Raw genomic sequence first — 144,179 nt, forward strand, 5'->3', positions numbered from 1 at the left:
GAGTTTCTTGTATTTTATGTTAGTTTTTTTGTAAAATAATACAAATTGAGACATTACTGCAGGTTATTTCAGCTTCTTTTTTTCCAATAAATCAGTGATACATTTGAAAATGTCATTGGGTCCTCAATCAAACTGGTAACTTTGCCTCCAGCCTGATGTACAATTTATTTATTTTCTTTCCTCACAGTTAACGTAGTGACGGTCTACGTCCTGCTTTATAACGATTGTGGATTGTCTCCATGTGTCAGACGTTACCTGGGGGCCATGGCAGTGGCGGATCTACTGGTCATTATCCTCGACCTGATATTGAGACACATTCCCATTGTTTATAAGGAACAGTTTTATTTCCTGCAGTATATCCCCGTGTGTAATATCCACGCCGTCCTGCTTTATGCAGCCACTGACTGTTCTGTCTGGTTCACCGTCACTTTCACCTTTGATCGATTTGTGGCCATTTGTTGCCAGAAGCTGAAAAGTAAATATTGCAGTGAGAAAACGGCGGCTGTGGTTCTGGGAACAGTGACTGTGCTGAGCTGTTTCAAGAACATTTTCTGGTATTTTATGCGCACAGCTCACTATTGGCTGCTGAACCTCCCCTGGTTTTGTGATGTAACAGACGATGTTTATGTTTCTTGTGCCTGGGTCACAATCGAGTTCCTCCACCACATTCTAACCCCGACTCTCCCATTTCTCCTGATTCTGCTGCTCAATGTTTTCACCGTCAGACACATTTTAGTGACCAGCAGAGCCCGCAGGAGACTCCGGGCTCACACCAATGGGGACGGTCAGAGTGACACAGAAATGAGAAATCGAAAAAAATCCATCATTTTACTGTTTGTGATCTCGGCCAATTTCATCCTGTTTTGGTCAATGTTAATGGTGTTTTCTGTGTGGAACCGGATGTGGGATTTTGGGTATGACTCTGTGTCCCTCGATTACTTAGTGCAGGAATTGGGCTTCATGCTGCAGCTCCTCAGTTGCTGCACAAACACCGCGATTTATGCCGTGACCCAGACTAAGTTCAGGCAGCAGCTGAAGAATGTGCTGAAATATCCCTTTACCCAAATTCATCCATCAATCAAATTCACTCATTAATCAATCCATCCAGGATTTTCTCATTTCAGTTCAATGTTTCAGCAATGAAGCAGCCTGTCGCTATGGTAACAGACTGATGGTAGTGCTGGTTTATCCAACCTTATCCCACAGGGGGTTATAGGGAAACATGTCAATGTTTCTCTCAACTCACAGGCCAAAGAGAAAAGGCACCATTCCACTGACTGCATCCATAACTTCAATATGTAATTAACGTTCATTAAAATGTGCCAAGCAGCACAGCAAACTATATTGTTGTTTGTCTCTGTGTTGAGAGAAACAGGCTCCCACCCTGTCCGTCCAACCCTGTCTACCTCCCTTACCCTCCCTGTCCCTCTCCCTGTTCCTTCATCCCTTTCCCTCCTTCCCTGTTCTTTGCTCCCTCCCTGTCCCTCCCCCTCCTTGTCCTTCCCTGTCCCTCACTCCCTGCCGCTTCCCCTCCCTGTCCCTGCATACCCCTCGCTCCTTCCCTGTCCCTCGCTCCATGTCTCTTGCTCCTTCCCTGTCCCTCACTCCCTCCTCATCCTTCACCCCCTCCCCATCCCCGATCCCATTGCGAGCTGTCTCCCCATCCTTCTCTCCTGTCCCTCTGTCCTTTGCTCCCGTCCCTTGCTCCAGTCCCTCCCTCCATCACTCCCTCCCTGCCACTCGCTCCCTCTCTCACTCCTGTTATGTCACTCGCTCCCTCCCAAGCATCCCTCGCTCCAACACTCCCTCTCTCCCTGTCCCTCACTCCCTTGCTCCCTTCCTCCCTGCCCCTTGCTCACTCGCTGACCCTCCCTCCCTCTCTCAATCACCGTCCCTCGCTCCCTCACTCACACCCTCCCCATCGCTTGCTTCCTCCCTCCCCGTCTCTTGGTCCCTCCCTCCCGGTCCCTTGCTCCCTCGCTCTGACCCTCTCTCTTTTGCTCCATCCCTCTCTCCCTTGCCCACTTGCTTCCTCGCTTACTTCCCATCCCGCATTCCCTCTTTGCCTCCCTGTCCATAGCTCCCTCACTCCCTCTCCATCCCTCACTCCCTCGCCATCCTTAACTCCCTCGCTCCCACCCTGTACCTCACTCTCTCCCCATCCCTCGCTCTCTCGCTCGTTCCCTCCCTGTCCCTCGCTCCCTTGCTGTCCCTTCTCTCTCCCTCCCAATCCATCGCTCTCTTCCTCCCGCTGCGTCTCGCTCACTCACTTCATCTGTCACTCACTCGCTCCCTCCCCGTCACTCACTCCCTCACTCCCAACCCATCCCTTGTTCCCTCGCCATCCCTCGGTCCCTGCCCATCCCTCACTCCCTCCCTGTCTCTTTCTCTCACTCACCGCCTGTCCCTCGCTCAGTCCCTTGCTACTCCCTTACTCCTTCCTCGCTGCTCCCTTGTTTCCTCCCTCGTCCCCTCCCTGTCCTTGCACCCTTGCTTCCTTCCCGCCCCTCGCTCCCTCCTCGCCCCTAGCTCCCTTCCCATCGCTCCATCGCCCCCTGTCCTTCGCCCCTTCGCTCACTCCCTTCCTATCCCTCACTCCCTCATTCCCTCCCACCACGTCCCTTGCTCCCTCCCCATCCCTCACTCGATCCCTCGATCAGTCATAGATCCCCACTTGCTCCATCCTTGCTCCCCACTCTACCTCCTTGCTCCCTCCCTCACTCCCTCCCCATCCCTCGCTACCTCCCTCTCCCTCAATAACTCCCACCCTAACCCTCATTCCCTCTCTCTCACTCCGTCCCTTGCTCCCTCCCTACCCCCATCCCATGCTCTCTTCCTCCCCATGCCTCACTCCCTCGCTCCCTGTCCCTTGCTCGCTTCCTTCCTCCCAGTCCCTCCCTACTTCCCACCGTCCACCTGCGTCCCTCGCTCCCTACACCCCTCCCTCTCTCCCTCCCCGTCCCAGTCCTTCCCTCCCTTGATCCCTCCCCGTCACTCCCTCACTCGTCCCTCACTCCCTGCCTCCCACACGTCCCTCACTCCCCGTCCATCGCTCCCACCCTTCGGTCCATGATCATTGTCCCTTGCTCCTAGGCCCTCCCATCCTGTCCCTTGCTCCCTCCCTCCCTGTGCCTCACTCTCTCCCTGTCCCTGACTCCCTCGCTCATTCCCTTCCCATCCCTCTCTCACTTGTCGTCCCTTCTCTCTCCCTCCCTCTGCCTCTCGCTCAGTCGCTTCATCCGCCATTCACTCGCTCCCTCCCCATCACTCGCTCTCTATCCGTCCCTCACTCCTTCCCCAACCGTTGCTCCCTCGCTTGCTCCCTCCGCATCCCTTGCTACCTCCCTGTCTCTTTCCTTCACTCACTCCCTGTCCCCGGCCCAGTCCCTTGCTACCCCCTTACTCCCTCCTTCCTGCTCCCTCATTTCCTCCCTCGTCCCCACCCTGTCCCTTGCTCCCTCATTCCCTTCCCATCCCTCGCTCCCTCCGTCACTCCCTTCCAGCTCCTCCCTCCCCGTCTCTTGCTCCCTCCCTCCCCGCCTCTCCCTCCCCATCCCTAGCTACCTCGCTCCCTTCCCATCCCCCGCTCTGTCGCTCACTCCCTCCCCATCACTCACTCCCCATTTCTTGCTCCCCGTCACTCACTCCCTCCCCATCCCTCACTCCTCGTTTCTTGCTCCCAGTCACACACTTCATGGATTTGCATCTCTCCCTCTCCATCCCTCACTCCCTCATTCACTCCCACCACGACCCTCGTTCCCTCCTGTCCCTCACTTGCTCACTTGATCCGTCCATCGATCCGCCCTTGCTCCCTCCCTTGGTCCCACTGCATCCCATCCTCGCTGCTTCCATGCTCCCTCCCTTGGTCCCTCCTCGCTATCTCCCTCACTCCCTCCCCTTCCCTCACTCCTTCCCCAACCCTCACTCCATCCCTTGCTCCCTCTGTGTCCCTCGCTCCCTCACTTGCTCCGTCCCCATCACTCGCTCCCTCCCTCCACGTTCTTCACTCCTTCCCACCCAATTCCTTGCTTCCTCCCAGTCCCTCCCTCCCTCACTCGCTCCCTCCCTGTCCCTCGTTCCTGTTTCCTCTCTCCCTATCACTCGCCTCCTCGTTTCACATCTCTCCATCTCCGTCTCTTGTTCCCTCACTCCCACCCCGGCCCTCACTCCCTCCCTACCCCTCGCTCGGTCGCTCAATTGGTCCGTTCATCCCTCTTTGCTCCCTCCTTGCTCCCCGCTTGCTACTTCATTGCTCCCTCCCTCACTCCAGCCCCGTCCCTAGTTCCTTCCTCACTTTTGCCTTGCTTCCTCCCTCGCTCCATTCTCACTCTCTCCCTCACTCGCTCCCTCCCCATGCCTCACTCCCTCCATCGCTCCTTCTCTGTTCCTCGCTCCCTCCTTTTCTCCCACCCTGTCACTCGCTCCTTCGCTCCCTGTCCGTCCCTCCCTTCCCCCTCCCCATCCCTTTCTCCCTACCTCCCCATCACCCACATCCCTTTCTCCTTCCCTCCCCATTCCGCACTCCCTCGCTCGCTCCCTTCCCGTCCCAAGCTCCTTCATCACTTCTGCCTTGCTTCCTCCCTCGCTCCGTTCTCACTCTCTCCCTCACTCGCTCCCTTTCCCTCCCTCCCTCCCCATGCCTCACTCCCTCCATCTTTCCTTCCCTGTTACTCGTTCCCTCCTTTTCTCCCACCCTGTCGCTCGCTCCTTCCCTCCCTGCCCGTCCCTCCCCATCCCTCCCTCACTCCCTTCCCCATTCCTTTCTCCCTACCTCCCCATCACCCACATCCCTTTCTCCGTCCCTCCCCATCCCGCACTCCCTCGCTCACTCCCTCTCTGTCCCTCATTCCCTTCTCATCCCATGCTCGGTCCATTGATCAGCCCATCACTCCCTGCTTGCCCCCTCCTTTCTCCCCTCTCGCTCCCTCCTCACTCCCTCCCTGCCCATCCCTCGCTCCCTCCAAATTCCCTCCCTCCCCGTCCTTCAGTCCCTCCCTCCCGCCTTCCCACCCTCCCTGTCCCTTCCTCGCTCCTTCCCCTCTCCCTCACTCACTGCCCTTTCCAGTCCTTTCCTCCCAACCCCCTCCCTGTTCCTCCCTCACTCCCTCCACATCCTGTCCCGTCCATCCCTCCCTCGCTCCCTCCCCTTCTCCCTTCCCATCCTCACTTGATCCCTCCCAGTCACTTCATCATCCCTTGCTCACTGCCACCCCGTCCTTCGCTCCCACCCTCCCTTCCCCATGTCCCCGTACCTCCCCTCCCTCACTCCCTCCCTTGCTCCCTCCCTAACCAGGTCCTTTGCTCCCTTCATCCCCAGCCCTCACTGCCTCGCTGCCCGTCCCTCCCTCACTCCCACCCCAACCACTACCCTCCCTGTCACCCCCTTTCCATCCCTCTCACCCTCCCCCTTCCTCCCCATTCCTCCCTCGCTCCCTCCCCCTTCCTTGCTCCCTACTCACATCCCTTGCTCCCTTCCTCTCCGTCCCTCACTCAATCGCTCCCTGTCCCTCGCTCCCCGTCTCTCCCTCCCCATTCCTCACTCCCTCCCTTGATCCCTCTCCATCCCTCACGCCCAACTTTACCACGCCCCTTGCTCCCTGCCTCCTCACCGTCCCTCATTCCCTCCCCCTCCCCATCCGTTGCTCCCTCCCCGTCAATGCCTTGTTCCTTGCTTCCTGCCTCCAAACCCTTTGCTCCCTCCCTACCCACATCCCTCACTCCCTGTCCCTCATTCTCTGTCCCTCGATTCCTCACACCCCATCTCTCACTCCCCATCCCTCACTCCCTCCCTTGACCCCTCTCTGTCACTCACTCCCACCCTTACCATGCTCCTTGCTCCCTCCCTCCTCCCTGTCCCTCCCCATCACTCCCACATCCCTGTCCCTCCCTCCATTGCTCCCTCCCCATCGCTCCCTTCCTCATCCCTCAAACTCTGCCTCCCCATCCCTTGCTCCCACACTCTCCCTTCTCCACATTCCTCACTCCCTCCATCCCCATCCCTCACATCCTCCCTCACTCACTCCCTCCCCCATCCCTTGCTCTCTCGCACCCATCCTTGGATCTTCGCCCCTCAGTCCCTCGATCCTGGTCCCTCACTCAATCGATCCCCATCCCCCACTCCCTCGATCCCCGTCACTCCCTCCTGCACTCCTCATCCCTCCCCTGCAACCCTCACTCCTTCCCTCCCCATGCCTCCCTCCCTCACTCACTCCCCGTCCTTTTGCTCCCTTTGCTTCCCTCAGCCCCACTCTCCACATCCCTCACTCCCTTGCTCCCTCCCTTGCTGCCCCTTGCTCACTCTCTGCCACATTCTCCCTCCATCCCTCCCCATCCCTCAATCCCTCCCTACCCCATCCCTTGCTCCCTTCCTTCCCACGCCTCGCTCCCTGTCCACTCATCCCTGTCCTTTGCTCCCTCACTTGTTCCCTCCCTCCCAGTGGTGCCCCCTCACTCCCACTCTCCCCCTCCCTCCCTCACCACTCCCTCCCCCTCACCTTCCTTCTCTTGCTCCCTCCTCTCCTGCCCCTGCCTCGCTCCCTGCCCATCCCTCCCTCACTCCCTGCCCATCCCTCCCTCACTGATATAAATATTGTATTTGCTTATGAGTCATTGGCATTACTGTAGGCCCAGATTTATTGTCCATCGCTAACCGCCCTGGAGAGGATGGAGCTAGCTATGGTCCATGTCTGGTTGAAAGATCCACAGTGCTTTTGAGGGAGACTTCCAGGAATGTGACCAAGTGACACAGAAGGAACATGATATATTCCCAGGCCAAAGTCAGATGACACATAACACCAGGCTCAAGTCCAACAGGTTTATTTGAAAACATAACCTTTTGGGGTGTTCCACCTTTGACAGATGAAGCACCACTTTATTACTTTATTACACATCATGCGAAAGTGACAAAGTTGGGTGCAGCGTTCAGAAAGCTTGTGATTTCAAATAAATCTGTTGATCTATAAGCTGGTGTCATCTGACTCCTGACTTTGTCCACCCCAATCCCACACCAGCATCTCCACGTTATATTTCCAGGTCAGCACAGCATGTGGCCTAGAGGGGATCTAGCAGGTGGTAGCGTTCCCATGTGATTGCTGCCCCTGTCCTTCTGGATGGTAAAGACTGCAGATTCAGAAGGCGCTGTCGGAGGAGCCTTGCTGTGTCACTGCAGTGCATCTTGTAGACAGTACAGACTGCTGCCACTTTGCATCAGTGATGATCTCCTTCTGAAGCATACTCCAACTGCCCTTACACTCCTCTCAGGATTCACCCGATCCCTGTGTAAATCTCGACCCCCGGTGGGGTCTGTCAGTTCTGTGATCAGTCAATGAACACTCACAGTCGGTCTGGCTGTTTAAGACTTTACGCTTTATTTCATCATACGGCCGGGTACAGATCATCCGTAAAACACAGAAGTTGAGGACCTCCGTATTCCTCGGAGGAGCTGCAACCCACAGGCTAATACAAAGACATTTCTATACTTTTCTGAAAGCAGGGTACATGGTGTGATCGCACAGTGTATTCAAACAATCAATACATGATATTGCTTCATTGACAGTTACATAATCCTATAACATTAAATGGTAAACAACTGACATCACAACACATAGGTTACTTTTTATCTCACCACATAGCGTCACAACATTTGCAACTGAAGGTCAGCTAGAATGGTTAGTACTGCGTTATCTTATCATTCCTGCATTATTTATGGAGCTCTCGCAGAACGCACAGTTCCCAGGCGAAAAGAGCAGCTCCAGCAGAATTTACAGTTCCCAGGCTAGAAGCCGTTTTGTTGCTAACTGACACCAGCAGCATCTTGTGCCTGTGTCCAAATCTCACGTTCTCAGGAGCACAGGGATGTCGTTTGGGTATAAATCAAGAGGGCTGTTTTGTGTTTGATTGGATTAAACCTGATGTAAGGCTTTTGAAATAAAAAAAAGTCACAGGAAAATATCCACAAAGTGAAATATTGGTTTTTGACAGTTACTTCTGGATCAAACAAGTGGAAGGAATGTAGTCAGGTTGGGAAATGATATTAAAGTGGAAATAAAAGACATGTCCTGGAGACTTCATAAGAAAGTGATAAAGTCTCAGACAAGACTCCTTCAGAAAAACTTCTTCCCACTGCCAGCACGAACCCCTCTTCATCCTTTCCTGACCAATATATGCATGTTATGTGTAGTAATTGAAAATGAAAATTAACATTTTATCAACTCTCCCCATGTCATCATTGTTGGTGAAATATACTTTCTAACCCAGACCCTTCTCTCACTTCACCCTGGTGCATTCTGTGTGGTTACAGCAGAGGCAGAGACAGGATGTTCATACCCCTGCTCCCACTGCTCTGGGTCTCAGTGTTGTACGGCTACGAAATACTGCTTTATCTTTAACAATGTCGAAGAAACCTAAACCTGAGCCTGAGGGTTCACTTCCAGTCAGGAACAGATCATTGATTTACACTAATCTCTGATTTGAAGCACATTTCCAGCATTCACCATTGTTCTTCCCCTGACTCTAAACCCAGTTTGAAACGAGATTCTGTTCCATGTCAAGGAGCTGTGACCCATGGAAGACAGTAGCTGGGACACATTTCTTACACGCATTAGGATTAACCCACACTGTGGCTTGGCTGTCAATGAAGAGAGACATGAAAGAGTAAAGTGCCATCTGACCCCCTCAGTGTGACCCTGAAGGATTTGCCCCAACTGAAGCTCTGTTGCTGTGCACGATTCCCCCTACCCCCCAACCCTGAGATTGTCCTTTCTGAGCTCCAGGTGCCATTCAACCCTCAGGACAAATATAATAAGCTACAGTGATGTGTTTGAACAAAACTGACTTATTTTACATTTCTCTAGTGTACTAAACTCTAGTTCAATTTTAGGGTTATAACCATCAGCAGAAACAAACTGCAAATGTCAGAACAAAAGTAACAGAAAATTACAGAGCAGATCAAGGCCTTTTTTAATTCATTTGTGTGATGTGCGGATTGTTGGCTGGCCAGCAGCATTCACCCTTGGCCCATCATGTGTGTGTTGGCTGGAATAGAACGAGCCAGGCTTTACAGCTTTCTGGCCTCATCATTGAGATGAACAATATCAGACTGTGATCTCTGCCCAAATTTGTTTACATTTCTTGTTTCAATTTGTGTCTGGGTCCACTGCACACCTGGCTCCAGGCACATCTTTTGTTTATTTGTTTCTTTTCCAGCCCTAACTCCATTCCCTGCCGCCTTGAAGGATGAATAGCATTTCTGCAATTGAATCTCTCCTGCCTTCCCCCCGTGACATGTGCCTTTTGCCCTTGTCTCACCCCCACCTTGCACAGAATCTGTTACATTTCTGGTCCCAGGCCTCGGTCAACTCACAGCGCCCCCAGGTCAGAGTTTTAAATTCGCTTCCTCCAGAGAGAAACTGAAATCGCTGTGGCTGCAGCTTTCCCCAGATTTTAATTTTGGAAATAAAAACCATGAAATTGTTTCAGAGTTGAGGTTTTTTGAGCTTTAATCCACAATCTCGCTTCCTTAGAGCTAAACTGTGATCATCCCACAGTCCAAAAATGCAAGTTAGGTGGATTGGCCACACCAAAATTGTCCGCGAGTGTGCAGCTTACGTGCTTGGGTTAGCTGCAGTAAATGTGGGGTTTGTGGGAGTAGGGTGGGATAGAGAGCTAGTGCAGACTGGATGCACTGAATGACCTCTTTCTGCACTGTCAGGATCCTGTGATCTTAACCATTTGTGATCATGGTCACATTTTCCTCATGACAGCCCACACATCCCCATGTTCATTCAGCTCAAGCTTTCATGCTTCCTTTGTGTTTTGAGAAACTCTGTTGTTGGAATGGGAGCTTTCTTTGATGTGGCCTCTCCTCATACTTCCGCCCACTTCCCAGTTCCCTGCGTTAATTCCAGCTTTCTCTCATTTTCCCAAATGGGGTTGTTGAAAAGCTCAAAAGGCGAGTGGACTGAAATTGAGAAATTAAAGAGTCAGAATGAAAGCGGAAGTGGAAATAATAAACAGGTTTGGTAGATCCCAGGGGAATGAGGAAGGGTCACAGATGCTTCCAGACCTGCTGAACTATTACAGCAACTTTGTTTTTGATCCAGGGGAATGAGACACCAGGATCCTCCTGTTGTGACCGTTCACACAGTATTTTTTTAATTAATGTGTGGGATGTGGGCGTCCCTGGCTGGGCCAGCATTTCTCACCCATCTGTAGTTGCCCTTGAGAAGGTGGTGGTGAGCTGCCTTCTTGAACTGCTGCAGTCCTCCTGATGAGTGGTGACCCGCAATGCTATTAGGGAGGGAATTCCAGGATTTTGACCCAGCGACAGTGAAGGAATGGTGATATATTTCCTAGTCAGGATGGTGAGTGACTTCAAGGTGTGAGAGATTAGAAATGTTGTTTCTGCAGATAAGGATGAATGGTGGGGTCTTCCAAAAGAAGAACGTTATCGTCACAAGATTTTGTAGCTGAAGTTTATCATTAACCAGAGATTAGGTTCTGCAAAGATGGCATTTAGCAGGACCAGAAATATTGTTTCTGTGGACAAGGACGTGGTAGAGATAATGGTGTTGTAGCAGAGGCTTATTTCTGCAAACCTGACGATTCACACGTACAGCATGTCTAGCGCTCTTTGGGATAGCAAATAAGGATTGCAGTAAACAAGGGAATGGGGCCTTCGGCCGGCAGAAAAGGGAACAATAAACAAGGGCTGTCCGACAGGACGGGGAATGATAGGATAAGACCAATGGGAGCAGGGGGGCGTGATTCCGCAACTCGTAAATTGTATAAGAATATTTAACTTTCTTTGTGTGTGTGCCTGTCTAGCAGACACGCTTTCTTGCAAGATCGTACAGAATAAAATTGTCTTGTGTCCAAGGCTTTGTCTTAGGCGGAATTTGTGAGCAGGTGCTGTTTCTCACAATTGGGGGCTCATCCGGGATGCAACACTCAGACCGCTCGACACTCTTGGGATGACGGGGAAGGCGCGCCTCGCCGATTCCAGCGATCTCCAACACCCTTGTGTGTCGTTTGCGGTTTGGGCGAGTGCGATCCGGACTGAGAGACCCTGGAAACAAGACGGGTAGATGTGGCGGGTCCGGTTGGGTAAGTCTTGTGCACAAGACCCGGGTCAGGAAAGGTCTTAAAGATCTGTCCGGGCGACCGGGGGAAGCAGCGGTATTTGCTGCAGGTAATGCCGCGGGGACGTACGGGAAGTACGGGAAAGAGTTGGAACGACCAGGTAACTCCGTGCACGGACCAAGGTAAGAAAACTGACCTGTAAGTATTGCCTTGGTGGTCGAGGACGTATGGATAGTACGGGGAATTGGCAAAACATAAAAAGTATATAATTGGCTTGATTAATCGGACGAGTAAGGTGTCTGCCTGATTCGATCGCCCAGCCCTAGGCCGGTTGTTAGAGGGGAAATCCCCCACGCGAGGGTTAGGACCCTGAAGCAGGTGTGGAAGAAGGCAACACCGAATCTCGATAAGATTAATTAAATTAGCAACAATGGGATGCAAGGGCAGTTGCCTGAGTAGCGATCGATCTGCAAATAATGTCAAAGTGGAATATATTCCGCCCGCCAGCCCTTTGGGGAGAATGCTGGGCAGTTGAGAAAATGGCTCCCGGACGCGGGAGAAAGACTACAATGATAAATTATTGTTGTTTTGTTTGGTCTAGAGAAAGCATTAAGGTACCTGATATTTTTTGGCCCAAATATGGATCCGACAAAGATTGGCTGTGCCAATACCTATATATATGTACATCAAATGGAAAGAACCATCCAGTCAGAAAGAGTCAGATTATGCGGCTTGTTGGATAGGAGGTGCGAAGGTAGGACTATATCCTCTGAGTGCAGAAGGATCGGGGGAGGACAGGGAAAGGATGAACAAGAAAAACCACAATGGGATCCCCTAACATGTTTGCCGCCTCCATATCCCCCTCCTCCCCACTGACGGCCGTAAGTAGCCTCCACAACCAGCCCACGGCCCCAGAACTAACCCCAAACACCTGAAAAAGAGACGAACTCTGAGGTAAAAGAAGCGGAACCTAGAGGGCCCAGAATTACACGATCTACCACACGTAAAGGAGGGGCAGAAACAAAGGAAGAGGAAAAATTATACCCTTTAAGGGAGGTCCCGATTGGGGAGGGTGAAATTGGGTATGTGAACGCTCCCTTAACCAGTAGTGAAGTTAGGATCTTTAAGAAAGAAATGAAAAGTTTAATAGAGGATCCGGTCGGACTGGCCGAACAGTTAGATCAATTCCTAGGACCCAATTTATATGCCTGGGGAGAACTGATGGCAATTCTAGGAACCCTATTTTCGGGGGAAGAACGAGGTATGATTAGGAGGGCGGCCTTACAGGAGTGGGGAAAAAAGACACCCAGCGGGACTAAACGTAGTCCCGGCAGATCAGAAATTCCCAAATGCCATTCCTCACTGGGATAATAATAGAACAAACGATAGAGAATCAATGCGGGATCTAAGGGAAATGGTAATATTGGGAATGAAAGAGGCAGTAGCCAGATCGCAAAACTTTGCTAAAGCCTTCGAAGTATGACAGGAGAAGGATGAAACTCCTTCTACATTTCTTCAAAGGCTCAAGGAGGACACAAGGAAGTATTCGGGGATGGATCCTGATGATCCGGTAGCTCAGGGACTCTTAAAGGTCCAGTTTGTAACTAAATCGTGGCCGGACATACAAAAAAAAATTACAGAAAATAGATGGATGGAGTGAGAGACAGATGGAGGAATTACTACGAGAGGCACAGAAGGTATCTGTAAAAAGGGAGGACGAGAAGCAGGAACTAAGAGCAAAAATGATGATCGCCGTCATTAACGAAGTGACAAAGAAAGAGAGAGAGGCAAAGAGAAGAGGCAGATACTAGACGCGGGAGATAACAGGCAGGATGTTACCGTTGTGGAAGAGTGGGACATTTTAAACGGGAATGCCCAGAGTTAACACGGGAAAGGGAAACGGTCTCCCTCATGGCCCTCGATGAGGATTAGGGGAGTCAGGGGTTCCTTTCTCCTAAGGCCCACCGGGAACCCTTGATAAACTTAAAGGTGCGACCTGAAGGGGAGGAGGCAGTATTCTTGGTGGACACCGGTGCGGCACGGTCATCCCTAAGTTTTATACCTACTCGTGTTAAATTGAGTAACGAGTATCTCAGGGTTTCCGGAGTAAAACGCGAAGGATTCCCAGTGCCTATTTTTGAGCCAACCCTAATTAGAAACGACGATAAGGAAGTAACAGGGCAATTACTATACATTCCCGACATTGGGAGTAATTTACTACGTAGGGATTTGATTATATTGCTGGGCTTAAAAATTGGGGTAGAGATTAGTGCGGTAGCTGTAACAATGGCTATGTTAACACCGAGGGAAGAACAACAAATCAGTCCCGATGTGTGGGCGAGGGCTGATAACGCAGGGCACCTAACTATTACCCCGTTGGTCATCACACCGACTCGAAAAGATGAGACGGTTCGGGTTAGACAATACTCTATATCCTCTCTCCTTATGAAGTGATATTTGGATTACCTTTCTTGGGTGGAAAAGGGGAATTACCAACTGTAGAGTTCAATGATAAGTTTTTAAAGAACTATATTGTGGCGCTCGGTTCTTCTTTGTCTGTCCTTAGGAAAAAGGGTCTGTTGACCCAGACACCTCCACTATAGTTCGCAGTACATCGGATACGACCGGGTGATTGGGTCCTGATCAAAACCTGGAAAGATACCAAACTGCACCCCAGCTGGGAGGGACTGTTCCTAACCCTCCTGACTACTGAAACAGCCATCCGTACTGCTGAAAAAGGGTGAAGTCATCACACTCGTATTAAGGGTCCGGTGGACGCTCCTTCCCCTCCGGCTGAGTTGCAAGTTCATCCTACAGACAACCCTCTGAAAGTCAAGCTGAGCTAAAAAAAAGAATGAACTGAACTGATATGAAAGATTATCAAGTATTGGTTAGAAATTCTGTATTGTGTAAGTGTTGCATGAACTCACGCCTCCCAGGTATTTAAAGGGTTAGAGAATAGACAGATAGGGGTTGGGAAGCTGAAATGAGCAGGCAGCTTTATGTTGTTACGATAATATTGGCGCTAGTTGCCAAGGGGGTTGGGAAGAATCATTTTACCGCGTTATGTCACAATTATGCTAGAGAAACAGGGCGTACCGACTGTTGGGTATGCGCTGCGATCCCACACCATGGAGAATCTGGAATCCCTCTCACGGTAATACCATTTACCAATAGAGAGGCGTACGAGGCACAACAATTTGACTTGGGCTCAAATGATACAAAATGGAGGTCTGAAAGGGGTGATTATAAATTCGCGGGATGGTTCCCACGACCAGCTCCGAAAACCCCAGGTGCTATTGACGGCCTTAGGGTTTCCCCACCGAAAGGAGTAGTCAATACTACTTGTTTCTGTAATCAGAATGACTGCGCACCCTTCCAGTTAGGAAACTCATCATGTGTCGCACCAGCCAAGCTACTGGCACAAGGTACATTCGGGTGACCGAATGCGTAGGAAGCGTAGAAATGATTTTGCTCTAACACTGCCTCAAAGTCAGAAAGGCTGGAGTGGCTGCTGCTACCTCGCCTACCTAATTCCCCATCTGAGGCTGTTAGATAAAACCCCAGAAATAACTCAGAATGAGCAGGGAGGGAAGCGGACACCCCGAGAAGTAATCGAAGGGGATCGCTTCCTCTGGGCTTTGATACCTATGTATGAGACTGCCCGAGCAGGAAGAGAAATACAAAAGTTGGCACCTTCTCTGGAGGAGTTGGCCAACGATACTGCCGATGCGTTGGCCGAGACCCAATCCAAAGTGGCGGCCATAACGACTGAAATGATTGCCACCAGGCTAACGGCTCTTCAGAATAGGATGGCTCTAGATTGTATTCTGGCAGAGAAAGGTGGTACCTGAGCACTAATTGGGGAAGAATGTTGTACATACATACCTGACGTTTCCCATAACATTCTGGGAATGGGGGAGTTGGGGATTACCTGGTTGGGGAGAGTGGTTGGTTAGTTTGGCCATCTATGGATTATTGATATTAGTGGGTCTGGTGGTGGGGTTTAATGTCCTCAAATGGACACTGAGCCAATGAATGACCTCTCTAGGGGAACGAACCCTAGTACATCACCAGATGCTTTTACAATCAGCAGATGGTATGCAACAAAGAGAAAGTCAAAGAATGCTTCCAGAGTTCGAAAAACAAACATCACAAAGAGTGGTTTAAGGGTTAACCGTGTACAAGATTGAGAACCTCAACGCCAGCAAGCAGAAGAGGGCAGAGAATGGGAAAATGAATTTAAAAAGGTGCTTAATTAGTGCAGAAAGAACAGTTTGAGAAAAAGAAAAAGGGGGAGTTGTGAGAAATGAAACATGTTGTTTCTGCAGGTAAGGACGAATGGAGGGATCTTGCAAAAGCAGAAATTCACAAGATTTTGTAGCAGAAGTTTATCATTCACCAGAGATGAGGTTCTGCAAAGATGGCAGTTAGCACGACCAGAAACATTCTTTCTGCAGACAAGGACGTGGTAGAGATAAGGGTGTTGTAGCAGAGGCTTATTTCTGCAAACCTGACGATTCAAACGTACAGCATGTCTAGCGCCCTTTAGGATAGCAAATAAGGATTGCAGTAAACAAGGGAATGGGGCCTTCGGAAGGCAGAAAAGGGAACAATAAACAAGGGCTGTCCGACAGGATGGGGAATGATAGGATAAGACCAATGGGAGCAGGGAGGCGTGATTCTGCAACTCGTAAATTGTATAAGAATGTTTAACATTCTTTGTGTATGTGTGCCTGTCAAACAGACACGCTTTCTTGCAAGATCGTACAGAATAAAATTGTCTCGTTTCCAAGGCTTTGTCTCAGGCTGAATTTGTGAGCAGGGGCTGTTTCTCATACAATCTCAGACAATAAAATGTGAGGCTGGATGAACACAGCAGGCACAGCAGCATCTCAGGAGCACAAAAGCTGACGTTTCAGGCCTAGACCCTTCATCAGAGAGGAGGATGGGGTGAGGGTTCTGGAATAAATAGGGAGAGAGGCGGAGGCGGACCGAAGATGGAGAGAAAAGAAGATAGGTGGAGAGAGTATAGGTGGGGAGGCAGGGAGGGGATAGGTCAGTACAGGGAAGACGGACAGGTCAAGGAGGTGGGATGAGGTTAGTAGGTAGGAGATGGAGGTGCGGCTTGGGGTGGGAGGAAGGGATGGGTGAGAGGAAGAACAGGTTAGGGAGGCAGAGACAGGTTGGACTGGTTTTGGGATGCAGTGGGTGGAGGGGAAGAGCTGGACTGGCTGTTTGGTGCAGTGGGGGGAGGGGATGAACTGGGCTGGTTTTGGGATGTGGTGGGGGAAGGGGAGATTTTGAAGCTGGTGAAGTCCACATTGATACCATTGGGCTGCAGGGTTCCCAAGCGGAATATGAGTTGCTGTTCCTGCAACCTTCGGGTGGCATCATTGTGGCACTGCAGGAGGCCCATGACGGACATGTCATCTAAAGAATGGGAGGGGGAGTGGAAATGGTTTGCGACTGGGAGGTGCAGTTGTTTATTGCGAACTGAGCGGAGGTGTTCTGCAAAGCGGTCCCCAGGCCTCCGCTTTGTTTCCCCCATGTAGAGGAAGCCACACCGGGTACAGTGGATGCAGTATACCACATTGGCAGATGTGCAGGTGAACCTCTGCTTAATGTGGAATGTCATCTTGGGGCCTGGGATAGGGGTCAGGGAGGAGGTGTGGGGGCAAGTGTAGCATTTCCTGCGGTTGCAGGGGAAGGTGCCGGATGTGGTGGGATTGGAGGGCGGTGTGGAGCGAACAAGGGAGTCACGGAGAGAGTGGTCTCTCCGGAAAGCAGACAGGGGTGGAGATGGAAAAATGTCTTGGGTGGTGGGGTCGGATTGTAGATGGCGAAAGTGTCGGAGGATGATGCGTTGTATCCGGAGGTTGGTGGGGTAGTGTGTGAGAACGAGGAGGATCCTCTTTGGGCGGTTGTGGCGGGGGCGGGGTGTGAGGAATGTGTTGCGTGAAATGCGGGAGTCGCGGTCAAGAGTGTTCTCGACCACTGTGGGGGAAAAGTTGTGGTCCTTGAAGAACTTGGGCATCTGGGATGTGCGGGAGTGGAATGCTTCATCGTGGGAGCAGATGCGGCAGAGGCAGAGGAATTGGGAATGGGGGATGGAATTTTTGCAGGAGGGTGGGTGGGAGGAGGTGTATTCTAGGTAGCTGTGGGAGTCGGTGGGCTTGAAATGGACATCAGTTACAAGCTGGTTGCCTGAGATGGAGACTGACAGATCCAGGAAGGTGAGGGATGTGCTGGAGATGGCCCAGGTGAACTGATGGTTAGGGTGGAAGTTGTTGGTGAAGTGGATGAACTGTTCGAGCTCCTCTGGGGAGCAAGAGGCGGCACTGATACAGTCATCAATGTAACGGAGGAAGAGCTGGGGGTTGGGGTCTGTGTAGGTGCGGAAGAGGGCCTGTTCCACGTAACCTACAAAGAGGCAGGCATAGCTGGGGCCCATGCGGGTGCCCATGGCCACCCCCTTAGTCTGTAGGAAGTGGGAGGAGTCGAAAGAGAAGTTGTTGAGGGTGAGGGCGAGTTCGGCTAGGCGGATGAGGGTGTCGGTGGAGGTGGACTGGTCGGGCCTGCGGGACAGGAAGAAGCGAAGGGCCTTGAGGCCATCTGCATGCGGAATGCAGGTGTATAGGGACTGGACGTCCTTGGTGAATGCAGATGGCCTCAAGGCCTTCTGCTTCTTCCTGTCCCGCAGGCCCGATCAGTCCCCCTCCACCGACACCCTCATCCGCCTAGCCGAACTCGTCCTCACCCTCAACAACTTCTCTTTCGACTCCTCCCAATTCCTACAGACTAACCGGGTGGCCATGGTCACCCTCATGGGCCCCAGCTATGCCTGCTTCTTTGTAGGTTACGTGGAACAGTCCTTCATCCGCACTTACACAGGCCCCAAACCCCACCTCTTCCTCTGTTACATTGATGACTGTATCGGCGCCACCTCTTGCTCCCCAGAGGAGCTCGAACAGTTCATCCACTTCACCAACACCTTCCACCCCAACCTTCAGTTCACCTGGGCCATCTCCAGCACATCCCTCACCTTCCTGGATCTCTCAGTCTCCATCTCAGGCAACCAGCTTGTAACTGATGTCCATTTCAAGCCTACCGACTCCCACATCTACCTAGAATACACCTCCTCCCACTCACCCTCCTGCAAAAATTCCATCCCCTATTCCCAATTCCTCCGCCTCCGGCGCCTCTGCTCCCACGATGAGACATTCCACTCCCGCACATCCCAGATGTCCAAGTTCTTCAAGGACTGCAACTTTTCCCCCACAGTGGTCGAGAACGCCCTTGACCGCGTCTCCCGCATTTCCCGCAACGCATCCCTCACACCCCGCCCCCGCCACAACCGCCCAAAGAGGATCCCCCTCGTTCTCACACACCACCCCACCAACCTCTGGATACAACGCATCATCCTCCAACACTTCCGCCATCGACAATCCGACCCCACCACCCAAGACATTTTTCCATCTCCACCCCTGTCTGCTTTCCGGAGAGACCACTCTCTCCGTGACTCCCTTGTTCGCTCCACACTGCCCTCCAACCCCACCACACCCGGCACCTTCCCCTGCAACCGCAGGAAATGCTACACTTGCCCCCACACCTCCTCCCTGACCCCTATCCCAGGCCCCAAGATGACATTCCACATTAAGCAGAGGTTCACCTGCACATCTGCCAATGTGGTATACTGCATCCACTGTACCCGGTGTGGCTTCCTCTACATTGGGGAAACAAAGCGGAGGCTTGGGGACCGCTTTGCAGAACACCTCCGCTCGGTTCGCAATAAACAACTGCACCTCTCAGTCGCAAACCATTTCCACTCCCCCTCCCATTCTTTAGATGACATGTCCGTCATGGGCCTCCTGCAGTGCCACAATGATGCCACCCGAAGGTTGCAGGAACAGCAACTCATATTCCGCTTGGGAACCCTGCAGCCCAATGGTATCAATGTGGACTTCACCAGCTTCAAAATCTCCCCTTCCCCCGCCACATCCCAAAACCAGCCCAGTTCGTCCCCTCCCCCCACTGCACCACACAACCAGCCAAGCTCTTCTTCTCCACCCACTGCATCCCAAAACCAGTCCAACCTGTCTCTGCCTCCCTAACCTGTTCTTCCTCTCACCCATCCCTTCCTCCCACCCCAAGCCGCACCTCCATCTCCTACCTACTAACCTCATCCCACCCCCTTGACCTGTCCGTCTTCCCTGTACTGACCTATCCCCTCCCTGCCTCCCCACCTATACTCTCTCCACCTATCTTCTTTTCTCTCCACCTTCGGTCCGCCTCCCCGTCTATCCCTGTTTATTCCAGAACCCTCTCCCCATCCCCCTCTCTGATGAAGGGTCTAGGCCCGAAACGTCAGCTTTTGTGCTCCTGAGATGCTGCTGTGCCTGCTGTGTTCATCCAGCCTCACATTTTATTATCTTGGATTCTCCAGCATCTGCAGTTCCCATTATCTCTCTTACAATCTCACTTGTTTGACTTTCAAAATGGAATAAAGTTGTTAAACATGCCTGGCCACGGGGTGACCTTGGACTTACCTGCAACTGTCCTGTCTCCATCATGGGATGCCTTCTTCTGGACTGACCACATTGATTTAATCAGATGATACGATTTTTGTTTTAAGTGCATTGCTGAAACATACTTAATGAAGGAACATTATTTAGCACTTTCCCAACTGATTGAAGTCATGTTAACTGGCTTTATTCCTTATTTTTGCTCCTCCTTGTTTCTTAAATAGCAGTGTTACAACTGCTAATTTCTACTGAACTCAGACTTTTCCAGAATCCAGGATGTTTTGGTAAATCAGAAACCAAAATATCTACGATGTGTGAAGCTGGGCTCCAGGGGTATTCAGTTCCTTGGAAGGACGGACAAGGAGGAGGAGGTAGGTCAGCATTGCTGGTTACAAAATAAAATTAATATGGTAATGACAATGGATATTAGTTCTGGTGAAATGGAGTCTGGGTACAGTTTAGAAACATCAAGGGACAGAAATTGACAGTGGTCGATGTATATACATCCCAGTCAACTCCAGTGGTAATTTTAGCAGAAGGCACTACACAGGAGATTGAAGACACCAGCAGAAAGGGAGAGCTCTAATTACAATAAACGGTCACTGACTTCAAGAGTCAGGTGACTTCAGTCTGCATAAAGATTGGGCAAAGCAAATCAGTTATCATTCCATACAGGAGAAATTCCTCACGCACTTTTTAAATTCATTCACGGGATGAGGGCATCACTGGCTAGGGTAACATTTATTACCCATTCCTAAATGTCCAGAGAGCAGTTAAGAGTCAACCACATTGCTGTGGGTCAGGAGTTACATGTAAGCACAAATGGCAGTTTACTTCCCTTAAAGGACAATGGATTCATGCTCATCATTAGACGCTTAATTCCAGGTTTGTATTGAATTCAAATTCCGCCGTCTGCTGCAACTGGATTCAAACACAAGTCCCCAAAGTACTATCTGGGTCTCTGGATTAAGTGTCCAGTGATAACAACCTCAGGCCATTGTCTCCCCAATGAAGTGTGTGCTGTGCGGGTTTCTGGGTCAACACTTTGAGGAACCAACAAGCAAAACTGAAGTTTGAGGTGGGAAGACTGTGCTCATGCCCCCCTCGGGGAAGTGAACCTCATTTTCACCCACAGAAGGAAACTGACAAGGACACCTTCCACCGAGAGTGCCAGTGGCTTTCGGAGAGAGCAACCCCCAGAAAGCAGAGCTTCACTCACTTGGCTCTATTGTCCCATTCCAGACTCCAAAACTAGAACCTATTTACAGCAACAAATGGAAGTATTTGATGGATGCCCTGGGTTTGTGCTCCTCCCCCATTGCTCACCTGCAGTTTTCCTGCTTCACCTCGCACTTTCAGCCAAACATCACTGATGTCAGCTGCTTCCTGCTATTCCAAATGCTGCTCCTCAAGTGGAAGGACAAACAGCAATGTGGAAATTCAAACACATTTCTGGTCTGTGGAGGAAATGATATTGTTATAATTTCAGATAATTTTTAAAGGGCTCTTTTTGACCTTTGAAGCAGGGGATGTACAAACACTACCACAGGGTCGAACTCACAACCACTTGTTTCTGAGACCAGTGCTCTGACCACTGAGCTGTGCAGCCAGGCACAAGACATGGAAAGAGGGTCTCATGTATTGGAAATAGCAAAATAATAGATAACTGGAGACTATTATATATCAAGATGTAACAAAACCGAAACAGAGCAGAGGGGCATCATGTGCAGAAGGTTGGGAGAATGCAATGTCGAATCAGACAGTGTCCTGAGTGCCATAAACTGATCTTTCCTGCTGGTCCAGTGATTACGATTCAGTGCCTTCACTGTCGTAGCCTGTTCACGGTTATCATTTAAAGTAATAAATCTGAAATATTGACTGATCTTGAGAAGCAGAATTATGTCATTGATCAGTCAAAATCGATTCACTCCATGTTACAGTTCCACATCAGCAATGCCAGCTGAAACTGCCTGATGCGCAATCAGTTTGAAACAAGAACAGAGGGGAGGACAGGAAAAGTGAAGGGCAATGGTAGTTTGTGAGAGGTGGCTGGAGGCCAAGTGGAGCCAGGTTCAATGTGGGTGCTGAAGATCAGTCTTCACTGTTTACCCTGGCATACAGATCACAATGGATCAATCACACAAGGATCCTCCTTCGTGTGTTGTCCTTTGCACATCACAACTCGGGTCAGTGCCTCGAGGGGCTCGGATACTTTTAATTTGGCAACTAACTCAGGTCAGTTTTGCACAAACTAAGCTGTGTCGGGACACTATTTAAACGGGTCACCACTCATTGCAATGACCCAGAACTATGCAGAAAGAGGAAGAACACCAATACAAAATCTTCGCTTTGAATGGCTATCCCTGCAATTTCATCCGCAGGTACTGACTAAACAGCAACACGACGAGGACACATTATGCCCTAACACACTGGACAAACTGCCACACATCAAGAACATATCAGAACTGACAACTCATATGACCACTAGGAATTATGGTAGCACACAAGCCCAAAGCCATGCTACGACAAACATTCTCAAGGATTAAAGACACCATACCCACGACATGCAGAACTGACAGTGTTTACAAAATACTGTGCAACGATTGCCACAAACATTATATCAGACAGACAGGAAGGAAACTAGCCATCAGTATGCATGAACATCAGCTGGCAGCAAAATGACATGACAAACTTTCCCTAATATCAGTACACCCGGATAATGAAGGCCATCAGTTTAACTGGGACAACATAACCGTAGTAGAGCTATCCAAACATAGCCACACATGGGAATTCCTACAGGCATGGTTCTCAATCCATAATGCAGTCGGCAAACATATAGAATTGGACCCCATATGCAACCCATACAGAACAGAATGCGAAATGACAGAAGTTGCCAGAACAGACCGGGCAGTATAAATTTCAAGTGGAGGAGAACAACATCGCTTCTTCAGAAGTCTCACTCATGACGTTACCTCGCATGGTGACGAAAAGTCTGTTTGAAAACAAGCCAGCTGGGCGAGCAAGTTTACAATTTTACTTGTTAACTTTACTGTTTAATGTGTGGCTCAGTGTCAGTCTTTGTGATATTATACACACAGTGTTCTACCCGCTTCTCCTGCTGTACACAAGGTGTCCCGACAAAAGGCAGCTTTATGTGGAACACAAGCAGTTTCTCCTGACAATGGGTACTGTTGCCATGAGCTGGGATATGAAATATACAATGAGCTGAAGTAGCCCCACACTCATGTTACTCATTTACCTTTTAATTTCAATTTTCAATTTCCAAAACCCAGCAATCCATTCACTTCCGCTGCTGGGAACCTGACAAAAACAGCTTTGGGCAGACATTCCTCTTCGGGAGCGTCTGTCAATTTGCAAGGGTAGAAAAGCTGTCAACTTCACTCGAGTGAGAGAGGATACAATATTCCAATCTTCCAATCCAAATTCAGATGCCGTATCAATTACACCACTGGCTCCACACGTCTTGCTGCAGCTTTCATCCTGTCGATTGCGATGTAATCAGGGATACTGGCGGAAAAACCATTTGCAAGGTGAATATCCTGCAAAATAATCACTGTCACTGCTGCACTTCAATGTTCCCCACTTTGTGAAGCGGTGAATGTCACTGGCAAACGAAACACATTAGCCCTCACATGCCTGCTTCACTGTCACCTGTTTCTTTGCCACCTGTTTCTCTGCTGGAACTTGCCATTGCTTTGTTCACAGTCACTGCAAAGTTCTGCCTCGCATATCTTTTTTTATTAAATTATCTCCTCCCAACTTAAAAACATTCCCTCGTCTTGAAATCTCCCATCCTTGGGAAATGACGACCACAATTCATACTATCTACATGTCTCATTATTTTATGAACTTCTAACAGGCCGCCTCTCAACCTCCTAAGCACCAGTGAGAAAAGTCAAAGTCTATCCGACCTTTCTTTATAAATCAAAGCTTCCATACCAGGCAACATCCTGGTAAACCTCTTCTTAACGCTCGCCAGCTTCATGATATGCCTCCTGTAAGTGTGTGACAGAAACCGCACACTGTATTCCAGAAGAGGTCTCATCAACATCCTGTGCAACCTCAATATGACTTCCCAACTCCTAAACTGAAACAATTGAGCAATGAAGGCTGGCGTGCCAAAAAAACTGTTTAACCACTGTCTAAATGGGATGTAAACTTCAAATAATCATGTACCTGGATCCCCTAGGTCCATGAGTAGGCACCTTAACAGTGAGAGAAAGTCTGTGGGAGGATGAGGAATAGTTTTGAATTTCTTTGACCTCACATCTGAAGAAATTTATTGTACACATGCAGCTGAATAAGTTCAACAATTCATTCTCCGTGAAGAACTATAAATGAACCTGAAGATTTTTTCAATTAAAAAGTAAAGTTAGACCCTCTCGAGTCAGAAGGAAGCCCATCGCTGTTCTGTTTCTGAACTTCTCTTACCCAACAGGTTCTGCAACATGTCCATATGAAGATGGATAAGGGAGAACCAGTGGATGTAGTGTACCTGGACTTTCAGAAAACCTTTGATAAAGTCCCACATAGGAGATTGGTGAACAAAATTAGGGCACATGGTACTGGGGGCAAAATACTGAGTGGGATTGAAAATTAGCTGGCTGACAGGAAGCAAAGTGTAGTGATAAACGGGTCCCTTTCAGAATGGCAGGCAGTGACCAGTGGGGTACCACAAGGTTCAGTGCTGGGACCGCAGCTGTTTACGATATATATTAATGATATAGACGAAGGCATTAGAAGTAATATTAGGAAATTTGCTGATGACACAAAATTGGGTGGCAGTGTGAAATGTGAGGAGGATGTTATGAGAATCCAGGGTGAGTTGGACAAGCTAGGTGAGTGGACGGATGCCTGGCAGATGCAGTTTAATGTGGATAAATGTGTGGTTATACACTTTGGTGGCAAGAACAGGAAGGCAGATTACTATCTCAATGGAGTCAAGTTCAGTAAAGGGGAAGTACAATGTGATCTAGGTGTTCTTGTACATCAGTCAATGAAAGCAAGCATGCAGGTACAGCAAGCAGTGAAGAAAGCTAATAGCATACTGGCCTTCATAACAAGAGGAATTGAGTACAGGAGCAAAGAGGTCCTTCTGCAGCTGTACAGGGCCCTGGTGAGACTACACCTGGAGTATTGTGTGCTGTTTTGGTCTCCAAATTTGAGGAAGGGCATTCTGGCTATTGAGGGAGTGCAGCGTAGGTTCACAAGGTCAATTCCTGGAATGGCGGGACTATCATATGTTGAAAGATTGGAGCGACCGGGCTTGTATACACTTGAGTTTAGAAGGATGAGAGGGGATCTGATTGAGGCGTATAAGATTATTAAGGGATTGGACAATCCGGAGGCAGGAAGCATGTTTCCGCTGATGGGTGATTCCAGAACCAGAAGACACAGTTTAAAAATAAGGGGTAGGCCACTTAGAGCAGAGTTGAGGAAAAACGTCTTCACCCAGAGAGCGGTGGATATATGGAATGCACTGCCCCAGAAGGCAGTGGAGGCCAACTCTCTGGATACTTTCAAGAAAGAGATAGATAGAGCTCTTAAAGATAGTGGAATCAAGGGTTATGGGGAGAAGGCAGGAAGCGGATACTGATTGTGGATGATCAGCCATGATCGTAATGAATGGTGGTGCTGGCTTGAAGGGCCGAATGGCCTACTCCAGCACCTATTGTCTATTGTCTATTCATTCACCATATCCAGATACATGAACTTTGGATCACTCTCCAAAGGTATCAGTAACTATTGCCAATCCTCAGTTACATCTGGAGAATTTGATGTTTGACGTTTCTGAACCAGTGCAAGTCATGTAGTGAAGTTGCACTTGCAATGATATTCGGTTAGGAGTTACCAAATGATCGTGAAGGAATAGTGATGTTTTCCAAAAGAACAATTTAAATGTTTTCACATTTTTGATTCAATCCAATGATCTGACATATTACATAAGGTTGTCACAAAACAATATTTGATACCAGGCACTTATTAGGACAAGTGACCCAAAACTGGCCAAAGAAGTAGGTTTCAAGGAATATCCTGAACGAACAAAGGGACTTTGAAAACCTGGGATGTTTAGGGAGTAAATTCAAGAGCTTATGGCCTTGGAAACTGAAAACATGAAAAAGGTGGGAGAGTTAAAACCAGAAATCTACTGGAGGTTGGAAGTCAGGGAGAACAAATGTCTTGAAGGAAAAAGCAAAAGAACAGTAGATGCTTGAAAGTAGTAACACAAGCAGAAATTGATGAAAAACTCAGCTTATCTGGCAGTGCTTGTGGAGAGAGAGCAACATTATTGTTTTGTGTCCAGTAACCCTTCTTCAGATATATCTCAGAGGGGTTTGCAGCTGGAGGGACTATCAAAGGAACGAGGTGTGATGACAAAATTTCAAAATAAGCATATGAATTTCAAAACCTTGGTGCTTTGCCACTCAGAAAATGTTTATGTTAGTGAGCACAGGATGGCAAAACTTGAAGATGTTGAAATCGGTGAGAATAAACACACGGGCAGCAGATTTTTGGATCATTTCAAGATTTCAGGGAAGTAGTATTAAGAAGCCGGCCGGGAGTGTGTTTGGGGAGTTAAGTCGAGAGGTAGCAAAGGAATGGATGAGAGTTTTAGCAGCAGATGAACTGAGATGCTGTTGAGGTTGAAATTGTATGTGGACTTTGTGATAATGAGTGTGGGGGTGAGTAATGTGGTTGGAAGCTCATCTTGGGATGAAATATTGCACCATGACTGTGACCAGTGTGTTACCTGCCAGTTACCAGGGGCAGGGATGGAGTCAGTGGCGAGGGAGTAGAATTTTGCTCCCAACCTGGATTGACATTTTTCATTGTCTATTTAAATGTGATCTATACCCCTTTTCAAACAGGAACGGACTTGGCAGCAGAACTAATTTGTGAGCCAACTGTCAACTTTATTGAGACAAAGTGTGGAGTTTATCTGTTATGAAGTAAACTACAGTGACAAACTCAGACAGCTACTTACAGTTGAATGTGGATTATACTGCTTAAATCAATAACTAGGCAGTAGAGCAGTGATACAACATATTGGAGTTTTTGCAGCCTCGGTCTTCAAACTTTTTCTTCTGTCTTGGGCTTTTATCTTCTGATTCTCGTTGCTTTCCATTGCACAGACCTTTCTTGGGAATCTCTTTTCTGCTTGTTCTTTTTTGATTAACCTCCCTCTCTGCCCAATCACAGTTCATGTGAACAACACTCACCTCACTTAACCACGTGATGTTCTTCATGTTCATAATTATTCTCTACATCTTACCTGAGGACTGTTATATACCTGTATTTATTACCCTTATTTCATCGCCATTTCTCTATTCGCTGACAGAGAGGTATCAAGAGCTATCTTTAGATTTGAGCTGCAGGAAGCCTTTTCAATCATGACTGATTAAAAAATAACAAAAGAACTGGGATGTTGTAAATCAGGAACAAAAACAAAGTTGCTGCAAAAGCTCAGCAGGTCTGGCAGAATCTGTGAGGGTAAAAAGACAGAGTTAACGTTTCGGGTGCAGTGGCCCTTCCTCAGAGCGACTTATTAAAACCCCAGGATCGCTAATGTAACAATCTTTCTCATCCAGTTCTCAGGCTCATTTGTCTCAAAATGCAACATTGCGACGACGATCATTAGCTTCTCACAATGACAACACGAAGCACTGCGCATGCTCCAGCTAACAATAGCATCTGGGTGATTGATGTCAGCGAGGGGCCAATAGGGGTGCCGTGCATTACCGGCGAATGTCGCTGCCATTCTAACCATTCAGAATGAGGAGGAGGCGGGATCGGTGAAAACCACGTGATCATCCACAAGAGCAGTCACTTCGATAATATGAACCGCAGATGCTGGAGAATCCGAGATAACACGGTGTGCAGTTGGATGAACACAGCAGGTCAAGCAGTATCAGAGTAGCAGGAAAGCTGACGTTTCGGGCCTAGATCCTTCGCTGAGACCAAGATTTGTCCAATTGAGGTAAGAGTAGGATACGGTAAAGAAAGCAAAATGGCAGAAAGCGGGAGGGAAGTGATTTTTTTTATCTTGGATTCTCCAGCATCTGCAGTTCCCATTATCACGGGAAGTGATATTCGTACGGGTTTGGAAGTTTTACAAACACTTAGTGCACGTCGGAAAACACATATTTGAAACTCCCAGACTCACGTTTGCAGAAAACAAATCAATGCCTCAGATGGCATTAGGTCCATGTGACCGCCACCATCTTTATTGGGGGCAATGATCCGCGGGGCGCATGCGCGGCAGCTTTGAAACTTTAAAAGGGCCGAGGTGAAGTTGGGCGCATGCGCTTCCGCCTCTGGTAGAAAGTGAGAGAACAAGGTGTGGGGCGGGAGGAACACAGCAAGACAGGCAGCATCAGAGCAGCAGGAAAGCTGGCGTTTTCGGGCCTACACCCTTCAGAAATGGGGGCGGGTAAGGGGATTCTGAAATAAACAGGGAGAGAGGGGGAGACAGGTGGAGAGGAGACAGACAAGTTAAAGAAGTGGGGATGGAGCAGGTAAAGGTGAATGTAGGTGGGGATAGGTGAGAGGTAGAACAGGTTAAGGAGGTGGGGATGAGCAGTTGTTTATTGTGAACTGAGTGTAGATGTTCTGTAAAGTGATCCCTAAGCCTCTGCTTGGTTTCCCTGATGTAGAGGAGGCCACAATGGGTACAGCGGATGCAGTATACCACATTAGTACCTGCATTCCCCATACAGATGGCCTAAAAGCCCTATACTATTTCCTGTCCTGCAGGTCTGACTAGTTCCCCTCCACTGACCCCCTTATGCGCTTAGGTGAATTCATCCTCACCCTCAACAATTTCTCTTATCAACTCCTCCCACCTCCTACAGACAAAGAGGGTGGCCATGGGTACCCGCGTGGGCCCAAGCTATGCCTGCCTCTTTGTCGGAACAATCCCTCTTCCGTACATACACTGGCCCTGAACCCCACCTCTTCTTCCGGTACATGGATGACTGTATTGGCGCTGCCTCATGCTCCCTTGAGGAGCTCGAACAGTTCAGCCACTTCACTAGCACCTACCACACCAACGTTAAGTTCACCTGGGCCATCTCCTAACACCTTTCTCACCTTCCTGGACTTCTGTTTCCATGTTGGGCAACCGTCTGGAAACCAATATCCATTTCAAGCTCACCGACTCTCTCAGCTACCTAGAATACACCTCCTCCCACCCACCGCCCTCAAAAAAATGCCATCTCCTATTCCCAATTCATTCACTTCTGCCGAATCTGCTCCCAGGATTCCACTCCCGTACATCTGATGTCCTTCCTTTTCGAGGACCGCAACACCCCCCCCCCCCCCCCCCCCCCCCCGGCAGTGATTGAGAATGCCCTTGACCGTGTCTCCCGCATTTTTCCACAACTCCTCCCTTGCACACCGTCCCTGCAATAACAACCGAAAAAGAATCTCCCTCATCTTCACGTACCACCCCACCAATCACCGGATCCAACGCATCATCCTCTGACATTTCTGCCATCAGCAATCCGACCCCAACACCAAAGACATTTTCCCCTCCCCACCCTTGCCTGTTTTCCAGAGGGACCACTCTCTCCGTGGCTCCACACTCCCCTCCAGCCCCACCACACCTGGCACTCTTCCCTGCAACCGCAGGAAGTGCTACACTTGCCCCCACACCACCTCCCTCACCCCCATCCCAGGCCCTAAGAAAACTTTCTACATCAAGCAGATGTTCACCTGCACATCTGCTAATGTGATATAAAACATCCCCTGTGCCCGTTGTGGCCTCCGCTACTTTGGGGAAACCAAGCGGAGGCTTGGGGACTGCTTTGCAGAACACCTACACTTGGTTCACAATAAACAACTGCGCCTCCCAGTCGTGAGCCATTTCAACTCCCCGTCCCATTCCTCAGACAAAATGCCCATCCTGGGCCACCTGCAGTGCCGCAACAATGCCACCCAAGGGTTGCAGAATCAGCAACTCGTATTCTGCCTGGGAAACTTGCAGCCCAATGGTGTCAATGTGGATTTCACAAGCTTCAAAATCTCCCCTCCCCCAACTGCATCCCAAAACTTGCCCAACTTGTCCCTGCCTCTCTAACCTGTTCTTCCTCTCTCCTATCCCCTCCTCCCACCTCAAGCTGCACCCCCATTTACTGCCTACTAACCTCATCCCGCCCCCCTGACCTGTCTGTCCTCCATAAACTGACTTATCACCTCACTACCTCCCCACCTATACTCACCTTTACCTGCTCCATGCTGGCATCTTTGACTTGTCCATCTCCTCTCCACATATCTTCTCTCTCCATCTTCGATCTGTCTCCCCCTGTCTCCCTATTTAGTTCAGAAACCTCTTTTCCCCTCCTCCATTTCTGATGAAGGGTCGAGGCGCGAAACGTCAGCTTTCGTGCTCCTTGGCCTGCTGTGTTCATCCAGCTCCACAACTTGTTATCTTGGATTCTCCAGCATCTGCAGTTCCTGTTATCTCTTATCCAAGAGAAATGTTTGTTTCTTCTGGATTTCTCTCCCAGAGTGTTGGATCAAAGCAGCTCGCACTGCTCTTGCTCACTTGTGTGCTCCCTGATCACCTTTGTCAGTGTCTAATCTCTTCAGTCTCTAATGATGGATATATTTGATCTCTGTAGCATTTTACTGTTACTTCCTTATACCTTTTTTTTTGTAAATAAATTTTCCACTGCTCCCCACCCCCTCACCATGTGCTGCCCTCTTACCAGATTAATTTTTGAATGGTATCTTTCAGTCAGGAAATATTTTCCCAGAAAGAGAGTACATTTTTCTTCCATTTCAGACCACCAAATTCTACAGCATTTTTATTCTGTGTCATTCATTTTGCACTTCTGCAACAGTTGCTCTGTTTCTCCTTCCACAGATACCAGCGATCGTTGCCAGAGCCCTCTTACCTGTGCAGAAGGTGATGTTCAACTTTCGTGTCCTACTGCAGTTTGTATGATGAAGGTGCTCCCACAATGCGGCCATTTGAGAAGTTACAGATCGTTCATCTAGCGATACTGAAGAGCTGATGGTGTAAGTCCTAATCAACAAACAATTTGTATTTTTATCATGTTTTACAATTTGATTAAAACTATTATCACGAAACTTTTGACGTAAGGCCATATTAGGTCAGGTGACCAAAAAGTAACCAAATTTGCAGGTTTTCCTGACTATCTTAAAGAAGGTAAGCAAACCTAAGAGAATTATCATGGGAGTTCCAGATCATGGGAATTCCAGACCATGTTGCCTGGCAACTGTAGAAACAGCCTCCAGTAGTGAAGCAATGATTAAACACACTGTTGGAGTCAGAAACTAAATGAGTTATCGAAGTCTTGAAGGTTGTGTGGTGCAGGGAGATAGGGCTCATCACAGCCAGGAATTAAATCAAGGGTGGGAATTTTAAATTGTTGCTTATAAATAGGAGCCTTTGTGGATCAGGGAGCACAGCAGTGATGGATGAACAGGCCTTGGTACAAATGAACTTGTGTGCACCAGAATTTTAGGTATTCTTGAGGTTACAGGGACATTGAATGTGGGAGGCCGACTGGCAGTGAGTTTGGATCGTTACGTCTAGAGGTAACACGGGAATAGATGAGAGGTTCAGCAGATGCGCTGAAACAAAGGTGTCATTGTCAGGTCATTGTCACTGAAGTGGAAGTAAGTGGTTTTTGTGCAGGACTCTGCTGTTTACCCTCACCTTACCTCAGGAATTCAGCTGTTTGTGAATTTGTGGATCAAGTCTGTAATAAGATCAGGAACTGAGTGCTCGCCTTGACCCAAACTGGGTGTCTCTGAGCAGGTTACTGCTGAGTAAGTGCTGCTTAATAGTGCTGTTGACGATACCTTCTATCACTTTACTGATGATAGAGAGTAGACTGCTTGAGGGGAAATTGGTCGGGTTGGATTTGCTGTGTTTTTGTGCTGAACAGACCTGGGCAGTTTTCCAAATTGTCAATAGATGCCAGTGCTGTAGCAGGACTGAAACAGTTTGGCTTGGAGGCGAGCAAGCTCCAGAGCACTAGTCATCGGTAGTGTTGCCAGGGCCTGTAACCTTTGCACTATTCATCCATTTATTAATATTATTTGTAATGAATCAAATTGGATGAAAACTCACATCTCTGATGTTGCGGACCTCTGGAGAAGGCTGAGATGGAGCATCCAGTTGGCACTTCTGGCTGAGGATTGCTGCAGTCTTGTCTTTTGCATGGATAGGTTGGGCTCTTCCGTCAGTGAGGATTCGGATTTTTGGCATGTTTCCTCCAGTGAATTGTTTAATTGTTCATCACCATACACGACTGGGTTTGGCAGAACTGCAGAGCTTGGATCTGATCTATTGGTTATGGGGTGGCTTAGCTCTAACTCTTGCTGCTTATGCTATTTGGCATGCAGATCGTCCTGTTGGCAAGTTTTACCAGGTTGGCACCTTATTTGTAGGTATGCCTTGTGCTGCTCTTGGCATGCCCTCCTGCACTCTCCATTCAATTAGTGTGGTTCCCCTGGATCAATGGTAATGTTTGAGTGCACAATATGCTGGCCCCTGAGGTTACAGATTGTGCCGGAGTAAGTTCTGCTGCTGTTGATGTCCCACAAAGCCTCTCAGATGTCTGGTTTTGAGTTCCTATATCTGTTCCAAGTCTGTCCCTTTTAGCCCAAGTTCATGCCACTCAACACAATGGAGGGTATTATCAAGTTTAAGATGAATCTTTGTCTCCACAGGACTCTGCGCTGGTCACTGTTATCAATCCTGTCACAGACAGATGCAACTGCACCTGGGAAATTTGTGACAATGAGATCTATGTTTTCCTTTCTGATGCTTGCGTCAGTACCTGCTGCAGTCCCAGCCAGGCAGCTTTGACCAGCTTGATTGGTAATCCTGATGCTGAACTACTCCTGATTGTAGACATTGAGTACATTTAGTGCCCTTCACACTCACACTGTTTCTCCAAGTGCTGTTCAACATGGAGTTTTTTATTAAAATTCACTCTTCGGATGTGGAAATCGCTGGCTGGACCAGCATCTATTGCCCATCCCTAATTGCCCCAAAGGCAGTTAAGCTACAACCACATTGCTGTGGGTTTGGAGTTGCATGTCATGCAGACCAGGTAAGGATGGCAGATTTCCTACCCGAAAGGACAAGTGAACCCGGATAATCAGCAATGGTTTTATGGTCATCATTTGACTATTAATTCCAGATCATTATTTAATTCAAATTCCACCATTTGCCATGGCAGGATTCGAACCCAGGTCCCCAGAATGTTATCTGGGTCTCTGGATTAATAATCTAGCAATAATACTGTTGCCAATTTATCAACTGAGGGAGAATGTTCCATGGCATTCAGCAGGAGCCATGAGACTTCCAGGCGTCAGAGTCAATATCGAGTACTCCCAGGTCAGTTACTGCAGTCAGAATAGCACTGTGCTGCCACGTCTGTCCTGCTCCTGGGACAGGCCTTCACTAAGGACAGTGATGGTGGCATGTGTCACTTGTCTATAAGGTTGATTCTATGCATATGGCGCTGTTTCTTGACTAGTCTTTGAGCCATCTCTCCAAATTTTGCCACTCGCCCCGAGATATTCGGAGGGAGGAGTTTATGGAGTCGATAGGGCTGATTCTGCAGTTGTCTCTCCTAGTGCCTTAGTAGATGCCAAGTGGCCCACCCAGCTTCGTTCCTTTGTTGAGACTTTACAGTCATTAGCAACTGAGTGGCTTGCTGAGATTGGCAAATTTCTTTCCCTGAAGGACATTAGACTTTTTTTTTTCTTTTTCTGCCATTAGCAATGGTTCCATGGCAACCAGACGATTATTAATTCCAGATTTTTTTATTGAATTCAAATTCCACCATCTGCTGAGATGGGATTCAAACCCAGACTTCTGTTGTACATTTTAATATTCTGGATAAAAGTTAAATCATCAGGTTTGTGCACTCATTTTTGAATATCTCTAACACAGGCAATTGTTTCTTTGCAAACCATTGTTCATCATCCTGTCTCCTCCATCCTCCCCTCCAACAACATGTGAGGGAGACACAAAGAAACTCCATCTCACTAAGATTTAGACAATCCAAATCGGATGCCTCTGCTGCTTCCCTCTCTTCCACAAGCCCACCAAACCAAATTGCCTGGCACATTGCTCATCGTTTTAGCCCTAAACTTACATCTTTCTCCAGTCTCGTGTCAAGCCTTATCAGAGTTCGTCTTAATCCTTTGCCCTATTCTCGCTAAACTAAGAACATTCTAACGCTTTCTTATTTCTCCTCCTGCTCCTCCTCCTCTGCCTCCTTGCCTCTGCCCCCATGCCAGTTCAGATATTGTCACTTGTTCTGTCTGCCTCTCTCTTCTGGTTATGTCCTTCTCACCCGTTCTGTTTAAAACCAATATTTGACCTCACTGTCGTTGGAAAATCCCACTCCATCTCTCTCTTTCCTGTCTGAAATCCATGTAGTCGATGTCTCTCAAGGATCTATCCTTGGCCCATGCTGTTTCTCACAGACATACTGCCAGGAGGTGAGATCTTCCACAAGCACCATGTTAGGTTTTGCACGTATACTGCAATATTCAGATCTAACTCCCCTCCATCACTCTCCTTTGCTCCACTGTTACTCAATTATAAAACTGCTTATCATGCTTCCACTACTTGATTAGCTGAAATTTCCCCCAATAACACTTTGTGATAATTAAACACATTGCCTTCAGTTGTTATTAAAAATTATTTTTTTCTTACTAGTCTACTGAATCCATCCCTCTCATTGGGAACTGTCTGAGCCTGAACTGCACACTTCTCAATAATGCTCTCATATCTCCCCTCAACGTGAACATCTTACCATACATCTTCTCAATCACATGCCAGAAATTTCAACCTCTAAAATGCTCCTTCTCTCCACCTCACTTGTAACTGAAACCCCTTACCCACATCTGTGTTGCCTTAAATTTGATGATTCCAAAAGAGAACCCTCTATTTTCTGCATTATCAAGAATCTACTCCCATGATCGGAAATATCCCCTCTGCATTTATCCTGTCAACTCCCTTAAGAATCCTGTATTTTTAATTGGATCATCTCTCATTCTTCTAAAATCTAGTTAGCAGATTCCAAACCTGTTTAATCTTAGCTTAAAAGATAATCCCTCCAAACCAGTGATCATCCTAGTTCATCTTCTCTGAAATACCTCCAATGAAGTGATATATTTGCTTAAGTGGACCAGAAAAGCTGCTCACATTCCTTCAGATGTGGTCTTAACAATAATTTGTACATTTGTCCGAAGACATGTATTCCAAACTCTTATACTGCAAACATCTTGACATAAGGGATAACATCCCTTTGCCCTTCCTGATTATCTGTTGCAACTGTGTGCACGCTTTGTATTTCCTGCACAATTATTCCTGAGTCCAGTTTTCCACCGTTTTTACCTTTTAAATAACACTGTTGTTTGGTTGTCTCCTCAAGAATAAACTTCACAATTTCCCACATTTATACACCATTTGCCAACTTGTCACCCATTTATCAATATCTCTCCATAAACTGTAACCCTCACGGAACTTGTTATCCCTTCATGAGATCCTCCCTCATTCTTCTAATCTGTTTGTTGGGAGCACTGGGCCAGACGACACATGCGTAATTGCTATCTTTGAAGGGGAATTCTTTTGAATGACTGGGAGAAGCTTGCAGTCCATTGTTCAGAATCGACACAACTTGTTCATCAAGCTGTTAGCTTTTCCACCCCAATGTCTCATTGATGTGGCAGTGCAGCAGCACAGAAGAAATCATGCCATCTGCATCTCTCTAAATCTTGGCCGTTCTTTGCCATGTGTCAAAGACCTGCAGTTCAGGTCAGTGACATGAAGTCCCAAGGTGGAAATGCCTAGAAACCCAAATAGATTTCTCCCTGAATCAACGACTGACCTCCAAAAGGGAAAATGTGTAATAGGGACAATGACAGTTATCCTCGGCCAGGATGAGGGGATGTTGTGAAATTCTACCCAGACTGACAGTGATGGATTTCATGAATTTCTGTTACAGGATAATAGAAGTGGACTTTCAGGTGGGGAACTTAATTATTAAACACTGGTTTAAGCTGAGAGGGAAAGTTTTAAAAGGGAAAGCGGGTGGTACCTGTGTAGAATGAGCTGCCAGAGGAACTGGTGGAAGCTCGTCAATTACCCATCCAGATATCTTTTAATCTTGTATGTGAATAGGGAGGGTTTAGAGGAATATGGGTCAAATGCTTGCAAATGGGATTAGATTAATTTAGGATATCTGGTCAGCATGGACAACTGGGATTGTTCCATGCTGTACAACTCGGACTAAGCATTTTTGTTTTCATTTCAGACTTCCACAATTTTACTTCTGCACTGTTCAATCCCTCTGAAAGAATGAGTTACCGATTTATACAATGCCTGTCCTTCCTCCCTGGCTCTTCTACCTCTCTTTCGGTAATTTTGTGCAAACACTGACTGAATACCTTACCTGGAGGATATTTATGAATGGATTTGTTCTATTGATAATCCAATATATTCCCCAAGTGTCGCTCCACAAATGTCCAGAGGATTTCTCAGTTTCACAGTCTGTCTTCTCTTCTGGTTTCTCACTCATTGCACTTACTTTCTGTTTGAAAGCTTAGTCTGCAGTTAGAGAATTCGAACTGTTCCACATCCAGGTCTGACAGTCACTTTGTTTATCACAGCCCAATTATCTCGGGATTTTGAAGGTTGAAGGAGAAAGCAGCACTCACACTTTGGAGAAATGCAAATGGTTTGTGTATAAAAGAGTCTGAAGATTCATCTGAAATGTCCTAACACCAGCGCAGTGATACTGGGGAGAGAGTGTGGAAATGGGCAGATTGCAAGAAGGAATTTCTTCATCCATCCCAGCTGGAAACTGACCACCAGAGTCACACTGGAGAGAGACCATTCACCTGCTCTGATTGTGGAATGGGATTCGCTCAGTCATCTAACCTGCTTAAACACCAGGGAGTTCACACTGGAGAGAAACCATTCACTTGCTTGGAATGTGGGAAAGCATTCACTCAGACAACTCAACTGCTGATACACCAGCAAATTCACACTGGAGAGAGACCATTGGCCTGTTCTGTGTGTGGGAAAGTTTTTCTGACTCAAATTCCCCTCTGACACACCAGCAAGTTCACTCTGGGGAGAGACCATTCATGAGCTCTGAGTGTGGGAAAGCATTCACTCAGTCATCCAAACTGTCACAAAGAACCACAGTTGAAGGATTTTGCTATTACGCTCACGATCAAATGAGCCATAGTTTTTGGCTGTTTTTACTGATGTTACTAATCCCTGTTCAATTAAAGGTGCTGGTATTGTGAATAAAATGTTAATAACAGTTGTATATTTGTCAAGTGGAGCTTGGAAATAGTCACGTCACGACACATTCACACTGACAAAGACTATCCACCAACACAGTAGATGAGAAGGGATTTCCTGGTTCATCAGGACTGGTTAACTAGCAGCAAATTTGAGTGACTCTTGGGTTTTTTTTGATTCTGCTGTTAGCTGTCTCCAAACCAGGTATTTTTGGGCTTGTTTCTGGAGATCGTAGAATCCCTCCAGTGTGGAAGCAGATGATTTGGCCCATCAAGTCCACACTGAACCTATGAAGAGTGTCTTAACCAGACCCTGTCTGCGTCGGTTTCCTCCCACAGTCCATAAATGTGCAAATTAGGTCGATTGACGATGCTAAATTATCCTTAGTGTCTTGTGTGCAAAATGCAAGGACAGAGTCGGGTGTGAGACTGGATGGTATGCTCTTTGGAGGGTTCGTGTGGACTCCATGGACTGAATAGCCATCTTCCACACTGTAGGAATTTTATGATGATTATTTATTAGTTATGTCTGCACACCTTTTACAATTACGGGTCCTATTGATCTCCACAGACACGTTTCAACTTTTAATAGGTATTTGTTGATTTTTAAACAATGGTAATGTTTCCTTTTAAAAGTTAAGTCTAAACAAAAGATTGGGAGGAGTCCAATAGTATATCCCCGATTGCATTTTCCCAATCGGCTCTGAAACCTGGTGTCCATTGTGACTCTGTTCGCATTGGGGGCTGGGGGTGGAATGCAGTCTCTTCAAATCTTTACCTGTTGTCCATAGCAGTGATGGATTTCATGATGAATACGTATGCACTAGATATCACACAATGTCTTGGTTTATTTTCTATTTAGTCTGCTGTACTTTACTCCATGGGGACCTAGGTTTGAATCCCACCATTCCAGATGGCGGAATTTGAGTTTTAAAAAAAAATCTGGAAATAAGAATCTAATGATGACCGTGAATCCATTGTCATTGTTGGAAAAACCTATGTCCTTTAGGGAAGGAAACTGCCATTTTTATCCAGTAATATCAAGATCCCATGAATGATTTTTCTAAAAAAAAATTTAAAAAAAATCTCCCGCAAATACATTTATCTCTGTCTTAATTTATTTGATATCCGACAGTTCAAACTGGTTGATGGCTACTTTCACTTTTGATCAAGTTGTGCCCATTTCATGGTTGAAACAAAAAAAAATGCATGAATGGAACCACAGTTGTTCTCGTAGGAACAATGCATGCTCTGACATGTTTGGGGAAAAAAAAAGCCTCATCTCACTTATGAGCCAGATATCAAAGCTGACCAGATCCTGATGCTGTGGACCGTGAAAGTGTAATTCTTCACCGTCTTATCCACTTGTGTTGCTATTTCAGGGAGCTATGAACCTCCCAAACTCCTGAACACCTTTGAGAATTTCATCAAACTGACCCCCAATGGCAGGAATGGACACGGTCAGCTTGGATTGATGATCATAATTCAGGCTCAACCAATCTCCTGGAGCATTTTGAGAATGCAATCCGTCGTGAGTGTGGCCACCCCTCTGTACTGTAGTGATACAGATCCTCTGATCCCGTTTGCCCCAAATGGCTGATATTGAATGATTCCTTGGACATGCTGTGTCAGGATCTCCTGACTGAATCCTGTCTCCCTTGCCCTGACTGAGAACTGTTTCATTGAGACTTGGAGACGTGACCATTTGGTTGAAACGTGTTTGTTGTCACAGCTGCTGACCAGCCCTTGACTGACTGCTGGTAATAACAGTGATAAGCTGTCTGGCTTACGCCTGTGATAAACAACCAGGCAAGACAGGAGCACTGAGACATTAAGTTCTAGTTGAGACATCAAAGTGCAAAAATGCCAGGGGAAGGCAGAGATATTGTGGCAGAACACGTCTCAGGTGCTGAAATGCTTGCAGAGTTCTTACAGAAAGCATGTACTTTGCGGACAGGCAATTCTGCATCTGGACGTAGCATTTTTATCTAACTTGTGGCTCATTTTGCTAGATTTGCAAATATCTCCTGGCCTGGTGAATGTGAGAATTGGCTTGGTCATTTGCAGTTGTATCCCATGTCAGTGAATTGGTAATCTGATTAAACTCACAGGCCTTGACTTGAGAAAAATAAAGCACACGTTTGATTTGGTTGCTGTTGCACTCAAATGAAAAACGTGCATTGTGTATGCCATATCCTTTCCTGGCTCAGTGTTTCCAAAAGCTCTAGTTCAATACATCCCAAGTCATCACCATCAAAGTCAAAACTAGTGAATACTTCAATAGCTTCATTTTTTTTCTGAAATGCTATTTGTAATGAGGTAGTGATGGCAGGCGATTTTCTTTTACTTCTGATGCCATGTGTGAATATTCAGGGATGGTGTTGGTGGGAAGGTGCGGCATGTACCAGGGGTGAGGCATTAACATTCAGAGCAAGTGTTGAACATGCAGAAAAGGAGAGATTAACAGTTACCTTGGAACAAGCCTGTTTGGAGAAAGTTGGGTGAGAGTACTGAGAGAAAGTACTTTGGCGGCATGGTGGCTCAGTGTTCAGCACTGCTGCCTCACAACACCAGGACACGTGTTTGATTCCAGCCATGGGTGACTGACTGTCTGTCCGTATGGAGTTTGCACATTCTCCCTGTGTCTGTGTGGGTTTCCTCAGGGTGCTCCCACAGTCCAAAGATGTGCAGCTAGGTGGATTAGCCATGTTAAATTGCCTGTAGTGTTTCGGGAGGGGTAGATTAGGTGGGGTATAGGTCTGGCTGGGATGCTCTGGGGTTTGATGTGGACTTGTTGGGCTGAAGGGCTGTTATGGTTCCAGAGTGCTGAGCTGCTGGAGATTACAAGGTCTAGAGGTGGATGAACACAGCAAGCCGAGCAGGAAGTCCGATGCCTCAGACCTGGACACCCTTCTTCAGTTTTTGATCAGGCTGTTTTTAAAATTGGTTTAATGAGACTGCACCATTCCCAGAAACACTGCAATACCAGGATGATGCATGGAGAGGACAGAGCAAGCTCCTGTTCCAAAAATCGGTTTAATATAGGGTCCTTAAGTAAAGAACATATCAGATATTAAAGCTGATAAGAAAATTTTTTTATTTGAAAAAATATACTTCATTCATAAGATGTACAAAAAAACACATTCATACACCTACCAAGTCATGCAAGCTGCTCTGGGTTACCCAGGGCGTACGTACACCAACTAAAGGGGGGGGGAAAAAAAACAAAACAAAGAAGAAAAAAAAAACAAAGAAAATACCCCAGCAGTTGTCTCCCCGCACAGTTCCCGTTGGTCCCCTGACCAGTTGGGGAAGGCGCCAGCTGGGCTCAGTTCCCAGATAGGGCCCTTTTTTCAATTCTGGACAAGGGGTTTCATACCGTAGTCTTTCCCCACCGCACCTTGGCGGCGGCTGCCCCAAGCTTTAGTGCGTCCCTCAGCACGTAGTCCTGGACCTTGGAGTGTGCCAGTCTGCAACATTCGACTGGGGTCAGTTCTTTCAGCTGGCAGACCAGCAAGTTGCGGGCAAACCAAAGAGCGTCTTTCACTGCATTGATGGTCCTCTAGGCGCAGTTGATGTTGGTCTTTGTGTGCGTCCCGGGAAACAGCCCGTAGAGCATGGAGTCCAGCGTCATGGAGCTGCTTGGGATGAACCTCGACAAATACCACTGCATCCCCCTCCAGACCTCCTGTGCATAGGCACACTCCAGAAGGAGGTGATCGACAGTCTCGTCCCCCCCGCAGCCACCTCGAGGACAGCGCACAGTGGCGCAGAGATTCCGGGCGTGCATAAAGGATCTCACTGGCAGAGCCCCTCTCACCGCCAGCCAAGCAATGTCCTTGTGCTTGTTTGAAAGTTCAGGGGATGAGGCATTCTGCCAAATGACTTTGGCAGTCTGCGTGGGGAACCACACGACAGGATACTACGTGCTGACCACTGCCAGACGGCCTTGTGGTCAAAGGTGTTTCCTTTCAAAAATTTTTCCACGAACGACAGGTGGTACAGGACGGTCCAACTACTCAGAGCATTCTGCGGCAATGAGGCCAGGCCCAACCTTCACAACACAGGGGACAGGTAGAACCTCAGTAAGTAGTGACACTTGGTGTTTGCGTACTGAGGATCTACGCACAGCTTGATGCAGCCGCACACCAAGGTAGCCATCAGGGCGAGGATGGCATTCAGTACGCCCTTTCTCCCCATTTTCCAGGTCTTTGTACCTGGTGTCCCTGCAGACCCGGTCCATTCTCGACCCCCAAATGAAGTGGAAGATGGCCCGGGTGACCGCAGTGGCGCAGGTGCAGGGAATAGGTCAGGCCGGTGCTACATACAACAGTACCGAAAGCCCCTCACACCTGAAAACCAGGTTTTTACCCGCGATGGAGAGGGACCGGAGCGTCCAACTGCCCAGCTTCTGCTTCAGTTTGGTGATACGCTCCTCCCAAGTCTTAGTGCACGCCCAGCTCCACCAAACCAAACACCCAGCACCTTCAGGTAGTCTGTCCTGACGGTGAAGGTGATGAAGGAGCGGTCGTCTCAGTTCCTGAAGAACATGGCCTCGCTCGTACCCCTATTGACTTTGGCAACCGAGGCCAGTTCAAACTGGCCGCAGATATCCAACAGCCTACTCACTGACCGACGATCGGTGCAGAAGATGGCGACGTCTCCCATGTACAGGGAGGTCTTGACCTGAAGGCCTCCGCTGCTTGGGATAGCCACGCCCTTCAGGCTCACGTCCTTCCTGATGGATGCGGCGAAGGGCTCCACACAGCACACGAACAAGGCAGGAGAGAGCGGGCAGCCCTGCCTGACTCCAGATCTGACGGGAAAACTGTCCGATTCCCACCCGTTGATCGAGACTGCGCTAACGATGTTGGTGTAGACCAGCCGGATCCAATTGCAGATGCCCTCCCCGAACCCCAATTTGAAGAGGACATCCCTCTTGTAAGCATGAGACCCTGTCGAAGGCCTTCTCCTGGTCCAGGCTGACGAGGCAGGTGTCCACCTGCCTGTCCTGCACGTAGGCGATCGTATCCCTGATGAGCACGAGGCTCTCAGTGATCTTCCTGCCCGGCACAGCACAGGTTTGGTCAGGGTGAATCACCGACTCCAGGACAGACTTGACCCAGTTGGCTAGGATTTTGTAGTCCACATTCAATAGTGAAATGGGACGCCAATTCTTAATTTCTTCCCTCTCCCCCTTCCTCTTGTAAATGAGGGTGATGATGCCCTTCCTGATGTGCACGATCGTACACCTCCAGCAGGTCCTGGCCGACCAGGTCCCACAGAGTGGAATACAGCTCGACCAGTAAGCCGTCGCTCCCGGGAGTCTTATTCCTCTCCAAGGACTTGAGGGCTCTGGTCAGCTCATCCAGGGATATTGGCCGGTCTAGCCACTCCCTCGTGCCGTCGTCTAAGACCTCCGTGATAGATGACAGGAACGACTCAGAGGCCGTGCTGTCCATGGGCTTCGTGTCGTACAGTCCAGCATAGTAGGATCTGCTGATCCTCGAAATGTCGGGCCGAGACGACGTCACCGAGCCGTTGTCCCCCTTCAGCCGGCTAAGCACAGAGCTCTCTTTGTGCACCTTCTGAAAGAAGAAACGCGAGCACATCTCGTCCTGCTCCACAGAGCGGACCCTGGACCGGAAGGTTATCCTGGAGGCCTCCGCGGCAAAGAGCGAGACTTGCTGGCCCCTCACCTTGCGGAGGTCCTCCGTGACATCAACCCCCATCAACTGCAGAAGGAGCAGGTTCTGCACCCTTTTCTGGAGTTGCGACAGATTTCCCCACCCCTCTCTCGCCTTCCGAACACCCTTGAGGACAAAGAACCTCTTGATATTCTCCTTCACCGTCTGCCACCAGTCACGCGGAGACTCAAAGAGGGGTTTCACGGTTCTCCAACTGGCGTACTCCCTCTTAAGCTCCTCGACATTCTCTGTGGTCAACAGAGTCGTGTTCAGCTTCCACGTCCCCTTGCCGGCCGGCTGGTCGTCCTGTAAGTGACAGTCAGCCAGCAGGAGGCAGTGGTCAGAGAAGAACACTGGCTCGACGCCGGTGGACCTGACCAAGAACGCCTGCCCATGACAGAAACAGGAAGTCTATCCTTGAGCGAATAGACCCGTCTGGCCGCGACCAGGTGTACCTCCGCTGCGCTCCGTCTGCGGGGGTGCTGAAGACGTCGAGCAGCTTGGCGTCCTTCACCGTGCCCATCAGGAATCTGGACGTGACGTCCAGTTGACTCCCCCCACCCGCTGTACCCACGCCGGATCTTCTATCTGCATCGATGATGCAGTTGAAGTCTCCGCCTAGGATGACCGGTGTGGACGTAGCCAGCAGGGGTGGAAGTTGCTGCAGGACGGCCAACCGCTCACTCCGTACCGCTGGGGTGTACACGTTGATCAGCCTCAGGGGAGCGTTCCTATAGGTGACGTCAGCCACTAGGAGACGCGATCCCACCACTTCCTGAACTTGAGAGGTGGTGAAGTTGCGCCCCTGCAGCAGAATAGCCAGGCCCGAGGAGCGACAGTCGTAACCCCCCGACCAGAGCGAAGGCCCACAGGTCCAGGCACCGGACCATTTCCCGTACCTGCTGAGGTGTGGTATCCCGTACTCCTGCAGAAACAGGAGGTCTGCCTTGAAGGTGGTCAGGTAGGCCGACGTGGACACACATCTTGCGGTGGACTTGACACTGCGCACATTAATGCTCGCAACTCGTACCCCCATTGTGGGCAGTGACCGCAGTACCCTCCCCAAGTCCAAGGTCCAGCACCTCCATCTGTCCCTTCGTGCCCATTGCCTGGGCTAACTGCTGGATGCTCTCCGGGCTCAGGAAACCATCCGTGCTGCCTTCCGGGTGGCATCCCCCCGTCGGGGGTACGGAGGCAGGAGAGTCTGGCTCTGGGTCAGGCTGGGGATGCGCTGTTTCCTGCCTGGAAGTTCCGGGGGGCCCTCCAGGGCCCCAGCGGCACGTGACTGGGTGTCGGAGTGAGCCTCAGGATGCCTCCCATCACCTGGAAGCATGGTGCTGCTTTCCTTTTCCCTTGAGATCTTTAGCTTCTGCTTTGGGTGGGCCCCCTCCGAACCCCCCTCGTCAGAGGAGCTCTTATAGCCCCGCTGTAGCTGCCTCTTCCTGCCTGATGGCTGCGGTGCCGGGGCCCGCCGACGCACCTTCCTCCTCACTTTCTGGACTGTCGTCCACTCCCCGGGTCACCCGTCACCGGCTCCATCGACTCCGGGTTGTCGGCGGGAGCGGAGCCTGGAGGGGCGCTTTGCTGCGGGGCTGGGCCCTCCTGCATGAACCGGCCCTCCTGCACATTAGGGGGGGGTCCTTGCAGGGCCCTGGTGTCTTTCTCTCCTCTGGGGGGGGAGGGGGGGGTGGGGCGCTGGCCCCGCATTGCCCCTGCCGGCGACCTGGACGTAGGTGGTCCCCCGCCGCGGGCATGCCCTATAGAGGTGGCCTGCTTCCCTGCAAAGGTTGCAGCTTTTTTCCTTTTGGCATTCCTTTGGAAGGTGTCCCTCCTCCCTGCAGTTCCTGCAGATGGTGTCTTTGCAGTCGGCCGCCACGTGACCTGACCTACCACAGGCATGGCAGACTTTAGGTTGCCCTGCGTAGGGCAGGTAGCCCTTGCTCCTGCCGATCGCGAAGCTGGACGGTGGGTGTACGATGTTCCCGTCTGCGCCCATCCTCAGCATCACCTTGACCTGCCTCTTACTGGTCCAGATGCCAAAGGGGTCCATGATGTCGGTTAGGTCCCCTTCCACCTTCACGTACCTTCCAAGGAAGGTCAGGACATCAGCTGCTGGCACATGCGTGTTGTACATGTGTACAGTCACCATATGGCTCCTCTGTGCAAGCATCACAAACAGTGGGACAGTGGTCATTGCAGAGAGGGGGCCCCTCACCTCCCTTCTCCTTGAAAACCTCCAGGAAGCACTCACAAAGCTTGGCACTCCTGAAGGTTACATCGTAAAAACCTCCTCCAGGAAAATCCTGCAGGCAGTAAACGTCCACAGCAGCAAACCCACAACAGTCCAAAAGGACCCTATTCACACAGAAGGTGCCGTCCACAGGTACACCTTCTTCATGGAAACTCAGATGGTGTTCCGGACCCCCTGACCCACGGCATGAGCATGCACCACAGCCATCGTTGCTGGTTGGCTGCTCCCCTGAACCAGTGTTACGCCAAAGCCAGCATTAAGATCCACCAGTTGCAAGGGTGCACACTCAATCTGACATCTTCCTTCCACCTCCAACACACTTGCTCTAACTTCGTCTTGGTCCACAATGAGAAGAACAGGTATAAACACACCCTTGATCTTAGCCAAAGAAGACCAAGAAGCAATGTCATTGTGATACTGGACTACCTTAGGTCCCAGTTACCTTCCATATTTTCCATCAGCCTGTGCAAAGACTTGTAAATCACTGCTGACAGTTTTTACTGTTGTTCCCGTACTCCTGGGTTTCCTAACCGGGGGAAACCGATAGTCAGTTTACACCAGTACTTTTTCAAGACCTTTTCTGTAAAAATCTGTTCGCAATGAATGTAGATCATTGGAAATGTACCAATCAGATGAGGTGGGGCATGTCACTAACAAGCCTCAACAACCAGTTCCGCGACTAGCAGCGGGTCAGTGAGATTGCAGCAACAATCAGTATAGAACCACACACTCAGAGAATGTCCCAGCACAGAGGAAGGTGCTTCAGCCTGTCACTGTCTGCATCAGCTGTCTGTGTGGGCAACTTCACCAGTCGTTCCCGATGCCCTGTAAATCTCTCATCATTCAACTCTCTCCTGAGGGTCACAAATGATTCTACTTCCAACGCCCTCTCAAGCCATGTAAAGCCAGCAGGAACCACTCACTGAAGACATTGGGTCTATCTCCCTCGATAAATATGACTCTTCGTTGCAAAAAAGGCAAATCACCACCCCCTCCCTCCAAACCCATCCCACCCCATCTGTTTCTTTGGAATGTGTATTTGCCTGCAGTGTCAATGTGCCTGCAGTTGCTGAAAGGGTCTGATTTTGTGCTGTTCTATTCTGTGCACTAAACAAACTGAACTGTTAGCAAAGCAATAAATGCCTGCCTCTTCCCAAATCAAATCAAATACTTGAAACAAATTCTAATTCTGATCAAGTAATATCACTGACAGGAATTACTGGGTCACAGTTATAAACAGAATTTCTTTGGCTAATCCAGCTGTCCTGGAATATATTGAACTTGGTTCCCAAGCCACTCCAACATCCCTAACATCACTCTCATCCCTTCATGGATGGTGGATATTAAGTTCAGTACATTGAATAAGTCACGAATGGTTTGGCTTTGACTCCATACATTCCAATTACAATCTGGTAATTTAGAATTGCAAATTAAGATCCAAGAGCTGTAGAGACGAAAAGCATAGAAACATACTGATTGCTGCAACTTAATGAAGTGTGAGGCTGGATGAACACAGCAGGCCAAGCAGCATCTCAGGAGCACAAAAGGTGACGTTTCGGGCCCAGATCCTTCATCAGAGAGGGGGATGGGGAGAGGGATCTGGAACAAGTAGGGAGAGAGGGGGAGGCGGACCGAAGATGGAGAGAAAAGAAGATAGGTGGAGAGGCAGAGAGGAGAGTACAGGTGGGGAGGTAGGGAGGGGATAGGTCAGCCCAGGAAAGATGGACAGGTCAAGGAGGTGGGATGAAGTTAGTAGGTAGGAAATGGAGGTGTGGCTTGAGGTGGGAGGAAGGAATGGGTGAGAGGAAGAACAGGTTAGGGAAGTGGAGACAGGCTGGGCTGGTTTTGGGATGCAGTGGGGGGAGGGTTTGTGCTCCTAAGCTGCTGCTTGGCCTGCTGTGTTCATCCAGCTCCACACTTTGTTATCTCGGATTCTTCAGCATCTGCAGTTCCCATTATCTCTGATACAAAATGTGTACATTTCTGGTTAAAAATACTAAAATAATTTCATTGTCTTCAACTTTAAAATCAAATGCTGGAGTCTGCAGCTCAAAAGACATCAGAACGACTGGGGTCAGAGGAAACCCACAGTTCATGAAATGCCCATGAATTGGGGTGACATCACGAAGCAATTGCCCGTGTGTGATAATATCACCCACTTGAACACAGAGCATTCGGGTCTGCACAAACAGGTGGTGTGCACAAAGGATGTGAGGGTCTGTGGAGTGATCGAACAGAGATTGATCAGAATGATTCAAGAACTGAGGGATATTAGTTGTAAGGTCAGGTTGGAGAAACTGAAGTGTTCTGCACAACGCAAAGGAGACTGAGGTGATCTTTGACAAAGGTGTTTAGGTTTTATGATAGATTTAGATCAGGTAGGTAAAGAGCAGCTGTTCCTCTTCACTGATCGTAAAATTATTAGAAACAAAGATTTAAGATATTGGGCAATAGTTACTGGGAGATGAAAGGAAGGAACTTAACGTTACTTTTATTTGACTCAATACTGACATTCAAAGACCAATAATATCCAGTGCTGAATGATTAAAGAATCAAGTGGCACGCTTAGATCTTGCTGTATCTAAGCAAGTTTCTGATCTGAAAATCCTTTTCTAACACTCTGGAGCTCTGAAATTCATTTCCTTCATCTGCTCAAACACTGTCCTGCAAAACAAAAACCTTGCTCCTTATTGAAACATGCAGGTTTTTTGGAGAATTAACGGGTTGGATGCAGAAAGGTTGGTTCCCTTCTAGGACAGTCTAGGACCAGAATACCTCATATCAGAGTGGGGTTTCATATTTAAACCAGAGATGAAGAAGAAATTATTCTCTCCGACAGTTGTGAATTGGTGGAATTCTTTGCAGCAGAGGTTTGTTGTGGCTGGGCCAATAAGTACATTTAAGGCTGAGATCAACAGATCTTTAAGCAATAAAGGTATCAAGGATTATGGGGAAAGGCAACAAAGTGCAGATCAGACAGGATCTCATTGAATGGCAGAGCTGAAGTGATGGTCTGAATGGTCTCTTTCTGTTTGTAAACTCAATGGTCTTGAAATGAGGCTGCAAAACTCTCCGCAGTAAAATGTGCAAAATGAAAATTGCATGGAACCCCTCAGAAAGCTGAACCAAGTTGAGACATGGAAAGGGCAACACACAAATGATAGTCAATGTGGCTGATTGATCCGGAGTGATCTGTTTACCAGGGTAAACAGGAAAACTGGTCTTCAGCTCTCACATTGAGCTCGGCTCAAAGTTGGCAAAGATCTATAGCTCAGTTTGTGGGTGAGTTGTTGAGTTGTTCGCCGAGCTGGCTTGTTCTTGTTCAGATGTTTCATCACCATGCTAGGGGGCATCATCAGTAGAGCCTCCATTGAAGCAATGTTTTTCTCCTCTGCTTGGAATTCATACTGTTTGCTCTGTTATGGCGAGTAGTGTCATTTCTGGTTTTGATCTGTGTGGGTTTGTATAGGAGTCCAATTCTTTATGTTTGATGATTACATGACGGGTGGAGAACAATGCCTCTAGGAATTCCTATGTGTGTCTATGTTTGGTATGGGCTACTACGGTTACCTTGTCCCAGTTGAACTGATGGCCTTCATTGTCTGAGTGTCTCGATATTAAGGAGAGTTTGTCATTCCATTATGCTGCTCGTTGAAGTTTTTGAATTCCAATGTCTAGTTTCATTCCTGTCTGCCCAATGTAATCTTTACAGTCGTAATTGCATAGTATTTTGTAAACCACATTGGTTCTGCATGTTGTGGGAATGGGCTCTTTAATTCTTGTACGTGTTTGTCATTGAGCGGCTGTGGGCCTGTCCATCACCATGGTTCTGAGTGGTCTGAGGGGTCTTGTTGTCACTTCCAATATATTCTTAACGTATGACAGTGTGGCCAGTGTGTGGGGGCGTACTGTGTCCTTCTATTGTTGTCTGTTTAACATAGGCAACCTCACCAAAATTCCCTCACACAAGGTACTGCTGCAGAAGACCAGATAATCCCAGTTCCCAGGCCTGGAATCAGAGCCTCAGTGGCCCAGCCACGAAGATACAACGGGAAATGGGGGATGGCAATGAGCGCACAGGGCTACTCTGTAGTTCCTGTCACACAATCGGTGAGCGTGCGGTCCTTCGATGACGGTACAGAGGTGCATAAAATGCCGAGGCTGTGAGCTTGAACCTCACCCAGAGATGCTTTTATTAACATGGAACAGGGATTATTGGGTCATCGGGCTGTGGGAAATATCACAGAGCAATGTTGGTCAAAACAGAATTTGTAAAAAGACTAGCTTCTTTTGTTGGATCTTGAACTTTCCCAGGGAAATGTCTCAATTATCAATCATATTAGAGATTGCTCTCCCATCCCCTGAGAGACTCCCCTGCCTGTTAAATTCACTTTTAGTATGTCTATCTCTGTCTTTTAAGACTTGATTTTTATTTCATATCCACATCCTTTTCATTGGAACCAGTTGAATTTTCATGTGTTTGACACCATTATGGGGAGGAAGTGAAAAAACCTACCAGCTGTGGGGTGTGACAATGGAAGGCAGAAGGGTGAGAAAAGGATGACAAAGAGAGTGGGGAACGACGATAGCCTTCCGATGAATTTGAATGTCATTGTTCACAATCCAGGGAAAGTTATCACCCACAGATAAATAACAATGAGAAATATAACAAAGACAGAAATTGCTGGTGAAACTCAGTAAGTCTGACGGCATCTGCGGAGAGAAAGCAGGGTTAATGTTCCCAGATCAGTGACCTCTTCTTTGGAATGAGGGATGTAACTGTTGGTTTAGCGTTTACTCAAAGTTCGGTCAAATGATGAGTCTGCCCACCTGTGTGGGTTGCTGGTCTGCTTGGCCCATTGGACATTGTGTGTCGGTTAGTCATACATTTGTGTGTGTGTGTGTGTGTGCGCGCGCACGCACGCGTGGGGGGGGGGTGGGGGTGGGGGGAGAGTGTGATGTAGAGGTAGCATGCTTGGCCGATTACCCAGAAGGTCACTGGATTGAATGCATTCTCTACTGCTTACACCAACAAATTGATGTTTGTTAGCAGCTAAGTTAATTTTGCTCACATTGTCTCTGCATCAGCTTCTTGCTCTCAGTAACCACTTCAATCTACATTTAAACCACATTTATCCTGACATGGACACACACTGTAAATGTTACAAACATGCACCAGCTGGTACTTTTTCCTTTCACTCAATCCCTTTCTCAACAGGAACCAACACTGATGTGATGGTCCAAATGGCTTTCTCTTGTCTGTCAGTCTGGGATGATCTGAAAAGTGAAAGTTATCCTCTACAATAAGGCAATATAGCAGAGAGATAATGAAATGTGAGGCTGGATGAACACAGCAGGCCCAGCAGCATCTCAGGAGCACAGAAGCTGACGTTTCGGGCCCAGACCCTTCATCAGAGAGGGGGATGGGGTGACGGTTCTGGAATAAATAGGGAGCGAGGGGGGAGGCGGACCGAAGATGGAGAGAAAAGAAGATAGGTGGAGAGGAGAGTATAGGTGGGGAGGTAGGGAGGGGATAGGTCAGTCCAGGGAAGACGGACAGGTCAAGGAGGTGGGATGAGGTTAGTAGGCAGGAGATGTAGGTGCGGCTTGGGGTGGGAGGAAGGGATGGGTGAGAGGAAGAACAGGTTAGGGAGGCAGGGACAGGTTGGACTGGTTTTGGGATGCAGTGGGTGGAGGGGAAGAGCTGGGCTGGTTGTGTGGAGCAGTGGGGGAAGGGGACGAACTGGGCTGGTTTTGGGATGCGGTGGGGGAAGGGGAGATTTTGAAGCTGGTGAAGTTCACATTGATACCATTGGGCTGCTGGGTTCCCAAGCGGAATATGAGTTGCTGCTCCTGCAACCTTCGGGTGGCATGATTGTGGCACTGCAGGGGGCCCATGATGGACATGTCATCTAAAGAATGGGAGGGGGAGTAGAAATGGTTTGCGACTGGGAGGTGCAGTTGTTTATTGCGAACTGAGCGGAGGTGTTCTGCAAAGCGGCCCCCAAGCCTCCGCTTGGTTTCCCCAATGTAGAGGAAGCCACACCGGGTACAGTGGATGCAGTATACCACATTGGCAGATGTGCAGGTGAACCTCTGCTTAATGTGGAAAGTCATCTTGGGGCCTGGGATAGGGGTGAGGGAGGAGGTGTGGGGGCAAGTGTAGCATTTCCTGCGGTTGCAGGGGAAGGTGCCGGGTGTGGTGGGTTTGGCGGGCAGTGTGGAGCGAACAAGGGAGTCACGGAGAGAGTGGTCTCTCCAGAAAGCAGACAGGGGTGGGGATGGAAATATGTCTTGGGTGGTGGGGTCAGAATGCAGATGGCGGAAGTGTCAGAGGATGATGCATTGTATCCGGAGGTTGGTGGGGTGGTGTGTGAGAACGAGGGGGATCCTCTTTAGGCGGTTGTTGCGGGGGCGGGGTGTGAGGGATGCATTGCGGGAAATGCGGGAGACGGCACCGAACTCATCTCCACCTGTCTGGACTCCATTTTCTCCCCTTTGAGGCATTCCACTCCCGCACATCCCAGATGTCCAGGTTCTTCCAGGACCGCAACATTCCCCCCACAGTGGTCGAGAACGCCCTTGACCGCGTCTCCCGCATTTCCCGCAACACATCCCTCATACCCCGCCCCGCCACAACCGCCCAAAGAGGATCCCCCTCGTTCTCAAACGCCACCCCACCAACCTCCGCATCATCCTCCGACACTTCCGCCATCTACAATCCGACCCCACCACCCAAGACATTTTTCCATCCCCACCCCTGTCTGCTTTCCGGAGAGGCCACTCTCTCCGTGACTCCCTTGTGCGCTCCACACTACCCTCCAAACTCACCACACCCGGCACCTTCCCCTGCAACCGCAGGAAATGCTACACTTGCCCCCACACCTCCTCCCTCACCCCTATCCCAGGCCCCAAGATGACTTTCCACATTAAGCAGAGGTTCACCTGCACATCTGCCAATACTGCATCCACTGTACCCGGTGTGGCTTCTTCTACATTGGGGAAACCAAACGGAGGCTTGGGGACCACTTTGCAAAACACCTCCGCTCGGTTCACAATAAACAACTGCACCTCTCAGTCGCAAACCATTTCCACTCCCCCTCCCATTCTTTAGATGACATGTCCATCATGGGCCTCCTGCAGTGCCACAATTATACCACTCGAAGGTTGCAGGAACAGCAACTCATATTCCGCTTGGGAACCCTGCAGTCCAATGGTATCAATGTGAACTTCACCAGCTTCAAAATCTCCCCTTCCCCCAATGCATCCCAAAACCAGCCCAGTTCGTCCCCTCCCCCCACTGCACCACACAACCAGCCCAACTCTTGCCCTCCACCCACTGCATCCCAAAACCAGTCCAACCTGTCTCTGCCTCCCTAACCTGTTCTTCCTCTCACCCATCCCTTCCTCCCACCCCAAGCCGCAACCTCCATCTCCTACCTACTAACCTCATCCCACCTCCTTGACCTATCCCCTCCCCACCGATACTCTCCTCTCTACCTATCTTCTTTTCTCTCCATCTTCAGTCAGCCTCCCCCTCTCTCCCTATTTATTCCAAAACCGTCACCCCATCCCCCTCTCTGATGAAGGGTCTCTGCCCGAAACATCAGCTTCTGTGCTCCTGAGATGCTGCTGGACATGCTTTGTTCATCCAGCCTCACATTTCATTATCTTGGATTCTCCAGCATCTGCAGTTCCCATTATCACAGCAGAGAGATAGCAGTGCAGTGGTGATAATCCCTGGGGACTGAGACACAGCAGCTGCTGGAGTTTGAATTCAATGTATAAAATCTGGAAAGTAAACCTGAATTTCAGGAACAGAGGCCATGACCTTAATTTCCCAAATCCCATTCATTCATGTCCCTTTGGAAGGGAAGTCCTTGCCTGGTCTGGCGTACAAGTGACTTGAGGCCCACAACAACATCGTTGATCCCTATCTGCCGTCTGACATCAGCTCAAGATAAATTAGGGATGAACAACAAATGCTCTCCTGACCAGCAATACCCACCTCCTATGGGAGAAGAAGGAAGAACAAAAACACATTCACAACTCGGAAAAAAAAAGGCCTTCTCTCTGCATTGACTCGAGTTCACCTGATTGCCCAATCTGGAATCAGACAAGGACACCCACAGCACAGAGAAACCAGCAAACTGTGCAGACTGAGGGAAGGATTCAATTACTCACTGAGGTGGAAACTGATTTACTCAGGTGTACTGGGGAGAGGTTGTTCACCAGTCCCATGTGTGGGAAGGGATTATTCAAAAAATAAAATCCGGAGACACCCACAAATTCACATGTAGTTACACTCTGCTGTTATAGCTGCTGCGAATCCCCACCTAAGGAGGAACCATACCTGGACACTTGTTTCCAGTGGAATTCTGAGGGTTACTCGACCTGAAATGTTACCTCTGATTTCTCTCCACATTTGCTGCCAGTTCTACTGACCTTTTCCAGTCTTTTCTGTTTTTTAATTTGTTTCTGATTTGCAGCAATTGCAGTCCTTTCAGTTTTTAATCCAGTGGAGTTCCACTGCTTTCTGATGTATAACCATCATTAAAACCTAGTTGTAGAAGCCATAATTTAGATTAAATAATCATGTAGTTGACCATGACGAAGAAAACCGTGGACTGCAGGGAGTTATCAATCAAGTGGAAAGATAAAATGGTGAAAGGAATTGAATCCACAGGAGTGAGTGATGATGAATTGAGGGAGACTGAACTATGAAAGTGAGGAATAGCGAGTGGTGTAGAAGAACAAACAGACCTTGGAATGAACATTCACAAATCCCTGAACGTGGTTGAACAGGAAGATCAGGTGGTTGAGAGGGTTTGACGTATTTTGCAGGCACATTATTCAGCTGATAGTTCCAATTCAGTTTCTCATCAATATTAGCCCCCAGGATGATGATAATGGGGAATTCCATAAAGATACACCCAGTGAATGTCATTTGGCTGTGGTTAGATTCTCATTTCTCAGATTTGGTTATTATCTGTAGGTACTTGTTGGTGCAAATGTTCTTTGTCACATGGCAGGCTCACTTCAATGTTGTCCAGGCATACTGCATTTAGATATCTACTGCTTCAGTATCCAAGGAGCCACAAACAGTGCTAAAGTATTGTGCCAGCAGCAGCAAACATTCCCACTTCTGACCTTATGGCGCAGGGAAGGTCATTGATGAAACAGCTGAAGGTGGTTGGGAATAGAACCTGATCCTGAGGAACTCCTGCAGCTGAGACAATTGCCGTCCTACAATCACAAGCCTCCTCTTCTGTATTCAGTATTATCAAACCAGGGGAAGTAGGGTAAGCAGGATAGGAGAATGTACATTGGAAACAGAGAAGGAAAAGGAGCAGAACTTTAAAACACAGAACAGGTAGAAAATAAACTTGTCCAAGCAGTGCAGCACAAGGTAACTGTCAAATACAACCATATCAGGTCAGAGTTATTGTGGCTCAGACAGTTTAACTGCAGGTCCATAACAGTAAACCATCAACAGTTACTTAGGGCTCTGAAACTATCTGTACAGCTTAAGATAGTCACGTAAGTATTGCTCACCCAGCTGTGAGCTGATGGTGGGATAGAGAAGCTCTGAAGATAGTATGGAAGTGGAAGTCCTGTTGAAATTAGAGGACTCAGAACTTTGTCAGAAACTGAACAGCATCCTGTTTTTGTAGTAAGTGGCATATAATTTATTTTATATCAATGTCACATGCAACCATTCTTACATGAAAATGCCTGCATATGCTGTTTTGAGCTGTAAAAGCGTAGTATCTCTGAGCTAAACTGACAGACCTCTTCCACATGTATGTGGTACAAGTTTGAATAAATTCACCTTGTTTCGATTTACTGAGGTCTGAAGAGGCAATCTTTTCAAAAACCAGCTATCCAAGGAAGAATAATATTCTCTGGTTCCTATTGAATTTAGCTTTGTTATGATTCCTTCATGCAATGCTCTGTCAAATGGAGCCTCAGGATAGTGGATAGTCCCTCTCACATTTGGAATTCAGCTGTTTGGTCCACGTTTGCGCTAAGAATGTTGGGATGAGAGGAGATGAGTGGCCCTTGCTTAACTCAAACTGAGATCCATGACCATGATATTATAAAGCAAGAGCTGTTTGATGTTATGGTTGTCACCCAGTTTTGACTGCATTTACGTACTGACAGGTCAGACAATTGACTGAAGGCTTGTCCACACAGACCACGTGTGTGGTTTCTCTTCACTGTGAATGACACTTGTTCCTTCCATATTCAAAGTTCCTGAGAATTAAGTGTTCCTGGCAGTTTTTGATCCAATGTGTGAGTTGAGCAGCTTGTCAGTAAATGCTCCCTTTCCAATTCCCTGGAAAAAATAAATTTACAACAGTTAAAAGTAGAATGAAAGCTGCTAGACTGTCACCTGGATCATTAAAAACTGCAGACGCTGTAAATCAGGAATGAAAAATAATTTGCTGGTAAAGCTCAGCAGGTCTGGCAACATCTGTGAATGAAAAAAACAGGTTAATGTTTCAGGTCTGATGATCCTTTCTCAAGTTCAAAGGAAAGGTCACCAAACTCAAAACATTAACTCTGTTCTTTCCTTCACAGATGTTGTCAGTCCTGCTGAGCTATTCCACTTGGATCATTTGATATCTTTGAAAGGACAGAAGATGAAAAATACAGGACAAATCAGGCTGTGGGAACTGGCTGCAGAGCCAATCATTATTTGTGCAGAGCCAGCAGAGTGGGAGGTTTGAGTGAGACCACAACAATGCTGTCGGTGTAACAATACAAACCGTACAACTATCTGACCATAACCTGTGTCAGTCTGTAATTGGATACGTGTAAATGACCGAAGCTGGCTGAAAATGCATTCCTGCAAGCAGGTGGGAATTCATGGTCCTCCTTTCGATAATTAATTCCCCTTTTGCACTGGTGAGAAGGTTGTTATGAAACATTTCAGGGCAGATTCAATGGACTAATACCTGGAATGAGTGGATGGCCTTAAAGGAACATCTAGAGGAAAATACAGGCTGGGTCTGTATTGTCTGGAGTTTAGAAAAGAAAGACGAGACTAAATCGAAACATGAAAGATCCTGAGGGGACCTGACCAGATGCATGGTGAAAACATGGTCCCTCTTGTGGAAGGATCTAGAACCTAAGGGTCATTGTTTAAAGGTAAGGGTGAGTCCATTTGAAATAGTGAGGAACATTTCTTTTCTCTCAGAGGGCTGAGAATCTTTGAGATTCCCTTCGCCAAAAGGCAGTGGATGCAAAATCTTTATTTTTTAAAAAAAGGCAGAGACAGACTCTTGCTGACCAAGACAATGAAAGATATTCGGAGATATGCAGGTACATAGAGCTGAGGTTGAAATTAAATCAGCAGTGATTTTATTGAGTCGCAGAGCAGGCTCGAGGGGCCGAGTAACCCACAATTGTTCCTCATTCCGATGTTTGAATAAACTGCAGGACAAAGAAACTTGAGTCTTGTCTGATTACTGTGGGTGAGGAGGGTGTTTGAGCTCCCACTTCACTCACCCAGTGGATTAGTTCCTCTCTACACCCCGACCAGCTTTAATTAACATTTGAAAAGTTTTAATCACATCAGCTGTCATCCTTCTAAATTACAGGGAATACATCATTCCTGGTGAGATGATGCATTTTAATAGGAGTAGAGAACACATGAATTAGGAATCAGTTATCCATTCTGCCTCTCGAGCCTCAAAAAGGTCAAAGTTGATCTATTTAGGATTCAATTCCACATTCGCACTTGGCCTTGATAGTCTTTTTAAAAACACATCCTGTGGGCATTGCTGGCTGTGTTTAACTGTCATTAAGAAAGGGGCCATGATCTGCTTTCATGAACCACTGTAGTCCTTGAGTGGTAGGTAGATGCGTAATGCTGTTAGGGAGAGAATTCAGGATTTTGACCCAGCAACACTGAAGGTACAACAATACATTTCCAAGTCAGGATGGTGAGTGGCGTGGAGGGAATTCATACCCAACACAGAGTCTACAGCACGGAAAAACGCTCTGCTGACTCTGCCTGATCTTGACACTATCTTGCAAGTACTCTGTCATTCCATCTTTTATAGTGGACACAAACATGTTTTTCCAACCAACAATTTTATGCAAATTCCCTGTTTTCTTTCTGACTCCCTTCTTACATATTGGGGTTACAGTAGCGATCCTCCAATCCATAAAAACTGAGTCTATAGAATTTGGAGGATAACCGCTTGTGAATCTGCTATTTCTACAGCCACTTCCTAAGGTACTTTGAGATGAAGGTTATCAGTGTCTGGGGATTTATCTGCCTGTTATCCCATTAGTTGTCCCAATATCATTTTCCTACTAATACTGATTCCACCTTCCCATTAAACCCCGTGATCCCCTTAATTTTGGGACGTTATTTGTATCCTCCTTTTTGAAAACTTCAGACATATCGAATTGGTCTGTCATCACTATGCACCCCATTATAAATTCCTTGTTTCTGCTTGTAAGGAGACTCTATATTCTTCGTGACCAGTCTTTCACTGCCAATCTTCAACTAAGAGTTTAATGATGATCAAGAAACCGTTGTTGATCGTCAGGAAAAACCCATCTGGCTCACTAATATCCTTCAGGGAAAGGAACTGTTTCCCTTACCTGGTTTGGTCTGTGTGACTCCAGCCGTACAGCAATGCAGCTGACACTTGATAGCCCTCTGGGCAATAAATTCTGGCCAAGCCAGGGAAGTTCGCATCCTGTGAATGAATACAAAACAAAATTCTATTGGTTTGTTTGGTCCTTGCAGTGTGCACTCATGTTCTGTTTTCTCACTCTGATTAAATCCCTTGGTTTCCCTTTGCAGAAATCTAAACTGCTCCCAATCCTGTTGTCAGTTGTTTTATTGGCCTAATTGTGTATGTTGCTTCCTTAAATTTAATACGTGTTCATTTCCCTTTCTGTGCTGTGGTTTGATCATGTTTCCCATTTTGTTCTTGTGCCTGGCTGCGATGAAGAACTTCCACAGCTTGTCCACACCCTCTTTCAATGTTTGCCATTACCCATTTCCCATCATCCATTTAAACACTGATTCACCATTTATCACAACTGGCTCATGCCTCATACCATTTTAACTTCTTTCATTTAATTATAGGACCAGAGTCTCAGAAACTACAATATCACTCTCCAGCTTTGTGAAGAATTCTATCCTGTTGTGGTCACTCGTCCTTAAGGGCCCATACTCAACTGGATTGTCAATTATTCCATCCTCATTGTACAACACCCATCTGCTTATTCAACATGTTGATTCATAAAATTGTACCATATAGACACAGGATTCCTCCTCTACTGTACTGCTACAGTTGTGATTTGGACAATTTATAAATAGGTTGCAGTCAGCTGTAATTAAAGCCATACCTTTATGCCTTGTATCTCTCAAATCCACCCTAATGCCTTCCCCAATATTACTGCAGCTTGGGGTCCATATGCAGCACTAAGGTCATTTTCTGTCCATTGGTGTTTCTCAGCTCAACCCAAACAGACTTTACTTCAATACACCCTATATCCTGGCTCACATCAGTTTCCTGTTTTAATCAGCAGCTCCTGACAAATCCTTTTCCCTCTTTCCTGCCCAATCCATCTTCCTCAGACAACCCACTGATTCCGGGTTTCAATCTTGTAAACCTCCTCTGAGCCACTTTGAATAAACGAACAGAAGACCAAAACCTGCAGACAGTATTCGAGATTTGGTCTGACCCCTTCCTTGTACAAATGAAGCAGAACATCTTTTCATTGATGATTATTTGTTGTCATAACAAGGGAGATGGCCTCGTAGCTTTCTGGATTTCAGAGAGATCTTAATCAATTGGGGCAATGGGCTGAGGAATGGCAGATTGAATTTTATTTGGATAAATGTTTGTTTTACCACAATGCAATACTTCACAAAGGCAGGAATTGCACAATTAATGGTTGGTCTCTGGGTAGTGTTGCAGAACAGAAAAAAACCTCAGGTTTCAGGTACATCATTCTTTGAAATTTGTATCACAGGTAGACAGGGTGGTGAGGAAGGCATTTAGCACACTTGTCTTCATTGCTCAGGCCTTTGAGTACAGGAGTTGGGAAGTTATGTTGGCTCTTCTGTCGGACTGTGTGCTGCTCTGGTCACCCTGTTATGGGAAGATTATTATTAAACTGGAGTGGGTTTGGACAAAGTTACCAGGATATTGCTGGGAATGGAGGGTTTGAGTTATAAAAATACGCTGGATCGGCTGGGACTTCTTTCACTGGAAGGTAAGGGGCTGAGAAATGGCCTTATGTAGGTTAATAACATAATGAGGGACACAGATAAGGAATAGCAAAAGTATTTTCCCTCAGGTGGGGGGTTTCAAAACCAGGGGCTTTTTTTTTTAAGATGATGGGAGAAAAATTTAAAAAGGACATGACGGACAACTTTTTGTTTTACACAGAGTACTCAATGTGTGGGATGAACTGCCAAAGGAAGTGGTGGATGGGGTTACAATTACAATGTTTAAAAAACATTCAGATAAGTACATGAATTTGAACAGTTTAGAGCGAATATGGGCCAAACGCAGGAAGATGGGACTAGTTTAGTTTGGGAACATGGTCGGCATGAACTAGATGGGCCTGTTTCCATGCTGTATGACCCTCTGATAACATTCTATATCTGCACACTAACTCTGAAACTCAATTTCTTAATTTAAAATTCTTCTGCACTTCAGAATTCCATTTAACGAATATTGTGCTCCATTCATTTTGGTAGGAAGAATTTTTCCACTTCATCCACCTCCTGCAAGATATTTTGCCTGTAATAATGTTCCAGATTTCAGAGGAAAGATCGAAAGGGGGGCAAAACAGGTGAGGGAGTAGCTTTTATTAATAAGGAAAACATTGCTGCTATCACCAGAAGAGATACTTTAGAAACACTATCCAATGAAAACTTATGTTGAAATTAGAAATAAAAAGGAACGCTCATCTAATGGGATTGTACTAGAGGCTTCCTAATAGTCAGAGGGAAATTGAGGAACAAATGTGCAGAGAGATATCAGATAGGTGTAAGAATAATAAGATTATAATAGTTAGTGATCTTCAGTTTCCAAACATTTACCTGGGCTGACAGAGTTTTAAAGGTTTGGATGGTGAGTAATTTGTGAAATGTGTTCAAGAAAATTTTCTTTACCAATAAATCAATGTTCCTATGAAAATGAAAAGCTTTTCTTGGTTAATAAGGCATAGCAAGTGACTGAAGTGACAGAACAGAGAAACTTTGAATCTTGTGATAGTAATTCTATCAGTTTTAAAACAGTTGTGGAAAAGGATATGTCTTCCAGAAAAATTAGAATTTTTCAATTGGAGGAAGGCAAATTTTAATGGTATAAGACAAGACCTTTCAAAAGTTCTGAGGAAGGATCAACGGACCCGAAACGTTAACTCTGACTCTTCCTCACAGATACTGCCAGACCTGGTAAGCAGACCTTTTCCAGCAACTTCTGTTTTTGTAACTTTCAAAAGTTATCAGGAGTAGACTGCAGGTATAAGGGTGTCTGATAAGTGGGAGGCTTTCAAAAGTGTGATAATTCAGAGTCATTATGTCCCTGTTCGAGTGAAAGTTAAGGCTGGTAGGATTAGAGACAAATGGTGAAAACGATACTCAGGTTTTAGTCAAGAATAAAAATAATAATAAATTATTAGATGCAAACAACTTGGCTCAAGTGAATATCTTGAACAGTGTAAATAGTGTCAGGGGAATTCTTAAACAGGAGATTAGGACGGCAAAAAAGCAACTTGAAACTGCCATGGTAGATAAGCTTAAGAATAATTCAGAGTTTTTACAAGTGCATTAAGAGGAAGAGAGCACCGAGAGAGCAAGCAGGCCTCCATAAAGATGAAAAAGGTCAACTTTGTGTTGAACCACAGGAGGAGAGAGAGATCTTAAAGGAATATATTGCATCAGTTTTTACTGTTGAGAAAGAAATGGAGGCTAGACAAGTCAGGAGTAGAAATATTTTGGTTTGAAAACAGTTCACAGAAATGGGGGAGATTTTTAATGAATTTCTTCTCAGTGTTTACTAAGTAGATAATCATGGATGCTAAGGATAAAAAGGGAAGCAAGTGGGGATGTTCTGGACCATCGCGGAGGTGTTTACAGCCTTAAAGCACTTTAAGGTTGATAAATCCACTGGACCTGATGAAGTCCAGCTTCGGACACTGCGGGAGGCTGGGAGAGAAATTGCAGAGATTTTTGCTTCATCTTTTGCCACTGCTGAAATTCCAGAAGACTGGAGGGTGACGACTGTTGTCTCATTGTTTAAGAAAGGTCGCAAAGACCAGCCAGGGAACTACAGTCCAGTGAGCTAGTGGGAGACACGGCATTAAAGAAGATATACAGGGAGTGGATGCACAAATGCTTGGATATTCAAGGTCTGATTTGGGATAGTCATCATGGCTTTGTGCACATGAATTATGTCTGACAAATCTATTCATTCTTTTTGAAAAGGTAAGCAAGAGGATTGATGACAGTAAGGCAGAGAATGCTGTCTATGTGGACTTTAGTAAGGCCTTTAACAAGGCCCCATACAGCAGGCGAGTCATGAAGGTTCGGTTGTGCGGGATCCAGGGAGAGCTAGCTCATGGGATCGATGGTAGGAAGCAGAGCGTGATGGCTGAAGGTTTGTTCTTGGACTGGATTCCTGTGGCTCATGGTGTGACACAGGGGTCAGTACTGGGACCTTTGTCATTTATCACTTACATAAATGATCTGGAAGTGAATGTATATGGCATGATTAGTAATTTTGTATCATCTGCAAACTTAAGAGGTATCGCTGAGGTATCAAAAATTACAGGGGGATTGTGATCAGATGGGGAAGTGGGTTGAGGATTGCCAAATGAAATTCAATACAGCTAAGCGTGAGGTGTTGGCTTTTGGAAAGTTCAACTGAGGTCAGAATCATACAGTGAATGGTAAGTTCTGAGGAGTATTGTGGGACAGAGACACTGAGAAGCACAAGTACATAGTTGGTTGAATGCAGCACCACAGGTAGACAGGGTGGTGAGCAAAGCATTTAGCATGCCGGCCTTCTTCGGTCGGGGCAGTGCATATAGGAGTTGGGATATTAAAGATGTACAGGTCAATGGTGAGGCCACACTTGCAGTGTGGTGTACAGTTTTGGTCACCCTGTTACAGGAAAGGCATAGTTAAACTGGAAAATGTGCAAAGAAGAGTTACAAGGATGTTGCCAGGAATAGTAGGTGAGTTCTAAGGAGAGGTTGGCCAGGATTCGACTTTATTCCTTGGAATGGAGGAGAATGAGCGGTGACCTAACTGATGTGAATAAAATCATGAGGGGCTCAGATAGGAAGAATGCATGTAGTCTTTTTCCCCAGGGATGGGGAATGGAAAACTAGTGTACAGATTTAAGGAGGATGTGAGGAGAAACTTCTTCACACAGAAAGTGGTGCATATTTGGAATGGGCTGCCAGAGAAAGCGGTTGAGACAGGCACAAAAACAACGTTTAAAACACATTTGGGTAGGTACACGGATGGAATGTGTTTGGAGGGGGATATGGACCAAATGCAGGCAGTTAGAACTTGCTGAGTGGGCACCATAGTCAGCACGGACCAGTTTGGGCCGAAGGGCCTGTTTCCATGCTGTATTACACTCTGACTTTAAACCTCCAGGTCCTGCTCCAATGAATCAAATCGTGTTGTGGGAAGTTAAAGAGAAAACATGGGGCCCCTTTGCAGAAATATTTGTATCATGTATAATTACGGGTGAGGTGCCAGATGACTGGAGAGTGGCAAAAATTGTGCCTTCGTTTAAGGGACGTAAGGAGAAGCCTGGGAGCTATCGAGCTGAGAGTCTGACTTCGATTTTGGTAATGTAGTTGAAGGTAATAGTGAAATGTAGGATTTATATATTTGGAGAGGTAGGAATGATTAGTTGATTGATTTTCTTGGAGAAGTAACAAAGAAGATAATTGAGGCAGAGTGGTGGAAGTAGTTTATTTTGACAAGAGTAAAGCTTTTGACAGGTTCCAACAAGGTGGACTAATTAGTAAAGTTAGATCGTATGGGATTCAGGGGGAGCTTGTCAACTGGGTACAAATATGGCTTAGTGACAGGACACAGGGACTGGTGGTAGAGGGTTGTTTATCAGACCGGAGGCCTGTTCCCAGAAGTGTTCCACAGGGGTCAGTGTTCACTCCAATTTTGTTTGACTTTACATAAAAAAGTGATTTAGATGAGAATAGTGGAGACATGGTCAGCATGTTTGCAGATGACACCAAAATAGGCAGGATAGTGGACAGCGAAGTAGGCTGTCCAAGATTACAAAGAGATCTTGATTTATAGGGTCAACAGGCTGAGGAATGGCAGGTGGTGTTTAATTTGGATAAAGGCAAGGTATTTCATTTTGGTAAAACAAACAAGATCAGGACTTGTACAATTAAACGTAGGGCCTTGGGGTTAGCGTTGTCGAACAGAGACACCTCAGGGTTCAGGCCCTTAATTCTTTGAGGTTGGCGTCACATGTTGAAAGGGTGGCTACTTCAGATCTCCTGTTATATGAAGAACATCATCAAGCTGGGGAGGGTTCAGAAAAGATTTATCAGGATGTTGCCAGAAATGGAGGCTTTGAGTCGTAAGGAAAGGCTTGATCGGTTGAGACATTTTTCCACTGCAGTCTAAGAATTGGAGGCGTGGACTTATATGTTTATAAAATCATGAAGAGTAAAGATAAGGTGAATGGAAGATCCCTTTTCATTCATGGGTTGTATTTCAAGACTAGGGGGCTGGAGAAAACCACTTGAAACATTCACTCTCCATGTATGAAGTTGGACAGTTGCTTTTGTCAAACTATTTGACAAAGGGCCAAAGAGATGGAGACTGTGTGATGCTTCTCGTGGTTGGATTAACTTTCTACTCTGGATGGCATCATGCTACACTTACAGTCTACAGGTTACCAGTACTGGAGGGTATGAGTTATGAGGAGAGACTGGGACTTCACTGGAAAATAGGAGGTTGAGGGATGACTTTAGAGAGGTTTATAAAATCATGAGGGGTATAAATGTGTACAGCAAGGGTCTTCTCCCTTGTAGAGAGGAGTCCAAAACTGGAGGGTATATTTTTAAAGGGAGAGAAGAAAGATTCAAAGAGAAACAAGGGGGAGCTCTTTCAAACAGAAGGTTGGTTCTATGTGGAATGAACTGCCAACAGAAGTGGTAGATGCAGGTACACTTCCAATATTTAAAAGACATTTGTACAGGTACATGAAGAGGAATGGTTTAGAGGGATATGGACCCAACACAAGCAAGTGAGACTCGTTCAGTTTGGGAAACTGATCGGCATGGACAAGTTGGAACGAAGGAGGCTACAGAACTCAAATAATTTTTGATACTTTGGAAACAGTCTATGTTGCAGGACAGGAAGTGTTAAATATCTTGGAAATATGAAGATGGATAAATCTCCAGCACCTGATCTAATGTATCCAAGACATTATGGGTAGTAAGGGAAGAAATTGCAAAAATGTTGGTATCATCTATAAATATGTGTGGGGTGCCAGAGCCCAGAAATGGCTGATATTATGCCTTTGTTTTCGAAGGGATGTAGGGAGAAGCCCGAGAACTATAGACCTTAACGTAACACTGGAAAACAGTGACAGAATTAGAGTCAGTATGGATTTATGAAAGGGAAATCATGCTGGACAAAACTGCTGGAATGTTTAAAGAATGCAACATTTGGAGTTGAAAAGCCAGTGGATGTGGCTCATGTGCGCTTTGAGAAGGCGTTCAAAAGGTCCCACAGAAGAGATTAGCAAGTGAAGTTAAAGCATGTGAGATTGGGTATTCACGGGGATACAGAACTGATTGCTTCTGTGTGCCAGTCATTTCTTGTGTGCCAGCCAGTGACCAGGGGGACACTGCAGGGGTCAGCGATGGACGCCAGGTATTCACGTCATCTATTAGTTATTTAAATGAGAAAACTCGAATATCATATCTGCAAGCTTGCAGGTTTACGACAGTGATCTGTGAGGAGGATGCAAATATGCTTCAGTGTGACTTGGAGTTGAGCGAGTGGGGCAAAAATGCAAGGCAGATGAAATGTAATGTGGATAAGTTCAAGACTATCCAGTTGGATTACAAAACTAGGAAAACACAAGTCACTGACAGTAAGCATGCAGGTGCAGCAGGGGGCGAAGAAGGCAAATGTTCTTTTGACCTTCAGAGTGACAGCATTTGAGTACAGGAGCAGGGATGTTTTGTTGAAATTGCACAGGATCTTAGTGAGACCACACCTGGGGTGGTATGTGCAAATTTGGAATTCTTATCTGAGGATGTTCTGGCTACGGACGCTATTCACACAGTTGATGAGACTGATTCATGGAATGGCAAGACTTACGTATAAGGACAGCACTGATTGGTTAGGATGAAATTCACTGGAGTTTAGATTAGATTGGATTCCCTACAGTGTGGAAACAGGCCCTTCGGCCCAACAAGTCCACACCACCCCTTGAAGCATCGCACAAAGGCCCATCCCCCTCCAACCCACGTACCTCCGAACACTACGGGCAATTTAGCATGGCCAATCCACCTAGCATACATATCTTTGGACTGTGGGAGGAAACCGGAGCACCCAGAGGAAACACACGCAGACACGGGGAGAATGTGTAAACTCCACACAGACAGTTGCCCGAGGCTGGAATCGAACCTGGGTCCCTGGTGCTGTGAGGCTGCCGTGCGAATCACTGAGCCACCATGCCACCCTAGTTTCGAAGAATGAGGAAAGGTTTCACAGAAGCCAATAAAATTCTAACAAGCCTAAATACAGGAAGAATGTTGTCAATGACCAGGGAGTCAGAGCGTAGGGGCATGGGCTAAGCTGTTAAGGACTGAAATGAGGGAACCTTTTTTAAAAAAAAAGAGACTGGTGACCCTGTGAAATTTGCTGCCACAGAAAGCAGTTAAGGCCAAACACTGATGATGATGATGATGATATGTATAGTTGTGAGGGCTTAAGGGATCAAAGGGTATGACTCTCAAGTGGGAAGAGGCTGAGTAGGATGATCAGCCATGATCAAAGTGACTATCGGAGAAGGATCAAAAGCTACAATGGCCTGCACCTGTTCCTACTTTCTATGTTTCTAATATGGTGAAGGTGGAATAAGAACAAAATTATTACAACTGACACAAATATCAGCACAACCTTATCACCACTGAATGAAAATCCTGTAACTCCTTACCAAACTGCAACATGGGAGCTACTTCACCACGTGGATTGCAGCAGTTCAAGAAGGTGCAGAGTGATTTTGGAAGCTTCTGGAGTGGCTGCTCTGTCTCTCATTTTCAATCCAGTTTTCAAGTTGTTGAATGCCCTGAGAAAAGCAACATAGTATGTAAGAAATATCTTTGGACGTTTGCTGATACTGGGGGACCTGAGGGGTGGGACAGCGGCTGGGTGTACAGGAGGGGGTAAAGTTGGGCAAGAGGGAAAATTTGAGAAACAATTGTCTGGATTTTGTGGTGGGTTGACAGGCGAAGAATAACCCCAATATCCAAACCACAGGCCCCACCCTGCTCAGTTCTCCCTCCACTCTGGTCTTTCTCTCAGCCTCTTTCACACCAACAGCCAGCTCAGCGTCAAAGATGTGCATGTGGACACTTTTCCATCAGTCTCAGGCACTAGGACAAGCATATCGCAAACAGTCCTCAGTGAGCACAGCAATGATTTAAACCATTAGCTTTTGATACCAGCCCCAGTCACAGCAAAGATAGTCACAGGATAAATTTAAATAAAACAAAAACAAAACTGTCCACATTACATAAGCAATTTCCATGATGCATTGTTTCACATGGACAGAGGATTGTCAAACCTTGACCCTGTCACATCAGCAGCTAAATACCTTTTCTCAGAAAGCCCCTGTTGTGAAGTCCTTCTGTTTGGACCATGTTCCCTCCCAGACCTGCTGGCACCAGTTCCCAGATGCTGACCTTATTAATGGCCAAGAGTCTACATAGTCTTCGAATAAGAAATAACCTGCAATTAACTTCCAGGCCTGGCCTCAGAAACCAATAATTGATTTTGCTTTTTTTTAGCACAACTGCTGCTCACAGCCCAGACGTCACCGTTCAACTCTCAGGTTCAAGCCAAAAATGATTTTAAAAAAATCCACAAGGGTGCTGACAGAGGACACAGTGGAAAGACCTCTACCCAGTGAGTGCACATTGGAGTTCTGCTTTACTGAGAACACCTCTCATTGCTGTAATCACATTCTGAAGTGGCTTGACAGGGTAAAAGCTGACAGGACTTTCCCTCTTAATAAAATGTGAGGCTGGATGAACACAGCAGGCCAAGCAGCATCTCAGGAGCACAAAAGCTGACGTTTCGGGCCTAGACCCTTCATCAGAGAGGGGGATGGGGAGAGGGAACTGGAATAAATAGGGAGAGAGGGGGAGGCGGACCGAAGATGGAGAGTAAAGAAGATAGGTGCAGAGAGTATAGGTGGGGAGGTAGGGAGGGGATAGGTCAGTCCAGGGAAGACGGACAGGTCAAGGAAGTGGGATGAGGTTAGTAGGTAGCTGGGGGCGCGGCTTGGGGTGGGAGGAAGGGATGGGTGAGAGGAAGAACCGGTTAGGGAGGCAGAGACAGGTTGGACTGGTTTTGGGATGCAGTGGGTGTGGGGGGGGGGGGGGGAAGAGCTGGGCTGGTTGTGTGGTGCAGTGGGGGGAGGCGACAAACTGGGCTGGTTTAGGGATGCAGTAGGGGAAGGGGAGATTTTGAAACTGGTGAAGTCCACATTGATACCATATGGCTGCAGGGTTCCCAGGCAGAATATGAGTTGCTGTTCCTGCAACCTTCGGGTGGCATCATTGTGGCAGTGCAGGAGGCCCATGATGGACATGTCATCTAGAGAATGGGAGGGGGAGTGGAAATGGTTTGCGACTGGGAGGTGCAGTTGTTTGTTGCGAACTGAGCGGAGGAGTTCTGCAAAGCGGTCCCCAAGCCTCCGCTTGGTTTCCCCAATGTAGAGGAAGCCGCACCGGGTACAGTGGATGCAGTATACCACATTGGCAGATGTGCAGGTGAACCTCTGCTTAATGTGGAATGTCATCTTGGGGCCTGGGATAGGGGTGAGGGAGGAGGTGTGGGGACAAGTGTAGCATTTCCTGCGGTTGCAGGGGAAGGTGCCGGGTGTGGTGGGGTTGGAGGGCAGTGTGGAGCGAACAAGGGAGTCACGGAGAGAGTGGTTCCGCCGTCTTCGCCTCCATGCCTACTTCTTCAACCGGGAACCTAACCCTCCTTCCACTGACCCCTTCACCCGCTTCCAACACAAGTCCTCCTCCTGGACACCACCCCCAGGCCTCCTACCCTCCCTCTACCTCTTCATCTCCAACTGCCGTCGAGACATTAACCGCCTCAACCTCTCCACCCCTCTCACCCACTCCAACCTCTCCCCCGCAGAACGGGCAGCCCTCCGCTCCAACCCCAACCTCACCATCAAACCCGCAGACAAGGGTGGCGCAGTGGTAGTATGGCGCACTGACTTCTACATCGCCGAGGGCTGACACCAACTCTCCGACACCACCTGCTACCGCCTCCTCGATCATGACCCCACACCCGAGCACCAAACCATCATCTCCAACACCATTCACGATCTCATCACCTCAGGGGACCTCCCACCCACAGCCTCCAACCTCATTATTCCCCAACCCCGCACGGCCCGTTTCTATCTCCTTCCCAAAATCCACAAACCTGCCTGCCCTGGTCGACCCATCGTCTCAGCCTGCTCCTGCCCTACCGAACACATCTCCACCTATCTGGACTCCATTTTCTCCCCTTTGGTGCAGGAACTCCCCACCTACGTCCGTGACACCACCCACGCCCTCCACCTCCTCCAGGACTTCCAATTCCCTGGCCCCCAACACCTCATATTCACCATGGACGTCCAGTCCCTGTACACCTGCATTCCGCATGGAGATGGCCTCAAGGCCCTCCGCTTCTTCTTGTCCCGCAGGCCCGACCAGTTCCCCTCCACCGACACTCTCATCCGCCTAGCTGAACTCGTCCTCACACTCAACAACTTCTCTTTTGACTCCTCCCACTTTCTACAGACTAAGGGGGTGGCCATGGGCACCCGCATGGGCCCCAGCTATGCCTGCCTCTTTGTAGGTTACGTGGAACAGTCCCTCTTCCACACCTACACAGGCCCCAAACCCCACCTCTTCCTCCGGTACATTGATGACTGTATCGGCGCCGCCTCTTGCTCCCCAGAGGAGCTCGAACAGTTCATCCACTTCACCAACACCTTCCACCCCAACCTTCAGTTCACTTGGGCCATCTCCAGCACATCCCTCACCTTCCTGGACCTCTCAGTCTCCATCTCAGGCAACCAGCTTGTAACTGATGTCCATTTCAAGCCCACTGACTCCCACAGGTACCTAGAATACACCTCCTCCCACCCACCCTCCTGCAAAAATTCCATCCCCTATTCCCAACTCCTCCGCCTCCGCCGCATCTGCTCCCACGATAAGACATTCCACTCCCGCACATCCCAGATGTCCAAGTTCTTTCAGGACCGCAACTTTCCCGCCACAGTGATCGAGAACGCCCTTGACCGCGTCTCCCATATTTCCCGCAACACATCCCTCACACCCCGCCCCCGCCACAACCGCTCTAAGAGGATCCCCCTCGTTCTCACACACCACCCTACCAACCTCCGGATACAACGCATCATCCTCCGACACTTCCGCCATTTACAATCTGACCCCACCACCCAAGACATTTTTCCATCCCCTCCCCTGTCTGTTTTCCGGAGAGACCACTCTCTCCGTGACTCTCATGTTCGCTCCACACTGCCCTCCAACCCCACCACACCCGGCACCTTCCCCTGCAACCGCAGGAAATGCTACACTTGTCCCCACACCTCCTCCCTCACCCCTATCCCAGGCTCCAAGATGACATTCCACATTAAGCAGAGGTTCACCTGCACATCTGCCAATGTGGTATACTGCATCCACTGTACCCAGTGCGGGTTCCTCTACATTGGGGAAACCAAGCGGAGGCTTGGGGACCGCTTTGCAGAACACCTCCGCTCAGTTCGCAACAAACAACTGCACCTCCCAGTCGCAAACCATTTCCACTCCCCCTCCCATTCTCTAGATGACATGTCCATCATGGGCCTCCTGCACTGCCACAATGATGCCACCCGAAGGTTGCAGGAACAGCAACTCATATTCCGCCTGGGAACCCTGCAGCCATATGGTATCAATGTGGACTTCACCAGTTTCAAAAACTCCCCTTCCCCTACTGCATCCCTAAACCAGACCAGTTCGTCCCCTCCCCCCACTGCACCACACAACCAGCCCAGCTCTTCCCCCCCACCCACTGCATCCCAAAACCAGTCCAACCTGTCTCTGCTCCCTAACCGGTTCTTCCTCTCACCCATCCCTTCCTCCCACCCCAAGCCGCACCCCCAGCTACCTACTAACCTCATCCCACCTCCTTGACCTGTCCGTCTTCCCTGGACTGACCTATCCCCTCCCTACCTCCCCACCTATACTCTCTCCACCTGTCTTCTTTACTCTCCATCTTCGGTCCGCCTCCCCCTCTCTCCCTATTTATTCCAGTTCCCTCTCCCCATCCCCCTCTCTGATGAAGGGTCTAGGCCCGAAACGTCAGCTTTTGTGCTCCTGAGATGCTGCTTGGCCTGCTGTGTTCATCCAGCCTCACATTTTATTATCTTGGATTCTCCAGCATCTGCAGTTCCCATTATCTCAGGACTTTCCCTCTCACAGGACAGTCTGGGCCTGTTTCTGGGAGTAAGCCTGAGGCTCTCTGCAACCTACACGCAGCACCAGAAGACCCCTGTTTGACACTTGAGACCTAAACTGAGCTGTCGTGCAGCCCTCCCCTTTAACCTGTACTCACCGCTTGTGGCTCTCATGGAGGACCATTTCATTCCCGATATCTCCCAGTGCGCATGCTCCTTGGCTGAACGACATCTCACGACCAATAGCAAGCAAGAGGCGGAACAGGAAGAAGGCACCGGATGTTCTCCAACCAATCAGAGGACGAGGCCACAATTCTGAGGGCGGGTCACTGGGCCCGAAACGTGAAACTCTGCCTGATCCTTCACAGATACTGCAGACAGGCTGAGCTTTTCCAGCAAAAGAAGGTGTGGGGCTGGATGGACACAGCAGGACAAGCAGCATCTCAGGGGCACAAAAGCTGGTGTTTTTGGCAGTTTTAATGCAGTTCCTATGATCTCTGAGCTTTTCCAACAGAGACAGTCGGAACTGCAGATGTTGGAGGATCTGAGATAACAAGGTGTGGGGCTGGATGGCCACAGCAGGACAAGCAGCATCAAAGGAGCAGGAAGGCCAAACTTTGGGGCTAGAACCCTTCATCAGAAATGGGGGAGGGGAAGGGGTCTCAAATAAATAGGGAGAGGGGGTAAGGTGGATAGAAAATGGAGAGAGGAGAAGATTAGTGGAGGGGAGACAGACAAAGTTAAAGGGGCGGGGATGGAGCCAGTAAAGGTGAGTGTAGGTAGGGAGGTGATAGGTCAGTCCATAGAGGACAGACAGGTCAAGGGGCGGGATGAGGTTAGGAGGTAGGAGATGGGGGTGGGACTTGAGGAGGGTGAAGGGTATAGGTGGGAGGAAGAACAGGTCAGGGAGGCGGGGACAATCTGGGCTGGTTTTAGGAGGCAGTGGAGGAGGGGAGATTTTGAAGCTTGTCAAGTCCTCATTGATAACATTGGGCTGCAGGTTTCCCAAGCGGAATATGAGCTGCTGTTCCTGCAACCTTCGGGTAGAATCGTTGTGGCACTGCAGGAGGCCCATGATGGACATATCGTCTAAGGAACAGGAAGGGGATTTGAAATGTTTTGCGACTGGGAGGTGCAGTTGTTGAGTGTGAAGCCAGCATAGGTGTTCTGCACAGTGGTCCCCAAACCTCTGCTTGGATTCCCCGATGTAGAGGGTGCCACAACGGGAACAGCGGATGCAGTATACCACATTAGCAGATGTGGGGTCTGGGATGGGGGTGACAGGGGAGGTATAGGTGCACGTGTAGCTCTTCCTGCGGTTGCAGGGAAAAGTGCCGGGTGTGGTGGGGCTGGAGGGGAGTGTGGAGCCGGCAAGGGAGTCATGGAGAGAGTGGTCCCTCCAGAAAGCAGATAAGGGTGGGGATGGAAAAATGTCTTTCGTGGTGGGGTTGGATTGCAGATGGCTGAAGTGTGAATGGATGATGTGTTGGATCGGAGGTTGGTGGGGTGGTGGTACGTGAGGAGGAGGGGGATTCTGTTTTGGTTGTTATTGCAGGGAGGGGGTGTGAGGGAAGAGTTGCGGGAAATGCAGGAGACATGGTCGAGGGCGTTCTCTATCACTGAGAGGGGTGATTGTGGTCCTTGAAAAATGAGGACATCTGAAATGCACAGTGGTGGAATGCCTCGTCCTGAGAGCAGATGTGGCGGAATTGGGAATAGAGGATGGCATTTTTGCAGGAAGGTGGGTGGGAGGAGGTGTATTCTAGGTAGCTGTTGGAGTCGGTGAGCTTGAAATGGATATCGGTTTCTAGGTGGTTGCTGAAGATGGAGATAGAGAAGCCAAGTAATGAGAGAGAGGTATTAGAGATGGTCCAGGTGAACGTAAGGTTGGGCTGGAAGGTGTTGGTGAAGTGGATGAACTGTATGAGCTCTTCCTGGAAGCATGAGGCGGCGTTGATACAGTCGTCAATATAACGGAGGAAGAAGTTGGATTTAGGGCCAGTGTAGGTACGGAAGTGGGCTTGTTCCACGTGACTCACAAAGAGGCAGGCATAGTTCGGGCCCATGCGGGTACCCATGGTCACCTCCTTTATCTGTAGGAAGTGGGAGGAATTGAAAGAGAAGTTGTTGAGTGTGAGGATGAGTTTGGCTAAGCAGATGAGGGTGATGGTGGAGGGGGACTGGTCGGGCCTGTGGGACAGGAAGAAGCAGAGGTCCTTTAGGCCATCTGTATAGGGAGTACAGCTGCATTGGGACTGGGCGTCTATGGTAAAGATGAGGTTTTGGGGACCAGGGAATTGTAAGTTCTGGAGGAGGTGGAGAGTGTGGGTGGTGTCACAGATGTAGGTAGGGAGTTCCTGGACAAAGGAGAAAATGAAGTCCAGATAGGTGGAGATGAGTTCGGTGGGGCAGGACCTGGCGGAGAGAATGGGTCGAGCAGGGCAGACAGGTATGTGGATTTTGGGAAGGAGATAGAAGTGGACAGTTTGGGGTTGGGGAATGATGAGGTTGGAGGCTGTGGGTGGGAGGTCATCTGAGGTGATGAGGTTGTGGATGGTTTGGGAGACAATTGTTTGGTGATCGGGCGTGGGGTCATGATCAAGGGGACAGGAGGAGGTGGTGTTGGAGAGTTGGCATGTAGCCTCGGCGATGGAGAGGTCAGTGTGCTGTACTACAACCGCGCCTCCCTTGTCCATGGGTTTTATGGTGAGGTTCGGATTGGAGCAGAGGGCTGCACGTTCTGCAGGGGAGAGGTTGGAGTGGGTGAGAGGGGTGGAGAGGTTGAGGCGATTGATGTCACGATGGCAGTTGGTGATGAAGAGGTCGAGGGAGGGTAGAGGACCTTTGGATGGTGCCCAAGAGGAGGGGGTGCATTGGAGGTGAATGAAGGGGTCAGTAGAGGGAGGGTGAGGCTCATGGGTAGAGATGTAAGCATGGAGGCCGAGGCGGCGGAAAACCTACTCAACGTCCAAGCGTGACCGGTATTGATTGATGTGTGGGTGAAGGGAGACAAAGTTGAGCCCCTTACTGAGGACTGACAGTTTGTCCTGAGTAAGGGGGAGGTCTGTGGGGATGGTGAAGACTCGACAGGGCTCAGTGTTTCTGTCTCCTCTGGAGCTGCTGGCTGTGGAGGCTGTGGGCGGAGTGACATCGGAGATCGTTGTGGGCGGAGTTGCGTAGGCAGTGGGCAGAGTTGCATTGGCATGGGCGGAGTTGCATCGGTGGTGGGCAGAGCGCCGTTCGCGTTGGTGGTGGAAGGAGCGGGGTCGGAGGTGGCAGCAGCGGTGACGGTAGGTGTGTCCTCAGTGTCTATGGTGTTGGACTTGAAAATGGAGGCGGTGGCATTCGCTGTCCCGGAAACGGTGTTTCCTGCAGCGGAGGATGTGACGTCATCCCTGGTTGCTCCGACAGTGGCCAAATGGCCAATGCTGGCGGGCACGTTGTGGTGGAGTTCTTGGGTTGGGTTGGGGTTTTGGGAGATGTCGGTTGCCCGTTTTGGATGGTAGGCACCATGAAGTTTACTGTACTTAGGGTTTTTTGTGTCCACTAAAGCTGAGTAGAATTGTGAGTTCAGGTTCTGGATCCTACGAAGAATAAAATAACAGGAGAGCTCCTTTGTAGGTCTGAGAGAGGAAGCGTCTGAGCTGGGGCAGGCTGGATTGCAGTGCCTGGAGTTGCCGTTGCATTGCTGTGAGTGTGTGTTTCAGGAGTCGTAGGGAAAAATGCTTCTGAAGTGTCTTAATGTTCTGGATGTAGACATTTTCATGCTTGGGGCCAAATTGGAAAGGCTTGAATGTGGACTGTAGTCTATTGGGGATGACCTGGTTCCGTAGGCAGGTACTAAGGAAGGTGATGTGGCTGTAGTACCTGGTTTTCTCGAGGCCGAAGAGGGCAGTTTTCAGACACTTTTCCAGGGTAATGGTGAGATTGCATTGAGAGAGCTGTGGGCATGATGAAATCAGAAGCCATCCCGAGATGATTGACTGAAGTGATTCCTTTGAGAAGTATTTATCTTCAGAGGAAATCATGACCAGACTGGCCCTGGATTTATTGACTTTAGGCAAATGACACATGATCTTGTTTAAACGCAAAATATTTCGAGCAGTGTTTTCAAGTTGAATGCTGAAACATTATTTCCATTTGTGCAAGAGATTACCACCAGTGGATGGACTGTAAAACTGGAGAATATCTCAGTTAGACAATGGTGACTTATTTCTTTTACCCTTTCAAAGGATTGTGTGTTTATGGAAGTCTTTCCAGAGAGAGATGGAGGATAAATCAGTGAATATTCTTAAGGGAGAGGCAGAAAAATTCTTGACTAAGAATAGCACACCAATGTTATAAGGGGTGGAGAGGAACGTTTATTTGAGGCCACATCATTCAAGGGCTCACTGCATGGCGGACTTGGTTTGATTTTTCTAATCACTTACTCCTGATCCAAGTTTTCACATGGCCACGAAGGCTCTGCCTTTCAGAATGATGGGTACCACTTCCAAATACGATTTTTGAATGACACTATTAAAATACTCAGGAAAGCTTCATGGTTTTTCAGAAAGATGAGAGACATAGAACAAAGTTAAAATCTCAATAAAACTGCTTTAGTCAACAGATTGGGCTGAATATATGTCTCTAATAGTACAGATTACTTTTATTTGTACTGTTGAGATGACTTTTGTTGGCATTTCTTGTCTCTGTCTAATTTCCATTCAGAATATGATGGTGAAACCCAGGGACACTAACATATGTTTTATGGAGACGTTCAGGATTCTGAAGAAGTGTCAGCGAATGGACAATCATATAGATTCAAGCCAGGATGCTGTGTGGTCTTGGAGATTGTAATCCTCATCACTTGATGCTCACAACACATGGAAATTTTGATCAGAGATAATGGGAACTGCAGATGTTGGAGAATCTAAGATACCAAAGTGTGAAGCTGGATGAACACAGCAGACCAAACAGCATCTCGGGAGCACAAAAGCTGACATATTATGGAAATTGTGAGACTGCTTTTTCTGTTTTCAAAATTAAGGTCAGAGAGCCATTCAGCATAAAAACAGGACCTTCAGCTCAACATGTCTATTCCAATCAAAAAAACAAAACTACATTAGTCACACTTACCTTGAAGTCGACACCCACTAGGCATGGCATTTTGAGTGCTCTTCCAGCTGCTTCAAAAAATGCTGCGTTATCTTTAATTATCTGTGACCTGAGCAGTGATTTGTCTTTTTCTTTCACATTATGCATGAACTGCATTTTGCAAATATATCGCAAAACATCAAAGACAGCAATTAGCTCTATAGATCAATATTTTTTTCTGGTAAATCAGACTTTCTTTTTAATTCATTTGGGATTTTAGTGTAGCTAGACCGGCATTAATTGACCTTGAAAATTTGCAGCCAGAAGTTCACAAATTGGAAATGTAGTGGACACTGAAAAAGGTTACTTCAGAGTACAATGGGATCTTGATCAGATGGGACGATGGACCAAGGAATGGTAGGTAGATTTAATTTGAATAAATCTGACATGTTGCATTTTGGAAATCAAATTAGGGCAGAACTTGTACTCTGAATGGTAAGGCCCTGGGGAGTATTGCTGAGCAATGAGTCCTGGTGTGCAGGCGCTAGGTTCCTTGAAAGTGGATTCAGAGATAGATAGGATAGTAACGAAAGCATTTAACATAGAACATGGAATATTACAGTGCAGTACAGGCCCTTCGGCCCTCGATGTCGTGCCGAAATGTGAAACAATCTGAAGTCCATCTAAACTACAGTATTCCATTATCATCCATATGTTTATCCAATGACCATTTAAATGCCCTTAAAGTTGGGAGTCTACTCCTGTTGCATTTGGTACAACTTGCCTTTATTGGTCAGTGCATTGCGTGTAGTCGTTGGGAGGTCCTGTTGCGGCTGTACATTGGTTAGGCCACTTTTGGAATATTGCATGCAATTCTCGTCTCCCTGCTATCAGAAGATGTTGTGAAAATTGAAAAGGTTCAGAAAAGATTCATAAGAATTTGCCCGGGTTGGAAGGTTTGGGCTGCAGGGAGAAACTGAATAGGCTTTTGCCTGGAGATTCGAAGGCTGAGGGGTGACCTTACTGAGATTTATAAAGTCAGGAGGAGAATAGATAGGGTATCTAGACAAGGTGTTTTCAGCGGGGTGGGGGAGTCCAAAATTAGAGGTTGTGCGTTTAAGGTGAGCTGGAAAAGATTTGGAAGGAACCTCAGGGGTAACGTTTTCACACAGAGGGAGGTGAGTGTGTGGAATGAGCTGCAAGGGGAAGTAATGGAGTTTGGTACGACATTTGAAAAGATGGGTATGTGATTTGGAAAGGTTTAGAAGGATACGGGTCAAAAGCTAGCAAATGGGACAAAATTTATTGGATGTATGTAATTGGTATGGATGAAGTGCACTGAAGCCTCTGTTTCCATTCTTCACAACTTTCTGACTCTATGATTTGGTGAATTTCTGATGAATAGTTACACACAGGATATTTGTCACTGGAAGTTGATTATCTCATTGAATATCAACGTGGTGCTTTTGGATTGCCTCCTGTTGGAGATAATTCCTGCCCGGCAACACTGATAAACTGTTCTTGTTAGCCATTCATCATCTAAACCTGAATGGTGCCACATATTTTGGAATAACGACATAGACTACTGCAGGAACTGAGGACGATGAAACGGTGGGGAGGAATATGATCGGTTAGTTTGAGAGCATTCGCAATCTTGGCTCAAACAGAAACATTCTCTTTGGAAATGCATATTTGTGCGGCACCAACACGTAACCAGATCATGGAAACAGCACTGGAGGGGAGTGGGGATTCAGAATCGGCAGGAAAACAAACAGATTCTCAAAGTGTGTGCATGGGAAGAAGGACTCTGTTCTTCTTTTGAAGAATGAGGCCATGATAGACAAAATATTTTATTCTAATGAAGGAAAAGCTGTACCCATTTTATTGTTTTCATTAAAATAATGGTGATAACAGCTGAAATAATCTTTCACTGACCATTTGAAAAATCCTGTATGTCTTCAGAGATAGCTGCGCTGTCCTCGGCTAAGTAAGTGCTGATATTGTCTGAGTGATGCTGTTTTGAAACACTTTCTGAGCCCATTTGATGGAACAGACAAACAAGTGCCATTGGCCAGTACTTCAGAATACATCAGACCTTTCATGGCTGCTCCCACACAGAACCATACAATTGAGAAAAGGCCCATTGAGACTACACCACCAGGTGCTGATCCAAATGCTTTTAAAGTTTGGGACGTTACCTGCCTCAACCACTCTCCTAAGCAGTGCATTCCAGACACCAACTAGCCTCATCACAAACAGGACAAACATCTGCTGACAGAATCGGAAGTCCGTACCGAAAAAAAAGCTTTGGAATATTGTGAGAACAATGAGCACAGTGTTCTGTACTTTCACTCTTTGGTGTTTCAGCTCATGTTCCAACATCATTTGAAGTGAGATCAGAGTAACTTCCCATGCCACCCATGTTACTTCACTCAGTGTGGCATTATGGACCCTGAACAAAAATGTGATCAATGCAAGTTGGAGACACTCCTGCACTGGTAATGTCCTCGACTGGACAATGGGAAATCAATCTCTGAAAATAGTCATTCAAGTCACTTGTCCTTCTGGATAGGCACTAAATTGCTGTTCCTTGACTATAATGTATTGAAAAAAAATCCTGGAATCCCGAACAAACAGCTCTGTGTGCACGTCTGCAGCATTTGGATTGGAAGTGTTTCAGGAAGGTAGCTCGCTGTTACTTTCTCCAGAGCTATTGGTGATGGCAAATAAACTCAGCCTTTGCCAGTGCCTGCTAAAACCCATGGTTGAGTGCGTCCTATTAAAAATATCAAAGCTGAATATCGATAGATTGATGACTTGTGCAGAGAGATGGCAGATGCAGTTCAATCCAGAAACATGTGAGGTAATGCATTTTGGAAGGTCTAATCCAGATGGAAAATATCCAGTAAATGGCAGAACCCTGAAGAGCACTCATAGGCAGTGGGATCTGGGTGTCCAGGTACACAGATCAGGCTACGCAGGTGGAAAAGGTAGTTAACAAGGCATATGACATGCTGACCTTCATTGGCCCAGGCATTGAGTATAAAAATTGGCAGGTAATGTTGCAGCCTGTCCTGTCTTAGAGACCATTGAAGAGTTCAACACAGGTCTGGAGTCACTTTTAGGACATACCAGGAAAGCACAGTAGATAATGCATTTTGGAAGGACAAATCCAGATGGAAAATGTCCAGTAAATGGCAGAACCCTGAAGAGTACTGATAGGCAGTGGGATCTGTGTGTCCAGATACACAGGTCACTGAAAATGGCTACGCAGGTGGAAAAGGTAGTCAACAAGGCATATGGCATGCCTACCTTCATTGGCCCAGGCATTGAGTATAAAAATTGGCAGGTAATGTTGCAGCCTGTCCTGTCTCAGAGACCATTGAAGAGTTCAACAAGGGTCTGGAGTCACTTTTAGGACATACCAAGAAAGCACAGTAGATTTGCATCCTGAAAGTACATTGTTGAAGCACATTGGTTTTTACAATCGATATTGGTTTCAAGGCCCACTTTTCCTCACACCAGGTTTGAAATTTTGGTATTTTGTTAATTGTTCTTAACATTCCTTGGCTGCAAAAACATTAGCCTGGTCTGGATTACTAATCTAATGATATTTTCACAACAGCACCATCTCCACATGCGGACCCATCACCAATAATATCTCCAGTCTTCACTTCTGCCTCAGTGCTGTTTATGAATAAATCATAATCTGCTCCTTTCCAGTTGCAGTTCTCTTCTGGCCACACTAGCAGTTACTAAAATTTTGACTGGAGACTGGTTCTTGTCTCTACCTGGACCTATGCCAGTTGCAAAGTGTGAAGACAGTTTGATTCTAAAATGAGGTGGTTACAGCTTTGTGTCACTGGTTTCAGAATAACCTGTCAATGGTCATCAAATGGCAGTTTCTTGAACGGTTTAGATTCTAGAACTCTCCGAGCAGGAGTGGGTGCCATGTCCATCATCTCCTAAGTGCAGTGCTCTGATGTATTCACTTGGTGACAGAGGCATCTCTCTTCACCCCAAACCCACTGACCCACTGCTGGGTGGGATACATTACTCTGTCTCCGATGAAGAAGATACAGAAAACCTTCCAGAAATTCCACAGGGCAGAGTGAATGTGAAAATGAGTAACTGTGGGAGATTAGAATTAATAAAGAGGAATTGCTCAAAACTAATTCAAACTGAAGTTTGGTACTTTGCTCTGGTATGTCCCAGAGAATACATGGAGGTGGGAATAGAGCTAGTGAAAGAGTTACAGGGTCAGACAGCTCTTCAGTCCAACCAGTCCATGTCAAACAGAATCCCAAACTATCCTAGTCCCACCTGCCTGGGCTTGACCAGGCTTGGAGGGCCGAATTTTCTTTGTTCTTTGATCTTTGTAAGTTCCCTTCTAAGTTGTTCCCCTCTCAGCTTTGAACTTAGCGCTTGACTTTTGGCCTCCCCTCCCCCTGAGAAATGGACCTTGGTTATTCAGAATATTCATGGAATTGAAATTTTATAAACCTCTGTCATGTCACCCCTCTGCCTCTGACACTCCAAGGGAAAACCTTTCAAACTATTCGGCCTCTCCCTACAGTTCAAACCCTCCAGTCGAGGAACATCCTTGTAAATCTTTTTTCTGCACCCTCTCAAAAATAACAACTTACTTCCTTTAGCAGAGCCAACCGATATGTGCGCAGTATTCTTAAAGTGGCCTCATCAATGTCCTGTACAGGAGCAACATGCCATCCCAACCCCTATACCCAAAGCTCTGACTGATTAGGGCAATCATGACAAATGTGTCCTTCCCTACCCTGTCTCACATGCTACTCCACTTTCAAGGAACTATGTGTGTGCACTAAAGGTCTCTTTATTCAGCAACAGTCCCCAGGGTCTCAGCATTAAATGTATAAGACCATAAGACGATAAGACATAGGAGTGGAAGTAAGGCCATTCGGCCCATCAAGTCCACTCTACCTTTTAAATCATGGCTGATGGGCATTTCAACTCCACTTCCCTGCACTCTCCCTGTAGCCCTTGATTCCTTGTGAGATCAAGAATTTGTCGATCTCTGCTTTGAAGGCATCCAACGTCCTGGCCTCCACTGCACTCCGTGGCAATGAATTCCACAAGCCCACCACTCTCTGGCTGAAGAAATGTTGTCTCATTTCAGTTTTAAATTTATCACCTCTAATTTTAAGGCTGTGCCCACGGGTCAAAGAACAAAGAAATTTACAGCACAGGAACAGGCCCTTCGGCCCTCCAAACCTACGCCAATCAAGATCCTCCATAAGCAAGCTTTGAGAAGATTTGTAGCTCAAGTTGAGTTTTTGGATGTGAGTTTGCTCGCTGAGCTGGAAGGTTAGTTCTCAGACATTTCGTCACCATTCTAGGTAACATCATCAGTGAGCCTCCGATGAAGCGCTGGTGTTATGTCCTGCTTTCTATTTATCTGTTTAGGTTTCCTTGGGTTGGTGATGTCATTTCCTGTTCTTTTTCTCAGAGGATGGTAGATGGGCTCCAAATCAATGTGTTTGTTGATGGAGTTCCGGTTGGAATGCCATGCTTCTAGGAATTGTCGTGCATGTCTCTGTTTGGCTTGTCCTAGGATGGATGTGTTGTCCCAATCAAAGTGGTGTCCTTCCTCATCTGCATGTAAGGATACTAGTGATAGTGGGTCATGTCGTTTTGTGGCTAGTTGATGTTCATGTATCCTGGTGGCTAGCTTTCTGCCATTTTGTCCATTTGATTGTCCATTTGTCCTGTTTGTTTGGGACAACACATCCATCCTAGGACAAGCCAAACAGAGACACGCTCGAGAATTCCAAGAAGCATGGAATTCCAACCGGAACTCCATCAACAAACACATTGATTTGGAGCCAATCTACCATCCTCTGAGAAAAAGAACAGGAAATGAAATCACCAACAGAGGAAATGACATGACCAAACCAAGGAAACCGAAACAGACAAATAGAAAACGGACATAACACCAGCGCTTCATCGGAGGCTCGCTGATGATGTTACCTTGAATGATGATGAAACGTCTGAAAACTAACCTTCCAGCTCAGCGAGCAAACTCACATCCAGAAGATCATCTGTCGAACCTGCCATCTATTTTCTAATGGTCTGGGTCCATTTTCCCCCTGCCCATCCATATACCTGTCCAAATATATCTTAAAGGACGTTAACATGCCTGTGTCTACCACCTCCGCTGGCAACACATTCCAAGCACCCACCACCCTCGGTGTAAAGAACTTGCCATGCATATCTCCCTTAAACTTTCCTCCTCTCACTTTGAACTCATGACCCCTCGTAATTGAATCCCCCACTCTGGGAAAAAGCTTTTTGCCGTCCACCCTGCCTATACCCCTCATGACTTTGTAGACCTCAATCAGGTCCCCCCTCAATCTTTGTCTTTCTAATGAAAATAATCCTAATCTACTCAACCTCTCTTCATAGCTAGCACCCTCCATACCAGGCAACATCCTGGTGAACCTCCTCTGCACCCTCTTCAAAATATTCACATCCTTTTGGTAATGTGGCGACCAGAACTGCACACAGTACTCCAAATGTGGCCGAACCAAAGTCCTATACAACTGCAACATGACCTGCCAACGCTTGTACTCAATACCCCGTCCAATGAAGGAAAGCATGCCGTATGCCTTCTTGACCACCCTGTTGACCTGCGTTGTCACCTTCAAGGAACAATGGACCTAAACACCCAGGTCTCTCTGTTCATTAATTTTCCCTCGGATTTTTCCACTTTCTGTATTGTTCGCCCTTGAATTTGATCTTCGAAAATGCATGGCCTCGCATTTGCCCGGATTGAACTCCATCTGCCATTTATCTGCCCAACTCTCCAGTCTATCTATATTCTGCTGTAATTTCTGACAGACCCCTTCAGTATCAGCTACTCCACCAATCTTAGTGTCATCTGAAAACTTGATGATCAGACCACCTGCATCTTCCTCCAGATCATTTACATATATCACAAACAACAGTGGCCCCAGCACAGATCCCTGTGGAACACTACTGGTCACAGGTCTCCAATTTGAGAAACTCCCTTCCACTACAACACTCTGTCTCCTGTTGCCTAGCCAGTTTTTTATGCATCTAGCTAGCACACCCTGGACCTCATGTGACTTCACGTTCTCCATCAGCCTGCCATGGGGAACCTTATCTAATGCCTTACTGAAGTCCATGTACATGACATCTACAGCCTTTCCCTCATCAATCAACGTTGTCCCGTCCTCAAAGAATACTATTCAGTTGGTAAGACATGACTTTCTCTGCACAAAACCATGTTGCCTATCACTGATATGCCCATTTGCTTCCAAATGGGAAGAGATCCTATCCCTCAGTATCTTCTCCAGTAGCTTCCCTACCAGTGATGTCAGGCTCACCGCTCGATAATTACTTGGATTATCCTTGCTGCCCTTCTTAAACAAGGGGACAACATTAGCAAGTCTCCAGTCCTCCGGGACCTCACCCGTGTCTAAGGATGTTGCAAAGATATCTGTTAAGGCCCCGTCTATGTCCTCTCTCGCTTCCCTCAGCAACCTGGGATAGATACCATCCGGACCAGGGAACTTGTCCACCATAATGCCTTTTAGGATACCCAACACTTCCTCCTTCTTTATGTCAACTTGACCTAGAGTAAGCAAACATCTATCCCTAACCTCAACATCTGTCATGTCTCTCTCCTTGGTGAATACTGATGCAAAATACTCATGAAGAATGTCATCCATTTTCTCTGAATCAGCACATAACTTTCCTTCTTTGTCCTTAAGTGGGCCAATCCTTTCTCTAGTTACCCTCTTGCTCTTTATATATGAATAAAAGGCTTTGGGATTTTCCTTAACCATGTTTGCCAGCAATATCTCATGTCCTCTCTTAGCCCTCTTAATCCTTCGTTTCAGATTCGATCCACATTCCCGATATTCTTGCAAAGCTTCGTCTGTCTTCAGTCGCCTAGACCTCATGTATGCTTCCTTTTTGCTCTTGGCTAGTCTCACAATTTCAACTGTCATCCATGGTTCCTTCATCTTGCCATTTCTATTCCTCATTTTCACAGGAACATGTCTCTCCTGCACACTAATCAACCTCTCCTTAAAAGCCTCCCACATACCAAATGTGGATTTACCTTCAAAATGTTTCTCCCAATCTACATTCCTCAGATCCTGCCGAATCATGGTATAGTCAGCCTTCCCCCAGTTTAGTACTCTTCCTTTAGGACCACTCTCATCCTTGTCCATGAGTATTGTAAAACTTACGGAATTGTGGTCGTCATTTCCAAAGTAGTCCCCTACTGTAATACCAACCACCTGGCTGGGTTCATTCTCCAGCACCAGGTCCAGTATGGCACTTCCCGAGTTGGACTGCATACGTACTGCTCGAGAAAACTCTCCTGGACACACCTGACAAATTATGCTCCGTCTTGACCCCAAACACTGAGTGAATCCCAGTCAATATTGGGAAAATTAAAATCTCCCATCACCACCACTCTGTTTCTCCCACACGTTTCCATTATGTGTTTACATATTCGTACCTCTATCTCATGCTCACTGTTGGGAGGCCTGTAGTACAGCCCCAACATTGTTACTGCATCCTTCCTATTTCTGAGTTCTACCCATATTGCTTCATTGCTTGAGTCCTCCATGGGGCCCTCCTTCAGCCTGGCTGTGTTATCGTCTTTGACAAGTACTGAAACTCCTCCACCCCTTTTAGCTCCATCTCCATCCCCACTGAAGCATCGATATCCTGGGGCAACTAGTTGCCAATCATACTCTTCCCTCAACCAAGCGTCAGTAATAGCATTAAAATCATACTTCCAGGTACTGATCCAAGCCCTAAGCTCATCTGCCTTATCAACTATACTTCTTGCATTAAAACAAATGCACCTCAGACCACCTGTCGCTTTGTGTTCATCATCTGCTCCCCGACTACTATTCCCTTTAGTCACACTGACTCCATTAACTAGTTCCTTACAGGCTTTCGTTCCTACCTCTTTTCTGTCCAATATTTGGTTCCCATCCCCCTGCCACATTAGTTTAAATGCTCCCCCACAGCATTAGCAAACGTACCCCCAAAGACATTGGTTCCAGTCCGGCTCAGGTGTAGACCATCCAATTTGTAATCGTCCCACCTTTCCCAGAACCGGTTCCAATGTCCCAAAAATCTGAACCTCTCCCTCCTACACCATCTCTCAAGCCAGCATCCATCCTAGCTATTCATTCATTCCTGCACTGACTAGCACGTGACACTGGTAGCAATCCTGAGATTACTACCTTTGAGGTCCTACTTTTTAACTTGGCTCCTAATTCCCTAAATTCTGCTGGTAGGACCTCATCCCGTTTTCTGCCTATATCGTTGGTGCCTATATGCACCATGACAACTGGCTGTTCGCTCTCCCCCTTCAGAATGTTCTGCAGCCGATCGGAGACATCCCTGACCCGTGCACCTGGGAGGCAACATACCATTCGGGAGTCCCGTTTTCGACCGCAGAACCGCCTATCTATTCCCCTTACAATTGAATTCCCAATGACTATCACCCTTCCACTCTGTTTCCTGCCCAAATAAATGAAGACGGCCCCCGCTCGAGGTAAGCTTTTTAAAGTGGGAACAAAAAACGTTACCTTCCCAGCAGTCTCCTGGCACTCCCTCTGTCTGGCTCTCGCTCTCCTCCCGCCTAACAGAAAGAACTTAGTCTCCCCTAGTCTCCCGCCAAACAGAAACAACTTCCTAGTGTCCACCCCTTCTAAGCCATCCATTATTTTGTAAGTTTCTATTGGGTCTCCCCTCAACCTTCTAAACTCTAATGAGTACAATCCCAGGATCCTGAGCCGTTCATCATACATTAAACCTACCATTCCAGGGATCATCCGTGTGAATTTCCGCTGGACACGCTCCAGGGCTAGTACGTCCTTCATGAGGTGTGGGGCCCAAAGTCCTGCCCTGCTTTACTCTACCAAACGCAAAACCTCTCATTTATCTAAGTTAAACTCCATCAGCCACACCTTGGCCCATTGGCCCATCTGATCAATGTCCCTTTGCACTCTGAGATAAACTTCACCACTGTCCACGGCACCACTTTTTGATGTCATCTGTAAACTTACTAACCATGTCTCTGATATTCACACCCAAATCCTTTATATTAATGATGGAGAGCAGTGAACTCAGAGCTGATACGTGTGGCACACCGCTGGTCACTGGTCTCCAGTCTGTAAAACAATCCCCTGCCTTCAAGCCAATTTTGAATTCAATTGGCTAGCTCTCGCTGGATCCCATGTGATTACCCATTACTAATCTGTCTACCATTCGGAACGTAATGGAACACCTTCCTGAAGCCCATACAGAAAATGTCTGCCACACTGCCTTCATCAACCTTCTTTATCACCTCTTCAAAATAATCAAGTTAGCGAGATGTGATTTCCACTGCACAAAGCAATGTTTATTATCCCTATTCACTTCTTGCCTTTCCAAATGCATGTAAATCCTAGCCCTCAGAATCCCCTCCAACAACGTATCCAGCTCTCATGTCAGGCTCACTGGTCTCTGGCGCACTGGCTTGCCGGGTCACTGTTTCCTTTTCTAGTCTCACCTCTCCCCAGATCACTACAAATTTTAAATGTAACCAGGTTGATGATGTGGCTGATAATATAGGTCTCAGACTGGGTTAGAATTAGTGTAAGGAAAGAGTCAGACAGTTTTCTTTAATCTGCTAAAATGACACATTTATGACCAAACCAATTTTACTCAAACTCTGATGTACAGAAGAAGCGCGCACACACACACACACACACACACACACACACACACACACACGTATATTTGATGACAAGCTGAAATATTAATTTGAAAGAACTTTGTCCACGTATCAGTTGAACTCATGATAAAAGGAAAAGTAAGAGAGATTGTCCCAAATGTTATTCTGCTTCCAAATTTATTCTGCTCGCACAAGTTGTTGGCAATGGGCTTATTTCCTGGAATGATTAGATTTGGCTGATTTCCCTTTGCTAAAGGCAGTGGGAGATTCCAATTAATCCTCATCATGAATCCTCCATGAGTGGTAAAGATGATTGGTGCGTTTTCTGCTCTCATACATTGATGCAATGAGGAACAAGGAAATAGAGAGTGAGTGATGGGCTGTTGCTTTTCAGGTAGGTTGCGTTTCTTTTCCCCTCTCTGAGTTGAATCGTGCAATAATGCTATTCAACCCCCAAACATGAACATGTGGGATCCTCTTGAACATTGTCCGAGCTATTAGTTTCCATCACATTCCCTGCTCCATGTTGGCGCATCATTGCTGCTGTCAGACACAGAGTCATTTCCTGAGCAACGAAAGGGCCTACTTGATTTAAAGACATGATTATATGTGCCTGCATAATTTAAAAATAACAAGCCTTGATGTCTTCACAACATCTATATTTTGTGCTCCTGAGGCTCTCATGAAGGGTCTGGGCCCGAAACCTCAGCTTTTCTGCTCCTGAGATGCTGCTGGGCCTGCTGTGTTCATCCAGCCTCACATTTTATTATCTTGGATTCTCCAGCATCTGCAGTTCCCATTATCTCTGATACAATATTAAAATGAATGTGTCTTACTCCAAACGAAATACAGAAATTAGTGGAAAAGGTCAGCAGCCTGGCAGCATCTATGAAGAGAAATTAGAATTAATGTTTCAGGTCAAGTGAACCTTCTTCAGAATCTCTTTTATTTTTTAAATTATTTCCCCAGTTGCATTCTCCCAATCAAGACAAATTATCCGTCAGGTATTCACCATTTACACTCTCCTCAAGTTCTTATATAGTCAAGAATATTTCTGGTTCTCAGAACTAAACTGTTAATCCTCCATAACATAATGCCTTCATCACAGGACAGTCTATAGAGAACCATCTTTGAAAAGTTTCAAAGGCCATTGTGATTTTTTTTAGTTTCGGGCATATTAACTACAGACAGAGCATGAGATGGATTCTCAGCAATGCCCTGTACAGAAGCAGGGAAACATGCCTAACATCATACCCAGCACCCTTTTCAAGAAACAGCACTATTCCATTTACTTTCCAAATCACTTGCGACATCTTCAGACTAACTTTATATGATTTCTGTACCAGGGCACACAAATCACTCAGTAGCACCGATCTCTGCGTTACTTCTCCAGTCATATAATTTACTGCTGTTTTATCTGTTCACCAAAACACAAATGTCCCATAACCCACACTGTACTGTTTTATTTGCATTGCTGGAAGTTTGCTCCCAAACACCCCCTGTCTACACACCAGTGCAGATCGCCTCCCTCCACTTGTGACTATAATGCTGTACTAGCACATTGAGCTCCAATCCTATCAGCCCTTCATTGACATCGTTAATCTGGATTGTAAACTGTTGATGAACTCTCAACATTCCTTGAGGAATTCCATTAGTCGCAGCTTTCCAACCTGAAACTAAATAATTATCTATATTCTGCATTTCCTGTTAGCTAACCAGGACTCGCTGTGTAGCAGCTGGAAAAGGTTGCAGGGCCTCTCCTGTGGTGTGTAGCTGGTTGTCGAGAAGTATCTGAGCTCAGCAACACACCATTAGGGCCATTTGTTTTTAGGTAGAGGTTGTACTGTCAATGATTCTGATCCTTGAGTGTTTAAAAAACAAGCACAGAATATAGACTGACATTTGAGTAGAATGCTGTAAGGTCAGAAATGCTGTCTTTCAGATGCAGCAATAAATCTAGTCTGCCCTCTCAATCAGGTGCTCAATTTTCCCCGGAAATGTATCGAGGAGGAGGGGAGATTTCCTATCAGTCTGGTTAGCATCTGTCCCTTTAAGAACATCACAAATATAGTTAAGCTTCTGGTTAATTTCATTTTTGGCTGTGGGTGCTGTGTGGAAAAATTGCCACAATTGGTACACAATAAAATAAAAAGTCTTTGATGAGTGACCTTACAGACGTTTGCAAAGTCATAAGAGACACAGGAGTGTAAACAGCCAAGGTCTTTTACCCGGGGTGGGAGAGTCCAACATGAGAGGGCACAGCTTTAAGGAGAGAGGGGAAAGGTTTAAAAGGGACTTAAGGGGCAACATTTTCATGCAGAGGGTGGTGTGTTTATGGAATGAGCTGCCAGAGGAAGTGGTGGAGGCTGGTACAGTTACAGCATTTAAATGGCATCAGGATGGGTATATGTTTCGGAATGGTTTAGAGAGGAATGGAGCAAATGCTGGAAAATGGGCCCGGATTTATTTCGGATATCTGGATGGCGTGGATGAGTTGGACCGAAGGGTCTGTTTTCATGCTGTATATCTCTGTGTCTCTATGATAGTAACCATGACTGTTTGAATGGGGACATCCTTTTCCTCTGTAACAGCTTTGAAGGGTGGAGTGAGACAACAACAAACAGGATACGAGCTGCAGTTGGCCAATTGGAGTCTCGAGACTGCTGCTTAATTTAGAAAGATCATGGCTGATCTGTTAGTGGCTGAACACATTTTTCCTGTTTATTCCCAATAATGGACTCTCTTGTCCATTAAAGGTCAGTTGAGCTCCGCCTTGAATATCTTCACTAACCCAGTGTTCACTATTCCCTGGGGATGAGAGCACCACAGACAGCACAATGTTAAAGAGAAAGATATATTCGTATCTCAGTCTTAATTGGGAGACTCCTTAAAGTGCGTTAGCCCCACAGCAAATTACCTCCTCTAAATATTCCCGATACCTTCAGACCAGACAGTATAAGAAATTGGAGCAGAATTTGCCATCAGGCCCATCGAGTCTGCTCTGCTGTTCGATTATGCTTGACATATTTCTCAAAACAATTCTCTTGCCTTCTCACCATAAACCTTGAACTGCTTATTCATCAAAATGCATCTATCTCCACGGCTGTGTGCGTGTATGCAAGTGCGTGCATGCGCGCGCGCGTATGTGTGTGTGTGTGTGTTTGTGTGTGTGTGTGTGTGTGTGTGTGTGTGTGTGTGTGTGTGTGTGTGTGTGTTTCTGCTTTATGGCAGGAGACAGGGTGGTCATGGAGGATTGTCCTTCAGACTGGAAGCCTGTGGTTAGCGGTGATCCACAGGGATCGGTGCTAGATTTACTTTTGGTTGTCATTGAAAAGAATGATTTAGATGAAAATTATAGAAGGCAAGGTTAGCAAGTTTACGGATGACACTGAGATTATTTGCACCATGGACAGACAAGGTTATCCAAGATTACAAAGAGATCCTGAGCAAATGAATGAATCATAAAGATGCACAGTATGTGAACAAATCCTTTGGTCCACATGTCCATGCTGCCCAGGTATCCGAAATTAATCTCATCCCATTTGCCAGCATTTGGCCTACATTCCTCTGGACCCTTCCAGTACATATACCCATCCTTTGAAATGGTGTTTTCACAAGCCTCCAGCACTTTATCTGGAAGTTCATTCGTATGGTTTTTAAATATTTCCGGTTGTTCCATAAACCTGTGCCTTCCAATGTTTGACTCCCCATACTCCAGAAAAAGACCCTGACTATTCACCCTATCCATGCCCTTCATGATTTTACAAACATATATAAGGTGCACATTTTGCTCCATTCAACATGAATGGCTGTGCTTTCTGTTATCCCAGGCCTGAATTCTGAAATTCAACACTGGTCCTTCTCAATCAAGTCACAATTCTGGAAAAAAAATTAACCAACTTGTTTAGACATTTTATGTAACAGTGCTGTGGGATTTGAATCGAGACCTCTGGTCCAAAGGTGAAGACCACCACACTGCGATGGCCCCTGAATCTACAATATGACTGCCCCGTATATTTGCCCATCAACCTGTTCTGACAGGCTGTGACACACCTCTGCGACTGGCAGGAGTTGTATCCAGAACTTCTGGCCCAGAGCTAGTGACATTATCATAGATTCAGAGATTGGAATTGAATCAGAACACAGGCACAGAGGCATTGACGCTACCCATTACACAAGACCAAAATCATGCCCAGATTTTGAGTCGCATTTTACGTGCCAACTTTCAGCTGAATTTGAATTTATCAAATTCTGGTTAAATTTACTGAATTACACAGGGAAGATTTTTCAGTGTTGAACAAATGCAAGGTACTTGCCTCAACTACAGGATGTTGAGGGAATGTGCTGTGCCATTGAGATAAACTATTAACATCTTTAATTGCTTGGCTATGATTTCCAGCTCAAATGGATATTATCTGAAATCCTCCTTCTACTGACCCCTTCACCCACCTCCAACACACCCCCTCCTCCTGGACACCATCCCCAGGCCTCCTACCCTCCCTCGACTTCTTCATCTCCAACTGCCATTGAGACATCAATTGCCTCAACCTCTCCACCCCTCTCACCCACTCCAACCTCGCCCCACAGAACATACAGCCCTCCGCTCCCTTGTCTCCAACCCTAACCTCACTGTAAAAACCCGCGGACAAGGGAAGCACATTTGTAGAATGGCGCACTGACCTCGACATTGCTGAGACCAGATGCCAGCTCTCTGACACCTCCCTCTACTGCCTCCTTGATCATGACCCCACCCCTGACCACCAATACATCATCTCCCAAACCATCCTCAACCTCATCACCTCAGGTGACCTCCCACTCACAGCCTCCAACCTCATTGTTCCCTAATCCTGCACCGCCCGCTTCTATCTCCTTCCCAAAATCCACAAACCTGTTTGCCCTGGTCAACCCATTGTGTCTGCCTGCTCCTGCCCCACCAAACTTATCTCCACCTATCAGGACTCCATTCCCACCCCCCAGCCCTTGGTCCAGCAACTCCCCACCAATGTCCATGATACCACCCGCGCCCTCCACCTCCTCCAGAACTTCCAATTCCCTGGTCCCCAACACCTCATCTTCACCATGGACCTCCAATTCCTGTATACTTGTAATCCCCAAACAGATGACCTAAAGGAACTCTGCTTCTTCCTGTCCCCCAGGCCCAACCGGTCCCCCTTCACTGACACCCTTGTCCGCTTAGCTGAACTCGTCCTCACCATTAATAACTTCTCCTTCAAGTCCTTCCACTTCCTACAGACAAAGGGTTTGTCCGTAGGTACCCACATGGGCCCAAGCTATGCCTGCCTCTTTGTAGGCTACATAGAACAATCCCTTTTCCGAAGCTATGCTGGCCTTAAACCCCACCTCTTCCTCCCTTATATTGATAACTGTATCGGTGCCGCCTCGTGCTCCCACAAGAAGCTCAAACAGTTCATCCACGTCACCAACATCTTCCACCCCAACCTTGAGTTTCCCTGGACCATTTGTGACACATCGCTCTCCTTCCTGGGCCTCTGTGTTTCCATCTCTGGAAACCACCTGGAAACCAATATCCATTTCAAGCCTACCAACTCCCACAGCTACCTAGAATACGCTTCTTCCCACCCACCTTCCTGCAAATGTCATCCTCTATTCCCAATTCCTTCGCCTCCTCTGCATCTGTTCCTGAGATGAGGCATTCCACTCTCAGACATCCCAGATGTCTTCGTTTTTCAAGGGTTGCAACTCCCCCTCCACAGTGGTTGAAAATACCCTCGAACGCATCTCTCATGTTTTGCGCAACTCATCCCTCACACCCCCTCCCCTCAATAAAATCAAAACAAAATCTTCTCGTCCTTAGGTACCCCACCCGCCCCGACCACCACCACCAACCTCCGGATCCAACACATCATCCTCCAGCACCTCCGCCATCTGCAATCTGACCCCACCACCAAAGACATTTTTCCCTCGCTACTCTTCCCTGCTTTCCGGAGGGACCACTTTCTCCATGAATCTCTTGACTGCTCCACACTCCCCTCCAGCTCCACGTCACCCAGCTCTTTTCCCTGCAACTGCGAGAAGTGCGGAACCTGCCCCTACCCCACCACCCCGTACCCTGCATTCCAGGCCACAGGAAGACCTTCCACATCAAACAGATGTTCACCTGCACATCTGCTGATGTATATTGTATCCCTTGTTCCTGATGTGGCCTCCTCTTCATTGGGGAAAACACGTGGAGCCTTTGAGACTGCTTTGTGGAACATCAACACTCCACACCCTGGATGACATGTCCATCCTGGGCCTCATCCAATGCCTCAACGATACCACCCGAAGGCTGCAGGAACAGGACCTCATATTTTGCTTGTGAACCCTGCAGCCTAATGGTATCAATGTGGACTTCACAAGCTTCAAAATCTCCAGACCCCCAACTGCATCCCAAAACCAGCCCAGCTCGTCCCTGCCTCCCTGACCTGTTCATCCTTTCTCCCACTGATCCACTCCTCCCACCTCAACCCCCGCCCCTATCTCCTACCAACCAGTCTCATCCCTGTATCCTTGGCCTGTCCGTCTTCCCTCGACTGACCAACCTCCACCCTAACTCCCCACCTACACTCACCTTTAATGGGTCCGTCCCAGCCTCCTTGACCTGTCTGTCTCCTCTCCACCTATCTGTTCGTTTATCCATCTTCCATCCGCCTCCCCCCCTCTCTCTCTATTTATTCCAGAATCCCCTTCCCCTCCCCAATTTCTGGAGAAGGGTCCAGACCCGAAATGTCAGCTTTCCTGCTCCTCTGATGCTGCTTGGCTTGCTGTGTTCATCCAGCTCGATACTTTGTTATCTCAGATTCTCCAGCAGCAGCAGTTCCTACTATATCTGGAGACTGCAATGTTAGGGAAAGAAATTCTGCAGACATGTTCTGCACCATGACGAATCTCGATTAGACATTACTGAACACCAGACACGACAAAAGAGCATAATTTCCAACCCCAAAAGATCATATTGCAGATCACTATTTCCCACCTCTAAGGTGTGACTGCCCTCCTCCGAAAAGCATCAAATGTTACACAGCAACAAATTATATTCTAGGATCAAAAACAAAGTTGCTGGAAAAGCTCAGCAGATCTGGCAGCATCTTTGAAGGGAAAAAACAGAGTCAATGTTTGGGGTTCAGTGACCCTTCCTCAGAATTGATCGTGGCTGAGAAAATGTCAGTATATATGCTGAAAATAGGGAGGTGGGTGGGGTAGAGAGTAAACAAGATGCTCGGGCCCAAAGAGAGAGAAAGAAGTTGGACAGACAAAGGAGTTAATAACGATCAGGCTGGGAGGGTGAGTAGTTGCTAATAGGGACTGTTAGTGACTAACAACAGGGAGTGTGTAATGGCAGGGTATGTGGTAACAAGGCCTGGTATGTGCAGTGGGGTGTGGGACATGGGAGAGTTTAGGCCCTAAAATTATTGAACTCAATACTGAGTCCGGAGGGCTGCAGGGTCCCCAAGTGGAAAATGAGGTGTTGTTCCTCCAGCTTGCTTTGGGCTTCACTGTAACACTGCAGCAAGCCAGAGACAGAGATGTTGGCCAGGGAGCAGGGTGGTGCATTAAAGTGGCAGGCAACAGGCAGTTCAGAGACTCTTTTTGCAAGCTGAGCATAGATGTTCTACCTTGTGTTCACCAAGTCTTCACTTCATTTCCCAATGTAGAGGAGACCACATTATGAGCAGCGAATGCAGTAGCCTAGATTCTGGGAAGTGCGGGTGAAGTGTTGCTTCACCTGGAAGGTATGTTTGGGCCCTTGGATACTAGGGAGGGAGGGGGTAAACGGGCAGGTGTTGCACCTTCACCGGTTACAGGGGAAGGGCCGTAGGGCTGTGGGGAATTGTTGGGGCTGAAGGAAGTGTGTACCAGGGTGTCCCGGAGAGAACGGTCCCTGCGGAAGGCAGGCCTGTAATGCTGCTTGGCCTGCTGTGTTCATCCAGCTTCACACTTTGTTATCAAGGGAGAGGTGGTCTGGTGGTGGCATCTCACTGAAAGTGGCAGAAATGGCGTCTGATGATCTTCTGGATGTGGATGCTGTTGGGATAGTTGTTGAGGCTAAGGGGAACCCTATCGCTGTTGCGGGAGGAAGGAGAAGGAGTGAGGGCAGAAGTGTGCGAGATGGATTGGACCTGGTTGAGGGCCCTGTCAACAAAGGAGCTGGGGAATCCTTGGTTGAGGAGGAAGGTGGACATGTCGGAGACTCTCTTGTTGAAGTTAGCCTGATCTGAACGTATGTGCTGGAAACGGAGGAACTGAGAGAATGGGATGGAGGGAGTCTTAGTGAAAATAAAGACCAGAGTTTGTAGGCCTTCTGGAGCTGGGAGGGTCTTTCAAAACATGTCAGGGTTGTGTGGGGGGTGCGGTGGGAATATCACTCACTGGGCTGTGGTGTGGCAGATTGTGTTTAATTTGCATAAATGCAAGACACTTGCAGGATTTTACAGTAAGGTGGGTGTGAGGACATACAGCCCAGGTAGCTGTGGGGGACAGTGGATTTGGAATGAATATTGGTGGCCAGTCTATCCCAGAAATGGAAACAGAAATGTTGAAGAAGGAAAGGTCAGAGATCGACCATGTGAAAGTGAAGGCAGGGTGGAAGTTGGAAGCAAAATATGTGAAGCTTTCCAATTCCAGACGCGAGAGAGAAGCAGTACTGATGATATCTCAGATTCTCCAGTATCTGCAGTTCCTACTATCTCCGATGATATCATTGATACAGTGGAGGAAGAGCTGTGGGTGGGGGAGGGTAGCAGAATAGGACTGGGAAAAGGAATGTTCCACGTACCCAATGAAGAGACAGGCATAACTCAGGCCCATCTGGGTGCCCATTGGCAAACTCTCTACCCTGACGAAAATGAATCTCCCCATCACAGGCTGGTCTGCAATCCACACTCCCACCACCACCACCCCACGCCTCCTGCTGCCCGCACAAGGCAAACCAAGCTCAGGGTCTTTGCGAAAATAAAGACCGGAGTTTGTAGGCCTTCTGGAGATGGGAGGGTCTTTCAAAACATGTCAGGGTTGTGTGGGGGGGGGGGTGGGAATATCACTCACTGGGCTGTGGTGTGGCAGATTGTGTTTAATTTGCATAAATGCAAGACATTGCTTTTGGCAAAACAAACAAGGGCAGGATTTATACAATTTAAATTAGGGCCTTTGGTCGTGTTGCAGAACAGAGACGAGGCCATCAGGTATAATTCTTCGAAGTCTGTGTCACATACAGACAGGCTGGTTAAGAAGGTATTTAGTTCGTTACCTTCTTTGCTCAGACCCTTGAGTTTGGGAGTTGGGATGACATTTTCATGTTGTGGAGGATGTAGGTGAGGCATCTTCTGAAGTACTGTGTCCAGTTCTGGTCGCACTGTTATAGTAAGGATAATATTAATCTGGAGAGGGAGCAGCAGAGATTTACCGGGAAGTGGGTGGGAATGGATGGTTTGAGATATAAGGATTAGATTAGATTCCCTACGGTGTGGAAACAGGCCCTTTGGCAAAACAAGTCCACACCACCCCTTGAAGCATCCCGCCCAGACCCATCCACCTGTAACCCACACACTCTTGAACACTACGGGCAATTTAGCATGGCCAATCCAACTAGCCTGCACATATTTGGACTGTGGAAGGAAACCGAAGCACCCGGAGGAAACCCACGCAGACACGGGGAGAACGTGCAAACTCTGCACAGACAGTTGCCCGAAGCTGGAATTGAACCCAGGTCCCTGGTGCTGTGAGGCTGCAGTGCTAACCACTGAGCCACTGTGCTGCCTGTGCCAGGACAAGGGGTGCCATGGGTGTCACTGCCAGAGAGAGATGGTCTGGAATCGGTTTAAATATGAACAAATGGGATGGTTTGGATATGTAGACAGAGAGGGGGAGATAGAGAGACAGTGCCATGGAAGGATGTGTTCACAAGTTTCAGAATGCTGACATGTAGACATACTCCCTTACACCGAAAACACTGCATGGGCCCAACACTGTCGCCTGATTCAATCCGGATACATCACCACTTCAGAGTGTTTTCAGAGGCTGGATAGGCTGGGACTTTACTGACTTGTGCACAGGAGGATGAGGGGTGACCTGATTGAGGCTTATAAATCATGAGGTGCCCAAATAAGTTGAATGTCAGTTACCTTTTCTTGGGGATGGAGGATTTCAAGGCTGTGGGGATGTTTCAAATTTTGAGGATCAAACATTTTAAAAGAGACATGAGGGGCAATTATTTTACAGACAATCGTTCGCGTATGGAATAAAATTCCAGATGAAATGGTGGAAGTGAGTGCAGTTACAACATTTAAAAGACATTTAGATAAGTACATGAGGAAGAAATCAGTTTGGATGGTGTTGTGAGCTGCTGCCCTCCCAGTCCCTCTCTGAATAAATCCCTGATGGTTCCCATCCTCTGGGGCTGCCTGTGCAGTGGCGTGTGGAGGCCAGCAGAGGGGGGCATTGCATCACATCAAACAGCACAGAGACTGTCAGAGATAATAAAATGTGAGGCTGGATGAACACAGCAGGACAAGCAGCATCTCAGGAGCATAAAAGCTGACGTTTCGGGCCGAGACCTTTCATCAGAAAAGGGGGATGGGGTGAGGGTTCTGGAATAAATAGGGAGAGAGAGGGAGGCGGACCGACGATGGAGAGAAAAGAAGATAGGTGGAGAGTATAGGTGGTGTGGTAGGTCGAGGATAGGTCAACCCAGGGAAGATGGACAGGTCAAGGAGGAGGGATGAGGTTAGTAGGTAGGAGATGGAGGTGCGGCTTGGGGTGGGAGGAAGGGATGGGTGAGAGGAAGAACAGGTTAGGGAGGCAGAGACAGGCTGGACTGCTTTTGGGATGCAGTGGTGGGAGGGGAAGAGCTGGGCTGGTTGTGTGGTGCAGTGGGAGGAGGGGACGAACTGGGCTGGTTTTGGGATGCGGTGGGGGGAGGGGAGATTTTGAAGCTGATGAAGTCCACATTGATACCATTGGGCTGCAGGGTTCCCAGGCGGAATATGAGTTGCTGTTCCTGCAACCTTCGGGTGGCATCATTGTGGCACTGCAGGAGGCCCATGATGGACATGTCATCTAAAGAATGGGAGGGGGAGTGGAAATGGTTTGCGATTGGGAGGTGCAGTTGTTTATTGCAAACCGAGCGGAGGTGTCCTGCAAAGCGGTCCCCAAGCCTCCGCTTGGTTTCCCCAATGTAGAGGAAGCCACACCGGGTACAATGGATACAGCATACCACATTGGCAGATGCGCAGCTGGACCTCTGCTTAATATGGAAAGTCATCTTGGGGCCTGAGATATGGGTGAAGTACGAGGTGTGGGGGCAAGTATAGCATTTCCTGCGGTTGCAGGGGAAGGTGCCGGGTGTGGTGGGGTTGGAGGGCAGTGTGGAGCGAACAAGGGAGTCACGGAGAGAGTGGTCTCTCCGGAAAGCAGACAAGGGTGGGGATGGAAAAATGTCTTGTGTGGTGGGGTCGGATTGCAGATGGCGGAAGTGTCGGAGAAAGATGCGTTGTATCCGGAGGTTGGTGGGGTGGTGTGTGAGAACGAGGGGGATCCTTGTTGGGCGGTTGTGGCGGGGGCGGGGTGTGAGGGATGTGTTGCGGAAAAATGCAGGAGACGCGGTCAAGGGCGTTCTCGACCACAGTGGATGGAGAGTTGTGGTCCTTGAAGAACTTGGACATCTGGGATGTGTGGGAGTGGAAAGCCTCATCGTGGGAGCAGATGCGGCGGCGGGGGAGGAATTGGGAAAAGGGGATGGAATTTTTGCGGGAGGGTGGGTGGGAGGAGGTATCTTCTAGGTAGCTGTGGGAGACAGTGGGGTTGAAATGGACATCAGTTACAAGCTGAGATGGAGACTGAGAGGTCCAGGAAGGTGAGGATTGTGATGGAGATGGCCCAGGTGAACTAAAGGTTGGGGTGGAAGGTGTAGGTGAAGGGGATGAACTGTTCGAGCTCCTCTGGGGAGCTAGAGGTGGCACTGATACAGTCATCAATGTAACACCGGAGGAAGAGGTGGGGTTTGGGGCCTGTGTAGGTGCGGAAGAAGGTGTTCCACGTAACCTACAAAGAGGCAGGCATAGCTGGGGCCTTTGCTGGTGCCCGTGGCCACCCACCTTGTCTGTAGGAAGTGGGAGGAATCGAAAGAGAAGTTGTTGAGTGTGAGGACGAGTTCGGCTAGGCGGATGAGGGTGTCGGTGGAGGGGGACTGGTCGGGCGTACAGGACAGGAAGAAGCGGAGGGTTTTGAGTCCATCTGCATGCAGAATACAGGTGTATACGGAGTGGAAATCCATGGTGAAAATGAGGTGTTTGGTGCCAGGGAATTGGAAGTTCTGGAGGAGGTGGAGGGCGTGGGTGGTGTCACGGACGTAGGTAGGGAGTTCCTGGACCAAAGGGGAGAAAATGGAGTCCAGATAGGTGGAGATGAGTTCGGTGGGGCAGGAACAGGCTGAGACAATGGGTCGACAAGGGCAGGCAGGTTTGTGGATCGTTTGGACATAGAGCGGTTTTTCCACCGCCTTCGCTTCCACGCTTACTTCTTCAACTGGGAACCTAACCCTCCCTCCACTGACCCCTTCACCCGCTTCCAACACAAGTCCTCCTCCTGGACACCACCCCCAGGCCTCCTACCCTCCCTTGAGCTCTTCATCTCCAACTGCCGTCGAGATATTAACCGCCTCAACCTCTCCACCCCTCTCACACACTCCAACCTCTCCCCTACAGAACGGGCAGCCCTCCGCTCCCTCCGCTCCAACCCCAACCGCACCATCAAACCCGCAGACAAGGGTGGCACAGTGGTAGGATGGCGCACTGACCTCTACGTTGCCAAGGCCGAACACCAGCTGTCCAACACCTCCTCCGACCGCCGCCTTCACCATGACCCCACCAATGAGCACCAAACCATCATCTCCAACACCATTCATGACCTCATCACCTCAGGGGACCTCCCACCCACAGCCTCCAAGCTTATTATTCCGCAACCCCGCATGGGCCATTTCTATCTCCTTCCCAAAATCCACAAACCTGCCTGCCCTGGTCGACCCATTGTCTCAGCCTGTTCCTACCCCATCGAACTCATTTCCACCTATCTGGACTCCATTTTCTCCATTTTGGTCCAGGAGCTCCCTACCTACATCCGTGACACCACCCACGCCCTCCACCTCCTCCAGAACTTACAATTCCCTGGCCCCCAACACCTCATTTTCACCATGGACGTCCAGTCCCTATACACTTGTATTCCGCATACAGATGGCCTCAAGGCCCTCAGTTTCTTCCTGTCCTGCAGGCTCGACCAGTCCCCCTCCACCGACACCCTCATCTGCCTCGCTGAACTCGTCCTCACCCTCAACAACTTCTCTTTCGATTCCTCCCACTTCATACAGACAAAGTGGGTGGCCACGGGCACCCGCATGGGCCCGAGCTATGCTTGCCCCTTTGTAGGTTACATGGAACAGACCGTCTTCCACACCGACACAGGCCCCAAACCCCACCTCTTCCTCTGTTACATTGATGACTGCATCGGTGCCACCTCTTGCTCCCCAGAGGAGCTCGAACAGTTCATCCACTTCACCTACACCTTCCACCCCAACCTTTCGTTCACCTGGGCCATCTCCATCACAATCCTCACCTTCCTGGACCTCTCAGTCTCCATCTCAGCTTGTAACTGATGTCCATTTCAAGCCCATTGACTCCCACAGCTACCTAGAATACACCTCCTCCCACCCACCCTCCTGCAAAAATTCCAAACCCTTTTCCCAATTCCTCCGCCTCCACCGCATCAGCTCCCACGATGAGGCATTCCACTCCCGCACATCCCAGATGTCCAAGTTCTTCAAGGACCACAACTTCCCCCAACAGTGTTCGAAAACGCCCTTGACCGCGTCTTCCGCAACACATCCCTCACACCCCGCCCCCACCCAACGAGGATTCCCATCGTTCTCACACACCACCCCACCAACCTCCAGATACAACGCATCATCCTCCGTCACTTCCGCCATCTACAGTCCGACCCCACCACCCAAGGCATTTTTCCATCCCCACCCTTGTCTGATTTCCGGAGGGACCACTCTCTCCGTGACTCCCTTGTTCACTCCACACTGCCCTCCAATCCCCACCACACCCGGCACCTTCCCTACAACTGCAGGAAGTGCTACACTTGTCCCCACACCTCCTCCCTCACCCCTATCCCAGGCCCCAAGATGACTTTCCATATTAAGCAGAGGTTCACCTGCACATCTGCCAATGTGGTATACTGTAACCATTGTAACTGGTGTGGCTTCCTCTACATTGGGGAAGCCAAGCGGAGGCTTGGGGACTGCTTTGCTGAACACCTCCGCTCGGTTCGCAATAAACAACTGCACCTCCCAGTCATGAACCATTTCCACTCCTCCTCCCATTCTTTAGATGACATGTCCATCATGGGCCTCCTGCAGTGCACAATGATGCCACGCGAAGGTTGCAGGAACAGCAACTCATATTCCGTTGGGAACCCTGCAGCCCAATGGTATCAATGTGGACTTCACCAGCTTCAAAATCTCCCCTTCCCCCACCGCATCCCAAAACCAGCCCAGTTCGTCCCCTCCCCACACTGCATTCCCAAAGCCAGCCCATCTCTTCCCCTTCCCCCACTGCATCCCAAAAGCAGCCCAGCCTGTCTCTGCCTCCCTAACCGGTTCTTCCTCTCACCCATCCCTTCCTCACACACCAAGCCGCACCTCCATCTCCTACCTACTAACCTCATCCCACCTCCTTGACCTGTCCGTCTTCCCTGGACTGACCTATCCCCTCCCTACCTCCCCACCTATAGTCTCCTCTCCACCTATCTTCTTTTCTCTCCATCTTCGGTCCGCCTCCCACTCTCTCCCTATTTATTACAGAACCCTCTCCTCATCCCCCTCTCAGCTGAAGGGTCTCGGCCCGAAACGTCAGCTTTTGTGCTCCTGAGATGCTGCTTGGCCTGCTGTGTTCATCCAGCTTCACACTTTATTATCTTGGATTCTCCAGCATCTGCAGTTCCCATTATCTCAGAGGCTGTCAGACCAGCCCCACACAGAGACACACAGAAACACACACAAATACACCGATACTTACACAAATAAGGGGAGCCTATCAGAATTTCTCTGGTTCGTTAATAACTGCATTCATTCCATCTGGTGTGTGTTGGGATTACTGTTATTCCGTGGACAGCATTTCATTATTTGAGTCACTCCATGTGAGTACATCAGTATTTGCTCTCTCCAGTGAGTGTGACAATGTTTCAGTTGTTCCATGGGGACTGTGACTCTATGAGATTTTCAATGCTTGATTATTGAAGATGTCAGGACAAGTTGGGAGACTAGTAAATATTACAGGTTAGTTTCAGTATCTGAGCTGTCTGAAGGAGGAGTTGCTGGAGGGAGGCTCCGTGCTCCCTTCCTGGGAGCTGGTGGAGACGATGTGTTGTGAGCCCACCCTCCTGCCCACCGAGACCGTGGGGATTCCATTTGTACCGTCTCGATATAAAAGGGAGATGGCATCAGGGGCGTGGTTTCTAAGCTGTGCCAGGTGGGAGTGGAACTGACAGTGGGTTTAAAGTGAGAATTACCCTTCACTGAACATTACTCCTTACTCGGTCGGTGGGACGTGTCTATTTTGGAATCTCCACACAGGTCGTTCTGGTTCTCTCCGGCTCATTCCAGGGCCCTCCCCATGCGGCAGGGGAAGGTGGGTTCGGGAACTGATGTGGGGAACACCACCGCCCTGCTTGGCCCTTTCTGTCCTATTCCAGGCTGTTCCTCCTGGCATGAGGGAAAGGGAGGGAGGGAATGAAGGTGAATGTGCATGGCCCTGCTGTTAGTAATGGTGTAGGTGAAGGGGAAGTGTTGAGATATCCGGATTGAATCAGTCGACAGTGTTGGATCGATGCAGTGTTTTCAGTTTTGGGGAGTATGTCTACATGTCAGCATTCTAATGTTGTGAACACATCCTTCCATGACACAATCGCTCAATCTCCCCGTCTCTGTCTGTTTATCCAACCCATCCCATTTGTTCGTATTTCAAGTGATTCCCCACCATATCTCTCTGGCAGTGATTTTCACACCCATGGCACCCCTTGTCATGGCACATTGGAGATATGGAGCTGTAAATGGATGGGAGCCCCACATCCTGTCACTTCCAGCATGGGCTGCAAGTTTTCCCAGGCTGAGAGGTGATTTAACACAGCGTTACCGGGCACTGCACTGGGGTGGTCTGTACAGATCTACACACTGGGAGGGTAACTGCTCCAGGTTTGCAGATCAGTTCAGTGGTGTTCACCTCACTGCCCCCCGTGCTGGAGAGATACCTGGTCCGGATTTATATGTTAATGCACTGCTGTGGTCTGCACAGCTCCTCGTGCTGGACTGATATCTATTTGGCTGGTGAGGCCTACACAGTGTCCCACTCTGGACAGATTGCCGGGTTATATTGAGCAGGACACTAGCCTGGTCTGCACAGCGCTCCATGCTGAACAGATATTTCATCTGGGTTTGTGGTGTCTGGGCTGGTTCTGTGAGGTGGATTGAGAATGTGAGATAACTGACCACTTCAGCTGATCTGGCAATGCCTTTAATTTGTGTTTGCCAGTTGTGTTGAGTTTGGGGAGAGATTCCCACCACGTGGGTGCGTGGATCTCACCAAAACTGATGGACAGAAGGTCCTTTGTGATGTGGATCTTTTATGACTATTTCACATTCTGTACCCAACGTTCCCCGGAACATTCTGTAACCGACATTCCCCGAAACATTCTGTATCCGACATTATTTGTGAACATTTGGATGCCAGTTAATTGAATAAAAGATAAGATCCCAAGGGAAAAGATCCCATTCCAGAGAGAAGGAGACACTGTTTCAAATTCCCCTCAGGCAGTTAATGGGGTGAATATATTTTCGCTGTGTTCATGTTTCTTCGCAAAAAAAAATTGACCACAATGTGGACGAAAAGACTGAAATTTCCATCCTCCGTTTGTCTGCAGGGAACTGGGAGAGAATCCTTCAGGACAGCAACGTCTTCACCCTCGATATCAGGAACTGTAAGGAAATGACCGGTGCCTGCTTTCGAGTGATCGAGTCTGTGGGAATGTTCTAGAAGCTATCTGTCCTTATGGATGTGTGTTTGTGTCTTTCAGGAGGGAGAGTTTCTTGTATTTTATGTTAGTTTTTTTGTAAAATAATACAAATTGAGATATTACTACGGGTTATTTCAGCTTCTTTTTTTTCAATAAATCAGCGATACATTTGAAAATGTCACTGGAGCCTCAATCAAACTGGTAACTTTGCCTCCAGACTGATGTATAATTTATTTATTTTCTTCCTCACAGTTAACGTGGTGACGACCTACGTCCTGCTTTATAAAGATTGTGGTTGTCTCCATGTGTCAGACGTTACCTGGGGGCCATGGCAGTGGCGGATCTACTGGTCATTATCCTCGACCTGATCCTGAGACACATTCCCATTGTTTATAAGGAACAGTTTTATTTCCTGCAGTACATCCCCGTGTGTAATATCCACGCCGTCCTGCTTTATGCAGCCACTGACTGTTCTGTCTGGTTCACCGTCACTTTCACCTTTGATCGATTTGTGGCCATTTGTTGCCAGAAGCTGAAAAGTAAATATTGCAGTGAGAAAACGGCGGCTGTGGTTCTGGGAACAGTGACTGTGCTGAGCTGTTTAAAGAACATTTTCTGGTATTTTATGCTCACAGCTCACTATTGGCTGGGGAACACCCCCTGGTTTTGTGAGGGAACAATCGATGTTCATGACTCTCGTGCCTGGGTCACAGTCGAGTTCCTCCACCACATTCTAACCCCGACTCTCCCATTTCTCCTGATTCTGCTGCTCAATGTTTTCACCGTCAGACACATTTTAGTGACCAGCAGAGCCCGCAGGAGACTCCGGGCTCACACCAATGGGGACGGTCAGTGTGACACAGAAATGAGAAATCAAAAAAAATCCATCATTTTACTGTTTGTGATCTCGGCCAATTTCATCCTGTTATGGTCAATGTTAATGGTGTATTCTCTGTGGTCCCGGATGTGGGATTTTGGGTATGACTCTGTGTCCCTCGATTACTTAGTGCAGGAATTGGGCTTCATGCTGCAGCTCCTCAGTTGCTGCACAAACACCGCGATTTATGCCGTGACCCAGACTAAGCTCAGGCAGCAGCTGAAGAATGTGCTGAAATATCCCTTTACCCAAATTCATCAATCAATCAAATTCACTCATTAATCAATCCATCCAGGATTTTCTCATTTCAGTTCAATGTTTCAGCAATGAAGCAGCCTGTCGCTATGGTAACAGACTGAGGGTAGTGCTGGTTTATCCAACCTTATTCCACAGGGGGTTACAGGGAAACATGTCAATGTTTCTCTCAACTCACAGGCCAAAGAGAAAAGGCCCCATTCCACTGACTGCATCCATAACTTCATTATGTAATTAACGTTCATTAAAAAGTGCCAAGCAGCACAGCAAACTATATTGTTGTTTGTCTCTGTGTTGAAGAAGCTCAGCTGGAGAGAGACAGGCTCGGCCCCAAGGGAATGGGAGGATTTCGGGACTGAGCTCAGGAGTTGGGTTTAAGTCACTCTGTCCTTGCGTTCACCTCTGGGATGTCCCTGTCTCTTTCTCTCTCTCCTGCCCTTCCTCACTCAGTCTCTCCCTCCCTGACCCACATTTTTCTGTACCGCACCTCCCGCTCTCCACCCATCTCTCCATTCCCTTCCTTCTCTCTTTCCACCCACCCTCTACAAACCACTCCCTCCCTCTCTCCCTGCACCCTGTCTCTCTCTCTCCTCCTCGAATGTCCACACCCCCTTCTCCCACCGTCTGCCTACGTGAACCCTGTCTCCCACTCTGTATTTTTCCCTCTGACCCCATCTCTCTCTAATCCCCTATCACACTCTTTCCCTCTCTCCGTCCCCCTCCCCTTGCCCCTCTCCATCTCTTTCCCCATCCTGGCAGCACGGTGTCTCAGTGGTTAGCACGACAGTCTCACAGCGCCAGCGACCCGGGTTCGATTCCAGCCTTGGGCGACTGTCTGTGTGGAGTTTGCACATTCTCCCTGTGTCTGCGTGGGTTTCCTCCGGATGCTCCGGTTTCCTCCCAAAACCCTAAGGTGTGCAGGCTAGGTGGATTGGCCATGCTAAGTTGCCCATAGTGTTCAGGGGTGTGTGGGTTGTCGGGGAATGGGTCGGGGTGGGATGCTTCAAGGGACGGTGTGGAATGTTGGGCCGAATGGCCTGTTTCCACACTTTAGAGAATCTAATCTAATCTAATCGCCCTCTGTACCCTTTGTCTCTGACTCCTACCCCCCTCACTCTCACCTCTCTGCCTCTGTTTCCTTGTCTCTATCTCTCTCTCTCTCTCTTTCTCTTCCTTGTCCTCCTCTCCCCCTTCAAGTCCCTCATTTAACTCTGGAACCCCCTGCTCCCCGGCCCCCTGTATCTGGCTCCCTGGGCCATGTCCCCCTATCCCTGTCCCTCTGTCCCTCCACCCCCTTGTCGTTCCCTCCCTGTCACTCCATCGCTCCTTCCACTTCCCTCCCTGTCCCTCACTCCCTCACTTCCTCCCCATCACTCACTGCCTATACCTCGCTCACTCCCTGTCCCTCCCAGTCCATGTCCCTCACTCACCCCACCCTGTTACAATCCCTGTCCCTCGCTCCCACCCTGTCCCTCACTCCATCCCTCAGTCCCTCCCATCCCTTGCACCCTTCCTGTCTCTTAATCCCTTGCCGTCCTTCGCTCCCTCCCTCCATCCTGCCCTACTCCCCGTCCATCCCTCCCCATCCCTCTCTTCCTCTCCGTCAGTCCCTTCTGGTCCCTCGTACACTCCCTATCCCGTGATGCCTCCTTCACTCCCTCCTTCCCTGTCCCTCGCTCTCCAACGCAACCTCCTGGTCCCTCGCACCCTCCCCATCCCACATCCCTCCCCGTCCCTCACTTGCTCCCTCACAAACTTGCTCCCTCCCTGTCCCTCGCTCCCTCCATGCCCCACTCCCAGTCAATCGCTCCTTCCCTGTCTCTCCCTCCCTCCCAGTCTATGTCCCTGCACCTCGCTCTTTCCCTGACCCTCCCTCTTTTTTCTTTGCTCCTTCCTTTTCCCTCCCCCTCCTTGTCCATTTCTGTCCCTCGCTCTGTCCCTGCACCCATCCATGTCCTTTGCTGCTTCCACCTCCCTCCCTGTCCCTCTCCCTGTCCCTCCTGATCCCTTGCTCCCTCCCTGGTCCCTCTCTACCTCGCTTGCTCCCTTCCCATCCCTCTCTCCATCCCTGTTCCTTATTCTCTCCCTGTCTCTCTCTCTCTGTCCCTCATTCCGTCCCTCTCTCTTCATAACCATCCATCGCTCACTCGCTCCCTTTCTCCCTCTCCATCCTTCACTCCCGTCCTCCCTCCCCATCCCTTGCTCACTCGTTTGCTCCCTCCCCATTTTTCCCTCCCTCCCTGCCTCAATGTGTCCCAGCCTCTCGATCCATCGCTGTCCCTAACTCCCTCGCTCCCGCGCCAGCCCTCTCTCCCACCCCATCCCTCACTCCCTCATGGTCACTCGCTCCCTCCCTGTTCCTCACTCCCTCACTCACTCTCATTGTCCCTCGCTCTCTCACTCCGTGCCTGACTCCCTTGCGCCGTCCCTCGCTCACTCGCTCTCTTCCCACCCCTCGACCCTCCCCATTCTTCCCTGCTACCTTCCCATCCCTTGCTGCCTTGACCCATTCCAGTCTCTCGCTCCCGCGCCGTCCCTTGCTCCCCCATCCCTCGCTCCCTCCCTGTCCCACATTCTCACCCCGTCCCTTGCTCCCTCCCCATCCTTTGCTCCCTCGCTCGGACCCTCCCCGTCCCTCACTCCATCCCCATTACCCTTGGATTCCCTGTCCCTCACTCTCTCCCTCCTTCCCTGTTCCTCGGTCCTTCAATCCCTCACCCTCCCTCACTCCATTGCTCTGTTCCTCACTCTCTTGCTCCGTTCCTCGCTCCCTCGCTGTGTCCATCGCTCTGTTGCTCCCCTCTGGTCCATTGCTAACTCCGTCCCTCTCCATCCCTCGCTCCCACCCCGTCCCTCCTTCGCTCCCTGATTCCTTCCCTCCTTGTCCCTCACTCCATCCCTCCATGTCCATTGCTCCCTTGCTCCCTCCCTCCCCATCCCTCACTCCCTAGCTCCTCTCCCTGCTGCTCCCTCCCTCCCTTTCTGTCCTTTGCTCCATCCCCATCCCTCTTCCCTCACCGTCCCTCTCTCCATCCCCATTCCTTGCTCCCTCCCCATCCCTCACTACCAACCACCCTGTCTCTCGTTCCCTCCCTCTCTCCCTAACCGTTCCTCATACACTCGCTCCATCCTTGCTCCTCCCTCTCCATCCCTTGCACCCTCCCCGTCCCTCACTCAGTCGCTCCCTCCCTCACTCCCTGTCCCTCGCTCACTTCCTCACCTCCTCTTCTGCCTCCCCATCCCTTTCTCGCTCTTTTCACACCTTTCCATCGCTCCTTCAGTCCCTCTCTCCCTCAATCCTCGCTCCCTACTTCCTTCCCCGTTGCTCACTCCCTGGCTCTCTCCCTCCCCATCCCTCACTCCCTGTCCCTCGCTTCTCGCTCTCGGTCCCTGTCTCTCCCATTCCCGTCCCTCTCTGTCCATTGCTCCATCCATCCCTGTCCCTCGCTCCCTCCCTCCCTGTTCCTGGCTCTGTCCCTTGCTCCCTCGCTCCCTCCCCATCCCTGGCTCCCTCATCCATGCAACGCCCTCAGTCTCTCCCAGTCCCTTGCTCCCTCACTTCAAGTCACTCCCTCCCTGTCCTGTGCTCCCTCACCATCGCTCCCTCACTCCATTCTTTCCCCGTACCTCGCTCCCTCGCACCCTCCCCATCCGTCTCTCCCATCCCTCGATTCCCCTCCCGTCCCTTGGTCCTGTCCTTCCCTCCCCATCCCTTTTGGCCTCCCTCCCTCTCTCCTCATCCCTCGCCCTCTGCCTCCCCATCCATCCATCCCTCCCTACCCGGGCCTTGCTGCCTTGCTCCCTTCCTGTCCCTCCCTTCCTGTCGCTCCCTCCTTTGTTCACGCCTGTCCCTTGCTCCGTCCATATCCCACACTCGTTCACTAGCTCCCTCCCCATCCCACGCTCCTTCGCTCACTCCTTCCCCATCTCTTGCTCCATCGGTCCCTCCCAGTGGCTCTCTTGTGGCCCTACTGCCTCGCTGCCACCCCATCCCTCACTTGCTCTCTCACTCCATCTACATCCCTTGCTCCCTCCCCATCCCTCGCTCTCTCCTTGACCCTTGTTCCCTCGTTCCCCATCCTTCCCTCACCCCTCCCTAGCCCTCCCTCCCTGTCCCTCGTGGCATCCCTCCCTCCCTCCCTATCCCATCCCCACTGCCTCCCATCTGTCCGTCCCTACCCGCCCCTTGTTCCCTCGCTCCCTCTCTGTCGCTCCCTTGCTCTCTCTCCCTCGTTCCCTCTTTGTTATTCCCTCACTTCCTCCCTGTCCCTCTCCCGCCCTCTGTCCCTTGTTCCCTTCCTGTCGCCCTCCCTGTTCCTATCCCTCGCTGCCTGTCCTTGTCCGTGTCCCTCTCTCCCTCACAGTCCCTCACTCCCTGTCCCTCACACTCTGCCTGTCCCTCCCTCCCTGTCCCTCTCCCGCTCTCTGTCCCTTGCTCCCTTCCTGTCCCCCTCCCTGTTCCTATCCCTCCCTGCCTGTCCCTGTACCTTGCTCCCTGTCACTGTCCCTCACTCCCTTCCAGTCCATCCCTGTCCCTGTCCCACCTCTACTAGCTTCATCCTTGCCTCCTTGCCCTGTCCATCTTCCCTCCCACTTACCTGCCCCTCCCTCTTCACTGACCAAACCCCCATCCCCACTTCCGAGCTACATTTACCTTCACTGGCTCCATCCCCGCCTCCATGACCTGTCCACCTTCTCTCCATCTACTTGCACCACTGTCCACCTTCTATCACCACCTTTCCCCTGCCTCATTTCTGATGAAGGGTCCAGACCCGGAATACCAGCTTTCCTGCTCTTCCGATGCTGTATTCATCCAGCTCCACAACTTGTTATCCCGCACCTTGTTATCCCACAATTTGTTATCCCACACCTTGTTACCCCACACCCTGTTATCCCACAACTTGTTATCCCACACTCTGTTATCGCACACCTTGTTATTTCAGACTCCAGCATCTGCAGTTCCTACTAAACCCAAAGGGTACCATCTGTCTTTTGTGACCTCTCTGTGGACGGGGAGCTAGTAGAGTCCACCAGTGGGCTGGGTACTTCCCATCACAAGTTGGTACATCAGGGTATACAATGCCTCATAGACACTGGGAACAACAACCTGATTGTTCAGGAATGTTGGTTTTGCTTTTGGTACTGATTTTCACATCTTTTAATGTCAGTCAATAGTTTTGGGGTGGGTATAGTAAAGGAAAATTGTCTCTCAGAAATATGAGATAACACGGTGTGGAGTTGAATGAACACAGCAGGCCAAGCAACATCAGAGGAGCAGGAAAGCTGACGTTTTGAGTGGAGACCCTTAAGATTTCTCAAGAACACCGTGTTATCTCAGATTCTCCGACATTGGCAGTTCCTACTATCTATCTCAGAAATATGAATTTGTTTGTTTGAAGATTTTATCTCACTCCCGCTTACTCCCTCCATCCCTGCCCCTGTCCCTTGCTGCCTGTCACTGTCCTTTGCTTCCTTCCTGTCCGTCCCTGTCCCTGTCCCACCTCGACTAGCTTCATCCCTGACTCCTTGATCTGTCTGTCTTCCCTCCCACCTACCCACCCCTCCCTCCTCACTGACCAACCACTATTTCACAGAGTAATAGAAAGAAAGACATTGAAGATGGAACAATCAAATCAAACACTATGTTAAGATTGAACCGAGTTATTCAATTCATCAGGACCAGAAAGGAATATATTTATCTGGTATGTCTCTGGGAAAAGATTTCAAACATCAGTGTGAGTGAGAAAGCACCAACACCCACATACTGACACACCTGATTCTGAATGTTCCAGTGAACTACCTGCAGAAATTATTTAACATCATCCAGTTAACATTCTGAAAATAAAAAAAAAATCCACAGAGCATAGAAACTGTCCACACATTGTGTTTATGGACAAGAGTTCAGCAGATCATCCAATCTGGAGAGATGCCAGGAGATCAGCATCATTGAATAATGGTGGAAATGTGTGGACAGTGCGAAGGGCAAGGCCAGCTGGAAGCTCACCATCGTAGTCACTCCAGGGAGAGACCATTCACCTGCTAAATGTGTGGGAAGGGATTTGCTCAGTCACCCAGTGTCATGTAAACTAACTCGGAATACAAAAACAGGAAGCAAAAGTTTCTATAAATATGTAAATCGTAAAAAGAGTGGCAAAGGTAAACATTCATCCTATAAAAGATGAGATGGCCAATTTAATAACTGGGAATGAGGAAATAGCCGAGGCATTAAACAGTTATTTCATGTTGGTCTTCACAGTGAACGACACAAATAACATGCAGACAACTAACAGCAAGAAGGTTATAGCAGGCGAGGACCTAGAAACTATCATTATCTCTAATGAGGCAGAGCTGGGCAAGGTAATGGGGGCTAAAGGCAAACAAGTCTCCAGGCCCTGATGAAATGCATCCCAGGTTACTAAAAGAGGGAATGGGGGACATAGCAAATGCACTAGTAATTATTTCACAAAATTCACTGGACTCTGGGGTGGTTCCCGCAGATTGGAAAACAGCCAATGTGACGCCACTGTTTTCAAAAGGAAGTAGACAAAAACAGGTAACTTTAGGCCAGTTAGCTTAACTTCGGTAGTGGGGAAAATGCTTGAATCTATCATTAAAGAAAAAAAAAGCAAGACATCTGGATATGAATTGTCCCATTGGGAACACCCAGCATGGGTTGATGAAGAATAGGTCATGTTTAACTAAACTGGTGGGCATTACATGCATGGTGTACATTGGGGAACCTGTGGATGTGGTGTATCTGGATTTCCAGAAGGTATTTGACAAGGTGCTACACCAAAGGCTGCTGTGTAAGATAAAGTTGAATGGTATTACAGGTAATGTATCGGCATGGATAGAAGATTGGTTGACCAGTAGAAAGCAAAGAGAAGGGGTAAATGGGTGTTTTTCTGGTTGGCAGTCAGTGGCTAGTGGTGTGCCTCAGGGATAAGTGCTGGGGCAGCAATTGTTTACAATTTACAAAGATGATTGGAATTGGAGACTAAGTGTGGTGGGTCAAAATTTGTGGATGACACTCAGGTGAGTGGTAGAACAAAGTATGCAGAAGACACAAAATGTCTGCAGACGAATACTGATAGTCTAAGTGAGCGGGCAAAGGTCTGGCAGATGGAGTACGATGTTGATAAATGTGAGGTCATCCATTTTGTTAGGAATAACAGCAAAATGGGCTATGTTTTAAATGGTAAAATTTGCAGCATGCTGCTGCACAGGGGCTCTTGGGTGTCCTTGTGCATGAATCGCTGAAGGTGGGATTGCAGGCGCAGCAGGTAATTAAAAAGGCAAAGGGAATTTTGTCTGCCATTGCTAGAGGGATGGTGTTTAAAAACAGGGAGGCGATGCTGCAGCTGTACAGGGTCCTGGTGAGGCCACACCTGGAGTACTGTGTGCAGTTTTGGTCTCCTTACTTGAGAAGGGATATACTAGCGCTGGAGGGGGTGGCGAGGAGATTCCCTCGGTTGTTTCCAGAGTTGAGAGGGTTGGATTATGAGGAGAGACTAAGTAGGCTGGGATTATACTCATTGGAATTCAGAAGAATGAGGAGAGATCTTATAGAAATATATAAGATAATGATGGGAATAGATAAAGTGGAGGCAGGGAGGTTGTTTCCACTAGCATGTGAGACTAGGACTAGAGGGCATCGCCTCAAAATAAAGGGAAGCAGATGTAGGACTGAGGTCAGGAGGAACTTCTTCAACCAAAGGGTTGTGAATCTGTGGAATTCCCTGCCCAATGAAGCAGTTGAAGCTAGCTAACCGTGTTTTTAAGGCATGGCCAGATAAATGTTTGAACAGGAAAGGATTGAAGCGTTATTGTGAGTTGGCGGGTAAGTGAATCTGAGTCTCAAAAGATCACCCATGATATTATTGAATGGCGGGGCAGGCTCAAGGGGCCAGATGGCCTACTCCTGTTCCTAGTTCTTCTGTTCTTATGTTGTTGTGCCTCTCCAGTGGGTTCACACTGGCAAGAGACCTTTTAAATACTCTGACTGGAAAAGCTTTCGGAGGACTAAAGGTCTAATTCAATATCTCTGGATGGTAAAGACTGCAGATTCAGAAGGTGCTGCTGGAGGAGCACTGCTGAGCCACTGCAGTCCATCCTAGTGCAGTGACTGCTGCCACTGTGCATCAGTGGTGTAGGGAGTACGGGGATGTCATTGAGGTGCAAATCAAGAGGGCTGTTTTGTGTTTGATTGTATTAAACCTGATGGAAGGCTTTTGAAATTAAAAAGAAATGTTGTCATATGAAGCTGCCTACAAAGTGAAACATTGGTTTTTGACAGTTACCTCTGGATCAGACAAGTGAACGGAAGGTAGTCAAGTTGGAAAATGATATCAAAGTGGGAATAAAAGACATGTCCTGGAGACAGCATAAAAAAGTGATAAAGTCTCAGACGAGACTCCTTCAGAAAAACATCTTCCCATTGCCAGCAATAACCCCTCTTCATCCTTTCCTGACCAATACGTCCATGTTACGTGCCGATATTGAAAATGAAAACTAACATTTCGTCAACACTCCCTGTGTCATCACTGTTGGTGAAATATAATTTCTAACCCAGACCCTTCTCTCGCTTCACCCTGGCGCATTCTGTGTGGTTACAGCAGAGACAGGGACAGGATGTTCATACCCCTGCTCCCACTGCTCTGGGCCTCAGTGTTGCACGGCTGCGAAATACTGTTTTATCTTTACCAATGTAGAAGAAACCTAAACCTGAGCCTGATGGTTCACTTCCAGTCAGGAACAGATCATTGATTTACACGAATATCTGATTTGAAGCACGTTTCCAGCATTCGCCTTTGTACTTCCTCTGACACTAAACCCAGTTGGAAACGAGATTCTGTTCCGTGTCAAGGAGCTGTGAGCCATGGAAGACAGTAGCTGGGACACATTTCTTACACGCATTAGGATTAACCCACACTGTGGCTTGGCTGTCAATGAAGAGAGACGTGAAAGAGTAAAGTGCCATCTGACCCCCTCAGTGTGACCCTGAAGGATTTGCCCCGACTGAAGGTATGTTGCTGAGCACGATTCCCCCTACTCCCCACCCTGAGATTGTCCTTTCTGAGCTCCAGGTGCTGTTCAACCCTCAGGACAAATACAACAATCTACAGTAATGTGTTTGAGGCAAAGCTGACTTATTTTACATTTCTCTCAGATACTAAACTCCAGTTCAAGTTTAGGGTTATAGCCATCATCAGAAACAAACTGCAAATGTCAGAACAAAAGTAACAGAAAATTACAGCGCAGAGCAAGACCATTTTTTAATTCATTTGTGTGATGTGTGTATTGTTGGCTGGCCAGCAGCATTCACCCTTGGCCCATCATGTGTGTGTTGGCTGGAATAGAACAAGCCAGGCTTTACAGCTTTCTGGCCTCATCATTGAGATGAACAATTTCAGACTGTGAACTCTGCCCCAATTTGTTTACATTTCTTGTTTCAATTTGTGTCTGGGTCCACTGCACACCTGGCTCCAGGCGCATCTTTTGTTTATTTGTTTCTTTTCCAGCCCTAACTCCATTCCCTGCAGCCTTGAGGGACGAATAACATTTCTGCAATTTAATCTCTCCTGCCTTCCCCCCGTGACATGTGCCTTTTGCCCTTGTCTCACCCCCACCTTGCACAGAATCTGTTACATTTCTGGACCCAGGCCTCTGTCAGCTCACAGCGCCCCCGGGTCAGAGTTTTAAATTCTCTTCCTCCAGAGAGAAACTGAAATCACTGTGGCTGCAGCTTTCCCCAGATTTTAATTTTGGAAATAAAAACCATGAAATTGTTTCAGAGTTGAGTTGTTTTTGAGATTTAATCCACAATCTTGCTTCTTTAGAGCTAAACTGTGATCATCCCACAGTTGAAAAATGCAAGTTAGGTGGATTGGCCGCACTAAATTGTCCGCGAGTGTGCAGCTTACGTGGTTGGGTTAGCTGCGGTAAATGTGGGGTTTATGGGAGTAGGGCGGGATAGAGAGCTAGTGCAGACTAGATACACTGAATGACCTCTTTCTGCACTGTTGGGATCCTGTGATCTTAACCATTTGTGATGATGGTCACATTTTCCTCATGACAGCCCACACCTCACCATGTTCATTCAGCTCAAGCTTTCATGCTGCCTTTGTGTTTTGAGAAGCTCTGTTGTTGGAATGGGAGCTTTCTTTGATTTAGCCTCTCCTCGTACTTCCGCCCAATTCCCAGTTCCCTGTGTTAATTCCAGCTTTCTCTCATTTTCCCAAATGGTGTTGTTGAAGAGCTCAAAAGGCGAGTGGACTGAAATTGAGAAATTAAAGAGTCAGAATGAAAGAGGAAGTGGAAATAATAAACAGGTTTGGTAGATCCCAAGGGAGTGATGAAGGATCACAGATGTTTCCAGACCTGCTGAGCTTTTCCAGCAACTTTGTTTTTGTTCCGGGGAATGAAACTCCAGAATCCTCCTGTTGTGACTGTTCACACAATATTTTTGTTATTAATGTGTGGGATGTGGGCATCCCTGGCTGGGCCGGCATTTCTCGCCCATCCTAAGTTGCTCTTGGGAAGGTGGTGGTGAGCTGCCTTCTTGAACTGCTGCAGTCCTCCTGCTGTGTGGTGACCCGCAATGCTATTAGGGAGGGAATTCCAGGGGTTTAACCCAGTGACATTGAAGGAACAGTGATATATTTCCTAGTCAGGAAGGTGAGTGACTTGGAATGGAACGTGGATGTGGTGATCTTCCCATATATCAGCTGCCCTTGTTCTTCCAGATGGAAGTGGTCATGGGTTTGGAATGTGCTGCCTGAGGATCTTTGGTGAATTTCTGCAGAAGAGACAACATTCTCTGACGAGAGTCACACTCGGGCAGGCGAAGATGGAACGCTGAATAATAACAGAATTAGTTCAAACACAGGAGATTTGGTCAGCCAGTAATAGCATATAGTGTAAGAGTCAAGGATGTGAGGTGAGTTGTGAGGGGAAATAATGCCACAAGCTGCAGATGGAATACTTTTATAGGAACAGGAGGAGACAATTCAACCCCTCAAGCCTGATCTTCATTCAATGAGACCATTGCCTGATCTGTGGCCTAACTTTCAATTTCCAAAACCCACCAAACCTATCAATGAGGCTTCTCTGAAACAGACAAGTTGAATATTGAAAAACATTTTTAAAAAACTGCAAATGCAGGGAAATCAGAAACAAAAACAGAAATTGCTGTAAAAATTAAGCAGGCCCACAGCATCTCTGAAAGAAATCAGAGTTACCCTTTTGGGACAATTGACACTTTGAGTCACCAGATGCAGTTAACCATTCCCCCTTTCCTGTAACACCCTCCTGAACAGGTGATGGTGTGAGGGCCATGAGACTGGCAATAACAACCGGGAAAACAGCAGGGCATGCTGAATCAAAATAAAGCCCATTTTGGTCTTTCACTTTTAAATCAACTGCACCAATTTATTGACTATTGCTTCAGAAACAGGACAAGAGACCAGAAAATCAACTCAGTGCCATTGGGCCTGGGAACCATTGTTATTCTGACCTCTATGTGACTCCAAGCTATAATAATTAGTTTGATTCTGAACCATCCTCTGGGCAGTTAGAACTGATGATAAAAGCTTGCCAAGCTTCTGATGCCATGATCACACGAACAAATAAAAGAAAAACCCAATTACTGCAGTTACGTTTGAAGCCACTGGTGTTTCTTCAAGCGAAATGACTGAGTGAATTGTTTCCCATACACAGAGTAGGTGAATGACCTCTCCCCAGTGTGTATTTGCTGGTGCACAGTGAGGGTTGATGATGCCCTGAACCCAGCCCTACAGAGAGAACACATGAATGGTCTCCCTTCAGTGTGAACATGTTGATGGTACATGAGTTCCCTTGAGCTTTCATAGCACTTCCCACGAACTGCACAATAAAAGAGTCTCTCTTCAGAGTGAACCTGTGGGTATTTCAACAGGCAGGATGACCGGGAGAAATCCTTCCCACTCTCTGAGCAGGTGAATGGTGTCTCCCCAGTGTGGGGCCATCGGTGTGTCAGCAGCGAGGATAACTGCATGAATTCCTTGCCACACTCACAGTAGGGAGACAGCTGCTTTCCAATGTGAAACTGCTGTGAATGCCTTCTCACACATGAAGCAGGTGAACAGTTTCTTCCCAGTGTAATTGTGCCGATGTGTTTGCAGCTTAGATGGGTAATTGAAACTCAGTGCACTCAATACTGGGGCAAGAACAGATGAAGGTTTGATAACCTGCGCTGACATGATGGACCAAATGGTCGTCTTCCACGCTGTAAAAACTCAGATGGAGAAACTGATCTGCAGTGAAAATGGTCACAAGTGAAAAAGCAAAAGCAGTGTCATTGCAGAAATGTACCACACCCGCTGCCCCTTTCACTGGTGGTCTCATGGCTAGGATTCGGCCCCTCACCCCTCCTCAGCCCAGCTTTGATTCCTATCAGGGAATAGTCACCCTGCTGTGTTATTTCATCATGGTGACAGCACTTCTAACTGATCCTTCAGGAAATGGAAGGTGAACCGTTTAGTCCCAGACGTGACTCAGATTAAAATAAAACAAAGAACTGGGGAAATATGACACAAAAATGGAATTGACATGGAAGCTCAGCAGGCCTGGCAGCATCTGTGTCGGGAAACAGAGTTAGCAAATGGTTTAAAACAAGAAGAGAGTGGGCGTCAGGAAAAGTGAAGGGCCACGGTGGTTTGTAGGAGCTGACCGTAGGCCTCATGCAGCCAGGCCCTACGTCGGTTCTGAAGGCAAGAAAGCTGATGCTTCGGGTTCTGAAGAAGGGTGAGACCCGAAACATCAAATTTCCTGCTCCTCTGATGCTGCTTGGTCTGATGTGCTTATCCAGCTCCACACCTTGTTATCTCAGATTCTCAAGCATCGGCAGTTCCTACTATCTCTGGGCTCTGATGACTGATTTTCACTGTTTACCCTGATATATAATCACTCTGGATCAATCACCCACAATGACCTCGTTTGTGTGTTGACGGTGCACATCTCACCTCATTGCAGAGCTCAGAGAGGATCCATGCATGTTAACCTGGCAAATTTCACTCAAGTCATCCTAACAGTCTCGTATTAAGACCATAAACTTTAGTTGCAGAAAGGGACCATCCAGCCCATTCAGTCTGCTCCACCATTTACTGATCTCGTGTCTGATATGATAATCCTGAGCTGCACTTTCTTGCCTTTCCCCATAACACTTGATACCTTTACTGATTAAAAATCTGCCAATCTCACCATTGAATACACTGAATGACCCAGATCTGACAAGCCTCTGCTGTAAGGAATTCCATGGATTCACCATCATTTGAGAGAATAAACGTTTCCTCATCTGTCTTAAATGTGCAACCCCCATTCTGATACTAGGCATGCTTGTGCAGATTGCCCAAAAGGAAAACCATTTTTTGTGTCCAACATATTAAATCTCAAAGAAATCTGTATGCCGTAATAAGGCGCAAGTATTATTTTTGCAGTACTGTGTTTGAGCACGTGAAGTCATTGGATTTCAGCACTTCCTCCTGTTTGCTTTCATCCCTGATGTCAAACTGTTATTATTCTGACAGAGCTATTCCCTTTATGTGTTTTCATGTCAGGAATTCACGTTCACTTTAAGAATGTTGAGAGGAACAATAAAATCCTCATTCCTATTTCGGAATCAAACCATGAACACAACAGTTGCAATGCTGAATCCCAAAAAGGAAGGTGTGCACAATGCTTGCATGTTTTCTGTCTTGACACTGCTTTTGACCTTTTGTTTCAGTTACAAAATATCAGTCAGTGAGATTTTAACACCACGGAGAAAGAACCTTCGGCCCATTATATCTATGCAGTCATCAAATATCTCACTTATAAATAAAAACCGGAGGAAGGGTCACCTGACCTGAAACGTTAACTCTGTTTTCTCCTCCACAGATGCTGCCAGACCTGCTCAGCTTTACCAGAAACTTTGTTTATGATCTCACTTCTAAAGCCAGTTTCCAGGGCTTGGCCCAGCACATCGTCTGCTTTGACGTTTCAAGTGCTCATCCAAACAGGTAGTCAATGTTTGAGGGCATCAGTGGAACAAAAACACTTTCTTCAACAAAGGAAAGGAAAGCATTGCTGTTTGCTGCAACATGAAACTACATTTTCCTCTTTGAAGACTGCTATGAAAGCCAAACCGTTTCTCAGAGCCGTTTGCCAGTTTCCCACATGATGCCAACAGTGTAGAATGAAATCCCACACCGCCTGAGATTACCACTAATGACTTTCTACTTTCAACCTCTCTGCTGACATGAGTTGTGGTGTCCCTCAGGTTCAGCCACCACCAGTTTTGTCTCTCTAATAAGAAAGCTGACCCAGAATGTGAACGGCATCTGAGTGTCAGGCTCAATGTGTGACTCAGTGTCAGACTTTGTAATATTATATCCATGGGATGCAAAAGGCACGTTTCATACTTTATAAAATGTATGTCAGTTGTCCTGGTAGGAAGTATAGAGAAAGATTGCTTGTACACATTACGACAAATACAATTCAATCTTTACAATAGGCCAAGCAGCATCTCAGGAGCACAAAAGCTGACGTTTCGGGCCTAGACTCTTCATCCAGCTATTGGATGAAGGGTCTAGGCCCGAAACGTCAGCTTTTGTGCTCCTGAGATGCTGCTTGGCCTGCTGTGTTCATCCAGCCTCACATTTTATTATCTTGGAATTCTCCAGCATCTGCAGTTCCCATTATCTCTCTCTCTCTCTCAATCTTTACAATGACGGGTACGTAACCCAGAATTCTGAGTGCTGTGCACATCATTGCTGATCACTGCGCAGGCTCAGTAAGTTCCCAAGTGCCCACTGTCTAGATCATGCGCGGTGGGAGTGAACCTGAGCAGCAGTCGCCGTTTTCCTCGGCTCCACAAGAGGTAATAATAAGGCGGAACGGGGGAGGATTTCTGAACACTTTGCGAATGTGACAGATCCCGTATAAAGAAGCAATCTGTCCCGGTTTCATAAAATGTTAAAATCGAGGCTCCCTCTCAATGGCAGACCGTGGGTAACGGCAGGCATCTTTGTAGGAGGCAGAGGGCATCAAGGCGCATGTGCGGTTGCCCTGGGCCAGGGGAGAGAAAGTTGTGAATGTCTCTCCTGGACTGACAGAGATAGCATTTTTATAAGAGATAATGGGAACTGCAGATGCTGGAGAATCCAAGATAACAACGTGTGGAGCTGGATGAACACAGCATGACAAGCAGCATTCAGGAGCACAAAAGCTGACGTTTTGGGCCTAGACCCTACATCAGAGAGGGGGATGGGAAGAGGGTTCGGGAATAAATAGGGAGACAGGGGGAGGTGGCCCAAAGATGGAGAGAAAAGAAGATAGGTGGAGAGGAGAGTATAGGTGGGGAGGTAGGGAGGGGATAGGTCAGTCCAGGGAGGACGGACAGGTCGAAGAGCCGGGATGAGGTTAGTAGGTGGGAAGACCTGCACGTCTTCCCTGGACTGACCTATCCCCTCCCTACCTCCCCACCTATACTCTCCTCTCCAACTATCTTCTTTTCACTCCATCTTCGGTCCGCCTCCGCCTCTCTCCCTATTTATTCCAGAACCCTCTCCCCATCCCCCTCTCTGATGAAGGGTCGAGGCCCGAAACGTCAGCTTTTGTGCTCCTGAGATGCTGCTTGGCCTGCTGTGTTCATCCAGCTCCACACTTGTTATCTTGGCGTTTTTATAAACTGCTTTTACAGGGAGTCGGGAGGGGAGCATTTACACAGCACACTCCAAATCAAGGAAATAGTTGCTTCTTCCGAAATTGTGTCCCAGGTTGACTGAGATGGCACTTGTAATTTTTTTACAGCACATCAGAAGAGGATATGCAGATCAGAAACTCAAACTAAATGATCTAAGCATGCCTTTTTTTTATTCATTTAGCACTGGGTATTATTGGCCTTTAAAGGGAAGTATTGAGTAAAATAAAAATAGCACAAAATTCCTTTCTTACGTTTCCCAGTAACTATTGCCCAATATCTTAAATCTGTGTACCAAACAGTTTTACTATCAGCAAAGAGGAACAACTGCTCTTTATCCACCTGATTTAAACCTGGACACCTTTATCAAATCAGAGATAGCAAGAACTGCAGATGCTGGAAACTGAGATAACACACTGTGGAGCTGGAGGAACATAGCAAGCCAGACAACATTGGAGGAGGAGGCAAGTTGACATTTCAGGAAGGGACCTTTCATCAGAACATTTTCCTCCAGGTCCACACTATATTATCACCCCCTTTATCTACTGTCATATTGATCTCCTTTGCACTGTGAGGAACAACTTGAGTTTCTCCAATGTGACCTTAGAACCAGTATCCCTCAGTTCTTTAAACATTCTGATGAATTTCTTTTTGAATCATGAGTTGACCGTTACATCCTTCATGGAGGTCACCTTTTTGTGCAGACCCAAATGCTGTCTGTTCAAATGAGTGATGTTATGACACGTGGACAATTACTCAGTGACATCACTCTGATTCCTAGGTATTCTGAACTGTGATAGTTTCCTCTGACCCCAGTGCTTTTGATAACTTTTCAGGGGTAGAGTTTAGCATTTGATTTTAAAGTTGGAACACAACAAAATTATTTCAGTATTTTTTAACCAGTAATCTACACAATTCAGCTTCTCGTGCTGTTCTCAGACATCTGACTCTGGGGCTGGTGTTCCTTCTTTCACAGCATAGTGAGAGCTCATGTGGGAAGATAGAGCTGTTAAGGCAGCAGCACATGGTTGGTAGAATTTTCTCACCCCCATAATATTGTGAGACTGATGTTAAAAGTTGCTGTATAACACTGATGAATGAGAGCCCATCCATTGTCCTGGTTCATTTCTGCTCTCCTCGATCAACTCTGTCATGTCTAAGTTCCTCTGTCTCCAATAATGGGTGTGACTATCCTAGATATTTTATTGTTACTTTCAACCACTCTCTAAATGAGGTTTATACAGCAGAAAATTGCCTGACCATTTGCTGCTGGCAATTATATTTCCTTAGTACCTCCCACAATGCTGTTCAGCATGCAGTTACTCATGAAATTGTGATGAAGGAACTGTGATATGTGTCCAAATCAATGACAATTAATTGATATCAATGTAGTATCTTTCACTGAATGGAAACTTCCAGGCTGTTCCTCAGGAGTATTACAATGCAACGTTTGACCAGAATCATCAATAAGATGTTAGGAATGTGACAAAATGCTTTATGGTCAAATTTGTTGTTTTGAAGGCATATTTTCAAGTGTAAAACTGAGGCAGAGAAAGGGAGAGTTTTAGTTAGGAAATTTCACCATTTGTGGCCTTGGCAGCTAAAACCTGAGGGCACCAAATGTGAAACATTAAAAAACAAGAATTTTCAAGAGTATGGAATTGGAGATAATGCAGGTATCTGGAAGGGCATTTTTTTAAAAACAATGTCATTCTTGGGATTGGGGTGGGCACGACCGGCTGGTTTAGCATTTAGAATAGCTGGTTTAGAATTCTATCAAGTTGGTAAGACATCAACTTTCCTGCACCCTATCACTGATAAGCCCATTTTCTTCCAAATGTAAATAGATCCTATCCCTCAGTATTTTCTCCAATGGCTTCCCTATCATGGATGTCAAGTTCACTGGCCCATAATTAGCTGGATTATCCTTGCTACCTCCTTAAACAAGGGGAAAACATTAGCAATTCTCCAGTCCTCCGGGACCTCACCCGTGCTCAAGGATGCTGCAAAGATATCTGTTCAGGCCCCAGCTATTTCTTCACTCGCTTCCCTCAATAGCCTGGGACATCTGGGCCTGGGGACTTGCCCACCCTAATGCCTTTTAGAATACCCAACACTCCCCCAACCTCCCTCCTTATGCCGACTTGACCGACAGTAATCAAAAATCTATCACCAACCTCAACATCTGTCATGTTTTTCTCTAAGTGAATACAGAGTTAAAGAACTCATCAAGAATCTCACTCATTTTCTCTGACTCCTTGCATAACCTCCCTCCTTCATTCTTGAGTGGGCCAACTCTTTCGCCAGTTACCCTCTTGCTCCTTATGTATGTCAAAAGGCTTTGGGAATTTCCTAAACCCTGTTTGCTAAAGATATTTCATGATCCCTTTCAGCCCTTTTATTTCTTCGTTTCAGGTTAGTCCTACTTTCCCGAACATTACAGCACAGTACAGGCTCTTGGGCCCTCGATGTTGTGCCAACATGTCATACCGATCTGAAGCCCATCTAACCTATACTATTCCATGTACGCCCATATGCTTATCCAAATTCTTCCAAAGCTTCGTCTGTTTTCAGTCGCCTAGACCTTATGTATGCTTCCATTTTCCTCTTTGTCAGTCTCACAATTTTACCTGTCATCCATTGTTCTCTAATCTTGCCCTTTCTGTCACTCATTTTCACAGGGACATGTCTGTCCTACAGTCTAATAAACCTCTCTTTAAAAGTCTCCCACATATCAAATGTGGATTTACCCTCAGACAGATGCTCCAAATCCACTTTCCCCAGTTCCTTTCAAATTTTGCTATTGTTGGCCTTCCCCCAGTTTAGCACTCTTCCTTCAGGACCACGCTCTTCTTTGTCCATCAATATTTATTCCCCAACACCAGGCTCAGTATGGCGCCTTCATAAGTTGGAGTATTTACATGCAGCTCTAGAAAGCCCTCCCCCATGATCCTTACAAATTCTGCTCCATCTAAACCACTAACTCGAAGTGAAGATAACAAAGTGTGAAGCTGGACGAACACAGCAGGCCAAGCAGCATCTCAGGAGCTCAAAAGCTGACGTTTCAGGTCTAGACCCTTCATCAGAGAGGGGGATGGGGAGAGGGTTCTGAAATAAATAGGGAGAGAGGGGGAGGCGGACCGAAGATGGATAGAGGAGAAAATAGGTGGAGAGGAGAGTATAGGTGGGGATGGCATAGGTCAGTCCGGGGAGGACGGACAGGTCAAGGAGGCGGGATGAGGTTGGTGTGTGGGAAATGGAGGTGCGGCTTGAGGTGGGAAGAGGGGATAGGTGAGAGGAAGAACGGGTTAGGGAGGCGGGGACGAGCTGGGCTGGTTTTGGGATGCTGTGGAGGAGGTGGAGACTTTGAAGTTTGTGAAGCCCACATTGATACCATTGGGCTGCAGGGTTCCCAAGTGGAATTTGTGTTGCTGTTCCTGCAACCTTCGGGTGGCATCATCGTGGCACTGCAGGTGGCCGATGATGGAAATGTCGTCTATGGAATGGGAGGGGGAGTTAAAATGGTTCTCGACTGGGAGGTGCGGTTGTTTATTGTGAACCGTGCAGACGTGTTCTGCAAAGCGGTCCCCAACCCTCCACTTGGAAAGTCATCTTGGGGCCTGGGATGGGGGTGAGGGAGGAGGTGTGGGGGCAAGTGTCGCACTTCCTGTGGTTGCAGGGAAAGGTGCCTGGAGAGGTGGGGTTGGAGGGGATTGTGGAGCGAACAAGGGAGTCACGGAGTGAGTGGTCTCTTCAAAAGGCAGTCAAGGTTGGGGATGGAAAATGTCTTGGGTGGTGGGATTGGATTGTAGATGGCGGAAGTGTCGGAGGATGAAGTGTTGTATCCGGAGGTTGGTGGGGTGGTATGTGAGGACAGAAGGGATTCTCTTAGGGCGGTTATTGCGGGGTCGCAGTGTGAAGGATGTGTTGCGGGAAATGCGGGAAACGTGGTCAAGGGCATTCTTGACCACTGCAGGGGGACGTTGCGGTCCTTGAAGAACGCAGCCATGTGGGATGTGTGAGAGTGGAATGCCTCATCCTGGGAGCAGATGTGGTGAAGGCGAAGGAATTGGGAATAGGGGATGGAATTTTTGCAGGGTTTGGGTGGGAGGTGGTGTACTCTAGGTAGCTGTGGGAGTTGGTGGGCTTGAAATGGGCATCAGTTTCTAGCTGGGTACCTGAGATGGAGACAGAGAGGTCCAGGAAGGTGAGGGATGTGTTGGAGATGGCCCAGGTGAACTTGAGGTTGGGGTGGAAGGTGCTTGTGAAGTGGATAAACACTTCGGTCCTCCTCCCCCTCTCTCCCTATTTATTTCAGAACCCTCTCCCCATCCCCCTCGCTGATGAAAGGTCTAGGCCTGAAACGTCAGCTTTTGTGCTCCTGAGATGCTGCTTGGCCTGCTGTGTTCATCCAGCTTCGCACTTTGTTATCTTGGATTCTCCAGCATCTGCAGTTCCCATTATCTCTGATCATAACTCTAAGTGAATCCCAGTCAATGTTGGGAACATTAAAATCTCCCGTCACCACCACCCTGTTGCTCCTACATCTTTCCATAATCTGCCCATATATTTGTACCTCCTAAAGTGGAACCTCCTTCCCTTACAGCATTGAGAGAGCTGATGTGGGAAGAGAAAGCTGTTAAGACAGCAGCACATGTTTGGGAGAATGAGCAGTGGTAAAAATCTCATTGAGATACACTCAGTAGAAGGAAGCAAAAAAACACTAAACAGAGCTCAAGGACACACAAAAGTAGAGGCAGAGAAATAAGACAAGTGCAGAGAGGGGAATGTGAGAGGACCGTGAGGAGATGTGTAATGATAGTTAAGTCGAGAGGTAACAAAGGAATGGACGAGTGTTTCAGCAGCAAATGAGCAGAGACTCGGAGGAGTTGGGTAATGTTACTGCGGCAGAATTAGGCAGTCTCAATGACGGTGGGGATATGTGGCTGAAAACTCAGTTCGGGATGAAATATTTCACCATGGTTATGACTTTTTGGTTCAAACTCAGGCAATTGCCCCAGAGGGTTTGGAGTCAGTTGTGAGGCAGTGGAGTTTGTGTTGGGGAAACATGATAAAGGCCTTGGTTTTGTCATTAGTTAATGGGAGGAAATTTCTGCTCCACCAGGACTGGATGTCAGCAAAGTTTGGATGGTTTGTGACCTGGAGGGAATTTAGAGATGTTGGTGTTCACATCCACCTGCTACCCTGCCCCTTCTCAATGATGGAGGCTGGGTGTTTAAATGACTCAGACAAAGTTCTGATCAAGTTGCCGGTGTTCAAAATCCCTCGCTTTCATTCTCTATCTTCACACAGAAGCCAGTGTCTTGTGAGAGATTGCCTCTGACTCTCTTGTTTTTTGTTTGATGTCAATTTCATAGGATATTAGAAGGGGAAGGCGAACACAACCAAACATCACGCCCATTTCATCACAAATGGAACATGATCAGATTTTAAACCTGGTAGGAAAATGGTCCATTCACACTGGAGAGAAACTACGCATGTTGTGTGTGTGGACAAGGCTTCAGCCAATCATCAGACCTCACAAACCACAAATGCAGTCACACTGGGGTGAAACTGTGGAAATGTGGAGATTGTGGGGAGGAATTCATTTCCTCTTCTGAGCTGAAAACTCATCGACAGATTCACGCCAGTAACAGGCCATTTACCTGCTCAATGTGTCGGGAGGGATTCACTCAGTCATCTCACCTGCTGCAATGCCAGCTCATTCACACTGATAAGAGACCATTTCAAAGCCCAGACTTTGGAAAATGCTTCAGAACATCCCAGAACCTGATGTCCCATTAACTAGCTTGCATTAATGAGAGATCTTTTAAATGCCCAAACTGTGGGACGTGCTTTATAAGTCCCAGGGATCTCATGTCGCATCAACTAGCTCACATTAATGAGAGACCTTTTAAATGCTCAGCCTGCAGAAAATGCTACAAAACCCCCGGACCTGATATTCCACCAACATGTTCAACCTGAAAAGGTTCTGTCACTCTGGGACTGGGTACAGGTGATCATTCGACCTCACAGAACACCAGCAGGTTCACACTGGGAAGAGACCATTCAGCTGCTCCGAGTGTGGGAGGGGATTCACTCAGTCGTCTAACCTGCTGAGACACCAGCAAATTCACACTGTGGAGAAATCTTTCAAATGCCCAGACTGCAGGAAGCGCTGCAGAAGCTCCTGGGAACTGAATTGTCATCTACATGTTCAAGCTGAGGAGAGACCTTATAAATGCTGCGATTATGGGAATCCCTATGCAAGATTTTGGAGGTAGTTTTATCATCAATGTGTTCAAATTGAGGAGAAACCTTTGAAATGTCCGGTCTGTGGGAAGTGCTATCGAAGTTCTGTCGAACTGATGTCCCATCAACATTTTCACATGATGAGGCATCTTTTCGGAGGCTTTCATTGTGGGACTGGGTTCAGGTGATCATCTCAACTCTCAGTAAACCAGCAAGTTCACACTGGGTAGAATGTATTTACCTGCTGCATGTGAGGAAAAAGAAAAGAACACTTGGGTCACTCCTCAGCCCTGCTGAGACAGCACAGAGCCACCCTGGAGAACAGGCCATTCACCTGCTCTGTGTGGGGGAAGGAATTCACTCATTTGACAATCCTGCTGACACAACATAGAGTTCACAGATCTCAATGGTAATTCGACTTTGCAGTTCAAAACATTCATGACTGAAAGCAATTTTTTAAATATTCTGGATAAAAGTGAAAAAAAAACCTTTGTTTCAAACAGTGTGGCAGGTCACTGTAAAGATGTGATCATGGAGTACTTGGAAGAGGCAGCGTGGCTTCACCAAGGGGTCTTCATGCCTGACAAATCTGATGAAATTCTTTGAGGGGGTACTGAACATCCTGGATGAAGGGGAACCAGTGGAAGTGATCTGTTGGATTTTCAGAAGGCATTGACTGGCTGCCGTACAGGAAGCTGCCAAATAAGGGAAGTGCCCGTGGTCTTAGGAACAAAGTACTGGCATGGATTGAGGATTGGCTGACTGGCAGAAGGCAGAGAGTTGGGATAGAAAATAGAACAGTAATAGAACAGTACAGCACAGAACAGGCCCTTCAGCCCACGATGTTGTGCTGACCATTGATCCTCATGTATGCACCCTCAAATTTCTGTGACCATATGCATGTCCAGCAGTCTCTTAAATGACCCCAATGACCTTGCTTCCACAACGGCTGCTGGCAACGCATTCCATGCTCTCACAACTCTCTGTGTAAAGAACCCGCCTCTGACATCCCCTCTATACTTTCCTCCAACCAGTTTAAAACTATGGCCCCTCGTGTTAGCCATTTCTGCCATGGGAAATAGTCTCTGGCTATCAACTCTATCTATGCCTCTCATTATCTTGTACACCTCAATTAAGTCCCCTCTCCTCCTCCTTTTCTCCAATGAAAAAAAGTCCGAGCTCAGTCAACCTCTCTTCAAAAGATAAGCCCTCCAGTCCAGGCAGCATCCTGGTAAACCTCCTTTGAACCGTCTCCAAAGCATCCACATCTTTCCTATAATAGGGCGATCAGAACTGGACGCAGTATTCCAAGTGCGGTCTAACCAAAGTTTTATAGAGCTGCAACAAGATCTCACGACTCTTAACCTCAATCCCCCTATTAATGAAAGCCAAAACACCATATGCCTTCTTAACAACCCTGTCCACTTGGGTGGCCATTTTAAGGGATCTATGCATCCTGCTGTTTTGATAGGTGTTCAACATCATGAATGGCTTAGACAGAATTGTGTTACAGAAGGAGGCTGACAGTCAAATCAAATCAGCCTCCCTTTCCTCGTATTCACAACACAGTAAAATTAGAATATTCCATGACCCACAAAATTGCCCCAATGATTCATAACCAGAATTTTTGAATACCTCACAGTTCATAACCTAAAATAATTTTAAAAATATTAATTACACAGTAGCTTTAGCAGAGCAAAGTTAAACAAGGTAAAACAGTAATTTAAACCCAATCTTCTTTGATTCTAGACCTCCACTTGCACAAAAGCAGATAGACACAGTTAAAGGATAAATTAAAAGAAAAAAAAACAGATGAAAAGTGACTGGCAAATTCATTTAACCTGTTTCCACCCTGTAGCATCACAGGTGCATAGAATTGCAGCTTGCTTGGTTTCTGAAGACACCGATCAATGCAAACAGTTTCCTGTAAGCTCCAAGGGAAAGTCGCTTAATTCTTATGACTGAAATTCTATTCTCTGAAGTCTCAATAAATTGGTAATTGGACAATAATAATACTGTAGTCATACATCCCTCCTGTAGCTTTGGCAGCCATAATCATAGTGACAAAAACACAGTTCAAAATCTGTGCAAACCTTAGTTTCTCTTTTGGATTTTCTTAACATTATTTCTCTTAGGCTGACTGCTACCATAACTCCATGAGGCCCCATCTACATCCAAACATTTACCATCTGTTTTAGAGTAATGCATCTTTGGGACCAAAATATCTCTACAGCACTTTGAAGAAGAATCCAACTGCAATTAATTTCCAGGCCTGGTCTGAAACAAATATTTTTGTTTGAACAAATGTTCAAATGGTTGTTCCCTTTCTAAAAAAAAATGCTGCTGCTGACAGATCAAAGATAGCCTTCAGCTCCAAACCAAAAATAATGAAGGTCTCAAGAAGAGAGAGAAACTATTCCCTTTGGTGGAAGGATCCGGAATTGGAGATTGCAGCTTGTAGGCAATTGGCAAAATAGTTGAAGGCAACGTGAAGAAAAGTCTTTTTGGGCAGTGAGTAGTTAGGGTCGGAAATACACTGCCTATGTTGGAAGGATAAAGTTGCCAGAAGACTGTACAGTTGCTCTCTTGTTATAGAGAGAATGACTGGTGGTAGTTTAACCAGATGTCACCATGCATCAGGTGAGAGGAGAGGTTGAGAAGGTAGGACCTTCATGGTAACCTCAACCGTGTTGAAACTGAACATACCTTGTTGGCATCAATCCACATCACAATCTAGCCAGCTGAAAAAGGGGATGTGATGGCTTAGTGGTGTCATTCATGGAGAAATTTGCAAGAAAATAAAAACCACAAGTCAATCACGAAGTGGTCAGTACATAGCATCCTCAAGACACAGCAGGAAAAGGAGAGGGTGGATCCAGTCGTGTGGGTCCCTGAACAGACTGTCAAAGTCATTTGGCAGAATGCCTCATCACTAGAACTTTCTGACCAGCACCAAGACATCACTTGGCTGATGGTAAGAAGGGCGCTACCTGAGAGATCCTTCATGTACACCTAGTTGGTTTGCGCCACTGCATGCTGCGGTCGAAGCAGCTGCAGGGAGGTTGAGACTATCACACACCTTCTGGAATGTGGTTTTTTAAAGGCAATCTGGAGAAAGACACAGTGGTTTTTGGCAAGGCTCATCCTGAGCATCTCTGGGACACAGGACTCTGTACTCTATGGTCTGTCCCCCATACTGAGACAAACATCAACTGCACCTGGAGCCCTCGATTCAGTGAAAGACGTTCTTTGGTCTGCCCAAAACTTGTTGGTCTTCCAGAACAACTATTGCAGACTGGCACATTCCAAGGTCCAGGACTATGTGCTCAGGGATATTGTAAAGTTTGGGGCAACTGCTGCCATGACGCCACTGTCTGAGGTCTTTCTGAAGTCAAACAGGTGTCTGTTCAATTATGAGACCCTCCTAGTGCCTCAAATGCATGTAAATATAGTCTTGTACATGTAAGAGACGTCTGTGGTTTGTTTGGATACGGTCAAACTCCAATGTTTGTTTACTTCCTTGATATGCTACTGTACAGAACTGAACTGCATTTGTAACTATATGTGTATAAAAGATATTTTTTAATGAATAAAGTATGTTTTTGAAATTAAAAAAGGTATTATCACTGGACAGTTAATCCAGAGATCCAGGTAATATTCAGGGACCTGGGTTCGAACGCCACCATGAATTCGTGGAATTCATGGTCTGGTCTACATACGACTCCAGACTCACAACACAGAAGCATAGAAAGTAGGTGCATTAGGGATGAGTAGGGTCATTTGGCCCTTCAAGCCTGCACCACCATTCAGTACGATCATGATTGATCATGCAATTTCAGTATCCCATTCCACTTTCTCCCCATACACCTTGATCCCATTAGTTTCAAGGGCCACATCCAGCTTCATCTTGCATCTATCTAATGAACTGGCTCCAACAATTTTTTGTGGGAGAGAATTCCACAGGTTCACAACGCTCTGAGTGAAGAAAGTTTTTCCTCATCTCAGTCCTGAATGGCTTATCCCATATTCTTCGACTGTGATGTTTAACTCTAGACTTCCCCAGCACTGGGAACATTTTTCCCACAGCTAACCTGTATCGTCCCATGAGGAATTTATGTTTCCATGAGGCTCCTTCCTCTAAAATCCAGTAAATATAAGCCCAGTCAATCCAATCTTTCTTCATATGTCAGTCCTGACAGCCTAGGAATTAGTCTGGTGAGCCTTTGCTGAACTTTCCCCAATGGCAAGATTATCCTTCCTCTGACTAGGACGTGGCCTCACCAAGGTATAAATGGAGCAAGCCATCTCTACTCCTATGCTCAAATCTTCTTGCAATGAACGCCAATAGCTTTCCTCACTACCTGCTGCACCTTCAGCAACTACTCCACCATGAAACCCAGGTCTCGCAGCACCTTACCTTTTCCTAAATTGCCACCATTCAGATAATAATCTGCTTTCCTGTTTCTGCAACCAAAGCAGATAACCTCACATTTATCCACATTAATAATAAAATGTGAGGCTGGATGAACACAGCAGGCCAAGCAGCATCTCAGGAGCACAAAAGCTGACGTTTCGGGCCTAGACCCTTCGGCTGCTTGGCCTGCTGTGTTCATCCAGCCTCACATTTTATCATCTTGGAATTCTCCAGCATCTGCAGTTCCCATTATCTCTGATACTATTTATCCACATTACACTGCATTTGCCAAATATTCACCCACTCGGCCAGTCTGTCCGAGTCACTTAACAGCCTCTTAGTATCCTCCTTACTGCAAACACTGCCACCCAGCTCAGTGTCATCAACAATGTGGTTGACCCTTAACTACCCTCTGGGTAATTAGGAATGGGCAATAAACGCTGGTCTGACCAGCGACAGCCTCATCCCGTGAGCGATATAAAAACATACCCCTCCTGGTCATTACCCTAAGGCTTTGTACAGGCTCTTGCTGTGCATAAAAATCGCTCTTTCTTTCAACACATTAAATTTGCTTCACAAGTACTTCATTAACTGTAAGATTCAGGAAACGTTTGGAAACAGGTCACTACATAAAATATGAACACTTCATTTCCCCTCCCTTGGCTCTTCACCTCGAAATCAAACTCGGCGATTCAACCGTCGTATTTATCCACATTAATAATAAAATGTGAGGCTGGATGAACACAGCAGGCCAAGCAGCATCTCAGGAGCACAAAAGCTGACGTTTCGGGCCTAGACCCTTCAGCTGCTTGGCCTGCTGTGTTCATCCAGCCTCACATTTTATCATCTTGGAATTCTCCAGCATCTGCAGTTCCCATTATCTCTGATACTATTTATCCACATTACACTGCATTTGCCAAATATTCACCCACTCGGCCAGTCTGTCCGAGTCACTTAACAGCCTCTTAGTATCCTCCTTACTGCAAACACTGCCACCCAGCTCAGTGTCATCAACAATGTGGTTGACCCTTAACTACCCTCTGGGTAATTAGGAATGGGCAATAAACGCTGGTCTGACCAGCGACAGCCTCATCCCGTGAGCGATATAAAAACATACCCCTCCTGGTCATTACCCTAAGGCTTTGTACAGGCTCTTGCTGTGCATAAAAATCGCTCTTTCTTTCAACACATTAAATTTGCTTCACAAGTACTTCATTAACTGTAAGAGGGATAAAGGGGACTTTTTCAGAATGACAGCCGGATGACTAGTGGAGTTGAGCAGGAGCAAGTGTTGGCACCACAGCTATTCATGCAATGTATTAATGAGCTGGACAAAGGAATTAAGGACATGGTCGCTAAGTTTGCAGATGACTCAATGATAGGTGGAGGGACAGGTTGTATCGATGCTGTGGGAAGCCTTCAAAATGACTTGGACAGGCTGGGGGAGTGCACAAAGAAGTGGCATGTGGATCCAGTGAAGGAAAGTGCAAGGCTATTCATTTGGGTGGGAAGAGTAAAGACATAGACTATTTTCTGAACACGGAAAACCTTCAGAAATCTAAAGTCAAAAGAGACTTAAAAGATTCAGCTCAGGATTCTTTGTAAGGTTGACATGCAGGTTCAAATGGTGGTAATAAGGCAAAGGCAATGTAGACATTCATTTGAAGACAGCTCGAGCGGAAATGTACTGCTGAGGCTATAAAAGGTGCTTGTCAAACCGCAGTGGGAAAATTGAGTAGTTCTGGGTCCTGTATTAAGAAAAGATGTGCTGGTGTTTGAGGGATCCAGAGGACGTTTACAAGATTGATTGCAGGGATGAAGGACTTGTTAAATAAAACTAAAAAAAATCACATATTAGACATAAACAATTGGGTGAAAATGAATCTTTCGAATAGTATTAATAGTGTGGGGGCATTCCTAAGAGGAGCACCAGGAAAGCAAAGAGAGATATGAGATAGTCTTGGTGAGTAAGTTTGAGGATGTCTCAAAGGAATGCCACAAGTACATTAGAGAAAGAGAGCAACGAGAGAGAGTTGGGCTCCATACAGATGAAGGAGTTGATCTTTGTGTTGAGTCTCAGGAGTTAGGAAACATATTACGTGAATATTTTGCCTCTGTTTTTACTGTGGAGAAAGAAACGGAGGCTGGAGAACTCAGGGAAATAAATAATGATATTTTGAAAACAGTTCACATTATAAAAGAGGAAGTGCTGGTGGGTCTTAAAAGGTATAGACGTGGATAATTCTCTGGGTTCTGAGCTCATATGTCTAGGGCATTTTGGAAAGTTAGGGAGAAAATTGTGAGCCGCTGCAGAAACATTTGTATCATCTCTAAATAGTGGTGAAGTTTCTAATAACTGGAGAATGGCTGGTGTTGCATCTGTTTGAAAACTGATGTGAGGAGAAGCCTGAGAACCATAAATCTGTGAGCCGATGCATATAGAGAGGCACTGACTGATTAGGGATAGTGAGCATGGCTTTATGCAAGAGAAATCATGCCCCACACACTTCATTGAGTTTTTGTGAGGAAGTGACCAAGAAGGTTGATAAGGGCACAGCTGTTCACATTGTTTACTTGGAGTTAAGTGAAGCTTTCAACAAAGTTCCTTGTGACAAATGCATTATTAAAGTTAGATCACATGGGATTCAGGATGAGCTTGCTAATTGGATACAGCGTTTGTTAATGGCAAGAGACAGAAACTGGTGCTGGATGTTGTTTTTCAGAATGGACACCTGTTCAACAGGGTCTGCTGCTGGGTCCAGTTTTGTTTGTCATTTGTGTAAATGATTCAGATGGGACGATAGAAGGTATGGTTAGTAAGTTTGTGAGTGATTCCCAAATTTCTGGTATGGTGGCCAATGAAGATATTTAAGATTACAAAGAGAGCTTGTTCAATTGGGTCAATGGGCTCAGGAGTGGCAGATGGAGTCTAAATTTGAATAAATACACGGTACTGTGTTTTGGTAAAACAAACAAGGACAGGACTGATACAATTGAAAGTTTTGTGAATCATCGAGGAGAGTTGTATCTGAACTTCAGGCGGCCATGGGGTAGCGAGGGATAAAAAAAGGTGCAGGGATAAAAAAAGGTGCAGGCTCCACTTGAATGTGTTGATCTGAGGGCACTGGGGAAGGGGAGGGAAAGGCTGGATTCCCCTGTTTCTCCATCCAGCTGGTTACTTCCCTGTATTTCATCTTCGAAAATCTGGAAGAAATTCCGCTGGGACTTGTCATTTTAATGGGGAGGTGGGTGGGATGGGTGTGCCAGGATATCGGAAGGGAGTGGGATCCCACCCCCTCTATATGCCATTCCCTCCTACTACCCCCTGTTGGTCTGTGTGAAGTTTGTGAGTAAATGGAGCAAATTGTTTCCATTGACTGGGACTTCATTCCTCTCTCTGGGGGTGAGAGTTGAGGGAATGGGGAGGTTAGCGCAGGCTCTGGATTGGAGATAAGGAGGGGGATCAATATTTCAAAGGGGCCGAGACTGCAGGGCCTGACACCCACACTCCCTCACGGCCAATGTTTGGTGTGAAATTAATCCTCTCTCATCAACAAGTGACTATTGTTTTGCTGCTTGTGGGAACTGGCACAGTGGAGAGTGTAGGGGCCAAGATGGTGGTATGGAGGGAAATTGAAGACAGCTGAAAGAGGGACAGGGCTGGGGGACATAGATACAGGTTCTGAGGGAAAGGGGGTGAGGGATTAATTCCAGTGTTCAGTCTGAGCTGAGGTCTAGGTTAAAATGGGGAGTTTAGTAGTTGCTGGTGGACTCAGTGGGGGAATCCTGTTTTAACGTTGCAATCTTGCTGTGTGGGGACAGCCTGCAGCTTTTTCCTCTACAGGAACAGGGGTCCACCATTTCCAAATTCAGATGAGGTGCGTGTGTCGGCGGTTCTGATCTTGGCCGGTGAAGGATATGGAAACCTTTAGTCTCTTCAGTATGGTGAAGCTGGGGAAAGTTGTTGGGATGCTGCTGTGCAGAATGTCCTTCATTCCACAGTCAGTCCTTCAGTTTGTGGGGGCAGGGTGCGGTTGGCTCCGACAAAGTTTTGAGGGAATCCCTTCGAGGTACATTAAGTGGCTGCCTGTGGAATCTTGCTGTGCATCCCCTTGGTTTGCGGAACAGCCTCAAACGTGTTGTATGTCTGTCTACAGGGCCCTGAGCGGACACTGCTGACAGCTTGATAGTGGGTGAAATGCATCGTCCCTCCTTTACCCTCAACTCCGATCACTCCCACCTCTTGTCATCGCCTCACCCTCCAAAATGTGATATTGGTGTCGCAAACATCTACGAGACACGGCGGGGAAATTGCAACTTGTGGAAAATGTAAGGCAGGAGTGTTTCAATCAGAACAGAGGAAATGGACAGAGAGAGAGAGAGAGAGAGCGAGAGAGAAATAGATACCGATTGATTGTCAAGAGCAAGGAAAGCTGAACGGAGAGGTCGATGGCGTCAAAGAGAAGAAGATAGAGGGACAGAGGAGTGAGAGAGAGTGAGATGGGGCAGAGACAGGCAGAAAGGAAGAGAGAGAGAGCGATTGTTGAGCAGCAGAAAGCAGAGCAGAGATGGAGAGGTGGATGGGGCAGAGAGGGAGAGAGACAGAGGGACAGCCACAGACAGAAAAGTGACAGAGAGAGAGAGAGGTAGAGTTTGATCAATTCTCAATAGTAGGACAAAGTTGCACAGAGATAGAGAGGTGGATTGGGACAGAGAGAGGGAGGGAAGACTGACAGTGATAGAGACAGGGACAGAGAGAGAGAGAAAAGTAAGTGTATCAGTTCATCATTAATATGTCATGTAGAAACAGCCCCAATCCTGGAAGTAGTGGTCATGGGGTCGATGCCTGCTGAATGGGAGTGGGACGGTCTTTGGTCTTTTTATTTTTTTTACCGCAGCGAGTCAGAAACCCATCTGGAGGGACAAACAGAGACACGCAGGCTCCAGTGAGTGACTCCCCATCAGTGATTCATTGTCCAGCCTCTCAGAAAGTAAACACTGGATGCAGTTAGAAAGCATTTCTCCCCTGATCCGATATCAAATTTATTCCTATTCTCTGGGTTTAAAATCAGGGAAAGTGCTGATAAATTGGGGAAATTTTGAAAATCAGCCTGTGATGTAATCTCATACGTTTCTCTTCATTTTTGTTTCAAAACTTTGGCTTTGATGGATCAATTTCCTTCTCTTCCACCAGAGGAGATTACTGAGAGACTGAAGCTTATGCACATACCGAGGTGGACACAATCTCTGGCAGTGGAGATGTTCGGGGTGCGGGATCGTCTAGTTGGGGAGGTCCGGTGGAGGGGAGCCCCACCCTCTGGTGTAAATACCTCTCTGTCCTCCCTTCAAACAGAAACACTGAGGTGGTTTGAGCCTCTTCCTGTTCCCTGTTGAAGATGATGGGCTGTTCTGGAGGTGGAAGGGCAATTGGGGGACTATGGAAGCTCGGGCAGAGAGTGGTGTGATTTTACTGTGTTTTCGGTGATTGTTGTAGGTTTTTTCTTTCATTTCTTGTCTGTCTTTCCAACCTCGCCCCTGAGGAGATTAGATTCGGGAGCTGAAATTTGGGACGAAGCACTGCTTGAGAGAATTAAATTGTTCTGCCGTGAGGAAGCTTCGGACAGAGCTGGAACCAAAGAGAAAGAGAGAAATGAGAGCATGATATTTAACCAGCCTGTCTCCTTGTCATTCATTTGCACACTTGTATGCTCACAGGGGAAAATAATTATGGAGTTCAGGCTGTCCCTGAGATTTGTAACACAAGGGGATGAGCTCTGGGCTGGAGGTGTGGGGGAGACAAAGTGGAAAAACGGGGGCTGCTGCTAAGTCTGATATCACCGACTTCCACTCTCTTTGCCTCCATATTCTCACCTTCCTGTCCTTCTCACAGTTTTCTATAAATCCTTGTCGCCCCGTCATTCTTCACATCCACCCCTGTTCACTCTCCCACACCCCCTCATATCCGTCCCTCCAAATGTCTTGTTCCCTTCCCGGGTTTTTCAAGAACCATTTCATTGTTGTCTTGCTGATTTTCAAGTTTACCCACTCACCTCTCCTCAACACTCCTCTCTCTTTCTCTCTCTCATTGTCCTGTGTGATCTTGATGTTCCTTCCTGAGGGTCATTTTTTTCTGCATCCCCACACCACCCCCCCATCTCTGTCACTCGTTCTGAATGGTATCTCTCTGACTGCTCTTCTCTCTCTCGATTTTTCACTGTCCCTTCTGTCTCTCCCACTCTCTGTATCTGTCCTTTCTAGTCCTGTCCATGGGATTTCTATCTTTCTCCTATCTCTGTGTCTCTCTCCTCTCTCTCTTTTTCTTTGTTCTCAATGGGATCTCTCTCTCTCTCTCTCTCGCTCTCTCTCTCGCTCTCTCTCTCTCACTCTCTCTCTCGCTCTCTCTCTCTCTCCATCTCCATCTCTGTCCTTCTCTGTTCTTCATGCGAAATGCTAGGGGATCTTCCTGGTCCTTGCAGCGCCTACATTTTGCACCATTACACTTTGGCTAAAGTGAGTGGTAGTCGGGCTTGGGGTGTGCCTGCGAAATGGGATCTTGCTTTGCAGTAAGGCAGTCAATGAACAGGCCAGAGTATCTCTGGGGTGCAGTCAGGGATCCAGTGAGGGTGAGGGGATATTTGGGTTTTGCACATGGAGGGAGATACAATGGGCTATCTATACACAGTGGAGGCATCACAGAGGAATGAAGAAAGAGGGTGCAGCTACACGGGCAGCAATCAGAAACTGTGAGGCTGAAAATTTTCATTGGGGTAAAAGTCACGGGGGAAATATTTAAACAGGTGCGCAAATTTGTGGGAGGCAATATTTGAGATGACTTAGTGGAGAGTTTGCAAAATTGCGATGGAGAACAAACTTTTGGGGAACTGCAATTGGGAAATGCCATAATTGAGGAGACAATATTTGGTGGGTAGGCCAACAAAATATTTGTATTGGGGGGTGCAATATTGCATTCACCATCACAAGGATTTGGGATGGGGGTACAATACTGTAAGGGTGGGACAAAAGTTTGACATTCCTCTGGGAGGTAAAGAGAGGGACAAAACTGGGCGGCAGCGAAACTTGGCGGTTATATTGTAGGCAGAAAATTGAGCAAGAAGAATGTGAAATGAGAGAGGTATATGAGTCTCAAATTAAATAACAAAATTCTAGGGTCAAATTTGTAGGGACAGTCATATTTGTGGAGGGGAGGGGTTGGAATTTGGCAATTTTGAATGGAAACAAAATTTTTGGAGTGGTGTAGGAAAGAAAGAGGCAGTGCAACAAGACACCAGGAGATGAAATAGAGAAAAATGGAGGGAAAGGAGAGAGAAATATAGAGGGAAAAGACAGAGAGAGAGAGAATGATAGGGGAGGGAACAAAGAGAGTGGTGGGGGGCAATGAGTGGTTGCTCGTGAGAGAGAGAGAGAGAGAATGAAACAAAATGATCCAGAGTTGACTGTGTGAGAGACAGATTCAGGTGAGAGAAAGAGACAAAGACTGAGAAAGACCAAAAGGGAGGCAAGAGGAGAGACTTTGAAAGAAAGAGGCAGAAACACAAAGAGGGAGAGAGAGAATGAAACAGAGAAAGACAAGAGTGGAATGTGAGCGAGAAAGAGACTGACAGAGATAAAGCAAAGGGAGACAAAAGGAGAGGCTTAGAGAGAAAAACAGGGACGCAAAGCGAGAAAGCAGAAAGCAGAGAAAAAGAGAGGCAAGAAGAGGAGAAGTCAGTGAGATACAGCCAGGAATTCAGGAAAGATACAGACTCTGAGGAGCCAATACTCACCACGGCTGCTTCAGGAAGAGGGTGGTACTGGTCCAAAGCTGGCATTGAGATTCCAGCTGTACTCATACTGACACAGACAGTAAGAATAACTCTGACACTCACCTCCTGGCTTCATCCACATGAACAAGATAAGTATGGCTGTCACAACTAATTTTATAAACCCCAAGTTATGTCATTCAAACCCCTCACTCCTCCCAAATCCCAGCTACCCAATCAGTTCCGAGCTGTCTGTACCTGGTACACACATCCTCCAGATATGGAGCAAACCAAGAAGCTTCTTTGTGAGGTTAGAGGTGGGGGGAGGGGTGTGGAGGAGGAGGGGGAAATAAAGCAGCAACTCAGAAGTTCAGTCCAATGTCTCATGATTGTTCCTCCCTTGTACCCTTCCCCCCGACCCGCACTCTCACAAACTCTCTCTCACTCGCGCGCGCACACACACACACACGTTGGCCCCAGACCTAAAATCCACACAGAGACAAGGCTGCAGTTTCAAAACGGGTATAAAACACTTTTATCCAGACAAGGGAACTGAACCTTCTGCAGCCAGGAACAAAAATTGATTCCACAGGTGAACACAGTATTTTCACACAGACTAACGCAAGGTATGAGTCGAGCTGTAGGTAACCATTGAAGACGTGGGGTTACTTTTAATTAGTTTCTGAGAATGAATATCAATCCATTTCACAGATGAACATCAGGGGATTACATGGAGCTGTTGCACAAGTGCAAGTTTGTTCATTGTACAAATAATCCTAAATTTATTAAACACTTTCACCTCATTCCTGACAATAGAATGAGGGACTTCATAGAACTGTCCCACTTTCCCATTGATATTTCATCAGTAAAAGCTGGGAATTACCTGATTGATGCAAGCAGCATGGATTTGTGAGGGGTAGATCAGGCCTCACACACCTTATTGAATTCTTTGAAGAAGTGGCCAAACACATGGATGAAGGTAGAACAGTGGATGTGGTATACATGGATTTACGTAAGGCGTTCATTAAGGTTCCCCATGGTAGGCTCATGCAGAAAGTAAGGAGGCGTGGGTAGGGAAAGTATGGCAGATTGGATTCAGAATTGGCTGACCCTGAGAAGACAAAGGGTGGTAGTGGATGGAAAATAGTTAACATGTTGTTCAGTTATGACTGATGTACCACAAGTATCTGTCTTGGGTCCTCTTCCTATTTGTGGTTTTTGTAAATCATTTTGATGTAGGAGTGGAAGGGTGGATTGGCAAGTGCATGGATGATACAAAGGTGGGTTGAGTTATGAATAGTGCAAAGGGCTGTTCTAGGTTACAAAGGGACATTGATAGGATGCAGAGCAGGGCAGACAAGTGACGGATGGAGTTTAACCCTGAAAAGTGTGAGGAGATTCATTTTGGAAGGACAAACTTGAAAGCAGAATACAGTGTTAATGGAAAATTTCTTGGCAGTTGGGAGGAGCAGGGTTCATGTCCAAAGTTCCCTAAAAGCTGGTGGATTGAGTTGTTAAGAAGGCGTATGGTGTGGTAGCTTTCATTAATAGAGGGATTGAGTTCAAGAGCCGTGAAGTTATGCTCCAGCTATACAAAAGCCTGGTTTGGCCACAAGTGGAATATTGTGTCCAGTTGTGTTTGCCTCATTACAGGAAAGATGTGGAGGCATTGGCAAAGGTGCAGAGGAGATTTACCAGGATGTTGCCTGGAATGGATGGAAGGCAGTATGAGGGAGGAAAATTTGAGAGAGCTAGGGCTTTTCTCTTTAGAATGATGAAGGATGAGAGGTTTACAAAATGATCAGAAGTAAAGATAGAGTGGACAGCCAGAGACTTTTTCCGCGGTTGGAGGGAGCTATTATGAGGGGAAATAGTTTTAAATAGAATGGAGGTAGATACAGGGGAGACGTCACAGGTAGGTTCTTTACTCAGACTGTTCGGGGTCTGGAATGCATTGCTAGAGAGGGTAGTGGAGTCGGCCTCTTTGCGGCATTTAAGCTGCTGATAGGCATATGTATGATAGCATAAGGTAGGGGTGGAGGCTAGAGAGATCTTAGGTTTAGGGTAAAAGTTCGGCTCAACATCGTGGGCTGAAGGACCTATACATTGCTGTACACTTCTCTGTTCTAGCTATGTTAATGATGGTTAAATTCGGAGCAGTGTCAGTTACTGCACACAGTCTGTATGAGTGTCCTGTGTTTCTGTGTGTACGTATGTATGTAATGTTAGTGTCTGCACATATGCATGTATGTTTCTGTGTGTAGGTCTGTCAGTGTCTGTATGCTTACATGTTAGTGTGTGTCTGTGTTTATTTATGTTTCTGTCTCTGTATGTGTGCCTCGATATCTGTCTATTTATGTGTGTGTGTGTCTGCGTGCATCTCTGTAACTGTGTGTGTTTCTATCTCAGTTGAACTATCTGTGTATTTGTAGCTGTGTTTTTTCTGTTTGTGTGTGAGATAGTGCACATCTAGTGTGTGTATTATTATGTTTGTGCCTTGGGGTTTCTGTTGTTTTGGAGGCAATTCCATAGAAATTGAGTTATACCCCCCTTTCTGTCTGACCCTCTTGCGTTTGAAGTGATACAATGGTCAGCTTGATGTATATCTCCATATGTGTCCGTGTGCATATTTGTATCTGTGTGTCTATATCTGGCTGCAATGAGACTCAGGAGAGAAGTTTAAATGAATTAAAAACCGATGCGTCAAAGGCTCAGACCGTCTCTCTCGTACAATGCCACCACCTGGTGGCCTTCTCATTTCAATACACAAGTGGTACTTTTTTTGAAGAAGGTATCTCAGGTTGCACAGTTGTTTCGTTTTTCAAAGAATGTCTTTGGAGACAAGAGCAGTTTTGCCCAATCGATACTGCCCTTGGGATATGAACAGGCGGCAAAAACAGGAAGAGGGACAGTGTGAATGTGGGAGGGAGAGGGAGCAAGGGAGAAAGGTGAAATGTACCAAGACCAGTTTGGAGTGGGTAACCCAGAGGTGGAAGCAACGGCAGAGTCACTTATACCCAACTCCTGAACTCAGTTTCATTCCTGTCCTCTATTCTGAGGATGACAACTTGGGGCCAATTCTGCCTCTCCGTCCCTCAGCTTCTACAACACAAAGACAAACAACATTACAACTCATTCTGCTGCTTGACACTTAATGAACATTTCAATTATTTACAAATTGAAGTGATAGATACAGTCAGTGGAATGGTGCCTTTTGTCACTGGCCCCTGAATTGAGAGAAACATTGAAATGTATCCCTGCCACCCCCTGTGGGATAATTTTGAACAAACCAGCATTACCTTCAGTTTCTTATCATAACAGCAGGCTGCTTCATTGCTAAAACATCGAACTGAAATGAAAAAAATCCTGCGTGGATTAACAAATGAATTTGATTGATTGGTGAATTGGGGTAAAAGGATATTCTCCTCTGATTCTCTGAATCAGATGTCCGACTGAACAGAGACTGCCAAGACACCTTCCACTTCTTTAAGAGGCTGGGACATTGAGTTTGGTGTTCTTAGAGACATTCTCTGATCCGAGACATAGAAAGGATTCCTGTCAGAGCTGTTGTGCTTTTGCTGTGATATTGTGGACATGAACAGTGAAAGCGCTGAATCCAAGACAGTAGGCCCACGAGGGATGAGGACAGAAGTACTATAATTTCTTAATGACTCAGCTTCTGCCTTTTTTTAACTGGACATCAATTTCTCCTCAAAGATGATCAAAACATTGAGTTTTACAGCATGGAAAGAGGAGCATCATCCCAGTTTCCAGGACTTGGCCTGTTGTCTTGTGTGCTGTGACGTTTCAAGTATTCATTTCAATGATAATTTCACCAAAACGTTTTAATCTCAATCAACACAACAAATGGGAGGAAAGTTTGAGATGGGAAAACTGCTTCATGCTCCCTCGGGAAACTTAACCTTACCTACAGAAGGAAACAAACAGGGGCACATTCTACCAAGAGTGACAAAGGCTCCTGGAAAGATCAAACCGCAGAAAGTCGGATTTCACCCACTTGGCTTATTTTGTCCCATTCCAGACTTCAAAACTAGAGTCTGGTTACAGCAAATAAAGGAAGCACTCAGTCACGGCCCTTGGCCTGAGTTCTTCCCCTGTCACTCTGTAGTCTATATGGCCTGACCTCACTCTTCCATCCAAACATTGATCATATCAACTGCTTCCTGTCCTTCCGAATGGTCTTCCTCAAGTTCCTGGAAAGATAAACAGGAGTGTGGCATTTAAAGCACATTTCAGGCCTGTAGAAGAAATGATATTTTCATAATTTCAGATGATGTTTAAAGTGCTCCTTTTGATCTTGGAAACAGCAGGTGTACAAAAATTGCCTGAGGCCCCAGTGAGATACAAACTCATGACTGCTGGTGTACAAGGCCAGTGCTCTAACCACTGAGCTATTCAGCCACTAGCCTGCCAATAGTTGGAGGGTCTCACATATAAGAAATTACAATGTAATAGATAATGGGATAACCTGTATACTTTAAATCAAGAAATAACAAAATCGAAACAGAGCTGTAGGTATTATGTGCAGGAAGATGGGAGAAAGCAAGGCTGAATGAGACAGTGCTAAGTTGATATAAACAGAGATCTTTCCTCAGAACGGAAAGGAGGGGTCATCGACCTGAAACATTAACTCTGTTTTTCTTCACAGCTGCTACCAGATCTGCTGAGCTTTTCCAGAAACTTCTGTTTATGTTCCCAATTTACAGCATCCGCAGTTCTTTTGGTTTTTAAACAGATTTTCACTGGTAGTCTAGTAATAAGGTTTCAGTACCTTCACTACCATGGCCTGCTAATGGTTAACATTTATAGTTAAAAAAAACTGATCTTTAGAAACAGAATAATGTTGTGAGCTAGTCAGAATCACTTCACTACAGTTACAGTTCCACACCAGCAATGTCAGCTGCAATTGTGTGACGTGAAGTCAGTTTGCAACAAGAACGGCTGGGACATCAGGAAAAGTGAATGGTGATAGTGGTTAGTGAGAGCTGACTTAGGCCAAGTGGAGACAGGTTCAATGTGGGTACTCAAGACTGGTTTTCCCTGTTTATCCTGGTATGCAGATCACTCCCAATCAATCATACAATAACTCTCATTTGTGTGTTGTCCTTTGCACATCTCACCTCGGTTCAGTGCCTCAAGGGGACCGGGAGTCACGTCAGTTTAACTTGGCAACTAACTCAGGTCAGTTTTGCAGCCTGATGTTAGGATGCTAAATTTTAGAAGCAGAAAGCTTGAAGAAACATGATTTTCTTCTTCCTGCGTCTAGTAAGAGGAAAGGATTTGCTGTTGATTGGAAACATCTCTTTCTGAATTCAATGTCACTCTGCCACAGCAGGAAGAGCTGGAAAATCCTGATGAATTGAAA

General features: G+C 47.4%; 1 protein-coding gene, 1 long non-coding RNA gene and 1 pseudogene across 8 annotated transcripts; 1 reads left to right on the plus strand and 2 right to left on the minus strand.

Moving 5' to 3' along the window:
- Window positions 1–27,415: 27,415 nt before the first annotated feature.
- Window positions 27,416–104,882, plus strand: LOC125449882 (probable G-protein coupled receptor 139). Of its 7 annotated transcripts, none has more exons than XM_059649552.1 (5): window positions 27,416–27,603; window positions 30,493–30,647; window positions 66,942–67,059; window positions 103,425–103,601; window positions 103,770–104,882. In XM_059649552.1, the coding sequence occupies exon 5, from the start codon at window positions 103,846–103,848 to the stop codon at window positions 104,674–104,676; it is 831 nt and encodes a 276-aa protein (XP_059505535.1). In that variant the 5' UTR covers window positions 27,416–27,603; window positions 30,493–30,647; window positions 66,942–67,059; window positions 103,425–103,601; window positions 103,770–103,845; the 3' UTR covers window positions 104,677–104,882. The 7 variants fall into 7 exon arrangements, 5 of the variants coding, with proteins under 5 accessions (XP_059505535.1, XP_059505537.1, XP_059505536.1 ...); XM_059649554.1 differs by having other exon boundaries at window positions 103,425–103,481; XM_059649553.1 differs by lacking the exon at window positions 66,942–67,059.
- Window positions 39,888–40,047, minus strand: LOC132210281 (U2 spliceosomal RNA; annotated as a pseudogene).
- LOC132210124 (uncharacterized) lies at window positions 52,503–70,852 on the minus strand. The gene is made up of 4 exons (XR_009446326.1): window positions 70,774–70,852; window positions 66,089–66,220; window positions 57,495–57,592; window positions 52,503–55,212 (listed from the first exon to the last, which is right to left on the minus strand). It is a non-coding gene; the product is annotated as an uncharacterized LOC132210124 (long non-coding RNA).
- Window positions 104,883–144,179: the final 39,297 nt, after the last annotated feature.

This window comes from Stegostoma tigrinum, chromosome 11 (genome assembly GCF_030684315.1).
Source record: "Stegostoma tigrinum isolate sSteTig4 chromosome 11, sSteTig4.hap1, whole genome shotgun sequence".
Lineage (NCBI taxonomy): Eukaryota > Metazoa > Chordata > Chondrichthyes > Orectolobiformes > Stegostomatidae > Stegostoma > Stegostoma tigrinum.

What these genes read in the sequence shown, in the direction of transcription:
- LOC125449882 (XM_059649552.1), top strand. Translation starts at nt 103,846, where the DNA reads ATGGCAGTGGCGGATCTACTGGTCATTATCCTCGACCTGATCCTGAGA.